This window comes from Eschrichtius robustus, chromosome 13, assembly GCF_028021215.1.
Source record: "Eschrichtius robustus isolate mEscRob2 chromosome 13, mEscRob2.pri, whole genome shotgun sequence".
NCBI classification, from domain to species: domain Eukaryota; kingdom Metazoa; phylum Chordata; class Mammalia; order Artiodactyla; family Eschrichtiidae; genus Eschrichtius; species Eschrichtius robustus.
Genome location: NC_090836.1, coordinates 47,120,110 through 47,233,585, shown reverse-complemented (window position 1 = coordinate 47,233,585; position 113,476 = coordinate 47,120,110). Strand labels below are relative to the sequence as shown.

The following is a 113,476-nucleotide window of genomic DNA, read 5'->3' as shown; positions in this document are numbered from 1 at the left end:
GCTTCTCATTGCGGTGGCTTCTCGTTGCAGAGCATGGAGGCACGCGGGCTTAGTTGCTCCACGGCATGTGGGATCTTCCCGGACCAGGGCTCAAACCTGTGTCCCCTGCGTTGGCAGGCAGATTCTTAACCACTGCGCCACCAGGGAAGTCCCTGATTCTTCTTTATTTAATAATTATCCCCTTCTCTGACCTACGATCTTTCTGAATACATATTGGGCCTCGTCTGGCCTCTGTGGCAAGCATTTCATGTTGGTTACATCTTGTCACGTAAGAGCTTGGTACAGAGTTGGAGAGAATGCATAATGGATGGGGGTGAAATGACAGTACTTTGAAGCAAATGAAAAGGTACCTCATGAAGGAGAGATTTTGACTATTGATATACAGTACAAGCGCTCTGCTCTTAGACATACACTGTACAGGCATATATTAATCTACAAAGTAAATTATGAGTAGGGTAGCCATAGTTACGCTAGGATTATAAGTGAAAACCAGAACTGTACCAGGCAAACTGGTACATACAGTTAGCCAGTTTGTGATAAATATAGATAGCTCTATAGAAGTCCTAAGAAGAATAAAATTTCTGCATTTAGGTTGTTAGGAAATGGTTTGGGGGAAAGTGGAGGGCTTAAAATTTGGAAATAGGAAGACTACAAGTAAATGTAGAGTCAAGAATCCTAAAATGAATAAGTGTTAAGACACTTAGAACGAATATTGGAATAAGAATAAATTAGACTAACATTGCTGAAGGCTTTTGGAACTAAAGTTTAGATCTTTTTATTATTATTATCTCAGTCTCTTTGAGAAAGTAGGCATTATTTTAGCAGTTGTGATTAAAAGCTGAGGACCAAAGAGGTTAAATGACTTCTACAAAGACCAGAGCCCTTTTGCTGTGGTAGGCTACCCTGGAGAAGCACAGATGGGTATCTGGGGGAGGAGGATGATCTGCTTCCATTTCACTGGAGTAGAACAAATTAGATCATTAAATGAACAAAGTCTCAGGAGGCTAAAGTCTGCCAAGTCTGAGTCAGCCTAGTAATTCTCATTTCAGGAAGAAATTAGGGATATTAACTCATTTCCTCACCCTTCCCTCTACAGAGTTAACAAACTGCCAATTCTTGGTTACATTTGTAGAGAAGTATCTTGTTGAAGGCTATTACTGCCACTGGTAACTGTAATGCTCTTTATTCCCACCTCAAACACCTTGCTATTGCTACCCCTTCTACCATGTATTACTGGCAAACCTCAGAGATGTGGGTTCGGTTGCAGACCACCACAATACAGTGAGTCATGAAATTTTTTTGGTTTTCCAGTGCATATAAAAGTTATGTATACACTACATTGTAGTCTATTAGCGTGCGATACCATTATGTCTAAAAAACAGTGTACAACAAGTCCCCTACATATGAACAAGTTCCGTTCTGAGAGCACATTCATAAGTCCAGTTTGTTCGTAAGTCCAATAATTAGCCTAGGTACCCAACTAACAATCGGCTATGTAGTACTGTACTGTAACAGGTTTATAATATTTTTCACACATAAAAAGCAAACATTTTTAATCTTGCAGTACCTTGAAAAGTACAGTAGGTACAGTACAATAGCTGGCATACAAGGGCTGGCATCGAGTGAACAAGAAGAGTTACTGGAGGACGGAGAGGAGGTGGGAGATGGTAGAGCTGAAGGACCGTCAGCAGTAGGAGACAGAGGGCAAGCTGCAGTTTCACTCACCTGACATTGATGGCACAGGTTCTGGTTCCTTGCTGGTTTCAATTCCATCTATCCTCTTGAAAAAATCCAGTGATGTCTGGGTAATAGCTCTTTTTTTCTAGTCATAGATGACACGGTAGCCCTGGATCGCTTTCTGAACGGCTGCTGCAGCTTTCATGTACCGTTCTACATTCAGGCCCTGTGCCTCAAAAACTAACAGTGCTGCCTCAAGTAAAGAAAATCCCCTTGCCATTTCCTGTGTCATGAATCTCTTCGGTTCTTCAGTTACTTCTTCCTCTTGTCTCTTTGTCCTTTCTCTGGGCTTCCAATTCCATTGTTACCACTTGGCACTTGTTAGCAGTACCAGCTATATCACCACTGCTTTGACGCTTGCTTCTGGACATCCTGGGCTTGCTAAAGATACTGTACTACTGTACTGTATACAGTACTGTACAGTAAAGTACACAGAAGCACAACCACTTTTGGATGAACGCACGTGACAGCGTACACCAGACACGTGAACTAACTTACGTGATGGGACAAGCGAACGCATGTTTGCATCTTTGAAAGTTCTCAACTTGAAGGTTCGTATGTAGGGGGCTTACTATACAGGGACTTCCCCAGCAGGCCAGTGGTTAAGACTGCACGCTTCCACTGCAGGGGGCGCAGGTTCAATCCCTGGTCAGGGAACTAAGATCCCACATGCCATGCAGCATGGACAAAAAATAAATAATTAAAATAGTGTACATACCTTACTTAAAGAATACTTTATTGCCAAAAAATTCTAACCATCATCTGAGCCTTCAAGCGAGTCATAATTTTTCTCTTTACTGGTGGAGGGTCTCGATGTTGAAGGCTACTGACTGATCAGGTGGGGATTTCTAAAGGTTGGGGTAACTATTTTTTTGGCCACACCACACGGCTTGCAGGATCTTAGTTCCCTGACCAGGGATAGAACCCTGGTCCTCAGCAGTGAGAGTGTGGAGTCCTAACCACTGGACCACCAGGGAACTCCCTGGGGTAGCTTTCTTAAATAAGACAACAATGAAGTTTGCCACATCGATTGACTTTTCCCTTCACGAATGATTTCTCTGCAATGCTGTTTTGATAGCATTTTCACCCACAGAACTTACGTCAAAATTGGAGCCAATCTTCTCAAACCCCCTGCTGCTATATCAACTAAGTTTATGTAGTATTCTAAATTCTTTGTTGTCATTTCAAAATCTTCACAGTGTCTTCACCAAGAGTAGATTTCCATCTCAAGAAACTACTGTGCTCATCCATAAGAAGCAACTCATCCATTCACGTTCTATCATGAGATTGCAGCAATTCAGGTACATCTTCAGGCTCCACTTCTTATTCTAGTTCTCTTGCTGTTTCCACATCTGCAGTTACTTCCTCCACTGAAATCTTGAACCCCTTAAAGTCATTCATGAGTGTTGGAATGAACTTCCAAACTCTTGTTAATATTGATGTTTTGACCTCTTCTCATGAATCACTAATGTTCTTCATGGCATCTGGAATGGTGAATCTTTTCCAGAAGGTTTTCAATTTACTTTGCCCAGATCCACCAGAGGAATCACTATGGCAGCTATAAGCCTTACAAAATGTATTTCTTAAGTCATAAGACTTGAAATTACTCCTTGATTCCTGGACTGCAGAATGGATGTGTTAGGTGTGAAAACAACATTAACTTCACTGTACATCTGTCAGAGCTCTTGGGTGACCAGGTGCATTGTCAATGAGCAGTAGTATTTTGAAAGGAATCTTTTTTTCTGGCAGTAAGTCTCAACAGTGGGCTTAAAATATTCAGTAAACCATGTTGTAAACAGATGTGCTGTTATCCAGGCTCTGTTGTCCCAGTTACAGAGCACAGGCAGAGTAGACTTAGCATAATTTTTAAGAGCCCTAGGATTTCTGGAATGGATGATAAATGAGCATTGGCTTCAACTTAAAAGTCACCAGCTCCATTATCCCCTAACAAGAGAGTCAGCCTGTCCTTTGCAACTTTGAAGCCAGGCATTGACTTCTCTCTACCTATGAAAGTCCTGCATGGTATCTTCTTCCAATATAAAGCTGTTTTGTCTACACTGAAAATCTGTTTAGTATAGCCACCTTCATTAATTACCTGAGCTAGATCTTCTGGATAACCTTCTGCAGCTTCTACATCAGCACATGCTGCTTCACCTTGCCCTTTTATGTCATGGAGATGGCTTACTTCCTTAAACCTCATGAACCAACCTCCACCAACGTCACATTTTTCTTCTGCAGCTTCCTCACCTCTGTACCTTCATCAAATCTAAGAGAGTTGGGGCCTTGCTCTGGATTAGGCTTTGGTTTAAGGGAATGTTGTGGCTGGTTTGATCTGTCCAAACCACTAAAAATTCTCCATATCAGCAATACGACAGTTTCGCTTTCTTTTGTGTGTTACTGGAGCAGCACTAATTTACTTTAAGAACTTTTTCATTGCATTCACAACTTGGCCAACTGTTTGGTGTAATTTAGGCCTAGCTTTCGACCTATCTCTGCTTTTGACATGGCTTCCTCACTAAGTTTAATCATTTCTAGCTCTTGATTTAAAATGAGAGATGTGGCCTTCCCTGGTGGCACAGTGGTTAAGAATCCGCCTGCCAGTGCAGGGGACACGGGTTCGAGCCCTGGTCCGGGGAGATCCCACATGCCGCGGAGCAACTGAGCCCGTGCGCCACAACTACTGAGCCTGCACTCTAGAGCCCGTGAGCCACAACTACTGAAGCCCACACGCCTAGAGCCCGTGCTCCACAACAAGAGAAGCCACCGCAACGAGAAGCCCGTGCACGGCGACGAAGGGTAGCCCCTGCTCACCACAACTAGAGAAAGCCCGCGCACAGCAACGAAGACCCAACGCAGCCAAAAATTAAATTAAATTTTAAAAAATAAATAAAATGAGAGATGTGGGACTCTTCCTTTCACTTGAACATTTAGAGGCCATTGTTTGGTTATTTATTAGCCCGAATTTTAGTATTGTTGTGCCTCAGGAAATAGGGAGCCCTGAGGGGAGAGAGAGAGAACGAAAAAGAGAAATGGCTGGTTGGTAAAGCAGTCAACACACATTTATCAATTAAGTTCGCCGTCTTATATGGGCATGGTTCATGGTGCCCTGAAACAACTACAATAGTAACATCAGAGATCACAGGCCACCATAACAAATACAATAATAATTTAAAAGTTTGAAATATTGTGAGAATTACCAAAATGTGACACAGACATGAAGGGAGCAAATGCTGTTGGAAAAATGGCACTGATAGACTTACTCGACACAGGGTTGCCACAAACCTTCAATTTGTAAAATAACACAGTGTCTGCAAAGAGCAATAAAATGAAGTATGCTTATAATTCCTTTCAACCGTTTTTTATCCACCACACTTAAAATGTACAACTAACTTCCTCTGCCACAGAAAGATTAAATTTTTAGTTCTCAAATTAGGGAATGCATAGCTTGAATAAACCTTTTAAAGAGGAATTACTCCTTCCTAGTTCTCAAACTGATTAAATACGTGTGTTCAAATACTCAATAGGCCACGTAAAAATATCTCAAGTAATCTCTGTCTCCATCTGTAACAGTAGACCTAATACGCCCAAAACACATATAGGATGGTTAGAAGCATTTGATAAGAATTAGAAATGGGCACAGGTTATTTGCTAAATGATCCTTCTGATTTAAAAGAAAAAAAAATAAGCCTCCTAATGGGCCAGTTTAGTTACTTAGCTAAACTTTCACATGTTTCTACCATTTGCTTAAAAAGTGATTATTGATTATTGGGAGTTTTTTTGGTTGGTTTTGGTTTTGGTTTTGGGGTTTTTTTGGTTTGTTTTTTTTTTTAGGCACACGGGATCTTAGTTCCCCAAACAGGGACGGAACCCATGCCCCTTGCATTGGGAGCTCAGAGTATTAACCACTGGACTGCCAGGGAAGTCCCCAAAATTGATTTTTTTAAATTGGGAAATACTTAAAACATGCAGATGAAAGGTTATGTGTACCTACTACACAGCTGTTTCCTTTTTAAGAAACATTACAGATACAGTTGGGGACCCCTGTATATTCTTCCTCAGTCCTATTTCCCTCCCTTAAAGGTAAACACTATCAAGAACTGATGTTTTGGGCTTCCCTGGTGGTGCAGTGGTTGGGAATCCGCCTGCCAATGCAGGGGACACGGGTTCGAGCCCTGGTCCAGGAAGATCCCACATGCCGCAGAGCAACTAAGCCCGTGCACCACAACCACTGAGCCTGAATGCCACAACTACTGAAGCGCACGCGCCTAGAGCCCGTGCCCCACGACAAGAGAAGCCACCGCAACGAGAAGCCCACGCACCACAACGAAGAGAAGCCCCCACTCGCCGCAACTAGAGAAAAGCCCGTGCGCAGCAACGAAGACCCAACATAGCCAATTAATTAATTAATTTTATAAAAACTGATGTTTTATAATTCCTGTACATGAGTTCCTACTCTTAATACATATTTATAATATACCCAAAAAAGTTTGTGTTCTGCAAGTTTTAAAACTTTAAATAAAATTATATTGTGCATTACATATCTTCATGCAAATTGCCTTTCATTTCAACTTACTTTCCAAGATTTATCTATGATGATAGATGTAGTTCTATTCATTCTCTTCCTGGTCCATTGTAGTCTGCCTTTTTTTTTTTTTAATATTCCCTATTTTTCTTTTTTTTTTTTAAGGATTTTATTTATTTTTATTTATTTGGCTGTATTGGGTCTTTGTTGCTGCATATGGGCTATCTCTAGTTGCAGTGAGCAGGGGCTACTCTTCGTTGCGGTGTGCAGGCTTCTCATTGCAGTGGCTTCTCTTGTTGTGGAGCACAGGCTCTAGGCACACGGGCTTCAGTAATTGTGGCATATGGGCTCAGTTGTTGTGGCTCACAGGCTCTAGATCGCAGGCTCAGTAGTTGTGGTTCATGGGCTTAGTTGCTCCGCAGCATGTGGGATCTTCCCGGACCAGGGCTCGAACGCATTTCCCCTGCATTGGCAGGTGGATTTTTAACCACTGTGCCACCAGGGAAGTCCCTGTAGTCTGCTGTTTAACTACCTCTCCAGCAAATGTTTCTTGTCCAGTTCACCTAGTTGCTAATTCCAGTGGATACTCTTCATGCATGGCCGCACTTGTCTTTCTTCAAATTAGTTTTCTGACTTAGCAAGTTCATCTTCAGTTTCAAGATACCCAAAATTAGTTCCATTATCTATCCTGTCAAAAATTTCCCATATGTATTTCCTGCTAACACAGCTAATGAACGACACAGCTATCCATTCAGTCACATTAAAAAAAAAAAAAAAAAAAAAGGAATTCCCTGGGTCCAGTGGTTAGGACTCTGCACCCTCACTGCCAAGAGCCTGGGTTCAATCCCTGGCTGGGGAACTAACATCCTGCAAGCCACGTGGTACAGCCAAAAATAAATAAATAGGGATTTCCCTGGTGGTCCAGTGGTTAAGAGTCCACGCTCCCGATGCTGGGGGCCCGGGTTTGATCCCTGGTCAGGGAACTGGATCCCATAGGCCACAACTAAGACCCAGCACAGCCAAATAAATAAATATTTTTAAAAATTATAAATAAATAAATATAAATAAAATATTTTAAAATTTTTTTTAAAGAAAGGAACTTGGTCTTTGCAACAAATTGTGTTGGGAAAACTAAATATCCACATGCAAAAGAATGAAGTTGGACCCTTATCTTACACCATATACAGTAAGTCCCCTACGTACAAACTTTCAAAGAGGCAAACATGCGTTCCATCAGCGTCAGCTGTGAGTGAAATTGTAGCTTGCCCTCCGTCTCCTATTGCTGACAATCCTTCAGCTCTACCATTTCCCACCTCCTCTCCCTCCTCCAGTCAGTAACCCTTCTTTCCTGTTCACTTGATGCCAGCCCCTGTATGCCAGCTGTTGTCCAAGGTAATGTACTGTAAGATTTAAAATGTTTTCTTTAGTTTTTGTGTTTGTTTGTTTTTTATGTATTATGTGTGTGAAAAGTATTATAAATCTATTACAGTACAGTACTATATAGCGGATTGTGTTAGTTGTGTACCTAGAATAACTTTGTTGGACTTATGAACGCACTCTCAGAACAGAACTCATTCGTATGTAGGGGACTTACTGTACAAAAATTAACTACAGAGAATTCCCTGGCGGTCCAGTGGTTAAGACTCGGTGCTTTCATTGCTGTGGGCCTAGGTTCGATCCCTGGTCAGGGAACTAAGTTCCCACAAGCCTCGTGGTGCAGCCAAAAAATAAATAAATAAAAAACTACAAATGGATCAAAGACCTAAATGTAAGACCTAAAATCATAAAACTCTCATAAGAAAACATAGGGGGAAATCTTCATGTCCTTGGATTTGACAATGATTTATATAACAACAAAAGCACAGGCAACAAAAGAAATAGATAAATTAGATTTCACCAAAATTTAAAATGTCTCTGCATCAAAGGACACAAATCAACAGAGTAAAAAGGCAACTCACAAATTGGGAAAAAGTATTTGCAAATGACAATTTTTGGGTTAATAATGGGTTAATATCCAGAATATATAAATACAGTAACTTCAACTCAATGAACAAAGGACTTGAATGGACATTTCTCCAAAGAGGTTATTCAAATAGCCAATAGCACATGAAAAGATGCTCAACATCACTAATCATTAAGGAAATGCAAATCAAAAGTACTGTGAGAGACCGCCTCACAAGCATTAGAATGTCTACTATCGAAAAAATAAAATAAAATAAAAAACGAGTGTTGGTGAGGGTGCGAGGAAATTGGAACCCCTGTGCTCTGTTGACAGGAATATAAAGTAGTGCAGCTGCTATAGAAAATGGTATAACAATTCTCAAAAAAATCAAAAATGGAATTACTATGTGATCTAGCAATTCCACTCTGGGTATATACTCCAGTCGAAATCAGGACCTCAGAGACATCTGTACATCCATGCAGCATTATGCCCAATAGTCAACATGTACAAACAACCAAAGTGTCCCTCGGAGATGAATGAATAAACAAAATGTGGTATATACATATAATGGACTATTATTCAGCCTTAAAAGGAAGGAAAGTCTGGCACATGCTATATGAGTAAACCTTGAGGACATTAAGCTAAGTGAAATAAGCCAGTCACAGAAAGACAAATATGTATGATTTCACTTATATGAGGTACCTAGATTAGTCAAATTCATAAAAACAGAAAATAAAACAGTGGTTGCCAAAGGTTGGGGGAGAAAGGGAGGGAGAATTAGTGTTTAATGGGTACAGAATTTTAGCTGAAGAATATGAAAAAGTTCTGGAGATGGATGGTGGTGATGGTTGCACAATGACAGGAATATAATCCCACTGAACTGTACATTTAAAAAATGGTTAAGATGGTAAATTTTATGTTAAGTGTATTTTTTTTAAGAAAGAAATCTTAATATCATCCTAATCCTGTCACAGTTTCCCTTCTTCAAAGCCATTCCCCAATAGTTTTACTTTATAAATATTTTCAGTTTATCCCCCTCCCTTCATTCCCAATGCCATTGCCTTAATTGAAAACTACCTGGGTCTCAGGACTTCCCTGATGGTCTAGTGGGTAAGACTCCATGCTCCCAATGCAGGGGGCCCAGGTTCGATCCCTGATCAGGAAACTAGATCCCGCATGCATGCCACAACTAAGACCCGGAGCAGCCAAAATAAATAAATAAGTATTTAAAAAAAAAAAAACCACCTGGGTCTCAATATATAATAGCCTTATTGAGACTCCTGACTGTTCTTCTATCCTCCCCACCGAATCCCTCCACACTTGCCTCCAGAAAGTGGGTTCGTTCTAAAATCTTCTCCCACTTAAAGCACTATTGAATAAAGCAGGAATTTTTTGTTATTGTTGTTGTTTTAAGAAACTATATTTTTTAAATTGAAGTATAGTTAATTTACAATATTGTGGTAATTTCAGGTATACAGCAAAGTGATTTAGTTATACATATTTTTTTCAGATTCTTCCATTATAGGTTATTATAAGATATTGAATATAGTTCCCTGTGCTAGTAAATCCTTGTTGTTTATTCTTTTTTTGTTGTTTTGTTTATTCTTATATATAGTGGTGTGTATCTCTTAATCCCATACTCCTAATTTATCCCTCCCCCTCTTCTCTGTTGGTAACCGTAAGTTTGTTTTCTATGTCTGTGAGTCTGTTTCTGTTTTGTAAATAAATTCATTTGTACCGTTTTTTAGATCCCACATGTAAGTGACAACATATAATATTTGTCTTTTTCTGTCTGGCTTACTTCACTCAGTATGATAATCTCCAAGTCCATCCACGTTGCTGCAAATGGCAATATTTCATTCTTTTTTGTGGCTGAGTAATATTCCATTGTGTGTGTGTATATATATATATATATATATATATATATACCACATCATCTTTATCCATTCATTGTCAACGGACATTTAGGTTGCTTCCATGTCTTAGCTATTGCAAATAGTGCTGCTATGAACACTGGGGTACATGTATCTTTTTGAATTAGAGTTTTCATCTTTTCTGGATATGTGCCCAGGAGTAGGATTGCCAGATCATATGGTAACTCTATTTTTAGTTTTTTAAGGAACCTCCATACTGTTTTCCATAGTGGCTGCACCAATTTACATTCCCACCAACAGTGTAGGAAGGTTCCCTTTTCTCCACACCCTCTCCAGCATTTATTTGTACTTCTTCTTTTTAATAAATTTATTTATTTATTAATTTTTGGCTGCGTTGGGTCTTCGTTGCTGCACACGCGCTTTCTCTAGTTGTGAGCAGGGGTTCGCTGCAGTGCGCGGTGGCTTCTCTTGTTGCGGAGCACGGGCTCTAGGGGCGCAGGCTCAGTAGTTGTAGCACACGGGCTTAGTTGCTCTGCGGCATGTGGGATCTTCCTGGACCAGGGATTGAACCCGTGTCCCCTGCATTGGCAGGTGGATTCTTTAACCACTGCACCACCAGGGAAGTCCCTATTTATACGTTTTGATGGTGGCCATTCTGACCCGTGTGAGGTGATATCTCATTGTAGATTTGCATTTCTCTAATAATTAGCGATGTCGAGCATCTTTTCATGTGCCTGTTGGACATTTGTATGTCTTCTTTGGGGAGCGTCTGTTTAGGTCTTCTGCCCATTGTTTTGATTGGGTTTTTTTTTTTATATTTAGTTGTATGAGCTGTTTGTATATTTTGGAAATTAACCCCTTGTTGGTCGCATTGTTTGCAAGTATTTTCTCCCAGTCCATAGGTTGTTTTTTGTTTCGCTTATGGTTTCCTTTCCTGTGCAAAATCTTTTAAGTTTGATTATATCCCATTTGTGAATAAAGCGGCAACTTTCAAACTTTAGTCATGATTTTTTTTTTGTTCAAAGTAAGTCTTAATTAGCATCCTAACATAAAACTCCGGTTGAAGAAACTAGGCCTTTACTACTCAGCCTTATAATATCCCTGTTATTGGATTAGAGTACGAAAAGAAGTGGGAGCGCACGGCTTGCAGGGATCTTAGTCTCCCCGACCAGGGATCAAAGCTGTGCCCTCGGCAGTGAAAACTCGGAGTCCTAACCACTGGACCGCCAGGGAATTAATCCCCATCTTGGTAAAAGTCCTATGTGCACCTAAAAAGTGTGTGTTCTGGTGGAGTTAGGTGGAATGTCCTATAAATGTAAATTAGTTTAAGTTGGTTTGTAATGTTCGTCTTTTTTTTTTTTTTAATTTTTATTTATTTATTTATTTTTGGCTGCGTTGGGTCCTCGTTGCTGCGGGCGGGCTTTCTCTAATTGTGGCGAGCGGGGGTGTGCGGGCTTCTCATTGCGGCAGCTTCTTTTGTCGTGGAGCACGGGCTCTAGAGCGCAGGCTCAGTAGTTGCGGCACACGGGCTTAGTTGCGCGGCGGCATGTGGGATCTTCCCAGACCAGGGCTCGAACCCGTGTCCCCTGCATTGGCAGGCGGATTCTTAACCACTGGGCCACCAGGGAAGTCCCAAGTCTTCCTTATCTATACTAGTTTGTTGTCTACTTATTCTATCAATTATTGAGAGAAGGGCGTTAAAACCTCCTTTTTTAATTGTAGGTTTATCTATTTCTCATTACATTCTATCAATTTTTGTTTAATGTATTTTGAAGCTCTGTTATTAGGAGTATAAATGTTTAGGATTATTATGTCTTCTTGCTGAATTCCTCTTTTTATCATTATTAAGTGACTCTACCCTGGTAATCATTTTTGCTCTGAAATCTACTTTGTCTGATATTAATATAGCCACTCAAGCTGTATTTTGATTACTTCTAGCATTATATACATTTCCCCCATTCATTTAGGTTTTTTGACTAATTATAAACTCACAGAAATTTGCAAAAGTAGTACAGAGAGGTCACATGTACCCGTTATCTAGCTTCTCCCAATGACAACATTTTACTTTACTATAGTATGATATAAAAACAAGGAGGGCTTCCCTGGTGGCGCAGTGGTTGGGAATCTGCCTGCCAATGCAGGCGACACGGGTTCGTGCCCCGGTCCGGGAGGATCCCACATGCCGCGGAGCGGCTAGGCCCCTGAGCCACAACTACTGAGCCTGCGCGTCTGGAGCCTGTGCTCCGCAACGGGAGAGGCCGCGACAGTGAGAGGCCCGCGCACCGCGATGAAGAGTGGCCCCCACTCGCCACAACTGGAGAAAGCCCTTGCACAGAAACGAAGACCCAACACAGCCAAAAATTAAAAAAAAAAAAAACAAGGAAATTGACATTTGTGCATTCAATAGTCATTTTTCAGATTTCACCAGTTTTTACATGTACGTTTGTGAGATGTGTGTGTGTAGTATTCTACGAAATTTTTCTCACATGTATAGATTCATGTAACCACCCCACTGACCTTTTTTAACAGTTTTGTTGAGATATAATTTACATATCATACAATTTACCCATTTATGTATACAGTTCAGTGGTGTTTAATAAGAACTGTGCAACCATCACCACAGTCAATGTATTTATTTATTTATTTAGGTTTTTTTTTTTTTTGGTCGTGTGCGTGGCACGCGGAACGTCCCTGACCAGGGATCAAACCTGCACCCCCTGGAGTGGAAGCGAGGAGTCTTAACCACTGGACTGCCAGGGAATTCCCACTTCAATCAATTATAGAATGTTTTCATCAGCCCAAAAAGAAACCTCACACTCATTAGCAGTTACTCCCCGTTTCAGTCCCCACTCCAATAATAGGCATCCATGAATACTTTCTGTCTCTATAAATGTACCTATCCTGGACACTTAATGTGAATAGAATCACACAATATGTGACCTCTTGTGTCTGGCTGTTTTCACTCAATAGATTGTTTTCAGGTTTCATCTATGTAGCAGTGTGTATCAGTATGTCATTTTTGTCTAAGGCCAAATAGTATACAATTATGTGAGTATACCACATTTTGTTTATCCATTCATTAGTTGATGAACTTTTGGGTTGTTTCCACTTTTTTGACTATTATGAATAATGGTGCTATGACATTCATGTACAGATTTTTGTGTGTTTTCATTTCTCTTCATTTCATTTCTCTTCAGTATACACCTAGGAGTGGAACTGGTGGGTCATATGGTAACTCAATGTTTAACATTTCAAGGAAGTGTTTTCCAAAGTGGCTCCACTATTTTATAGTCCTATCAGCAATGTATGAGGTTTCCAATTTCTCCACATTCTCACCAAAATTTGTTATTGTTTCTCTTTATTTTAGACATCCTAAGGGATGTGAATTTGTATCTCATTGTAGTTTTGCAGTTCCCTAAAGATTGATGTTGAGCATCTTTTCATGTGCTTAACTGGCGATTTGTATATTTTCTTTGGATAAATATCTCTCTGGTGCCCTTTTTTTTTAAATTTTTTTAAATTTTATTTTTGGTGCCCATTTTTTAATTAAATTATTTGTGTTTTGAATGTTGACTTGTAGTATTTCTTTATATATTCTGGTTGCTAGACCCTTATCAGATATATGATTTGCAAATATTTTCTCCCATTCTGTCTTACTTTCTGGATAGTATCCTTTGAAGCACAAGATTTTTAAATTTTACTGAAGTCTAATTATCTACTCTTTTTCTTTGGTTGCTTATGCATTTGGTGTCAAATCCAAAAAACCATTGCCTAATCCAATGTCACCAAGATTTACACCTACGTTTTCTTCTAAGGGCTTTATAGTGTTAGCTCTTACATGATAAGTCTTTGATGTATAGAAGTCCAAATTCATTCTCTGTGGCAAGATCAGCCTAGGTGTAAACTTAAGGTTTTCTCAAGACTTTTCTGGGCCTGTACCTTTCTCTGAGCATGTGCAGTCACTTTTTAGTTTTCCCCATATATGCAGTTACCTTTGAATGTTCTTGTCTTTACTTGGTTTCCAAAAAGGGAAAAGAGAAAAATGAAGGGAGGTGCAAAAACAATGGTCACCCACGTCTTTTTCTGCACCTCTGTGATCAGAAACAGCAATCAGAGATCAGAGCACAGATCACCAACATTTGGGGGAGGGGGCCCTTTTTGCCCACTCTGGATCCCACAAGCTGCCTGCAAGCTGCTCCTTGAACATGTGCACAGCTGCCTGCCATAGGACTGGGAGTGGAAGATGGGTAGCTGCTACTGTGTTAAGAGCTAAAATGATCAAAATTAACTACAATTTACTCTCTAAGCCTTCAGTAGACTCCAGAATTCCAAAATAGTTACATCAGACAGATGCTGCCAATGCAATTGTTGTCTAGGAGGAGAGACAGATCTCTGTTCCTTCCTACTCCACCATCTTCCCAGAATTCTCTCTAGCTTCTTGAACATATGGAATAAAGTTATAAGTGTTTTAATATCCTTGTCTACTAATTCTAACGTCTATATACTTTTTTTTTTTCTGCAAAAAGCTTTATTGTTTCCATTTGGTCCAAGGCTTGGGAGAGAGCTCCAGGATGGTTAAAAAGCTGCCTAGTGGCTGCAGAGAGAGGCTTCAGACAGAAGCCCTGATACCAGAGGGGCTCCTCAAAGGCCACTGGGCTCCAGAGGCTCATAGTCATGCTTGATGGTGAGTCTTTCGAAGAGATAATCACCCAGCCAGCCTGGGGACCAGCCCACTTGTGGAGGTTAATCAGGTGGTCAGGTGTCGCCCATCTTCTTGATGAGTTTCTTCTGCTCATCTAGGCTGTGGCTCTCCAGGAAGTCACAGAGGTGGGGGTCTGTGTGGACAGAACCCAGGGTATGCAGATCCAAAAGGGCCTGGTTCATATTCTTCTCCATGAGAATGTCAGCTTCCATAGCATCCTGGGTTTTTGAGATGGTTTCTGCACATCCTGCAAGAGGATGCAGCCGCAGGGCTGGTTTTGCATTTTTGCGCCCTCGCAGTGCTTCTCCCGGGCTAGCGCCCTCCAGAGCTACATCCTCTTGATCGAAATAGAAGCCCAGGGAGAGATAGGTGTAGGAGGCCCACCGATGCATTTGACTAGGCTGTGAATGTCAGCCTCCATCTCAATGGAATAATTCTGACAAATCTGGGAGCTCATGATTGATCAGCAATAAGGAGCTAAGCTCAAAAAATTGTGTTGGCTGGTCCTGGAGGCTGAGGATAGCTGAGTGGTTGGTTCTGAAGGTTGGGACTGGAAAAAAATTTTGGAGGGTAGTTGGAGGCTGGAGGAAGGGGCATCCCTGGGTCTGTTCCATTCAAACACAGTTGAAGCAAGAGACAGATCCTACCCTGCCCCCGACCATGGAGGGCACTGCCTAACACCTGAATACTTTCTGAATTAGTTTCAATTGATTGAATTTTCTTCTCATAATGGGTCCTATTTTCCTACTTCTTTCCATTCATGTTAATTTTTGATTGAGTGCCCAGACATGAATATTACTTTGTTGGGTTCTGGATATTTTTGTATTTCTATAAATATTCTTGAGATTTGTTCTGAGGTGCAGTTAAATTACTTGGTAATAGTTTGTTTCTTTCAGGTCTTGCTTTTAAGCTTTGTTAGACGGGGCCAGAGCAGAGTTTGGTCTAGGGCTAATTTTTTCCCACTACTTAGGCTTCTAAGGACTCTACCCAGTCATTTGCAAGATTTTCTACCCTGGCTGCTGGGAGTAGGCACTATTCCTGGTCTTATGTGAGATTCAGAGATTGCTTTCTTTAATTGTTTCAGGCGGTTCTTTCCCCACTCTAAGTGGTTTCCTCACGTATATGCACTAAACAATACTCAGGAAAACACCTAAGGGGAACCTCTAAAGATCTCTAGAAATCTCTCAGTGTGTAGCTCTCTCCTTTCTGATACTTTGCCCTGTACTCCCTAGCTACCTTGGCCTCCATCTCCTTAACTCAGGGTAACAGCCAGTCTCCTCCTAGGTTCTTCCTCCTTGTGCCATGACCTGGAAATTGTCTCTGGGCAGTAAGCTGAAACAATCATAGGGTTCACCTCATTTATCATTCCTTTTTTTTTTTTAATTTTTATTTATTTTTATTTGGTTGTGCTGGGTCTTAGTTGTGGCAGGCGGGCTCCTTAGTTGTGGCTTGTGGGCTCCTTTGTTGTGGTATGCAAACTCTTAGTTGCGGCATGCATGTGGGATCTAGTTCCCTGACCAGGGATCGAAACCGGGCCCCCTGCATGGGGAGCGCAGAGTCTTAACCACTGCGCCACCAGGTAAGTCCCTCATTTGTCATTCTTAAGTAATCACTGTCCTTATTACCTGACATTCAATGTCTTGAAAACAATTGTTTCATATATTGTCTAGTTTGATTAGATCAGATCCCTGTTACTCTATCTTGGCCAGAGCAGTAGTTCTGGCATTTTTCCTGCATAGCTCTTTCTTCATCAGCAACCTACCCTGGTTTTCCAGGTGCCTATTGCTAAAACAGAGAAAAGGTATTGATTTCTGTATGTTTTCCTTAATAAGAGATTGTCTCTGAGTGGAAATGGGGAGTGAGACTGTTGGGGCTGGTTATTTTTTCATAACATATATTATAGAGTTGAATGACTCTTTTAAACCATGTGCTTGTGTAATTTTGATAAAAATTTAAAATTTAAATACAAAATAGTAAATGGTAATGGGACATCCTTACTAGTTTATGATTTTAAATGAAATGCTGTAGTGTTTTACCATTTAGGATAATATTTGTAATTTGTTTGGATATATAGCTTTTATTATATTTAAGTTGTTTCCTTGAATTCTTATTTACTTAGACTTATTGTTACTTATTTATATTGTTATGCATGAACACTGACTTTTGTGAAAAGTTTTTCAGCATTTATTAATAATAATCCTAATACGATCATAATAAGTTATAGTGATTGGTTTTCTCAATATTAAACCACCCCCACATTCCAAAAATAATGTTTACTTAGTTGTGAGTATTATTCTTTTGCACACTGATGGATTCTCTTTGCTAATGTTTTATTTAGAATAACCACCCCACCAAGTAGGAAATCTCCCACTTTTACTTATTTGTTTATTTATTTATTTGGTGTTTAAATAATTAATGATTACCAACAGCGTGTTGATTACAAATAAAAGAGAGGTGCTAGAGGTGATGAATTTTCCAAATAGGGCACCAGGATCCACAGCTGCAGGACCCAGCCAGCCACTGGGGCAGGCAGTTCTATAATAAATAATGGAGTGGGGGCAAAGGGGCAGGGCTGTTCCTACTTCTTCTTAACAGAAATCCACTTCTTCCTTGCCGCCAGCAACTCTAGAAGGGGCCCGTGCTCACAGCTGCCTGGACGGACTTGATCCACTGGTCCTTCTCCTCCTGCATGGGGGCCGAGATCAGGTACACCACATGGTTTCCCTCAACCATCCAACCATCTGCCTCCATTTTGCAGGCTTTGATGAGCTGCTCCTTGTTATTAGGGATATAAAGCTCAAAGCAGTTAGGTTTCTGGGTGTCATCCACCTCTCTGATGCTCAGATTCTTCAGGGGGATGATTCCTCTGGGCTCCCTGTCTGTCGTCTACTCAAAATAGTAGAGGCAGTTGTCTATGAGGATTAACCAGCGCTGCTTCCACTCTTCACCTGGCCCCCTTTCCCTCCCAGCTTAAGAAGCCAGCCCTGCAGGTGCTGGCTAAAGAAAGTCAGATCATCCCCATCATCCTCTGGAATCTTGAAGGGCTCATTTTTGGTGTGGTCCTAGAGGTTCCTGATCAGCTCCTCAGGCAGGTCCCACCCTACTTGCTGTGCTGGTTCATGGTCACAAAATGCTCTGGGCCTGGCTTGTTCCCAGATGTTGGGATTGTGAAGGCTGGTGTTCAGCATTATCCCGGGCAAAGGACAGCACATAGCACACATGTGTGGACTCGAAAACCCCAAGGTTGCACCAGCAGTATTGCTGGGCAAAGGCTTCCATCATCTGGTCAATCTTCTGGGCCTCTCTGGGGAGGCAGGAAGCTCCATAGAAATTGCCTGAGGGCCTGCACCAGTCACGCAGATCCATGAAGGTATGGAGCATTGCTAGGTTCAGCTTTTCCCTCTCCCCTAGGTAGTCCCTGCGGCTGTCTTGTTCAGGCCCTTGCCCTTGAACAGGAAACAGGAAGTGAACACCTTGGGTGTGTACTGGAGAAGTTTGTTCTCCACCAAGAACTAGATCCCCCTTCTTGGGGTCCTTGTTGGAGTTCTTCCTAACCATTGCCATGTTCCAATCCTATTGCAAGGATTCACTGCCCTCACTGGCCTCCAGGCCATCTCGCTCATGACTTCGCTGAGCTCCTCCTGCAGGTAGTGGATCTCCAGCAGCAGCTTCTGCTTCAACAGTGAGACATTCTCCAGCTCCATCTGCTCCTCTGGAGTTGGGTCTGGGTGCTCACAGACACTGCCCTCCATGGCTACCAAGGCCCCACGGGCAGTCCTGGATCTGAAGTGGCCTGTGGGTGCAGGTCAGCCAGCTCAAATGCCCCTGGGCAGCTGCCACCGCCTAAACAAGCAGAAAGAAAACAAAAAACAAAAAACTACAGGAGGATAGTAGAGAAACTGGAATAGCTGCCATGTAATAAAAAGAACATAAGTTTATAAGTCAGAAAATGACATTTAGTATTGTGAAAATAAAGGGAAACCTCACTAAAATTGAGTGGCAAGGCCACAATGGGGAGCTCTCAGGCAGGTGCCACTGGACATCAATACAAATCCCAACAGGAAGAGACCTACTTTGCATCTCCAGAAGGAACTAACACTATTTTACTAAGGCAGGAGGAGGAAGAAAAATGTTCTTCTCGCCTGGCAACAGCTCAGCCAGTAAGACTGTGACAACTTAGCCAATGAAAAGCCACTATACTTTGAACTCCTAGTTTCCTCCAATGGACATTTTGTTTGTAAGGTTCCTCCCAACTTCTACTTCTCTTCTATAAAACTTTCTTCTCCTTTGCTTTCACTCAGACTTGTTTGTGGTTCACATAGTTGCATGTGCCAAGTTGCAATTCTGTGATGCTTCTGAATAAATCCCCTTTGGCTGGTGAAATAACTTTTGTTTTAGGCCAACAGTGTTAAATAAATATTTACTAGCAAGCCAAAATAAAACAATTTTTAAAAATCTAGGGACTTCCCTGGTGGCGCAGTGGTTAAGAATCCACCTGCCAATGCAGGGGACATGGGTTCGATCCCTGGTTGGGGAAAATCCCACATGGCGCAGAGCAACTAAACCCGTGGGCCACAGCTACTGAGCCTGAGCTCTAGAGCCTGCAAGCCACAACTACTGAGCCCGCACACCACAGCTACTGAAGTCTGTGTGCCTACAGCCTGTGCTCCACAACAAGAGAAGCCACTGCAATGAGAAGCCCACGCACCACAATGAAGAGTAGCCCCCGCTCACCGCATCAAGAGAAAGCCCGCGCACAGCAACAAGACCCAACACAGCCAAAAAATAAAAATAAAAACCCTAAGCACCGTGTTCTATGTTCCCACCACATTTGGCATGAAGCTTGAATCAAGATAGATGCAATAGGGACTTCCCTGGCGGTCCAGTGGTTAAAAATCCACCTTCCAATGCAGGGGACGTGGGTTCAATCCCTGGTCTGGGAACTAAGATCCCACATGCTGTGGGGAAACTGAGCTGGCGGACCACAACTAGAGAGAAGCCTGCGCACCGCAATGAAAGATTCTGCGTGCTGCAACTAAGACCCAACACAGCCAAAAATAGATAAATAAGTAAATACTTTAAAAAAAAGATAGTTGCAGTAATACTACAAAATCAGGATTTTATTACCCTTAGAGTTATCAGGCAACTACAAATCCCCCACTGCAGTGGCAAGACATTGAACCTTTTAGATACTGAGTGTTAGGTTCCATCCCTAAGGACACAGGGTATAGGCCTTGCTTGATTTTAACTGAAATTTTTTTGTTTTATCATTTCATGTACCATTACCAATTCATGTAAGCATGGGGAGTGTTTTAAGTATTTTAGCCAATCCACAGTACCACTATTTTAAACAATCAGAGCTCATTTCTAACATCCATTATTCCAATTAATAATCCATTAATGTCTCCAATATAAGTTAATTTCTGACATTTCATTAGTTTAATATGCAAAATGTCTAATGTTGATCAGAGTTAAGACAACTGAAGTGCTTCTGGTAATCCCTATGGAGTGTGAATTCCCAATTAGAATGCTAGCCACACCTAGAGTATAATTTTAAGCTAACATACCCATATTTCACTGTTTATGTTGAAATATTTTAAACTGAATTGTAGATATTGTAACACTGGATTCAAATACTAATTCTGCCACTTAAAAATCTATGTAATATTGGACATGAATGTAATTTGATCCCCTTGAGATTCAGTTTCCTTAAGTGTAAAATGAGGTTAATATCTCACAGAATGGTGAGAATTAAATAATGAATATGAAAAGGCATTACAAACTGTAAAACAGTCTACAAATGTTTGGCATTATTATTGGATAATAATATCTCTAATAGAGGTTAGGTTATATTGAGACCCTTTGAGGATTTGTCCATTACATGGAAGGGCAGGTGACCTCTAATGCTCACCTACTGTAAATATTACAGTTTTGATACTCTTTGTCTACAGAGACAGGGGAAAAAGCAAAATGAGTAAGTTATGGATCCTTAACCCAGAAGGCCAAAATAATTAACTTAGACTGGCACCAGGATGTAGCCCTCCCCTATGCTATTCCAGTGGAAGATTCTCTACCAAATGAGGACAGACAATAGATTTAATAATAACAACTAACATTCATCCAGTTTTTACTATCTGCTAAATAGTGTAATAAGTATATTATCTTATTTAACCCCCACAATAATCCAATAAAGTAGGTATAGCTTTTAAGGTCATTTTAAAATGAGGAAACTAAGGCTTAGAGAAATTAGGTAACTGCCTAGGTGGTGGTTGCAGGAGTTGAACTCAAGCAGTTTTTCTTGAGAACCCATGTTCTAAACACAACACTTAATATATAAATATATATGTCTATATATAAATTTTTCCTGACATCCTGGACTTAAGACTAAGGGGGCAGATGAAATGAATGACGTTGCCTTCCCTTATTAAAACAAACATACATAAACCTTCAGCTAGTTTTCCTGGGGGAATTCTAGAATACTAACTCACAAAAGCATTGTAGAAGCGTACCTCTATTGTTTTACTTCCTGTCTCGTCTCATGTTTCTCCTCTTTTCTGAACTAAAAGCTTTTCCCTTCTTTTTAGTCTTCTCCTTCCCCATGTGTGGTAAACTGTCTGCAAAGATGGCTACCAATAGTTCCTCTCATTTCTATATATACATGCTACTCTTCTCTTCAAGAGGTGGCATCTATTTCCCCACACCTTGAATCTGGACTGGCCTTGCTACTTGCTTTAACCATGAGAATGTGTTGGAAATAAAGCTGTGACAATTTGAGGCTTAGGACGCAAGAGACTTGGCAACTTCCACTTTTCACTCTCTTGGAGCCTTGGAGTCCAGCTATCCTGCTTGAGAGTTTATGTGAAGAGAAAAGCTCTGGCCAACAGCAGGCACCAACTAACCGATGTATTAGGCCATCTTGGATCACGCAGACTCAGCCAAGCCTCCAGAAGACTGTCACATGACTGACCCCAGCTGATATGACATGGAGCAGAAAAACCAGCTGTGCCCATCCAACCCACAAAATAGTAAGAAGTAAGTTTTTGCTTTAAGCTACTAGATTTTGTGGTGGTTGTTATGCAGAAATGGCTGACTGAATTGTGATGGGCCAGAGACATTTAGATAGAATGGGCACATCCTTGGGAGTTGTCCTCAGATAAAGAGATGACTGTTCTTGAGATGTCTACAAAAGAGCTTGAGGGAATTCCCTGGCGGTCCAGTGGTTAGGACTCTGTGCTTTCACTGCCTGGGTTCAATCCCTCATTGGGGAACGAAGATCACACAAGCTGCACAGCCCGGAAAAAAAAAAAAAAGCTTGAGGCAATAAAGTAAAATATGTGGCTGATTTGAGTTTGTCTTATCCAATTATAGATTTTCCACCAAAAACTAGCATAAAGAAAACCAGATACAAAGATCTTTCTTTTTTTTCTGACCACATATAAGAAAACATGAATGTATCTCATTTTGTCCAATACTCCATCTGTTGGACCTGAGCCAAACAAGAGTACAGGTTCTCAGACTTAAACATCTTACTCCTTGAATTTGGCTTTAAGGTGCAAAGAGGCTGCTTCCCTCTCCTAGAGTAAGAAACCTACACTTACTGGATGGAGAATATATCAAAATATCAAGCTTCTTAGGAGTTGCACTTGAAATTGAAGTCAATTTCCAATTGTCCATGTAATGGAAGTTAAAGCCAGTAAAATATAATTTAAAACTTACCTGAGGAAAAACATTTTTATTCTTGTTTTGTTTTTCTTTTTCGGAATATACTGAGTTTCACTTTTCTCATTATATTTTACCCATGACATGTTATTAAAATGACATCTCAGGAATTTCCTGGCAGTCCAGTGGTTAGGACCCTGCACTCCCACTGCCGAGGGCCCAGGTTCAATCCCTGGTGAGGGAACTAAAATCCCACAAGCTGCTAGGAGCGGCCAAAAAAATATGACATATCATTCCACCCCCAAACCCAACAGGGAAAGGAAGCCCTAAAGTATTAGAAGAAAGCATTTTATTTTATTTTATTTATTTTTGGCCGCACTGCATAGTGAAAGCGCCGAGCCCTAACCACAGGACCACCAGGGAGTTCCCTAGAAGAAACCATTTTAAAGTTAAACTTTGTTTCAACAATAAATTTGAAGCATTTAGTAGACAGCTCCAACATTACCAGTTATCTCATAATTTGGAATGTGGCAAAATCAAGGCACAAAATATCTCTCTTCCTCTTCCCTGCCCCCAATTATGCAGAGAGAAGGGATGTAAGGAATTGAGAGTTGTTTCTCATGAAGTAGAGGACAGGAGGCTGAAGGAAAAACCTAAAGGTGATCTTCAAATACAAAGGAGAGTCATCAGTTTTGCTTCCAAATACAGAATGTGAAGGGGAGAAGTGGCAATTGAAGTAGGTAGAGTTCTTTTTGAGGAATGGATTATCACTTCTTTGAGGGAGTTAAAGTAAGCATAGGAAAATGGATGAGATTACTTTCTTGATTTCTTTATGTATAAGAATTTTTCCATATATATTTTTTTGGTGGGGGTTCTTTTTTTTTCAGTGCTTTTTTAAAAAAAATTTTTTTATGTTGTGTATATTATTTATTTATTTATTTTGGCTGCATTGGGTCTTCATTGCTGCATGTGGGCTTTCTCTAGTTGTGGTGAGCTGGGGCTACTCTTTGTTGTGGTGCGCCAGCTTCTCATTGTGGTGGCTTCTCTTGCTGCGGAGCACGGTCTCTAGGCACACGGGCTTCAGTAGTTGTGGCGCACGGGCTCAGTAGTTGTGGCTTGCGGGCTCTAGAGCGCAGGCTCAGTAGTTGTGGCACACGGGCTTAGTTGCTCCGCAGCATGTGGGATCTTCCCGGACCAGGGATCGAACCCGTGTCCCCTGCATTGGCAGGCGGATTCCTGACCACTGCGCCACCAGGGAAGTCCAAGGTGGGGGTTCTTAATATGAAAACTTTCACACATAGAAAAAAGTAGAAAGATTAGTACAGTGAATAGCTATATTCCCTTCCAGAATCAACAATTAATATTTTGCCATATTTATTATTTGCTGAACAATTTTAAAGAAAATTATGAAACAGGAGGGAAGAGAGCAGGGCACAACCTTTAAAGGAATGACATAGCCAGAGGACATGACAAAAACTGGTTAGAACCTATCAGGCCCAAGATGGTGGAAGATTCAACTTCCAGTGGACCTTGAGCCTCATTATATGCTCATTGTAATACTTTAGCATATGCTAAATGACACACCCACAGGTGCCATGACAGTTCTGAGGATGACCAAAAAAGACCAAAAAGTGGGTGGTGACCCAATTCCTGGAAATCCCTGCAAAAAAATATAATCAGGGACTTCCTTGGTGGCACAGTGGTTAAGAATCTGCCTACCAATGCAGGGGACACGGGTTCAAGCCCTGGTCCGGGAAGATCCCACATGCCGGGGAGCAACTAAGCACATGCGCCACAACTACTGAGCCCACGTGCCACAACTACTGAAACCTGTGCTCCTAGAGCCCATGCTCCGCAACAAGAGAAGCCACCGCAATGAGAAGCCCGCACACCACAGCGAAGAGTAGCCCCCGCTCGCCGCAACTAGGGAAAGCCCGTGCACAGCCACGAAGACCCAACGCAGCCCAAAATTAATTAATTTATATATATATATATATATATATATAATCAAATGTTGACGTTGTAAAGTAGTTCTCTCAGCCTCCACCTTAGGGAAGGGCCATGGGAACCACCCAGGAATTACAGTATAGTCTGTATTAAAGCTACCACAGAAATGCAGGAAATTATTGCTAGGAGGTAACTTACAATGGAAAGTAAAACAATACTGCCCATCCTCCTGTGCCCTGCCCCTCCAATATTCTCTTGCTTAGGCAAGCAGGGGAGAATAATTTCACCTTTAAGAAACTCAGAAGGGAAAAGGCTGCTAGAATAGGGGGGAACATTGGAGCTTCGGATCTCCAAGTTTCTTGGAAGCTTCTGTGCTCAATGGAGAACTCTGGGTGGGGCCCAGAGAAGAGGAAAAGGGACCTGACTACTTAGGACTATGTCTAGGATTTAAGAAGCTGAGGTAAGGGTAGATGAAGTTTTCTATATAGTCAACCCAGATCATTAGGGTAGGAAAGGAAATCAAGATTCATTCTTTCAAGAATATTGTGCATTTAGGGACTTCCCTGGCGGTCCAGTGGTTAGGACTCTGAGATTAAGAGCAAAGGGAGAGGAGAAAAAAAAAAAAAAAGAACAAGGGAGAAGGGTAATCCTGGGCTTGAAGGAAGACACTTCTTTAGATATGGAAGCAAAAGTAGATGTCACAATTTTTGTTTATTTTATTTTACATTTTATTTATTTATTTTGGGCTGCATTGGGTCTTCGTTGCTGCGTGCAGGCTTTCTCTAGTTGCAGCGAGTGGGGGTTACTCTTCCCTGCGGCGCGCGGGCTTCTCATTGTGTTGGCGTCTCTTGCTGCGGAGCATGGGCTCTAAGCACCCAGGCTTCAGTCTTTGTTGCACGTGGGCTCAGTAGTTGTGGCTCGTGGGCTCTAGAGCACAGGCTCAGTAGTTGTGGCACACGGGCTTAGTTGCTCCGCGGCATGTGGGATCTTCCCAGACCAGGGCTTGAACCCGTGTCCCCTGCATTGGCAGGCGGATTCTAAACCACTGCGCCACCAGGGAAGCCCACAATTTTTGTTTATTTTTTAATAGTGTTTTTACTTAATTATTCAGCTCTAGCATGCCCATAAAGTAGTGTCAGAATTGCTAGCCCATATTCCTAATTCTATTACAGAATTTATGTACAGTTATTTTTGTCTTTAACCTTGCAGAATCCAGACAAGATACTGTTTCCCAAAATTATTTCAGGGTAGTTCTTTTCTTCATCACTCTTTCAGTGTGACTGTGTTTTTTTATTTAAAATACAGTTAGATCCATATGTTACTGTTTGTACACCATTTTGGGTTCCTTCCACATTCTCTTTTTTTTTTTTTTTAATAAATTTATTTATTTATTTTCGGCTGCGTTGGGTCTTCGTTGCTGCATGCGGGCTTTCTCTAGTTGTGGAGAGCGGGGGCTACTCTTTGTCGCAGTGCTCAGGCTTCTCGTTGTGGTGGCTTCCCTTGTTGCAGAGCACAGGCTCTAGGCGTGCGGGCTTCAGTAGTTGTGGCACGCGGGCTCAGTAGTTGTGGCTCACGGGCTCTAGAGCACAGGCTCAGTAGTTGTGGCACACTGGCTTAGTTGCTCCGCGGCATGTGGGATATTCCCGGACCAGGGCTCGAACCCATGTCCCCTGCATCGGCAGGCGGATTCTTAACCACTGCACTACCAGGGGAGCCCTCATTTGTTTGATTTATTTATTTTGGGGGAATATGAAGGGCATGTGAAGCATTACCATGGTGCTATACAAAAAGGTATTCTCAAAGAAGTGTTAACCGTATCCTCATCTGTACTACCCCTTCCCATTCTCCTCTTTTTATCCCTTTTCCAACCACCCCTGGTCACCAATTTCTTAAGTTTCTGAGAACTGCACTTTTCCCCCACCTTTTAAAAAACAGTATAGGGAATTCCCTGGCAGTCCAATGGTTAGGACTCTGCGCTCTCACTGCTGAGGGCCCAGGTTCGATCCCTGGTCGGGGAACTAAGAACCCACAAGCTGAGCGGCGTGGCCAAAAAAAAAATTTTTTTTTAATAATAAAAATAAATAAATAAAAAAGAATATGTGAAATATCTGAAACAGAAACTGTTAAACACCTATTCCAACATCTCTTTATCTTCCTAAATCATACACTCTCTGATATTAGCTTGGCACATAATCACCTGGGTAAACAATCCCATTCTCCCAGTCTCCCTTGCAACTAGATGTAGCCACGTAAGTTCTTGCCAGTGAGTTGCAAATAGAAAGGTTCTGTGCCAGCTTTTGGCAGATTGATTTAAAAGATTGCTGGGCAATGAGAAGCCCGGACACCGCAATGAAGAGTAGCCCCCGCTCGCCGCAACTAGAGAAAGCCTGCACGCAGCAACGAAGACCCAACACAGCCAAAAAAAAAAAGAATGTAAAAAATAAATTAAAAAAATAATAAAAGATTGCTGGGGAACTTCCCTGGTGGCACAGTGGTTAAGAATCCACCTGCCAATGCAGGGGACACGGGTTCGATCCCTGGTCAGGGAAGATCCCACAAGCCGTGGAGCAACTAAGCCCCTGTGCCACAACTACTGAGCCCACGTGCTGCAACTACTGAAGCCCGCGTGCCTAGAAGCCGTGCTTCGCAACAAAAGAAGCCACCGCTATAAGAAGCCTGAGCACTTCAACAACTACGCAGCACTTCACTTCAACAACTACGCAGCAATGAAGACCCAACGCAGCCAATAAATAAATAAATAAAAATAAAAGATTGCTGGGATGTCTTCTTTCTCTTTTTCTCCAATCCTCCATCCTACTGCCTGGAACATGAATGTGATGGCTGGAAATCCAACAGATATCTTAGACCATAAGGACAAGGGCCCTAGGGATCAAGGAGTGGAAAACTTAAAGAATCTGGATTCCTGATGATATCTCAGACTCTCCATACCATTTCCAGAACCCTGTGTGTGTGTACGTCACAATTTTTAAATGGCACTTAGGGTTGTCCTCAGTTTCAGTGAAGATGAAGATAGCCCTGCACTATTCTTGCATTCAAATATTTCTTTTTTCACCCTCACATTTCATAAACCTTGGGTTGCCCTAGAAAAATAAAGATTGGCGCAATATTAGTATGCTCTTCTTAAGATATGGTGTTTAAAAACTGAAATAGTTGAAATTAAATATCACTTCAGGATCATTTCTCTAATGTGGGGAATTAAACATATGAAACTTGGATAGGAATATAGCTGATAAGAAGTTATGATAGAAAATCAATCTAGATATAGAAATAATTTAGCAATTATCATATCTATCCCTACTCTTTCCCCATATTGATGAATGCTATAAATATCTGTTGGTACTTAATCAGTGTTCTATTCATGAGCATCAAGCAATAAGCCATACATGCTGAACAGAGGATCAAAAAACATAAGGGCTTCTTTGGCATTTTCCTGAGGATTTCAAAGCCCTTAAAGTTACCCATATAGAAATATATCTTAGATATTGTGTGGGAGTTAGATATTAGTTTTATTTCCATGTTGCAAATCTGGAAACACAGAACTCAAGTGATCTGAGGTCCTCTGAGGTAAAAAATGATTTCTATCACAGATCTGGCACCTGATGCACTCCTTCAACAAATTATTTATTGAGCAGGAATCAAGATAAAGCTGCTAGAAATAGGGACTTCCCTGGTGGTCCAGTGGTTAGGACTCCGCGCTTCCACTGCAGGCAGCATGGATTCAATCCCTGATTGGGGAACTAAGATCCTGCTTGCTGCTCGGTGTGGCAAAAAAAAAAGAAAAGAAAAAAAAAAAGCTACTAGAAATGAAACCAGTCCTGTAAAGACTGCTGTTGGCATCTGCAGGGGTCAACAGAGTAACCCATGGGGACTTCCCTAGCGGTGCAGTGGTTAAGACTCCCCGCTTCCATACAGGGGTCATGGGTTCGATCCCTTGTCAGGGATCTAAGATCCCTCATGCCGGGATCTTAAAAATTTAAATAAATTTTTTAAAATTAAAAATAAAAGAGAGTGACCCATGGGCTAGGAATTAAGAATGTCCCTCTATAAGCCTGGAGTGGAGGTTCCTGAGAAGTCAAGGGGGACTCAGATTTGTACACTTTAATACAATTTTTTTTTTTTTGGCCGTGCGGTGTGGCTTGCAGGATGTCAGTTCCCCGACCAGGGACTGAACCAGGGCCACAGCAGTGAAAGCCCGGAAGCCTAACCACTAGGTCACCAGGGAATTCCCAAATTCTTATTTTTAAAAAAGTGAGGGAGTCATTATCCTCAGGGTGAGAACAGCCCTTCTGCATGTCTCCCTACTGACCTCTATCAGCAGAGGTCAAGTGGGAACCCCAGAACTCTTCATGTCCTGGCAAGATTCCCCACTGTGGGACTTCCCTGGTGGTCCAGTGGGTAAGACTCCATGCTCCCAATGCAGGGGGCCTGGGTTCTATCCCTGGTCGGGGAACTAGATCCTGCATTCATGCCACAACTAAGAGCCCAAATGCCGCATGCCACAAATAAAAGATCTTGCATGCTGCAACTAAGACCCGGCACAGCCTTAATTAATTAATTAATTAATCTTTAAAAAAAGATTCCCCACTGTACTCAATATTCACAGCCTCTCTACCACCATCTTCCTTGAGATCATTATGCCCTTTATCCCTGTTCAGTCAGTTATCATTAGAATCCAGGAGTCCCCAGCCATGCCTTATACCCTGGACTCTAAAATTCCTACAGTCTGTATATCATTGCTTCTAACTCCATTTTACATGCCTTCCCACATTTTGAAATCCTTTCACAACTGAACTCAAGATCAAATATCTGCAAAATCCCTTATATCCTCAATCTCTTCTCTGAACATTTCCTTCACCTTCTTGCTCTAAGTGTAACCTGGCTCTCCTTTGATGGCAATGTTTCCCTGCAGCCCTCTTGAATGTAGCTATTCTCCTACACTCTTTGGTACTATTGGGCCTAGAGGTGGGGTAAGTGTCCTCTTTAAATCATAAGTTATCAGACTACAGACAGCCCCCAGCTTAGAATTGTTTGACATGGTGATTTTTCACCATTTTTTCACTTTACAATGGTGCACAAGTGATATGCATACAGTAGAAACCATACTTTCAAATTTTGAATTTTGATCTTTTCCTGGGCTAGCAATATGTGGTACAATACTCTCTTGTGATGCGGGGTAGTGCAGTGCAGTGACCCACAGCTCCCAGTCAGCCACTCGATAACAAGGGTAAACAAGCCATACACTGACAATTCTGTACCCATACAACTATTCTGTTTTTCACTTCTAGTACAGTACAGGCATACCTTGTTTTATTGTGCTTCACTTTACATTTTTTACAAACTAAAGGTTTGTAGCAACCCTGCATCTAGCATGTCTATTGGTGCCATTTTTTCCAACAGCACTTTGTTTCCGTGTCACATTTTGGTAATTCTTGCAATATTTCAAACTTTTTCATTATTATCATATATGTTATAGTGATCTGTGATCAGTGCTTTTTAATGCTACTACTGCAAAAAGATTATGATTCACTGAAGGCTCAGATGATGGTTAGCATTTTTTAGCAATAAAGTTTTGTTGTTGTTTTGGTTTGGTTTGGTATTTTTTGGCCATGCCATGCAGCATGCAGGGTCTTATATCCCCAACCAGGGATCGAACCTGTGCCCCCTGCAGTGGAAGCACAGAGTCCTAACCACTGGACTGCCAGGGAATTACCAATAAAGTATTTTTTAATTAAGGTATGTACATTGTTTTTTTAGACATAATGCTATTGCACACTTAGGCTATAGTATAATGTAACCATAACTTTTATATGCACTGGGAAACCAAAAAATTTGTGTGACTCACTTTATTTTGACATTTGCTTTATTGTGGTTGTCTGGAACCAAGCCTGTAATATCTCCAAGGCATGCCTGTATTCAGTAAGTTACATGAGATGTTCAACACTTTACTATATTTATTTATTTAAAGGTTTGCTTTGTTTGTTTTTTGGCCATGCCATGTGGCTTCTGGGATCTTAATTCCCCGACCAGAGATCCAGAGATTGAACCCGGGGCCACGGCAGTGAAAGCACTGAGTCCTAATCACTGGACCACCAGGGAACTCCCTTATTTATTCATTTATTTTTACATTCTTTTTAAAATATTTTTTCCATTATGGTTTATCCCGGGAGATTGGATATAGTTCCCTGTGCTATACAGTAAGACCTTGTTATTTATCCATTCTAAATGTAATAGTTTACATCTACTAATCCTAAACTCACAGTCCATCCCTCTCCCTCCTCCCTCCCCCTTGGCAACCACAAGTCTGTTCTATACATCTGTGAGTCTGTTTCTGTTTTGTAGATAGGTCCATTTGTGCCATATTTTAGATTCCACATATAAATGATACCATATGGTATTTTGTCTTTTTTTCTGACTTACTTCACTTAGTATGATAATCTCTAGTTACATCCATGTTGCTGCAAATGACATTATTTTGTTCTTTTTTTATGGCTGAGTAGTATTCCACTGTATATTATGTCCCACATCTTCTTTATCCATTCATCTGTCGATGGACATTTAGGTTGTTTCCATGTCTTGGCTATTGTGAATAGTACTGCTATGAATATAGTACTGCTATGAACATAGGGGTGCATGTATCTTTTTGAATTATAGTTTTGTCTGGGTATATGCCCAGGAGTGGGATTGCTAGGTCATATGGTAGTTCTATTTTTAGTTTTCTGAGGAACCTCCATACTGTTTTTTTTGGGTTTTTTTTTTGGCTGCATTGGGTCTTTGTTGCTGCGTGTGGGCTTTCTCTAGTTGTGGCGAGTGGCGGCTACTCTTTGTTGCGGTGCGCTGGCCTTTCATTGCGGCGGTTTCTCTTCTTGCGGAGCATGGGCTCTAGGCCTGCAGGCTGCAGTAGTTGTGGCTTGCGGGCTCCAGAGCGCAGGCTCAGCAGTTGTGGTGCATGGGCTTAGTTGCTCCACGGCATGTGGGATCTTCCCGGACCAGGGCTCAACCATGTGTCCCCTGCATTGGCAGGCGGATTCTCAACCACTGTGCCACCAGGGAAGTCCTGACTTACAGTATTTTCAACTTACAATGGGTTTGACATAACCCCATCATAAGTTGAGGAAGATCTGTATACTACACACTAGCTCTTCTTGAAATTTATTGCCTCTTTCCCTAGGTTACTTCTACTCATTCCTTTAAGGTTTTAGATCCTGGCTCTCTATCACCCTCTCCAGGGACAGCCATCAGAATTCTTGGTGATATCAATATCCCTTCAATAGTTTGGCGTTTCAAGTTCCTTGACCTCTTCTCCTCCAAAGATATTCTCCTTCACCATACCTGAGCCACCATTTCAATGATCATATGACCTTGTCATCACCAAATAACTGTATCACCAATAACTGCAACCTTCTCATCACCAGTTCATTTCCTTGCAACCTTCTTTGGCCACATACTTGAGAATGTGTAATTTTAATATATATTAGATAATTTGGAAGTGATTGTAATTTCTTAAATCTTTTTGTAAAAGACATTGAATAATGCATCTCAGCATATTTCTTGCTTCTTTATTGTCTACCTCATTAAAATGTAAGCTGTATGAGGGTAAGGACTTTTGTTCACTGTTATATCTTCAGCATCTACAACAACACCTGGGCCATAGTAGGTGCTCAATAAATATGAGTTGAATAAATGGAGGAAATGCCTATTACATATCAGGCCCTAGGAATACAACAAACAAAACAAAATCTCTGACTTTATGGAAACTACAATTTTTTAAAATATTTATTTGGTTGTGCTGGGTCTTAGTTGCGGCTCGCAGGCTCCTTAGTTGTGGCATGTGAACTCTTAGTTGCGGCATGCACGTGGGATCTAGCTCCCTGACCAGGGATCAAACCCGGGCCCCCTCCATTGGGAGTATGGAGTCTTATCCACTGCACCACCAGGGAAGTCCCAAGGAAACTACAATTTTATAGTGAAAATAAAAATATTAAAGTGGTAAAACTTCACTATTTAGATAACAAAGTACCTTTTTAATTTTTTTGGGGGGGGGCTTTTTATTTATTTGTTTATTTTTGCTGTGTTGGGTCTTCGTTTCTGTGCGAGGGCTTTCTCTAGTTGCGGCAAATGGGGGCCACTCTTCATCGCGGTGCGCGGGCCTCTCACTATCGCGGCCTTCTTTTTTTCTTGTTGCGGAGCACAGGCTCCAGACGTGCAGGCTCAGTAGTTGTGGCTCACGGGCCCAGTTGCTCCATGGCATGTGGGATCTTCCCAGACCAGGGCTCGAACCCGTGTCCCCTGCATTGGCAGGCAGACTCTCAACCACTGAGCCACCAGGGAAGCCCTTAATTTTTTATTGAGATATAACTGACACATAACATTATATTAGTTTCAGTACAAAGTCTTTTTTAAAAATTATTCAGCCATTATGCAAAGGTTTGTTTCTGGGCTCTCTGTTCTATTCCATTGGTCTACATGTCTGCCTTTAAGCCAGTACCACACTTTATTTTTTTTTTTTTTAATATTTATTTGGCTGTGTCGGGTCTTAGTTGTGGCAAGTCGGCTCTCTAGTTGTGGTGTGTGGGCTCCAGAGAGTGTGGGCTCAGTAGTTGCAGCATGTAGGCTTAGTTGCCCGGTGGCATGTGGGATTTTAGTTCCCAGACCAGGAATCGAACCCACGTCCCCTGCATTGGAAGGCAGATTCTCAACCACTGGACCACCAGGGAAGTCCAGTACAAAATATTCTTGTGTCTGTGTCTGGACTCTATCAGGAATACCCCATTCCTGTTATTGGTTATCATTAATGTTTATACAGAGGTGATCGGATCTGTATGAAATCATCACTTTGATATATGCTTGATCATCTTTGGCAAATTGTCTTAGGTTAAGCTGCTCTAACAAAGTACCATATACTAGGTAGCTTATAAACAATTGAGCTTTATTTCTCACAGTTTTGGAGGCTACAAGTTTGAGATCAGGGTACTAGCATGGTTGGGTTCTGCTGAAAGCTCTCTTCCCAGTTGCAGACTGTGACTTTTCATTGTATCCTCACATGTATCCTCACATGAAAGACGGGAAGAGAGAGGTCTCTGGGGTCCCTTCTAAAAGGGCACTAATCCCATTTATGATGGTTCACCCTCATGACCTAATTACTTCTCAAAGTCCCCACCTCCTAATACCATCACACTGGAGGTTAGGATTTCAACCAATGAATTCTGCGGGGGACACAAGCATTCAGTCTATCACACAAAGACAAAATTTTAACATTCCAGGATTAGAGTACCAAAATAGTTCTATCTATATACACTACATAAGAGATCCTCCTTACAAGCCAAGCCTTGAGTTTTTGTATGTGAAGGAGTTTAGAACCTGTTTACATACTAGTTTAAAAGCCCTTAGACTTTCATCTCCTTCCCTCTTTCCTCTGTGTTTTATCCTCTCCTGCCTCATACCAGACCTTGTTCTCTCAGTCATCCTGTCTTCAACCCCTCCCCTTCTACTAGCTTCTTCTCTTACTCTTCAAACATGATAAAAACAAACAAAAACCACTCCTCATTCCTAAACAAGCCACAAAAATAAAAATCCTTCCCTCAAGTACTAAATATATACAATATTAAACAATCTCTTTTTACTCCTCCATCTGTCCCTTTCAGTCTCAGCTAATGGTGTCACATTTTACCCCCTCTCCCAAACTAGAAGCCTCTTTACCTCTTCCCCCTTTTCTAACTGGTCTTCAAGGGCAGAAATTTATCAAAATTCTGGGTGAGCATTTCTCTTCAGCCCTTCAGCAACTGCTTTAGTTCTGGCTCTACTCTCTTGCCTAAACTACCATAGCTGGCCTGTCTGCAGTCTTTTTACAGCAAATTATATTCCACAAACTTCTGAGCATCTATTATGTGTCTGGCACTGGTAAGAAACAAATATGACACCAGTACCTATACGCAAGAAGCTTGTCCACTCACGCTATAGCATCATTCCTATTAAAAACTTCTGTTGCCAATAGAATTAAGTACAAACTTTTAAGCAGACATATAGGGCCCTTTACCATCTGGCCTGAACCCACTGAACTTCCTGCCTTATCTCTCATCACTCTCCTTTACCTATAGTCTCTCTTAGGCTCTGGCCACATTGAACCTTGCACAGATCCCTGAAAATTCCATTGCCTCTGCTTTACATATGCTATATTCTCTGCCCGGAATACCCTCTTCTGCCTCTCACCATTGGCCTGGGAGAAATTCATTCAGCCTTTGAAACTCAGCTTTGATCATTACCCTCTTTGATGCTTTCCCAGATGCCCCTACTTAGTTCTTTGGGTTGCTGTTCCCACAGTACTCTGTTTACAGCTCTAATATAGTACTTGTCACATGCCTTATAATTTATCTATTTACTTATTTACCTTTTCTAAAATTCCTGGAGGTCAGAAACAATATTGCTTTGCTGTATCAGGCATATGGTAGGCTCTAAATTTCAAATTTTTAAAAAATTACAAAAAAATTTTTTTTGCCACACTGGGTGGCTTGTGGGATCTTAGTTCCCCGACCAGGGATTGAACCCTGGCCCACAGCAGTGAAAGCATGGAGTCCTAACCACTGGACTCCCAGGGAATTCCCTCCAAATATTTTTTAAATGAAATCTCTTAGCACTTGGTCTTCTCTTATTTTCCCCCAAATGGAATTACCTAGCCCTTATTTCCTAGAAAAGGGAGCATTAAAAAAATTTCAGGTGAACAACTAAAAAATCAGAAAAAAAGAAGGCTCCCTTAACTTTGAAAGTAATCCTATTTCTCCATCATCCCATTATATACTCAGTTATCCTGCAAGGTGCTGGACAAAATGATGTTAACATTCCACAAAAATCTAATGTCTAAATGTATATGTAACCTTTTTCTGGTCACTTCCTACCTTACACAATGGAAAGAGCGCAATGAAGTATTTACTTATGGCAAACAGAGTTACCCGAGAACTGTAATACATTCTCTCTCATGAAAACCATGAAATTAAAAACTATTATCTGATTTTTTCTGATCCCAGAGAGTACTGCTAATTTACATAGAAATAAGCATATATCACTCTATTTATTGTCTTATTTTCTTCAACATGAACTGCTGTAAGGTGATATTTGGGGTAGAAGACCATTTTTAGAACATTTCAATGTATTTTATTTAAAAATGAATTAGCTTTTTAAAGCTGCTTCCTACACTGAGAGCTGTTCATTCTTTTGTCATCCTACAGTGAGAGACTAGCAGCAAAACTCAGAATATGAAAAAGCTCAACACAAGACACAGTCATTTCTTAACCCTTTCTATTACTGCCAAACCAGACTGGTAAGGTATGCTTCTAAATTGTAGGAAGATAATGATGGTATCAGAGAACATAAAGTAATTTAAGTTGGTATATGTGATGTTTACATTTAGCTAGGTCATGATGTCTCCCTTAAACGTTATGACCAATTTCTTATTTCCTGTACCTAGAACAGGTTACTACTTTGCCCCCTTTCCTTTTATTTACCGTACAAATACAAAAGTAACAACCTCTAAGTTCTTATCGTTTTAGAAAACCCCCTCATAAAACTGTACTTTTCTCACCTGTTATAATTTTTTTTTAATTTTTAAAATTTCTCGTATCAGCCTGTAAAGTTCTCTTTTGCTATTAGTGACTGTGGACACACTTAAATTCAGTCCTCAGTAAAATATCAGGGAGAAGGTGGATGCTACAATTAAAACTGACAAATTCTGTGTTCCTTTTTACTAGTGTTTTAAATTGGCCTGGGAATTTCTTTTCTCTTAGGAGACTGTTAGGATCAAACTTGTGAAATGGCATCTAATACCAAGTATTTTCTAGTTTTTGCCAATTCGGGTTGCATATTTCTCTCCCCAAACCCCTGACACTATTAACTACACATCTTTGAATCTAGATTTTGCCCCCTACTAGATACAGAACTTTTCAGTGAATTTGAAAAAGAGATCTGGTACAACTTGGGTCCCCATCAGCTAATGGATGAGACAAAACGTAAAGGCATGGATAAACCTGATTATAAGCTATTTGTGAAACTTCTGGGTGAGACGCCATTTCCAGAGCTACACTAACATGAAAGCCCTTGAAATATGTCCAATGGGGGTAGTAAATAAACTATAAATTACAATGCAATGGATTTGAATTTTCAAAAATTTCTTGTGATGGTTTTTCCCACAGCACTTCTTTTGATAAGGGAAAATGCCAGTTATTTCGGGTTGCAGACTTCTAAATGCTATCTTCAATTCAGTTCCTCCATTTTCAGTTCATCTTATATGTTGTTGCCAAATTAATCTTTCCAGAACATAAGAGTGTTACTCTCCTTCAAAAAAACTTAATAGCTTCCCACTGTCAAGAGAAATAAGTTGAAAACAATTAGCCTGATACCAGTGTGACCTACCTTCTCCCTACACTCTGGACTTCCTAGGCCAGGGATTGGCAAACTACAGCCTGCAGGCTGCTAATTTTTTGTATGGCCTTCAAGGTAAGAATGATTTTTACATTTTTAAAGGTTGGAAAAGAAAATCATATGACACGTGGACATAAAAAATTCAAATTTCAGCATTCTTAGTTTTTTTTTTTGAACACACTCTCGTTTGCTTACACATTATCTATGGTTGATTTCATGCTACAATAGCAGAGTTCAAAAGCTGCAGTAGAGACCTTGTGGCCTTATCTGACCGTTTACAGAAAGTTTGCCAACTCCACCTAGATATACTTGTTCCTATCTCTTCACCTATCAAGATCCTTGCCTGGAATGTACTATTCCCACTCATTCCTGCTGTCACCTCTGAGGCTATCAAAGTAAAATTTTCAAAAAATTTCAAAACATGATTCTCCCACCAATATAAAATTAACGTGAGCCAAGCATTCATTTATTTAACTCACCGAGGGAACCAGTAAGACGGTAAAGCTGGTTCCAGGAGCATTTAAGGAACTAGCTATTTACAGGCATAAAAATAAGAATTAGAATAAGGTTGCAGGTTAAACAAAACTGGTTAGCGTCCTACACAGCAATAAAACCATAAACTTTCGAGTTAGCTTTTCTATCAGTCAGCAATCTGCAACTCAAGTAACTTCACAATGTTTGAGCTCTAATCATATAACAAATAGCAAGTCAAACACAGGTACCTTCTCCTAGAGAACCATCCTTGGGCAGACAGGTTAAACCATGTCCCAGCGTGAAATGAAAGGTCATCCCTCCACTCCTTGCCTTATTTCCATGTTTTGGGTAATTTTTCTTAACAAGGCCTCTCTTAATCCTTCCAGTCAATATCGACCTCTCCTTTTATGCTCCCGTTATTTTTTGTATTTCCATTATAGGACTCAAATATCTGGATCTGTGTGCTTTGTTTTCCCCAACAAGCACTAAGCTCCTTAGAATCACGGTATTGAGAGCTGGGGTTTAACCTCCTTTCAAAGGGATTTGAGCATTGGGTGCAATGTCCGTAGTTCCCAACATCTGCCTTGCACAGTATAGATACCAAGTCCTCAATGCTTAATATGAAGCCCCCAAACACTTCCCAAAATGTCTTACCGCACTTGCTTAAACCTTGTCTTCTAACGAGCGGCGCATTGGTGTATTTCTCCCTTACTGCACGGTTAAGTGACCTTCTACAGTAGACAGGTACTGTTTTGATTTTCTTGGTTACCAACCCCCAAGAGCCTAACCCAGTGCCTTGCACAAAGCGGCAGTTCGACCGCTGAAAAAAGATGGGGGACCTCCACCCCCAATTGATGTGTCTGGAGACACGAAAGTCCTAGTCTCTCCATTCCCACAAACTTAGACCCTAACAGCCTTCCTGTCTCACCTACAGCACTAATATCTCAAAGCAGGTGCAAACGCCGGCCCCCAAGGGTAAACGTTCCTCCTCAGCCAAAGACCTCAAATTTCCGCTGCCCCTGTACAGGGTCTCCAACTCTCATAAAAATGGCGAGGTGGACCAAGGCCCTGCATTCGGAAGGTAGCCCTTCTCGGCAAATAGTATATCACCAGCAGAGGCTTTTCCCCTCCTTCTGCGGTGGAATGTTTCCTCAGTGGGCCGGTTTACGCTCTTAAAAGTAACCAAACCCTCATTTCACTTTTCAAGCCTCCGGACTCTGCGTCCCTCCGCCTCGGCCTTCCTCCCGGAGTCAACGAGGCCGTTTCTCGGGGAGATGCCCCGAGGCGGGTGGCCGGGAGGTTAGGCGGCCAACGGTTTTCCACCACAAGGGGGGAGCGCGGGAGGAGCGGCGGGCCCGAGGCAGCGGACGTAGGGCGGGGCCAGCGCTAGGAAGGATCGCGAAGGAGCTGGGAGGCCCCGCCCTTTCCGTAGATATCTCTAGAAAGCCCGGCAGGAGCCCGAAAACAAAGAGTGCGCACGCGCGGCGGCTAGGCCCGGGCATTTTGCTGCGTCACCAGCCGCCGCCCGGCCTCACCACCCCTCGCTCGCACGCACGCACGTTCGTTCTCCGTCCTCGCGCCCCTTTTCCTACACTTTCCTCTTCTTCCCGACCGGAGGAGTCGCTCTCCCCGCGCGGTGCATTCTGGGGACCCAGGTCGAGCCCGCCGCTGCCGTCGCTTGAGGGAAGCGAGAAGAGGCCGCTGCCGGGGAGAAGACGCCGGAGTCGCCACCGGAGAGGAGTCGCCTGCCCAGGAGCTGCCGCCGGAGACGCCCGCCACCCGTTCGCCCGTCCCCCTGCCCCGTTCACGATGTGAGTGCGACACCCCGCCGAGGGAAGGTCGCCCGTGAGGGAGGCCGAGGCCGCGCGGGGGGCTGCCGGGAAGCCATCCCTTCCCCTCCCCCGCTTTAGGCCCCCTCAGCTTTTCCCCCTCGGTGGAAATCGTTCTTGCCTGGGGGTGGGAGGTTCAGTATCCTTGTTGTGATTACCGTTGGCGGGTGGAGGACATATTTCCTCCGATGTCCGCTTCCCCCACCTCTAAACCGGCCCTCGGCTTCCCTGTGCCGGAAATCCCACCTTCCCCCTTAGGCAGTGCCGGCTGCTCCTAACTCTCCGTAACTTAGCCGTAGGCCTTAGTCTCCCGTGAGCTTTTCGCCGTCCGGGCGCCCTGGAGGCGTGGACCCTCGTGGGCTACCGCTTTGCTCTTGGGGCGGTCTGCTCCTGTCGCTCTGTGATGCTGCGACCAGGCCCGGGGCCAAGTGCACCTGCGGTGGGTGCTATCACAAGGCTGCTGGTGCTCGTAGAGCACCACGCGGCCGTGCGCCGCGAGCGACAGGTACTGCTAGGCGACTGGAGGGAGGCCATACCGTCGCCGCAACTTAACTTCCCTCTCGGGTGTCGTGATTGCTTGAGTATGGTCTTTCCAGGCTTCCTCCTAACTCCAGTCTCGCTGAGGGAGTGAAAGTTGCCAAAACTCAGCTGTGTCCCTGGCAGCGAGGAATTACCATTGAGCAGGGCGTTCTGCACGTGTTGGAGTCGAAAGATATTTGTGGACATTTTCAGTGTTCTATATTAAACTTCAGGCGAGGTTTCATTATCCTATCTTAGTTTAAGGATGAAACAGGTATGTCGTTACCTTTTTGTTGCCTTAGCTTAATTTTCTTTACGTGAAGTGACTACAGATTGTTTAGAAGCTTTATGATACAGGAAAACCTTGGTGATTTTAACCGAATGAGAATTCTTGGCATCGCCACTTTGAGCCTTTAGATTTTTCTCAGGGAAAGCTTTACCTTTTCAGATACGAGAACTGCTGGTTTAGTACCTTTTTGGTTCTAATCGCTCCCTAAAAGTTATGTATAGAGAGCAATTGAGGGGAACAATTTTTATTCCTGTAAAAAGTAATGCACTTGCAAGGGTTTACTTAATAAAATAATGACCTTTGTGGTGAGTGTATTCAGTTAGACGTCTAAATAGATAAGAAAACACTACAGTCAGTTGATGGAAAAGAAGCCTTGAGAAGAATGCATGTATGATTGTAAAGTGACATATTAGAATTTTGGAAGGATTCCCCCACCCCCAAAAGTGGTATGTAATAGAAGATTTTAATCTGTGAAAAATAGCTTGTGCTTTTTCTCTTTGACATCTATTCCAATTAATGTAGCAGGATTGTCAGTCTTAAAACATCTGTTAGGAGAAAATTAATCCTCAGATAAGGCATTACCAACTTTTAATAGATTAATGTAGCCAAGCAAATTTTTTCGTGAAGAAATAGTATGTTTAATATGGTTTGAGATAGAAACATTTTCGGAGGTCACATGAAATAGTTAATTAAGTTATGTAAATAGGTTAAAAACTCGGATGAAAAGTGTAGCAGTATTCCAAAAAGCAGTCTGTCAGAAGAATGCTATTTTCAAAATGAGTGTTTTGAAGGGACCAGGTAAATTTCATTGTCTTTAAGGTATTCAGTATATGCCATCTTGCAACTTCTTTAGGGGATCTTATTAATGACTGAATTTATAAGATGAATATTATGAGTCAGTTATTTGAGTTGGAAAAGACTTTTAATGAGTCCTAGGAAGAATCTGGCTGATGAGCGTTCATTTTGTTGATGTGTGCTGTAGACATTATTTTTAGCTGTAGAGAGAGACATTTACGCTGGACATCTCAAGGGTTTTAAGGTCTGTTTTTTAATCATTTGATTGCTCTTCAGTCGTCATTTCCTAGATACATTTCTTCTAATCAAGTTTTTTAAGTTTTGTCTAGTAGTTTGCATAAAAGCTCTCGATCTCTCACCTACCTTGGAGGAGGCTGGGAGTTTTAGAACCTCTCTCTCCTCCATTTAAGACCTGCACAAATCCCCTGCAGGGGGTGCTACTTTACTTTTTTTTTTTTTTTTAAGTTATTGTAGTTGGTTTTAGGTTATAAGTTGGACGTATTTACAATAGATACGAAGTAAAACGTTTTATTTAGTTTTGAGCGGTTTGAAATCGTTCTTTCCAGTGTCTTGTAGTTAAATTAATAAATTGTCCAGAAACGTACTGTGACCATTGCTAGCCTTGGTTAAAATCTTAACTTTGCCATCATTCAGCTTTGTAGGATTGAGTCCCCAAAATAAAATCATCTGTCTTTAACCTCCAAAACAAATGGTAATAGTGACCATACAGCATATGGTTAATTTCTATAAGTTAAGGAAGAGTAACTGATGATGGCTTTTGTTTAGTTTTGATTTCCTAACCACTGTAACCGAGCAACTGGATTTTCTTTTTTTCTATGCTTAGTTAGACTTTAACTGGAAGGCAGTAGAAACGAAGTGACAAATCACTTGAGGCAGACCAGTATGTGTTGTTAAGATTCTCCTGTTTAATTGTGTTTTCTCAGTTTTAAGATCTTCTAGAAGCTGTATCATTTTAGAGTCATAGGTGGTTAGTGATGATTGCTTTTCAGGAAAAAATACCTTCGTAATAAACTGTTTAGAATCAATCGAGCTCTGAAACATTAATAATCATATTTTATCTGAGTTATTAAATTAAGAATTGCTGCATCTAGCGTATTTTACTACAGAAATACAAAGTGTGTTTTAGTAAAGTTTATTATTTACTGTGTAGGTTAGGGATAGATTTTAAATTGAGGCTGACTTCCACAGGACACCTTAGAACTTTTGGTTTTCCAGGAAGGTGCCAATTACTTTAAATCTTACCTTGAGTAATATGCCCTCACCTGTGTTGTACTCCAAAACCAAATAAAATGTGCTGTTGTGGATTTTCTATGCCGTAGTTGATCTTCTTGTGTACCGTACTTTATTGCTGAAAAGTGTTTATATCGGGGCTCTTTCCAACTCAGCATGCTTAATTATCTTTGTGTACTGAAAGGATCTAAGCCACAGAGGTGTTTTTTTAACTTTCAATTTTATTACATTACAGGATTTAATTCTTCAGATATCAATTCACAGCACTGCTGGTTAGTATAAACAACTGTCCCAAATAGGATTGGAACCCAGAATTTCTCATAAAGACTTATTTTTTCCACTTTACAAAAAGGGAGAATAATTTTCCAGGTGGTCCTTTTATTTCCAATAAATAACCATGCCTGTAGTTCAGTTTTTCTTTCTTCCCCTGAAATATTTATTTACTTGGTTGCATTCGGTCTTAGTTGCGGCAGGTGGGCTCCCTAGTTGTGGCTCGAGGGCTCCTTAGTTGTGGCATGCAAACTTAGTTGCGGCATCCATGTGGGATCTAGTTCCTGGGCCAGGAATGGAACCCGGGCCCCCTGCATTGGGAGTGTGGAGTCTTTACTGGACCACCAGGGAAGTCCCACACCTTTATATTTTAGAGTGGGAATTACCAAAGAAAGGAAGTAGCACAAAGGTTCACAAACTTTCTTGGTTCACCCCTTGGTGTCTTAGTAGTATTTTTGTTGAAACTATTTTGTATTTTTTTATTTGTTGGTTGGTTGGTTTTTTAATGGTGCTGCTAGGCCAAAAGGAGTAACCTAGAAGTTCTGTTTATTAGATAGTTGGGTCCAAACTACTTAAGTATTTCGTCCTTATAGCCTGTTAGCTTTTCGGAAAGCTAACACACATAAATTGAAAGAAAAACGTAGTTTCTTGTATAACCACAGTTACTAATGAAAGGTATATGCCTTTTGGGAACTTGTTAACTTGTTATAACTTGTTATACCTTGAAATCGGATTGGATACTTCCATCTTCCATCTCAATTCCTGTTCCCTGTTGATTTTTTTGTGGGTCTTTTCCTTTTTTAAATCATAACCACCAAAAATCCAGCTTTGCAAAGTGGAGAGGGATATAGTGCAGTCTGCTGTTGAAACTGAACCACTTAGTGTCTTGACTGAAGTTGAGTATCACTGAATTTCTGTTAAATTTGAAATATCCTGTGGCAGCCCTGTAAATTCTTTCATAGTGCCTTGATGCACCTTGGCATGTAATTTGGGGATCATTGGACTTACATGTATATTCAGATTAACTTTCCAGGAAGTTTTGCATAGTAGTACAACTGGCATCCAGAATATCTGAAAATATGAGAAGTATATCGGGGTTTCTCTGAGCAAAGAATATGTGTGAGAGAGTTTGGTTTTAGATGTTTACAGGCAGGGCTTTTGATAATACTTAACAAGGAAAAACTGCTCAGTCTGTGAAACTGGAACTGCTTTTTTTTTTTTTTTAGCAGAATTTTCATGTTTCCATATCATTCCTCACTTAGTACGAACTGAAATAGATTTACCAGTTTCTCGATTCTCTTTTGCAAATGATAGACCAGTTGATAGACTTGGTTTTAAAATATCAGTTATCTTTTAAACTTTTTTTTTTCTCCCTTGGCTATAATGAGTTTGTTTTCTTCCATAACCCCCTTTTTTTTTTTTTTTGGCTGCATTGGATCTTCATCGCTGTGTGCAAGCTTTCTCTAGTTGCAGTGAGCAGGGGCTACTCTTCGTTGCGGTGCGTGGGCTTCTCTTGTGGAGCACGGGCTCTAGGCACGCGGGCTTCAGTAGTTGCAGCACGTGGGCTCACTAGTTGTGGCACGCAGGCCCTAGAATGCTCGGGCTTCAGTAGTTGCAGTGCGCAGGCTCAGTAGTTGTGGTGCGCGGGCCCAGCTGCTCCGCGGCATGTGGGATCCTCCTGGACTGGGGATCGAACCCCTGTCCCCTGCACTGGCAGGTGGACTCCCAACCACTGTGCCACGAGGGAAGTCCCTGTAACCCTTCTTGATGTTTAAAAATACTCCGGGATACATGGAAGATGAGTGAATCTAGTTTTTAAGAAGCTTTCCACTTACCAGAAATGTTTAGTTTATAGAGGATAAACATAGAGGATATTTTCTTCATTATCAAGTTCTAGTAAAAAGCTAGTCTTCTGATTACTATTGTTTTAGCTTAGAAATCAAAGTGATGTTTTAATTCAGACAAACATCATGTTCCATTAAAAATAAATTTATATGGGGATTATCATTAATTACTTCTGAATAAAGTATGTGAGGTTATAGATTGTGATGTAATGTATCTTACAAATATAATTAAATATAGAGATGAGTTACTTTTCAGAGTACAAACAAAAAACGTCTTATAGTGTATCACTTATTTATACTTTAAGAAAGGTAAACCATAGCTAGTAATGGATCTGATCGCTCTACCCCCATGTTTCTTAGAAGAATAATTTTGGGCTAAATTTCATCGAACTTGGATGTGAGCTTCTTAAGGGCAGAGATTTTTATCTGCTTTGCTGACAGCTGTATCTCCGGAACAATTCCCGGTATCATGTTTAATCAATATTTGTTTATTGAATAATACTTAGACTCTAAATCTCTTTCAGCTATAAGACTTGGCTATATGAGGTGCTTGACAGTGGTGTTTGGAACTACCTGGGATCTTTTACAGTTGGTCCTTTATTCTGCTGTATTGCATCTTCAGTCAAATTCAGCTATATCTCAGTATAGATAGGCTTCTTTTTTTTTGGCTGCACTCCACACCATGTGGGATCTTATTTCCCCAACCACCAATCGAACCCATGTCTCCTGCATTGGAAGCGCAGAGTCTTAACCACTGGACCACAAGGGAAGTCCCTATCATGCAGGTTGGGCGAGTAGTTTGGTGGTCAGTAGGTGAAAGATAAAGGTGAGAGTCGTTTATAACTTTAGATTCTATTAATTGAGGCTTTGCTATATTTTGGGAAGTCTGGAAAAGAAAGACCACCAAATCAGTATATACCCTGAAAGTACATTTGACTTGTTTGTGAGCCCTTTATTTTGAGAATGTTTATTTTGGGAATATTTAGCTTATTAGTTATGGTTTGGTCAGACTGATTTTTTTCTCTTAATTAACTGGATGATTACCATAAATTCTCCTTTAAGAGATTATACCCTTTTTTCTCTTCCCCCTCCAATTTTTTTAAAATATGAAGATATTGGTCTTCCAATCAAAAACTAATACACTTTTTCTGCTTGATTAATTTCTGTATGAGGCCATTAGTTGAAGATAAAACTTAATAGATTTTAAAATGTTTGTTTTATAAAGATTGTCATTTAGTACATCCTTGTATCACATTTTGCAGTCTTAAATATTTTTACAAAAGTAGAGCTTTTTTTTTTTTTTAAGAGCATTTTTTGTGTTTAGTTTTTTGGCTGTGCTGTGTGGCATGCAGAACCTTAGTTCCCCGACCAGGGATCGAACCCGTGTCCCCTGCATTGGCAGGCAGACTCTCAGCCACTGCGCCACCAGGGAAGGCCTTGTCCACTATTCTGCAGTCTGGAAGTTCAAGATGTAGGCACCAATATGGTCACCTGGTGAAGGGGCCCGCTTTCTGGTTCATAGTTTCTTGCTGTGTCCTTATAGTAGTGGAAGGGGCAAGGGGCCCCTCTGGAGCAGTGAAAGGGCTAGGGGCCTCTTTGGAGCCTCTTTATATCTAAGGCATGACTTTATTTTTTTTAAATATAAATTTATTTATTTATTTTGGCTGCGTTGCATCTTCGTTGTTGCGCGCGGGCTTTTTCTAGTTGCAGCGAGCGGGGGCTACTCTTTGTTGCGGTGCGGTGGCTTCTCTTGCAGAGCACGGGCTCTAGGCACGCAGGCTTTAGTAGTTGTGGCACGTGGGCTCAGTGGTTGTGGCGCACGGGCTTAGTTCCATGGCATATGGGATCTTTTTGGACCAGGGCTCGGGCCCATGTCCCCTGCATTGGCAGGCGGATTCTTAACCATTGCGCCACCAGGGAAGCCCATAAGGCATGACTTTAATTTATGAGGGTTCTATCCTCATGACCTAGTAGTAAGCACCTCTCAGAGGTCCCATCTTTGAATATCATCCCGTAGAGCATTAGGATTTCAATGTATGAATTTGGAGGGCATGCATTAAGGCCATTGCACTGGTGCATCCTTTCTTGGCGGGGGGGGGGGGGGTGTGCATGCCTCACAGCATGTGGAACTTCCCTCGACCAGGGATCAAACCCGTGCCACCTGCAGTGGAAGTACGGAGTCTTAACTGCTGGACCAACAGGGAAGTCCATGGTCCATCCATTTTTTTTAAGGGAGAGGTGCTTGTAATTTTCTACAAATTAGAATTAAAATGCATGAAATTCTAGTATATTAAAAATGGTATTTGGGAACAAATGTGGTTTCCACTCTGTCATTTTAAGACAAACTAAGAAATTTTAGTCAAAACTACAGAGGAGAATTTTAGTTTATGCAAATTTTAGTTGCTTGAATTGACATAGCCCTAACATTGAGCTTGGAAGAACTTGTCAGAAGAACTTGGAATGTCCCACTTCGGAGATTTTGGGTATTTTGTTATAAGTAGTGGCTTATTCACATAATGTATGCAGAGGTGAAAAAGGTTTTGCATTTATAGGTATGTTACTATTAAAGTGAATTAACAGACTTGAACAGTAGTTTGGGATTTTGCCAGTGTTTGTATGAGACTAGACACGAATCCAACATACTTTAGGAGCTAGAGTTTAAAATCACCCTTTCTCTGGGTTAATAGGAGAAAAGAGTGTTGTGATTTCATAAACACTTGGTTTTCCTTTCAAATGAGTGAATATATGTGTTTATTATTGTTTAGGTTAAGTGTAGGATTTCCCCCCCTTGTATTTTCAGACGGTTTAGATCAGGGGCACTTGGTAAATATTAGGCTTTACAGGACACAAATACCTGTTTCACATTTTTGTTTTTACAACTTTAAAAATATTAAAACCATTTTTGGCTCCAGGTTAGGATCATTTAATTCTGTTTTTATTGTCTGGTAAATGATTTTATTAGTTGGCTAGGGCTACCATAGCAAAGTACCAGAGACTGGGTGATTTAAACAGTAGAAATTTATTTCCTCACAATTCTGGAGGGTGTTAGTCCAAGATCGAGGTGTCAGAAGGGTTGGTTTCTTCTGAGGCCTCTCTGCTTGGCTTGCAGATGGCTGGCTTCTGTCTTCTTCACAGGGTCTTCCCTCTGTAACTGTCCTAATCTCTCTTTTTAATTAATTTATTTTTTAAATTTTTATTGGAGTATAGTTGCTGTACAGCGTGTTAGTTTCTGCTCTGTAGCAGATTGAATCAGTTATATAGCAGATTGAATCAGTTATACGTATACAGTATATCCACTCTTTTAGATTTCTTTCCTATTTAGGTCACCACGGAACATTGAATAGAGTTCCATGGGCTACACAGTAGGTTCTCATTTGTTATCTATTTTATACGTAGTAGTGTATATATGTCAATCCCAGTCTCCCAATTTGTCCCATCTCCTCCTCCCCTCTGGATAACCATAAGTTTGTTCACTACATCTGTGACTCTATTTCTGCCTTGCAAATAAGTTTATCTGTACTGTTTTTCGAGATTCCACATATAAGCGATATTGTATGATATTTTTCTCTTTTTGACTTACTTCACTCTGTATGACAGTCTGTCGGTCCATCCACATCTCTGCAAATAGCAGCATTTCGTTCCTTTTTATGGCTGAGTAATATTTCATTGTATATATGTACCATATCTTTATCCATTCCCGTCGATGGACTTTTTTTTTTTCCCCAAGAGGGTATTAAATCGTTTATTGAATACACATGATAATGGATGATACAGAAGCTTCGTTCTCATCTATAACTTTATCTGGTACCATAATTCAGTTTAGATATATTGCATAGGATGTGCCAACAATCATATTAATAACTAAAAAACTCCATGACTTTGCTTGGGTGACCCTTTTCACGGTGAACTCCAGGTCACAACGCAGTAACTGTCAGTTCAGCTACACCAGGGTTTCTGAAGGCAATAGCTTTTCCACCAAAGCAGGTTGTAAATAAATTTTGAATGGAACCTGGCATCACCCTGAAGGAACTCTAACTTCACACTGTTGGGGTAGTTTACCAAAATGGCTTCAGAGTAGACTAACTTTACACAGCACATTTTTTAAAAAGACGCATTTATTCAGCATCGTGATCAGACTCTTACATTTAGCAATCAACAGCATGGGTGCAAAAAAAAAAGAAATCTCCATTAAAACCCTTTGTTGGAATGCTTTACACTTTCCACAGAACAGAAACTGAAATAACTTGTTAAACAGGTAGTCACAAATACAGTCCTCGAGTTTTTTTGCCCATACACATGAGTATTGTCTAAAACATGTCTTCTTTGTAGCAGCTAGGCCCTGCCACCACTGTGCTTGGCTGAGTTCACAAATTTGTTGTAACCTGTAGCTTCCCTGTCACTTCTCTGGCTCCCCTCTCCTGCTGAGCTTTGTTTCCTGGCAGTAATTAAAACCTTCTGCCACTGCCAGCTACTGCTGCTGCTGGAACCACCATAGCCACCTTGCTTTCGTGGTTTGGCAAAGTATTAGCCTCCACCACCATAGGGACCAGAACTTCTGCCTCCAAAGTTTCCTCCTTTCATGGGCCCAAATTTTGAAGATTGATTGTTGTAATTTCCAAAATCATTGTAGCTTCCACCACCTCCAGAATTGCTTCCATCATTACCAAATCCATTATAGCCATCCCCACTGCCACCATATCCACCGCTACCACGGCTGCCACCAAAGCCACCTCGAGCACTGAAGTTTCCTCCACGAACAAAGTTGTCATTCCCACCAAAATCACCACCACGACCACCACCGAAGTTTCTAGAACCACTTCGACCTCTTTGGCTGGATGAAGCACTAGCCATCTCTTGCTTAGATAGGGCTTTCCTTACTTCACGGTTGTGGCCATTCACAGTGTGGTATTTCTGAATGACAGTCTTGTCTACGGAGTCATGGTCATCAAAGGTTATGAAAACAAAGCCTCTCTTTGCCACTGCCTCAGTCAGTCATGATTTCAATCACTTCAATTTTCCCATACTGTTCAAAATAATCTCTTAGGTGATGTTCTTCAGTGTCTTATTTAATGCCAGCAACAAAAATCTTTTTCACAGTTAAGTGGGCACCAGGTCTTTGAGAGTCTTCTCTTGAGATGGCCCTCTTTGGTTCCACCACTCTTCCATCCACCTTGTGTGGCCTTGCATTCATGGCTGCATCCACCTCCTCCACAGTGGCATATGTGACAAACCTGAAGCCTCTGGAGCGCTTGGTGTTTGGATCCCTCATTACCACACAATCTGTGAGTGTTCCCCACTGCTCAAAATGGCTCCTCAGACTCATTGGTTGTTTCAAAGCTCAAACCTCCAGTGAAGAGCTTCTGCAGCTGTTGGGGCTCTTTGGGTAACTCTGACTTAGACTTGACTGCAGTGGAGGGAGGAGATGTCAATGGTGCTTACTTGGCAGCGTCCAGGGGCAGAAAGTCAATGGACATTTAGGTTGCTTCCGTGTCCGTGTAACTGTTCTAATCTCTTATGAGGAGGACACCAGTCATATTGGATTATAGCCCACCCTAAGACCTCAGTTTACCTTACTTTTTTTTTTTTTTTTAACCTTACTTTTTTAAAGATCCTCTTTACAAATACAGTCACATCCTGAGGTATTGGCGGTTTAGGACTTCAACATATAAATTTAGGATGTGATTTCAGGCCATAACAATGATATAAATCTAGATTACTTAATGTGAATTCAAGGAAAGGAAAGATTCTCCCCTGGTTCCAATGTCCTTGATACGAACAGAAACTAAAGAGCTTATATACCAGATCGCCATTAATGTGCTCCTTCTCCATTACTATAGGTTCTTTTTTTTTTTTTTAATTTATTTATTTTATTTTTGGCTGCATTGGGTCTTTGTTGTTGCGCGTGAGCTTTTCTCTGGTTGCGGTGAGCAGGGGCTACTCTTTGTTGTGGTGCGCGGGCTTCATTGTGGTGGTCTCTCTGGTTGCGGAGCACGGGCTCTAGGCACGTGGACTTCAGTAGTTGTGGCATGTGGGCTCAGTAGTTGTGGCTCGCGGGCTCTAGAGTGCAGACTCAGTAGTTGTGGTGCGCGGGTTTAGTTGCTCCGCAGCATGTGGGATCCTCCCGGACCAGGGCTCGAACCTTGTCCCCTGCATTGGCAGGCGGATTCTTAACCACTGCGCCACCAGGGAAGCCCTACTATAGTTTCTTAACGTGTAACTTGACTTTAACACGGTATACAGTACTATTAAGTATTTTCAGATTATGTTGTTAAATTCGACTAGAAAAGCATTTTTATCAGTTTATTGAAATAGCCATTTGTAAACATAGTGAGAGAAGAATCTGCTCACTATAATCAGGTTAATTCAACATTGTAAGTCAACTGTACTCCAATAAAAATTAATTTGAAAAAAATCAGGGTAATTGTTTTCAGCTTTATTACCTTTTTTGTTCAAACAGGAAAGGTAGAATACTACAATGAATTCTTCATGTACCCATTATTCAGTCACAACCATTATCAGTACAGGGTCATTCTTATTTTATCTACTCCCCTCCTCTTCTGCCCAATGGATTTTTAAAAAAATATTTATTTATTTGGCTGCACCAGATCTTTAGTTGCGGCATGTGGGATCTAGTTCCCTGACCAGGGATCGAACCCGGGCTCCCTGCATTGGGAGCATGGAGTCTTAACCCCTGGACCACCAGGGAAGTCCCTCTTTTTAAATTTTTAAATAACACAATTTCACAGTTATACTGGGTTGCTCTAAAGGAAGAAAGCATTCCATGCCAAAACCATTTAATATCATTTTTTTTAAAGTATTATGAATGTAATAAATCCCCATCTACCCATCCACCAGATTCAGCATTTAGAAGGCCTTTGCCACACTGCTTTATTTTTCCCTTTTTCCTTAGTTATTTTAAAGCAGACCCCATGTACTTACCTTTTAATCTTGAATGGACATTTGTTTTCCATAAAACAGTGCCTTTCACACCTAACAAAACTAATGGTTTTCACATTATCTAATACTCTGTCCATATCTAGGTCTCCACGGTTTCAGTAATCTTTTTTATGTTTAGTTTGTTTTAATCAAGATGCGTACCAGATTTACAAATTGCACTTGTTTGATAACTCTTAGGTCTCTTTTAATCTAGAGCAGTTCCCCCTCTTTTCTGCCATTGATTTAAGAAACAGTATTCTGAATTTTTCACTTCTTGTGATATCATTTAACTTGTTTCTTTTCCTCATATTTCCTATAGACTGGAATTAAGTTTACTGTGGAATATATCATGTTGATCAAATCAGGAGGTGAATGTTTGGTTGTCCCACTTTTTGTGATGCTAAGATCATAAGTTCTTTATCTGCTGTTCATCTAATCATTGTTAATGGTCCCATTCATTGATGAACACTGCCAAATCAGCTTAAAGGTTGCAAAATGGTGATTTTTTTTTTTTTTTTTTTCCTCACGTTTTATTCCACACAAAGCTGGAATTCTGTAAAGAAGTTTCCTTCCTGAACGGACCCTATTCGGGTATCATGAATAAAGATTCATAAAGGGAAAGAAGGGTAAATGCCTATTCTTTCTCTTTAATTGCCTTTTTGTAAAGAATTGGATCTGTAGTATCTTCTGGTGATCTAGAATTGTGGGTAGTTTGTTTTGTATTTCTTTAATCAATATAAACTGGAGTATTTATATTTTGTGTATTTGGATCAGTTTGCAGTCATCCTTTCAAATTGTCGTTGGCCAAGGAGAGAGACTCATTGTTTCCTCCTGTTTTGACTGATCTCGTTTTTTTGTTTTTTGGCTGTGTTGGGTCTTTGTTGCTGCGCCAGCTTTCTGTAGTTGTGGTGAGCGGGGGCTACTCTTCGTTGTGGTGCATGGGCTTCTCATTGCGGTGGCTTCTCTTGTTGCGGAGCACGGGCTCTAGGCGTGTGGGCTCAGTAGCAGCGGCACGCGGGCCCTAGACCGTGCAGGCTCAGTAGTTGTGGCACACGGGCTTAGTGGTTCTGTGGCATGTGGGATCTTCCTGGACCAGGGATCGAACCCGTGTCCCCTGCATTGGCAGGAGGATTCTTAACCATTGTGCCACCAGGGAAATCCCAACATAATTGTTTTTATTTTTATTATTTTTTTATTTTTTGGCCACACCGCGCGGCCTGTGGGATCTTAGTTCCCCAACCAGGGGTCAAACCCGGGCCCCCTGCATTGGAGGTGTGGAGTCTTAACCACTGGACCACCAGGGAAGTCCCTGATCTCATTGTTTTTAATAGCTTGATTTGCACTATGAGATGTCCCAAGCTCATTTATATTTCCCACCTCGGAGCTGGGGTCAACCATTTCTCTATAGGAACTTACTTCTTTTTGTTGGAAATAAGTAGTATTTTGACACTGGGGGTGTTCATTGCCCCAGATTGTTATTATTAGTGCTTTTTAAAGATAGGACTGTCTGGTTACTTCAAGCTGAAAATCTATGAACTTGGTCATTTAAAGTTTTAAGTATCTATTAAGGTAACAAATATTTTCAGTTGAAGACCAAACATGGGGGAATTCCCTGGTGGTCCAGTGGTTAGGACTCTGCGCTTTCATTGCTGAGGGCCCGGGTTCGTTCCTTGGTTGGGGAACTAAGCTCCCACAAGCTGCGGGGAAAAGACCCAAATGTGTTACCACATATTGAGAATACTGTTTTGGCAAGAAAATAAGCTAGAAATAATGTATGGCCTATTGGGACCTAATCATAAAACTCCTAAATTGTTTATTAGCTCTATTAACACGGAAGTTTGGTTAGATGTCTTTTTCACAGGCATTTAAAAATGCGTGCCTCCCCACCCCCCTTTTAATCTGCCAATAGATGCCTGAAAAAATAGCTTTTACCCTTGTTGATTTGTTGGTATTTAGACTTTGGAAATTGCCATCTGTAATTTTTAATTGCAGATCTGATATCAGTGTGTTGGAGTAGAGTATGACTAGTCAAGTTTAACAGTTGTGTGAAAATGTTGATGAGCAGTTGGCTGTAACTTTAGAACTTTAAACTGCTACTCCTCAGGGTTGGGAAATTCAGAGTTTGGAAGCAAAACAATTCCTTTAAGTTGAGTTGATTTATGAGTAGTGTTTGAACATATAATAACTAATTGGTTTTAAATTTTATTTTGAAGTTTTAGGTTTACAGAAAAGTTTCAAAAAATACAAAGAATTCCTGTAACTTTGATTTTTAGATTATCAAAGCAGCACATGCTTATTTTTTTAAAAATAGTTGAAACAGTTGAGAATGAGGTGGCTCTACTTTGGCTCATCTTTCTGGTTCATTCTTTAGAGGCAAATGCTGTTCATTTGTGTGCGTGTGAATTCTTCTTGGAATTTTTATGCATATGTAAATACTTATCTAAGTAACTTGTTTTAAAGATGACAAAGGAAATTTTTCAAAGTATTTACCGCATATAATCTTCATTGCCTGTTAATTACATTTGACTGTATTTGCTTTTACTAGATTTTTAGCTATATTCTAAAACAATTTTAATGGATGAGTAGAGCTTTAGGCAGCTAACATGGAAGAAGAGAGGAGTCTATTGCAAGGGACAGGAGCTGGTGAATAATAAGGAAAAAGTAAATATTCCAAGTTGTTTCTAGTGTAAGTATATATTGGATACAGATACAGATTAACAGATGGGACTATAAAGTTTAATTTTTTATCTAATGTCATTATTTAGAATCATAAGGGTTTGTAAGGAAGATTTTTTTGCCCAGAAAAAAAAAAAAACAAACAGTTGCTTTGCTTTATATAGTCAGCTGCAAATGAGAACATTCTTTTTTTTTTTTTGGCTGTGCCGCACAGCATGCGGGATCTTAGTTCCCCAGTTAGGGATTGAACCCCTGCCCCTTGCAGTGGAAGCTTGGAGTCTTAACCACTGGACTGCCAGGACAGTCCAAATGAGAACTTTTTTGAGGACAAATACTGTCATTTCTCCTACTTTAAAAAAATTCCGTTCACAGTTCCTAACATTGTAAGTAGAAATGTTGAATACTGTATTTGAGTTGACAATGGATTAGTTCAGATTTTTATTTTTATTTTTTAAAAATACATGTGTGTTTATTTATTTTAGTTGCACTGGGTCTTAATTGCGGCAGGCAGGCTCCTTAGTTGTGGCATGCATGTGGGATCTAGTTCCCTGACCAGGGATGGAACCCGGGGCCCCTGCACTGGGAGCACGGAGTCTTGACCACTGTGCCACCAGGGAAGTCCCCTAGTTCTGGTTTTTAAAATTCCGTGAAGTTGAATTATTAAGAGCAGGGCTGTAAAGGAGTAGCACAAATTTTGACAGGGCTACCTAAATGGTTAACTCCAGTGAGCATTTTGTTTCATTTTTTAAATTCTTTCTATGATGAAATTTGTATCATTGCGTTTTTTTTGTTTGTTTATTTTATTTTTGGCTGTGCTGGGTCTTCGTTGTTGCGCAGGCTCCTCATTGCGGTACCTTCTCTTGTTGCAGAGCGTGGGCTCTAGGTGCGCGGGCTCCGGTAGCTGTGGCACCCAGGCGCAGTAGTTATGGCTCGCGGGCTCTAGAGCGCAGGCTCAGTAGTTGTGGAGCACGGGCTTAGTTGCTCCACGGCATGTGGGATCTTCCCGGACCAGGGATCGAACTGGTGTCCCCTGCATTGGCAGGCGGATTCTTAACCACTGTGCCACCAGGGGAGTCCCTATCATTGCGTTTTAACTTGTACTGCAGCTCTTAGGGAAAAAGAGGTAGTTCACGTTTGAAATTGCAATAAACTGCCTCAAAATAATCAATGCTCTGATGGAGAACAGAAGTATGTTACTTACATGCTAAGCTTTGGAGGTTATGTAAATACTCAGTTAGTGAATTTCAGCTTAACTTTGTTTAATTTTATCTTTTTGTAGGCAGCCTGCTTCTGCAAAGTGGTACGATCGAAGGGACTATGTCTTCATTGAATTTTGTGTTGAAGACAGTAAAGATGTTAATGTAAATTTTGAAAAATCCAAACTTACATTCAGGTAAGTTACCATTTTACATAATTGGGTAAAAGGCTTGTTTCAGGCAGCTTGAATAACTTTGGCTTGATTGTTTCGTGTTTTCATTGAAGATACTACTAATCTTTACCTCTTTGAAGAGACTCATTGTTTTCCCTTTTTCTTTTTTGGTACAGTTGTCTTGGAGGAAGTGATAATTTTAAACATTTAAATGAAATTGATCTTTTTCACTGTATTGATCCAAATGTAAGTAGTCTTGATACTTTAATCCCAATTTAAATTGTAAGGAAATGGACATACTTTAAGTACTCATTTTAGAGATAAGCACTAATTCTTAACAGTTGAGAGGCTAATAAGTATATATTTTGCATTATTTTCCCTCTTGTAACTACTTTTCTGGATATTCTTTTTGTTCTTGTTCTTGTTTGGACTCAGGGCAATACTTTTTTTTTAATTTTTATTTTTTATCTTTTTAAAATTAAATTGTGTAGTTGATGTAAGGGCTGTACTCTTAAGGCTTGTCTTATTTAAGCATAGATACATCTAAATATGTTCTATGATTGTACCATATTTAGTTAACTTTTTAAGGTTTTATTCTATTCACCTTGTGCAGGGGAGGAAAAATGTTTTTTGCAATTGGATAGCTTATGAAATCTTCAGTAGTCTAGGGGTTGTTTCAGGGTTTAGAAAGAAATTAGGAGAAATGACAAATAACCAGCTACTTTGTGTCCTGTAGTAATACCAGAGAGATAAACGGTGTGATAGCGCTTATTTTTGTTTTTAGGATTCCAAGCATAAAAGAACGGACAGATCAATTTTATGTTGTTTACGAAAAGGAGAATCTGGTCAGTCATGGCCAAGGTTAACAAAAGAAAGGGCAAAGGTAGGTTCCTTTTTCTTTTTTTGAAAGTTTGGTATTTTTAAGTAATAAAAGATGCATTGACATCAGACTAAAAAGTATTTGCCCAGCGAAGGGAACCATCAACAAAATGAAAAGACAGCCTACTTAATGGGAAAATATATTTGTAAGTCATGGATCTGATAAGAGGTTAATATCCAAAATATATGAAGAACTCACACAACTCAGCAACAAAAACCTGATTAAAAAACGGGCAGAGCAGTTGCCTGGTGGCCTAGTGGTTAGGATTCCAGGCTTTCACTGCCATGGCCCAAGTTCATCACTAATTATCAGAGAAATGCCAATCAAAACCACAGTGAGGGACTTCCCTGGTGGCTCAGTGGTTAAGAATCTGCCTGCCAATTCAGGAGACATGGGTTTGAGCCCTGGTCCAGGAAGATCCCACATGCCTCGGAGCAACTAAGCCCATGCACCACAACTACTGAGCCTGTGCTCTAGAGCCCGTGAGCCACAACTACTGAGCCCACGTGCCACAGCTACTGAAGCCCACACGCCTAGAGCCTGTACTCCGCAACAAGAGAAGCCACTGCAATGAGAAGCCCATGCACCACAACAAAGAATAGGCCCCGCTCGCCACAACTAGAGAAAGCCCGCATGCAGCAACAAAGATCCCACGCAGCCAAAAATAAATAAATAAATTTATTTAAAAAAAAAAAAAAACCACAATGAGATAATCATGTCCTAACTGTTAGAATGGCTAATATGAAAAATAGAAATAACAAATGCTGAAGAAGATACAGAGAAAAGGGAGCTCTTGTACACTATTGTTGGGATTATAAATTGGTGCAGCCACTATGGAAAACAGTATGGAGATTTCTCAAAAAATTAAAGGTATAACTACCATATGATCCAGCTATTCCACTTCTGGGTATTTATTTGAAGAATATGAAAACACTAATTGGAAAGGATGTATGCCACCCCTGTGTTCATTGCAGCACTATTTACAGTAACCAAAACGTGGAAGCAGCCAAAGTATCCATTGATGGATGATGCCATAAACTGTGGTGTGTGTGTATTCAGTGGATTACTACTCAACCATTAAAAAAGAATGAAATCTTGCCATTTGCAGCAACATGGATGGACCTTGAGGGTAATAAGCTAAGTGAAATGAGTCAGAAGGAAAAAGACAAACCTAATTTTAAAAAGCATAACAAAACGAAAACTCACAGATACAGAGAACAGATTGATGGTTACCAGTAGGGAAAGGGTTAGAGGGGTGGGTGAAAGGGGTACCAGGAGTCAATTGTATAGTGATAGACGATAAGTGGACTTGGAGGGTGATCACTTTGTAGTTGTATACAGATGTTGAGTTACAGTGTTATACACCTGAAACTTACATTTTTTTAAAAAATTGGTACGAGGAATATAGTTTTTGTTTCATAGCTAGGTACTATTAATATTAAGGCCTTGTGGTCTATATATTTTTCTCTACTTTGAGGTTTATAGCTTTAACTTAATACCAAGTGTGGTCAGAATAAGATAGTCACTAATAGATGCAGACTCTTCTGCATTCAAGAGGCAGACTTTGCTTAGAAGTATAAATTACTCAGATGCTGCATCAGAGCATATCATGGTGACATTTAAAAAATAATAAGTTAATCACGTATCTGAATTTGAATAGTTCCTACCAGTGAATTTTTGTTTTAAAAAATAGGTGGGTTTTTTTGTTCTTTTTGTTTTTTTGGCTGCATTGGGTCTTCATTGCAGTGTGCAGGCATCTCGTTGCGGTGGCTTCTCTTGTCGGGGAGCACGGGCTCTAGGCCCGCCGGCTTCAATAGTTGTGGCACGTGGGCTCAGTAGTTGTGGCTCACGGGCCCTGGAGCTTGCGGGCTTCAGTAGTTGTGGCACATGGGCTTAGTTTCTCTGCGGCATATGGGATCTTCCCGGGCCAGGGCTCGAACCCGTGTCCCCTACAGTGGCAGGCGGATTCTTAATCTTAACCACTGCGCCACCAGGGAAGTCCCAAAAGTAGGTTTGTTTCTGACAACTGTGAAACTATATTTACCATTATTACATTTTTCTAGTTTGTGTGTGTGTGTGTGTGTGCTGATTCCATGCCTCACTAGTGAGTATGAACCCACAGCTCAAAAAATGTAGTCTTTAGGTACACACTAAAAGAGTACAAGATAACCTAATCATAGGGTGATATTTGTATTGATCTATAGCTTAATTGGCTTAGTGTGGACTTCAATAATTGGAAAGACTGGGAAGATGATTCAGATGAAGACATGTCTAATTTTGATCGTTTCTCTGAGGTAAGTTCTTTTAAATGCATTCTTCCACCTCCCTCCCAGTGTATTTCTGTGTAGTCAATTTAATTTGGTTTTAAAGACATAGTGATATTTAGGACATGCATTATTTTACTTTCAAGACTGTTCTGCAGAAAACCAAATAAGATTTTAACAATGGTCATTTAACCTTTTATGAATTTTTTAAAATTAGTGTTAAGTTCTAAAGTTGATGTATAACGACAAAAAATAAACCGTACAATCAGTGCAGCACAGTTAGTTTTTATTCCATCATTGGAACAGATTTTTGTTTTTGAAGGAGCATGAATGTGGTAATTGGCTTGCATTTTGGAGCCATGTAATATGAATATAAACCTTTAAACACACATGATGAGATACGTACAATGAGTGGTGTGTAGGGATATTTTAATTGCAAAATCAGGGAAAGGATTTTAAGTAAGCCTGTTTTTCCAGGATGTCACTGAAATACATATTGCCATGGCCAAAGGGAAAAAATCATTGAGATTCTCTTAGGTAGACTAGACCTTATTAAATGTGTTGCAGTAAAGCTGATCAGAAAAGAAAACGTTAAGATTGTAAGTTGAAGATACTCTCATTGTGATTTGAAATCTTGACTATATTTTTATGTTTCTTCTTTGACAACAAAGAGTTAAAAGGAGTAAGTGCCCAGCTTCATGTATGCAACTGCTTATTTAACATCTCTCCTCACATGGCTCTGGCACCTTGATTTCAAAACAGAGAAGGGAGATAATGGTATTCATGTGATTCTCCTAAACTATGCTACTCCTTACCTGTAGTAATTGATGCCACTATTTACCCAGCTGTGCAAGTCATAACTTCTTAACAGTGTTCTCTTTCACTGATTCTCTCTATCCAGTATAACATTAACTGCTGTCTTTGCTGTCTGTATTTTGTTTTTATCTCCTAAGTAGCTCTCAAATGTATTCAGTTCTGTGTCTGTTGCCATTGCATCTCGGTACCTAGCGTTGTGCTTGGCACCTTTTGAGCATTTTTCCTGCTCAAAGAAACTTAACCAGGATTTAGTGCTTTCAGATGTAGGAAAACTCTTTACTACTTGCTCATATTATTCGAGAGTTGATGGCCAGAATTTTTATACTGAGAGAGTTGAGTAGGTATCATTTTAAGGCCCCTTCTAACTCTGAAGTCCAGGTAAGCATGTATTTTTGAAGTCCCCATCTCATATTAATTATATAGTCTGCTTATTTGTTCCTCTTTAAATAATATACTGCTTGCTTTATGATCAGAAGGAACTAAATATGGGAAATTAGTACTTTATGTATAAGTATGCTCTTTTGGTCCCAGTTTATTGTATGTATACAAGGGTGTTTTCCACAGTATGTATCTTTTCTTTCAATGTTTATGTTTATTTTCTGTTTGTAACTTAGTTACTGGTGTTCAGCCTTTGATTCAGTATTCAGGCCTTTTATGCAAGCTAATCAGCCCAGAGGACTTTATTTTAAGTTATTTATTGGTTCTTCACAATATTTTAAAACTACAATGAGAATACCATAATACACATGCCACTTAGTTGAAGATACAAAACTTTACAACTATTCAGTGCAAATGATCTCATTTTTAGCCACCAGAGGTGACTGCTATTCAGGATTGTGGTGTTTAATTTCTACATTATACGTATATATCTTGTTGGATGAATTTTAATAATTTTTCTTCAATGAGAACTTACTCTTAACTTCCTACAAGGTTTCAGGATTTTATGTAATTACCTATATAATCTACCTTTTCCAGAAAGGAAGGTACCTAATATATAGTTTGATGGGGTTTTTTTTCTTTTTCTTTTTTTAAATTGGTAGAAATCTATGACAGACTTAAGGTTTATTCTGCATCGTGCAACCTAATACCTAGGGCTTAATTTAACATCATTTCTAAAACTAATTTTTACACTTCAAATAGATGATGAACAACATGGGTGGTGATGAGGATGTAGATTTACCAGAAGTAGATGGAGCAGATGATGTAAGTCTATAAGTTCTTTTCCATGTTTACTTAAATATTAAGAAACAATGTATTTTCAGGTTGTTTTATGTAGATTCAAGATTGCTCTTTTTTTTTTTTTTTGCCACTTTTAATGGTCTAAAAAATATTACAGGGAAAACCAGTTTTTTAAATGTGCCCATTTTTGAGGGATGGATACCTACTAGGAAACAGGTGTCCCCGGGATCATTCTTCAAGGCACCAGATTTATAATTCAAAATTACTATTTTATAGAGACATATGCCTTACTCGGTTATAACAGTTAGTTTAGGGATTATTTTGACAAAGAAAATTGAACAGGTTTTAACAGCAGGATTGGTCAGAGAGACGTATAGTGAACAGATGGATGTTGTGAATCTGTAAGGATATACTAGACCACTCTTCTCAACATTTCCCCACCTGGCATCCTGTTAACATCTTTTAAGAAAGTTGTTCAATGTAGTTTGGAAGATACTTAGACAATTCAACAGCTAGGATTAGAGTTCATTGTCTTCTGTCATTCCAGTGGTCTTCATATTGAGCCATTTTCCTCTTCCATTGAATGCCAAGAGAGAAGAGAAACCATTTTATACCAGGATTCAGTCTGGTTGATAGGAAGGGATTTAAAGGGTGGGCTCAATTCCCACGAAAAGGCCTATATCTTATAGGAAGATAGATCCTCAGCTGTATGTCTGTTTGTCTTAAGTAAACTTGTTCTTAAGTCCATTGATAAGTTCAAAGATTGATAAAACCACCAAACCAAAGATTATATCTAACCAAAGATTGATATATCTTTGCTACCTTAGTCAAAAGTACAGTGCTTCAGCTTTTTAAGGCGCAAACTGTTCAGTTAGCAGAGGAATGTTTGATCAACTTGGTAACTTCTTAAATTTTCCTTTCTGCAGGATTCACAAGACAGTGATGATGAAAGTAAGTATCTTTGTAAAAAGTATGTTTACACAGTGATATTTCACATCAGAGACCAAACTCTCAAAATAGAGAAGTTAACCTGTTTAAAATTTTTGGAAGATACATGATTATTTCTTTATGGCCTCTAAAAAATGGCTAAAGCAGAAATTTGAATGATTTGAGATTCAAATTTTTAAAAAAAGACAATTAATTCTCTAGGAAACTAACTCTTGGTGGCTGCTTTTTCCTATTGTAAAACTTTGAAGTTGTTAGGTTATTCCCTTGTAATTTATACTAATCTTTTAAAAATCCTTTCAGAAATGCCAGATCTGGAGTAAGGAATGTTGTCATCGCTGGATTTTGAGAAAGAAAAATAACTTCTGCAAGATTTCATAATTGAGAGAATTCCTAAGTTGATAGCTCTAAAGGCAGATTCTGTATTTGCCTCCTTTAACCCATTTTTCAACCTGTTTGTTTTTTTAAAGGCTTCACTAAGGGTTGATATGTACCATTGTATGGGGCAATTTTAAGTCAGCTAAGGCAATAACCTTATGCATGAACATTTCCCAGATTTCCATGATGCTGTTGAGGTCCTAGGCAATTGATAAAGCAGTTGTGATAAATAAAAAACATTTTACCTAAGTCTCCTTTACTTCATAACATAGATACTGACATGATTGGAAGCTTTTGGCTTAGGGAAAGTAAATTTTAGATTTTAGAACATGGACTCAAAGTGGCTGAAACAAATTGGTTGATACTTCAAACTGGTAACATGTTGTTCCTCTGGTATATCCTTCAGGATTGTTCCACTAAAGTTTTATTTTTCAAAAAATTTACTTCACATTATTGTACGTAAGTGATCACTTGTCAGTGTTCCAGATGTATCTTAGCTAAAACTAGTGAATGCCCTAACTTAGATGGTTTTGAAGCCTGTACATTTGGTATTGTTTGACCCTTAAACTTTTACATCTCTTAGCATGGAGGACGAAGAAAGGCTGTACATTGTTGCTTGAGAGTCTGTACATTTAGACCAAATTTGTATTTGCACTGTCAGTATGGCAAATGAGTTAAAAAAATGTTAATACACTATTGGATTTTTTATTTTATTATTTTTTTTTTTGATTCAGCTTGTACCTGGGCTGAAAACCTCAATTTATGTTCATGACAGTGGGGAGTTTTTTTAATGTCTACATTCTTTCTAATAAACTGTTGGAAGACTTCTTGGCTATCCTTTCAAGTGTCTGGTTTACTGTAATTTCATGTATTGCCATTTACTGGAATTGAGTTTTTATTTTTGCTTGAGGAAGAATTTGGGAATATTCCTCTGTTCGGGAAAAAAAAAAGAGGCTTGCTGTAATGTCACAGAAAACCTTTTAAAAGTGGATCTGTAATAGAAAATTGTAGATGCACTTTGCAACAGTTGGAAAAGAAAGTGTTGTGATTTGATTGAAATAAAACTAAATGTGTTGTCCTCCTCTAAATCTTTGAGCTTCCGCATTTTGGCACTTATTATTCCTTCCAGCTTCTGCGTATTTGTCATAGCATAGAACTGCTTCATATTTCAGTACTTCCTTATGTCAGTCATTCAGGACCTGTGTTACAGGCAGTGTTAAAGTGCTGGGGGGATACAAAGATTAATCCTTCAGGTAATTGTGTACTCAGGGAGCTCACATCATAGGCTAGGCCTCAGGACAAATAGTGAACAAAAACTTGGGAGATGGGAAGTGTAGTAATAGATACAGATAGAGTATTTAGATTTAGAAGGGAAAACACAACCTTTTTTCTTCCCTTGTTAAGTATATGAGTGTTCCAAATAATATTCAAGACCATTTTCTTGAAATGCCACAACTAGAAGATCTTAACTTTTTGGGGACCGTGGGCATAATAACACTTGGCAGTCAACTCTGTTTTGTTATGTTACAGAAGTATAACTTGGGTTCTGGTCCTGTTAAGGAAATGCAGTTTCCTCAGAGCCTTAGGTTTTTGCACATTCGGAGGTATGTTTGGACTTACGTACTTCTAAAAAATTACTTTAAACTTGGTCTCCTTTCTCTGGAGCATACCAAAGGTATCAGTATGCCTGATAGTGTACTGCTTAGCTTCAGGGAAAAACTTTAAAATTTAAAAAACCCTTCTATTTTTAGTTTTATTCTCTCAAAGAACTATTTTTGTATGTCAGTTCTGGAAGTTAAAAGATTCATTAAGGATTGGCTTAATGCCAGCCATTAGGCTATAGCATTAAGAAAGTATATCATGATGGATTTCTGATTTCATCCTGTTTCTTAAGATTCTTAAAATTTTTAAAACCTATTTTGTGCTCAGACACTTGAATGGGATTTCATTAACCCTTATTGCTGTCAGGTACAAAGTCTTGTGAATGGTATCTGGTCCCTCTAAGTTAAAGTACTTCATGCCAAAAGGTGAATTGACAGGCCAAAACTGAAGGAGAACTATTTATTTGGCCTTGTATTGAAAATCTAAACTGTAATTACTTTTGCTTTAAAGAGAGTCACTGGGGAGAGGATCATTTGGTGAGTTTTTAAGTTTGAGTGAGAGAGATAGCATCTATTCTTACAGTTTGTCTATTTTGACATGTGGTGATAAAGATGATATATTCAACTTCCTGAACTGTTAAATTACCTCCAAGGAAGAGGGGAAGGTGATTAGTTGTTACAAGTAGCATGAAGGTTTTATTTACCTATTCAGTTTTGTGCAAGTTTTCGTTTTTTCTATTTAGCAAGAATTCTTTTGACAAGAAATGAGTGATAATGAACTTCACTTGTATGCTAACATTAAATGCTCTTCTGCATGGCTCACCCAGCATTATACCAACCTTGAGAACATAAAGGCTGGGAAGGAGGGGGGAGGCAGGTACCTTGTCTTAAGGTCTACTCTAACTCCTAAATTATTTATTTTATCCTGATAGGCTTTTAAGGCCTGTGGACTTAACTGAAACATTAACCACACTTGATTATTAGTTGGTAGTTTGCTCTACTAGGAGAGTGAAAGATGTATGTTATCACTAAATCTCCAGCCTGATGACAGCACCTGGTATGTTCAACACTCAGTACATACTTGTTACTACATTTTGCATGGGTAATGTTTTGCAGGTGGGCCTGGACGTAAGGAAACAAGTTAGTGCAGTAATTCAAACGGTAAAATGTAAAAGGGTAAATTTAGGCGCTGGCATTGAGAACTGGAGAGCGATTCCAGAGATAATGTCAAATAGGATTTGGTGATAACTTGTATATATACTGCCTGTCATGCTTTGCTCTGAACACTTAATTTTTTCTAAACTGAAAACCAAATATTTGCTTACAAGTTATAGTGTCAGCCTGGATAACTTCATTGTTTATGTGAAGAACCTATCCAGAACTCTAGCTTAAATTTCTTAGCCTCAAATCCAGTGACCTTGACTTCCATACTATCCTTAGCACCCTATTCCTGTGGCTGTATCTCATCACAAGTTTAGGGGTGATAGCTGTAAAGCTGCTTCCAATACAATTAACACCCTCCATGAGGAGTATACCTCCCTCCCTCAACCACTGGTTTTTTTTTCTGTTCTCACAACTAATTAGCCTCATAGCTCTAGTTTTTTCCATAGAACTAGACCTTGGTGGTTCTCGGACAATCAAAATCATGGGGCTATGTGGATTCATCAGTCCCAACCCTCATATAGGCTTTCTATAGTAGGTGATGTGGGGCCCAGGAATTTGCAATTTAACTGATACTTGACAACGATTGAAGTGTGATCCCGGCTACCAGCATGAGTCTCCCCTAGGAACTTGTTAGATATATAAATTTCGGGCACCCGCACAGACCTACTAAATCAGAAATGAGACAGTAGAGTCCAGTGATCTGCCTTAAGCCCTCTAGGTGATTCTGATGTGTGCTGAAGTTCGACATCTTCTCTTTTAGATCTAAAAGGCAGATTCTGAATTAGTCCTGCCTAGGTATCAGCTCCATCCAGTGTGACTTTGTGTGATACGATGTTCTGTATCTCTCCATTGTCTGATGAAGTAGCTGCCAGCCGCATAGAGCTGTTAGGGATCTGGAATGTGGCTAGTGTGACTGAAAACTGAATATTTAATTTTATACTAAATTTAATCCAGTATAGCTAGTGATTACCATAGGTAAAGCAGAGCTAGGTGATTCTGATGCTGGTGGTTCCTGGCCCACTCACTGAAAAAAATTCAAATTCTTATTAATGATATGGGGAAATCCTCCCAAGAATGATACAGAATGTAAAAGCTACAAAGGAAAGTTTTTTTTAAAAATCTAACATTAAAAGTAACATGGGTTAGGCGTTTGGCCGTCCAAGTGGTTAGGACTCTGCATGCTCACTGCTTAGGGCCCAGGTTCAATCCCTGGTCGGGGAACTAAGATCCCACAAGCCGCGTGGTGTGGCCAAAAAAAAAAAAATTACATAGATCAAAAGGTAACTTAGGTTAAAAGATAAGTGATATACTTGAATAAAATATTTACAACATTTAACAAAGCATTTGAATAGCACTAATCATTATGACAAGCCAATAGAAAAGAATGGGCAAAAGGTAGAGATAGGTAATTCACTGAAGAAATAAAAATGACCAATAAAGTATTCTGTCTTAGAAATTAGGGAAATGCAACTTCAGTCAGTGAAGTAATTTCATACATTTAGTATTAGGCACATTTTTAGAGAAAGTTTTGGCAAGGATTCTGGGAACCTGGTAAATTAGCAAAATGTTTTAGAAGGCATTTGGCAGAATGTCATTTAAATGAACATAATTTTAGGAAATTCCCTGGCAGTCCCATGGTTAGGATTCTGAACTCACTGCATAGGGCCCGGGTTAGATCCCTGGTTGGGGAACTAAATCCCACATTCCACAAGACTTGTGGCACGGCCCAAAAATAAATAACAATTAAACGAACATGATTTTAAGCCAACATTTTATTTCTAGGAATATAAAGGTAGTAGTAGATGGTGTACTCAAACGTTTACAAGATATCCTTTTTTTCATTCAGTACTGCATGTAATAGCCATTTGAAACAATCCAAATAACCATTAATGGAGTAAAATAAGTTATTACACATTTTTATGGCATAAGGTGTAGCTGCAGTCAAAAAATGTACTGACACAGAAAGTTCTCCAAAGCATAAAGATCAGAAAACTTAAGTTTTCTGTAGTGTGCTTCCACTGAAGTTTTTAAAAATAGGGAATGCATATGTTTTATGTACATGGAATGGATAGAAAGTAATGGATATATGCAAAACGTTTTTAGTGGTTATTTCTGGGAATGAGATTTGGGTTGTGGTGAAAGGATTTATTCTAATCCTGTATATTTAGAATTTGTTCATGTATTACTGTATTAAAAAAAAAACCAAAATTGTGGTTTGACAAGAGAATATTGAAATTTTGAGGTAGAACTTGAGTAGGATACTTACGTGAAATGTCAGTGCTAAACTAGTTGGAATTGAAGAGATTAAAGAACTCTGAAGCTAGGGTATTGATCGGATTATTTTCCTGGAATTTGAAATCACCCAAGATGATTGTCAAGAAATACGGTAGAGACAAAGACATTTTATTATTTCCCAGAGTACTGAAAGAATGTGGGACATGACCGTTATGGATGGCAGTAAAATAAAGAGTTGGTAGGGAATTCCCTGGCGGTCCAGTGGTTAGGACTCTGTGCTTTGACTGCCGAGGGTTCAATCCCTGGTCGGGGAACTAAGATCCCGCAAGCCATGTGGCGCAGCCAAAAGAAAAGAGTTGGTGGAAAATGCAATCTTCACCTTAAGATAAAATTCATAAGGTTTTCAGTCATGAATTGTGGGGTCAGTCATTTGGAATTAACTTCAGGTAAGAAACCAGATTAGGTCTTTGTGGTCTCTGTTGTCCCATGGAAAGTAACTTGTATTTTACATGAACTACTATCTGGGAATCAAGAAATACGAAGTAGGACCAAAACATGTCAGAACTCTAAAATAGATGACATTATTTGTTCAGAAATACTGTTGTTAAGGCCTACCTCAACCCAAGCTAATCAAGTTTATTTACTTTTATTTTAGACAGTATTACTTATAAATTTAGCAGGTTATCTGATTTCAGAAGAGGACTTGAGGTTGCTGGGGCCAAACATTGACAGCAAAGGAGTTAGAAAAATCAAAAATTTACAAAGTTGAGCATAGTGGAGAAATATGCCTCGGTAACATTGAAAGCATTTAGCATTGCATTTTGGTACAAAGATTTGTTTAATGATAACCCAGCTGCCCAAAGAACAGTTAAATTTCCTGATAATCTGCTAAAAAGAAATGTGTAAATACATTTCAAAACGTGATGAGCCTCAGTTACCTGGAAATTTAGGTCGAAATCTTCACTTTGAAACTTCGATTAAGTGTCAGTTTAAACGTTTGACGGTTAATAAAATTTTGGCCACGACCAAAATTGGTGATACAAAACCAAAGGATCTTAACACTATGTCAATAGTAAGTAAAAATACTAGCCAACACAAATACACTGCTAACTATGTGCCAGGCGCCAGACATTGTTCTAAATGCTTCTTTTCACATTTTAATCTACTTAATTTTTGAGACGCCCCTATGAAATTATCTCATAATGAGGAAGGTGATATACAGAGATTTTAAACTTGCTCAGTTACAATCTAGTAAGTGGCAAAAACAAGATTTTAAACCCAGTCTGGGACTTCCCTGGTGGTCCAGTGGCTAAGGCTCTGTGATCCCAATGCAGGGGGCCTGGGTTTGAGCCCTAGTCAGGGAACTAGATCCCCCATGACACAACTAAGAGTTCACATGCTGTAAATCCCGCATTCTGCATCCAAAAAACTCCCGCGTGCTGCAACTAAGGCCCAGCACAGCCAAATAAATTTTTTTTAATGTATTTATTTATTTATTTTTGGCTGCGTTGTGTCTTCGTTGCTGCGCGCGGGCTTTCTCTGGTTGCAGCGAGCGGGGGCCACTCTTCATTGTGGTGCGCAGGCTTCTCATTGTGGTGGCTTCTCTTGTTGCGGAGCACGGGCTCTAGGCGCGTGGGCTTCAGTAGTTGTGGCTCGCAGGCTCCGTAGCTGTGGCTTGCAGGATCTAGAGCGCAGGCTCAGTAGTTGTGGCGCATGGGCTTAGTTGCTCCATGGCATGTGGGATCTTCCCGGACCAGGGCTTGAACCCGTGTTCACTGCATTGGCAGGCGGATTCTTAACCACTGCGCCAACAGGGAAGCCCCAAATAAATATTTTTAAAAATTAAAAAAATAAACACAATATGGCTCCAGTAGCAATACTCTTAAGTATCTTATCCTATCTATAGAAACTTCAACTCTAATAGTTGAGGGAGGCAAGTGAAATATATAGGTCCCTATTAACTGGGATGCTGCCCAGCATAATGGGAAGAGCACAAATTGCAAAACAAAAATGTATATCCTGCATCCATTGAAATTACCTTTGACCCCACATCACCGTGGAATGAATTCCTAGTTGCCAAACCCAGTTCTTTACAGCCCTTATTTTATAGAATGGTTATGTGATTTATACTATTGACCACTTTCTCTTTAACATTCTCTATTTTTGATTCTTACACTATGTTCTTTGGTCTTTTCCTTATTCTTCTGCTGCTTCTTTACATAGTGTATTTTTTTCTACCTGCCCCATACATGTTGTTGTTTTCTTGGGTTCTTTCCCTCTTACTAGGCAAGATTACCAAAGACACTTCAAATTTAACATTCTCTTCTATTCCTGCTTTCTCCTTTAAATTATTTGATAGTTCTTGCTACCAAATAGGAAACTTTCACTATCACGCAGAAAAATGAGAACTAATGTGTGCTGGTCGGAGAAAGTCTGGGGAACTAGCTTCATGCTGAACTCCATTTAGCCATGTTTGTTCTAATAGATTAAGGGTCTACCCCACCCTGCCACCAAATACCTTGAATAAAGTCAATACTACAGAAAAGGATGTCCTGTTTATTTTACCATTTTTCATGCTCAAGGACCACACACCTATCACTGCCCAGCCTCCGCTCCCATCCAAGACCCTGAGAACTGGTTCCGGCTTCTCTCTATACTCATCTCCTTACTATCCTCTCTTTTTATTCCCTTCCTCACCTCTAACCTTCCTCACCTGCAGTTCCACAAAAGGAACATGCTGTTTAACGGAAATGTGTACTTGGAATATTCTTCCTTCCTACTTTACCCTAGGAATTCTACTGATGTTTTGCGACCAGTCTATCAGCCTCCTCCACTTAGAGACAATTCCTCCTACATTTCTAGATGACCCAAATTTATCCCCTCCTTCTTCCTCCATACATTTTACCCTATACTAACCAGGACCCATCACACTTGATTGCATTTTTTACTCATCTGTCTTCCCTTAAAAGTGAGGTCCTAAGTCTTACTTATCTTTGCCTCCTCAATGCCTAGCACACATTTGTTAAACGACTGGTTACATGAGTTTCTTTGTAGCTTTAATTCTGTCCGGATTCCTGACCTCCTGAGTTATCTGAAAGCTTCCAATCTCACTACTGAGAAATAAAAACCGTTTGACTCTAGAGAAGGATCCTGACTTAGCCAAGGTCAGTCAGTGGTGCTTCACGACGCTACCACTTCCCTAACCCCACCCTTGAGACTGTCACCTAGCTCAAGGTCCTATCTAAGGAGAGAGCTCAAGGACAGCCAGATACAGCCTAAGTGCTTCCCCACAGGAACTCGGTCCTTTTCTTAAACGCAGTTCCGCCAAGTACTCTCTCCAATTGACATCCCTGTTGTCCAATTATGTTTCGAGGCTCTGAGGGTTGCACCTAACCAGACACTGTCCAATACAAAAAAGCAATTCAGATTAGCACCAATTTTGGCCAATGGTTGAGAAGATGAGAGGTTATTAGCCTATAGGAGCAGCGCTGAGAGTGATGAGCAACAAGATCATCCAATGGCCATGCCTACTGCGGAGTAGGCCTCGCCCCCCAACTGTGGGGTGTTGGAGGCCAGACTGCTGCAGCGCTCAGTCGCCACCTGGGCTCCGCCATGTTGGGACTCGTGGGTCGTGTGGCCGCTGCCACGGCCTCTGGGGCCTTGCGGGGACTCAGCCCTTCAGCGCCGCTACCTCAAGTCCAGCTCTTACTGCGGGCCGCTCCGGCAGCGCTGCAGCCTGGTAAGTGCCTTGCTCTAGGGGCTAGGTTCGTTTCTGCCGTCCCATGACCTTGAGCCTGGGGCCGATAGTCGCTTGGGCCTAAGGGATCTGTGGTGCTAGAAGGACGCCAGGGCCAGCGCCCTGCCCTCTAACGGCGGGAAAACAAGAACAGGAACGATCTAATTCCGTCTCACTTTGGAAGAGGGGCGCTGTGTGACGGAAAAGTGCGGGCAGGTGCATTGACCTTCCCGTGGAATGGGGGCACCGAGCTCTCGAATAATGGGGTTTTATGCAGGAGGATGGGAAGATGGTGCAGGCTCTTTCTCCGCTTCCAGTGCGGCCCTCCCTCTGGACCCGCCTTCCGTGCAAGCGGAAGGAGGTCGGGCCTGGGCTGTATTCACCAGTACTTGTGAGTTAAGTCGGGGTTTCCGATGACCTTTAACTGTCCTAACCCCAGCTTCTTCCATTTTTTTTTTTGTCTGTTAGCCAGAGACTATGCCGCTCAAGCATCTCCGTCGCCAAAGGCAGGTGCCGCCACTGGGCGCATCGTGGCGGTCATTGGTGCAGTAGTGGACGTCCAATTTGATGAGGGACTGCCACCCATCCTAAATGCCCTGGAAGTGCAAGGCAGGGAGACCAGGCTGGTTTTGGAGGTGGCCCAGCATTTGGGTAAGTAGAATTTGTTAGGAATAGTAAAGATCTTGTTTGACCGAAATATCCCCCAAAACTAAGCTGTCTTCCTTCTATGATGATTTTATCAAAATGACTTTCGTTCTTCTGAGTTTGCTGAAGCCACATTTACGTACTGAGAAGGAGTCTTGGTTGACTTAGGTGTTCAATGCCAGTTACACTTCATTAAATATCATGAAGCCAATTTGTCCTGTATAACCCTGCAATGCCTTATCTGACAGGTGAGAGCACAGTAAGGACCATTGCCATGGATGGTACAGAAGGCTTGGTTAGAGGCCAGAAAGTCCTGGATTCTGGTGCACCAATCAGAATTCCTGTTGGCCCTGAGACCTTGGGTAGAATCATGAACGTCATTGGAGAACCTATTGATGAGAGAGGTCCCATAAAAACCAAACAGTAAGTATCCCCCTCTTGTTGCATCTACACAGAAAGGAACTGTTTTTCCTAGCAGTTTTATACATTAAGGTGACAGCCTCTACTATAGCAGAATTTTCTTGCAGAGAATACTTAAAATGCCGATATATTCATTTATTAAAACCACACAATGCAGCTTTTTCTGAAGAAAATTAATGATGCAGAAGTTCTGATCGTAAAAAAAAGAAAAAAATCAAACTGCTACTTAGGGCCCAAGTTGATTATTTCAGTTCATTTTAATACCAGTGGCCTTTGTATTTCATGTTGGTATGTGAAGAAGTGCTGTTAAGTTAGGGCTCTGTAAAAGGAAAACCTTATGACAGTTAAAGTTGTCAGGGAATGGGATTATTGCTTCCTGAGGTGATGAAATCCCCTTTATTGCAGAATATTTGGGCTCGATGGTGGGTGACAGTTTTGTCTAGAATGTTACATAAGAGATGAGATTATGAGTAAAAGGTTCGGCTTGAGAATTAAGAGGAACTGTTTAATGAGTAGACACTGATCTTCTACCTTTACAGATTTGCTGCTATTCATGCTGAGGCTCCTGAATTCATGGAGATGAGTGTTGAGCAGGAAATTCTGGTTACCGGTATCAAGGTTGTGGATCTGCTGGCTCCCTATGCCAAGGGTGGCAAAATTGGTATGTTAGTGGTGGGTAGATATTTTCCAAACCTAATGTGTGGAAAAAAATCCTACCGTGTTATGAGTGGGTACTGAGACCTATCCCTCACTGATGAGTAGCTTCTGACTTTCGTTCTTCTGAGTTTGCTGATGCCAGATGCCATTTCTGAGAAGGGACAAGATGGAAAGAAACAAAAATTTTTTTTGAAGTTTGCTTATTTGGAAACAAAACTCTTATTCTTTTTTTCTCAACCTCTCCTAGGGCTCTTTGGTGGTGCTGGAGTTGGCAAGACAGTACTGATCATGGAGTTAATCAACAACGTTGCCAAAGCCCATGGTGGTTACTCTGTGTTTGCTGGTGTTGGTGAGAGGACTCGTGAGGGCAATGACTTATACCATGAAATGATTGAGTCTGGTGTTATCAACCTGAAAGATGCCACCTCCAAGGTGAGCACTGAGCTGATAGATGTCCACAAAGTAGTGCCAGGACACTGTTGCAGTTGACTGCATTGCTAGGTGAAGCCATGTTCTATATTTTCATTTTATTGTCCCAGGACCTACAAACAAAATTTGTCAGTGTTTTTCCCCCAGCTTCTAATACACTAATATACATTTTGTTTTCTTCTTTGATATTTCTAGTCTTTGTTTTTGGTACATAGACCCATCATTTGAAAGCTAACTTTGGGGGGAGTTGAAGGTGGTTCTTATATCTCAGATTACCCTATTTTGTGCCTTTCACTTATTTACAATTTATTTCCTTCCTACCATAAGAATATTGCCTCAGTAATTATAAGAAATTACCTTTCATGTTGTTTTGAACTACATCTCCAAAAGGGAAAATTGTGAACAAAAACATAGACATCTGAGGAGGGTTTTTTGGTAGTTTCTCTGATTTGGGGACCTTGGGTATATGGCTTTCCCACTCCTCTGCCACAATTTCTGAATTTGTATAATTACTGCAGGTAGCGCTGGTGTACGGTCAAATGAATGAACCGCCTGGTGCTCGGGCCCGGGTAGCTCTGACTGGACTGACTGTAGCTGAATACTTCAGAGACCAAGAAGGTCAAGATGTATTACTGTTTATTGATAACATCTTTCGCTTCACCCAGGCTGGCTCAGAGGTAAGAGAGAAGGCTTGAGAGAACCTGGTTCATTTGACCTTTCTATGGAATGATGCAGATAAGGCTAAAGTTTTTTTTTTTTTTTTTTTAAGGTGTCTGCTTTATTGGGCAGAATCCCTTCTGCTGTGGGTTATCAGCCTACCCTGGCCACTGACATGGGTACCATGCAGGAAAGAATCACTACCACCAAAAAGGGATCTATCACCTCTGTACAGGTGAGAACAGTTAAATGGATGAAGGTCTAATTTGTATAAAGGTATGTACAGAAAGGTACAAAATCTAGTTACTTATATCTCAAAAGGCTTTTAAGTAGGTACCTGAGCTCCCTGAAATAATGTGTAAAATTCTGCATGTGCATGTTAAAGACCCTAAAAGATTAAGAAACCACTCATCTAAACTAATTGAAGGTGAACATGTAAATGTAGATCACAAAGTAGTGGTTTCCATCCTGAAGGGGAGTTTGAAGCTGTATGGAAACTGCGCGTTAAATGTGGACTACACTAACTACTACAAATTTTCAAATGTTCAAATGTATGTAGATGGTATATAGTAAAAATTATCTAAAAATTTGTCTAAATTTTATTAACTTTCATGGTTCATTTTCCTGATGAACTAGTATAATAGTGCAAGGGTTTTTGTTTTTGTTTTTTACTGTTAAAGTGGGTATCACTACAATAAAGTTAAAAAGTAGGATGAAGAACAAAAGGAATAACAATGAAAATTCTTTCATCACGTCTCGGAGGGACTAGATAATCTATAAGCTTACTCAGCCACTATTAGGGATGGTAAGAGTCCACATTTTTTGAGGTGGACTCTTGAATGCTGAGAAGATAAGAGTGACATAATGAGGAGAGGTCAGAAAAGGGGATGGCTTAAGTAGAATTACTTGGCTTCCTGCTGCTCTTCATGGGTTCTTGACTTTAGGCTATCTACGTGCCTGCTGATGACTTGACTGACCCTGCCCCTGCCACTACCTTTGCCCATTTGGATGCTACCACTGTGCTGTCCCGTGCTATTGCTGAGCTGGGCATCTATCCAGCTGTGGATCCTCTGGACTCTACCTCTCGCATCATGGATCCCAACATTGTTGGCAATGAGCATTATGATGTTGCCCGTGGGGTACAAAAGATCCTACAGGTGAGTACTGCAGGTGAGATCAGTGGCCATAAAGTCGTAGAGGGAATTTGGGGAGTGTATTAGGACCGTATCTCTCCTGGTGATTTGTGATTTGCTTTAGAGCAAGGAAAGATGAGACCAGCAGTTCCTAGTGAGTGTTAATGAGGTCTCTTGAGTTTCCAGGTACTCCATGTTTGGAATCCAATATTTTCTAACACCACCTACTAGACTCGGAGTAGGGGAAACAAGACACTGATCTTAGCTGAGGGCCCTCATGACCCCCAAGTAACTAATTTGTTTCAGTTAAGAAGTGCAGTAAAGTGCTAAAACACTGTATACAGAGCTCATTGTGAATATAAAGTTGTGTTAATCCTTAGGTTTTTGTCCAAATTAGAGGAATGTAAATGTTTACTAGGCCTCTCTTAATCTTGTTTTCTCATAGGACTACAAATCCCTCCAGGACATCATTGCCATCCTGGGTATGGATGAACTTTCTGAGGAAGACAAATTAACTGTGTCCCGTGCACGGAAAATACAGCGTTTCTTGTCTCAGCCATTCCAGGTGGCTGAGGTCTTTACTGGTCATATGGGGAAGCTGGTACCCCTGAAGGAGACCATCAAAGGATTCCAGCAGATTTTGGCAGGTGAGATTTCAAGTATAAGGCTGAACATAAAATGGCAAAGAAACTGAAATCCCTTGAATGCTTGCTGTGCTGTGTTCCCATTCCAGGAACCATCAAGCAATATATAAATATATTGTGCCTAATTATATAATTTTTATATAAAAGTAAGTTATTTCCCATCAGTTTTCTTTGGAAATACTCAATGTCTGAGAGTAAGACTTAGACTTACTGAGTGCTTTCATGCTAGCTACTCTTCTAAGTGAATTATAACATCCTTATAAGGAAGGCATTATTATCCTGTTTTACAAATTAGGAAACTTGAAGCATGGCAAGTTTAAAATAACCAGTCCCAATATCATACAGCCAAAGTAGCAAGAATTTGAACCCGAGTTATATGACTATGGACCATTTGTTCTTAAGCTGTACTGTAGCATCACGTCTTGTAAATTGGATTTGTGAGGGAAGTTTAAGAAAAGATACCTAAGGTGACACAATTTCATCACATTCTGACTGGTGTCCTCAAGTGGTGAGGTATGTACCCACTGCAGAAAGTTGATAATATCCTTCACTTCTCACCAGTTGGATTTTTTTTCCATGTAGGTGAATATGACCATCTCCCAGAACAGGCCTTCTATATGGTGGGACCCATTGAAGAAGCTGTGGCAAAAGCTGATAAGCTGGCTGAAGAACACTCGTGACAGGGTCTTTTTGGCAAATGAAGCACTCATCCTCCGTGCTGTCCCTCTCCTTGCTCCTAATCCAGAAATTGCAGTTTTCTCTGTAGGCCACATTCCTGAGAGCCTTGATTGAAGACATTGTGTTCTGTCTGAAGAGTATTTAAGGTTTCCAATAAAAAGTACATCCCTCAGCATCTGTCTGTTTTTCTTGGTCTTGACAACACAGCCAACACTGACGTTTTTAATAGTAATTTTAGAATAGCCACACACAAGAAACAGCACAAAGTAGGCCATATATATTTGAAATGGGGTCATCAAAAAAGAAAAGCCATTGTCTTGGATTGATGGAACAGCTGTGAGTCTTGTGAAGGGGTTTCCTGGGGATGATGTGATCTTAATAGTAGGGTCTCATCTTTTGCCCTTTTATGTCATTGTTCAAAGCAAGTTGATTTTTTGCCTCTTGTATGTGGTGTATTTCTGCTTTTTAAAAAGCCAAAGGACTTTTTAGAAGAGCATTTTGGGAAAAATGGGTTGGGTTTAGAAATAACTGCTATTCTAAGAGAAGGCAGGGGTTAATCAGTGAATTAAATTTTTTGGAAATGATAACGTGTTCTGAAGGATTAAAATTGAGTCAAAACAGCCCTCTCTTCTGTCTTCTACCTTCATTTTTTTCAGAAGGTGTTCCTAACTACTGCCTCATAACTTATATTTTGGGCAAGACTAGTATGTTTGTGATTCCTTGAGGCAATGCAGAATATAAAGTACCATGGGGCCTATTCTGAGGTCTGCTAAAATCCCTTAAAATTGGGGAAAGAATCTGTTACAGGAGATAATTTTCAGTGTTGTTGGGTTTCTGAACTAAGTAATGTAATTAGACAATTTTCCCTTCATCTTAGCCCACTAAAGCACGCAGGATTGCAAGGATTACTCAAAATTATACCCACCTTTTCAAACAAGTGCAGGGTTGGATTTGATGCCCCTTAAATGTTCTTTTCTGGGCCCAGACCCATCTCCTACTGCCCTCTGGTGGTGGTAGGACTGGAGGCTCTGCAAGAACTCTGATCTCACCATTTTGAAATCCATGAAGGCCATTTGCTGGGATGTGGTTCTTTGCTAATGATTGTTCACAAACCAGCTGGGGCTTTTGTCCTAAGGAGGAGCCTGAATCTATAAGCTCCACCCCGAGGCATTCAAGTGGGGTAGAAGCAGGGCAGGACAAACATCCCAATTCAGAGGCCCCTGGGGGCTGAAGGCTGGGGAGGAGCCTTGGGAGAGGTGCCAGGGGTGGAGTAGGGGCCTCTGAGTTTCCCCCCATCTGCCTCTGACGTCCTTGGCACCAGTCTCCTGTGTCATGATCTGGACGTTAGGTGGAGCCCCTGAGCCGCCTGTGTCCAGTAGTTTGCTCCTAGAAAAGCCTGGATTTGGGGAAATGCTGAGTTATGGGGGTTGGGGGCACATTCTCTAGGTCCTTACTCTGGAGTGGGTAAGAAGCTGGTGCAGAAGCCCCCAGGGTATGGGTCCGCCCTTTCTGCTCTGTTTTCCCATGTTATCCAGATGCAGACCTAGGAACTGTGAACCTAAGATTGTTTCTATCATACCTCCACCCTTCCCCCCACACATTTATGTCTCTTAGCATTCATCGAGAACCTTCTCCCTCTCACTAGCTGCAACTATTTATTTCCTTCCCCCTTCACCGCTCTCTTCTTGTACCACGCCACTGGGGTGTCAACACAGATCTAACCTTCCTCCATATTTCTCCTGGTTCTGCCCTGTCCTCACCACCTCCTCCCTCTCCACCCAGAGAAAGCCACGCCCTTCCCTCCTCCCTCCCCACCCTAGTCTGTCACACAGGGACATCACCCTACAGCAGTTCAGGCTGTGGTTCGCAGGAAGCATACATTGGCTTTTTGATTCGTGCTAGTTCCCACCTCACAGTTTGGGAGGATCTAACACCAGCCTGCACGTGAAGGGGGAACCAAGGACAGTGAGGAGCTGGGTGGTCCCAGCCCTGGAGCCCTGCCAGCCTGACATGGGTAAGTATGAGGACCAGCCCCCGGGAAGGCCTGAGGGATGCCTACCTCCCTCCCTGGCTGACTCAGCAGGGGTGGGGCCTAACCTTTGCTCTTTTGGGGGGTGAAGGAGGGGAAACCAGACTATAGGGGCACAGGGGCTCAGCTGGTGAGGCTGCCGACCAAGGGGTCATGAACATTGGCAAGCTCCAGCTCTGGGGAAGAGCCTAAGAGTGCACCTTAGGTTGGGGCTTTCCCCACCTCACCACCCCCGCCCCAGCCCCTTGCGCCTCCCACTTAAGCTGCTGAGATTCAAGAAATATTTCACAGCACTCACTGCTGGCCTTACCCCCACAAAAGTAAAGCCCACTTTCGGTCACACTGGATGATTTTTAAGGTGCTTCTCCCCCTGTTTTCTCCCCGGCCTTTCAAGTCCCTGCCCTCTTCCCTCCTTGACCCTGACCCACCACCAGGTGGGGGGGCTGCACTGAGCAGCTGCTTCCTGTTGCCCCAGAGGTTGCCACAAGGGTGGTGGCGGCTGGGGGAGAGCTGAACTAGAAGAAAGCCGATTCTCACGGCCCCACACCAGCCTCATTAGGGCTGCTACTGGCGACCCCCATGCTTCAGTCACTAAGAAGACAGAGAGAGGCAGGACTGAGGTTGAAAGGCCTAGGAGGTCTTTGCCCTCCTGGCTTCCTGATTGCAGAAGTTTTTAAACTTGGGTCGTGCTGGGGGAAGGAGGCTGTGTCTCTCCACGGCTGTAGGGCTTGAGCCCCTGAGGAGCTGAAACACAGGGAACCTGTTCATCTAGTAGGGCCGCTGTGTGTTACCCTCAGCACACTCGGCCTTGAGTTCCCTCTCCGACACCGCCATTCCTCCGGAGTCCTTGCGACTCTCACTGCCTTCCTGGCCCTCCTTTGTGAAGAGATCTTTGCCGGTGCCTCCGGAGAGCGGGTGGAGCTCTCCCAGGTCCTCCAGTTCGGACCCACCACCATCCCCCACTTCACCGCAGAAGTTTCTGTCTCTTCTTCCTGGGATCTGTTCTCTTCCTCCATCTGGGATCCTTCCTGGTTCAGGCCCCTAGGAGACGCCACCCGCTTCCCCCTCCCTCAGCGGATTCTTCGCGACAGTCCTACCCGAGCGCTCGTCCCTACCCCGGTAGCTCCTGTCCCTTTAAGTGCTACCTCCCCCCCCCCCCGCCCCCCCACCCCGCCACCGCCGCCGCCGGCCCAGGGCTGGGGGAGGAGGCGCCGCCGCCGCCCGGCTCGGCCACCTGCGCCGCCGCCGCCGCCGCCGTCGCCCGGCCCTGCTCCAGGTGAGGCCCGGCACCCACGTCTGGTCCCAGAGTCCCCAGGCGGGCCGCCCCTGCGGTCCCCTGCCCCGGGATCCCCGCTGCCCTGGACTCAGGATCTGACCCTCCCCCTGCGAGAGCTGCCCTTCCTCTCTCCCCCGCACTATCTACTCGTCCATTTCTCCCCTGTCCTCTGCGACCGGAATCCGGAGGCTTCTCACGCCTCTCGGCCAACCTCTCCCGGGTACCCCTCCTATTCTGGACCCAGGATCTCCCCCTCCCCCGCTCCTTCCTCGCCAGAAAAATCTCCCGCGGTCCGGGTTTCGCCTCCTCCCCTCTGGAACCATCGCTTTCCCACGCCATCCTAACCTCCAGTGGGAGGGGGAATAACCGCCACCCCAACTACTCTCCTTCCCCGTAGTAAGGGGGGTTGGGGGCTATCATAGACTAGAGTCACTTTCAGGCCCTGCTCCGTTTAGCCCTTCAAGTTCAACTAACTCCCATCTAAAGCTTTTCTGTAGCCCTCACCCCACTCCATCTCTCCCGGACTTTGGGGGTGCGACCTCAGCACCAGCCCAGGTGGGAACGACCCTCTTGGACTTGGGGTGGGCCGGTCCAGCCTAAGAACGCTCCTACCCCAGAGTCAGGGAATGGGGGAGGGCGCATCCAGAATCTTGTGATTCTGGGCTTAAGGGGCTGTTGGGGGACAGTGGATGAGGTTCTAGGACTAAGTCTCTAAGAGCGGTGGGGTGGTGGGGAAAGCCTGGGAAGCCCAGCCTTCTCTATTCAGATGCAAAGGGAGTCCTAAGGAAATTAGGTCTTTCTCCATCCTCTTCTGAGACCAGCATGGAGAAGCTCGTTGGGGAGTTTAAAAAAAGACTGTGCTGAATCTGAGGGGACACATACCAATTTGAAGAGAAGAAGGATGAGTTGTGGTCCTTTTGATGTGTTATAGGAGAATCTGGCCTCCCCAAAATACGGAGGGGGAAAAGACTGTTTTCCATTAACCTGGACAGGGAAGGGGACAAGTTGGAATGGTTACAAGGTTGAGGGCCATCTCCCTACTAGACCCTATTAACACTGTGAACCCTTCAGCCAGTGAGCACAAGGGCGGTCTTTAATAATTACCCCACCTCCATTGGGGAATTCCCCCTCCCTGCAAATCCCCTGCGACCCTAGCCCTGCCCCTTCTCTTCTTGCGCTCTCATTCCCTGCTACCCCCAACACAACACACTCCAGAATGAGGGGACAGGGTGTCTGGATTTGCTTCAGACTCTTCTGAGTCATGTTTCACAGGCTGGAAGGGAGCTGGCGGGAGGAGAGGGTGGTCAGCAGTGGTGTTTGGGGTTGAATTCCAGGAGTACCTGGACAAGGAGAGGGAGAGAGGTAGAGGGATGCAAACGAATCCCCTCTCTCTCCCTTTCTGTCTCCTCCCCCTCCCAGCCCCAGCCATCTGGCTCCTGCGTGGAGCCACGCACTGTGGCAGCTGACCCCAGTCAGGGTGGTGCAGCAGGAACACAGGGAGGGTGAGAAAGGGGGAGCAGGTGCTAATTTCTCCCTCCCCATTCTCTTTATTACCCGCCCACTGGCCTGGCTTGTGAGAGGTTCAGAGTATTCCCTAGGTACCCTTCTCACAAGTTGCTGAAAAAAAGACCATTTGCCCCTTCCTCTTTCTAGTAGCTTCCTAAAGGGAGATGGGGTGGGTGGGTGATTGGCCACATCTGATGGGATTGAGGAATGTTTGGGGACAGAAAGGGTCAGTCTGCCTTCTGTCATCTGGATGGGGGGAGAAGCACAGCTGCTGCTTGGGGTGGCTTCTGGCAAGAAGTAAACACCCAGTTGTTGGCATATTGACACCCCACCCTCATCCTTCCTCAAAGAGCAGGGAAGACCTCTGATTAGATGGGATGAGGAGGGGTCTCATTCAAGGAGGAAGGTGATTGTAGTCTTTCTGCACCAGATGGGAAAGAATGGATCCTGCCCCACTTTCTTTTCTAATCCCAGGTGGCCCTCTCCTATCCAACACCCCTCTTCCCAATCGCTCCTGGCCGGGATAGTCCTAGGGGTTGCCCTGGAGACTAGGCCTGGGGCTCGGAAGGGGTGGGAGCAGTCAGTGGGGCACAGGAGTAACCGGCTCTTCCGGAGCGGAGTGGAGCCAGCGGGTGGGTGTGTGTGGGTGTGTGGTGGTGGGGGAAGGGGCGTGGCTACACCCGTCTGACTGGCGCAGGCTCCTCCCCTGCCGCCCGCCTCCGACTGGCCAGCCCTATGATTGGGGGCGGGAGGTAGGAAGATTCTCCCTCATCTGCCCTGGAAAAGGAAAGAGGAAAAGGAAAACAAAAAAAACATACCTAGCTCTCTTCCTCGGCCCTTTAGGAAGCCAGTTCCATGCCCTGAGCTCTCTTCTTCACCTGTCTTTATTTTGGGAATGGGGGAAGCATTCCTTAGCAGAAGTTTGCTGGATCCCTGCTTTCTCCAGAAAGAAGGACCCCCTCTACCCTGAGTGTGGCCTCTATTTACCCAGGGACTTGAGGTCAGTAGGCTGTTGGGGGTCCTTATTTTTTATACAAGGTGACCCTATAAATCTGTTACTGAGTCATGGGGGAGAAAAGGATTTTGATTTCTGTCTACTCCTTCCCACTGACAATCTACTTTTTTCAGGAGAGGGACAGAAACCCTCCTAACCCTCTTAGCCCCTCTCTCTCTGGCCCACACACTTTGAGACTTTGGTGAAGCTCACTTCCTTCTTAGCTTCTCTGAGCCATTTGTAGTGGGGAGTGAAGTCTGTCCCCCAAATTTAGGAAGAACTCACTCCCCTGTGGAGTAAGGAAATCCAATCTAGACTAATGTATTTGGTCCTGCCTTACTCTGGCCCCACCTAGTTTTCAGATCTCCTTCCTCCCCAGACTCCCAAAGGAAAAAGTATTTGTTGACCCCCCAACCTGCCAGAGTTTCATCATCCCCACTCTGTCTGTTCCTCTTCCAGAATATTCAGCTTGAGTTTTGCACAGTTAGGCAACTGTTTGTACAACTGCATTGCAATGAATTGAATGGGAATTATCTTGAAGCCTGCAAAGTCTGTTGAGTTGCAAGGAAAAGAAACCTGGTTTCTAGTCACATTTTATCCACTGTTTGACCTTGAACAAGTCGGTTAACCTCTTCAGGCCATAATTTCTTCATCTACCAAACAGAATGTTGAACTAGAAATTCTCTAAATTCTAACCTCATGTATGACACTGTTCTTCATTCTGGGTCCCTGCAATAGACGTTTTAGGTGATAGCTAAACTCTAGTCCTCTGCTAGATTTTTCTTTCCTCTTCTCAGAAGGTTTCACTTAGTTATATAGCCCTATCAGAAAAAGTATACTGGAACTATAGAATAGGTGGACATTTGGGGCACCTTATTTGCTGGTCAGTTTTCCTGCTTCTCCCCTGTCCCTCTGACCAGGTTTAGGCTAGACTCAGGCCTTCCCTGTCTGGTCTCTGAGCCAAGCTTCCTTTTCCTACCCACAGGAATCTTCCCGACCCCCAGAGCCCTGCAGATGTCGCCGGGAAAGTGGTGATCCAGGCAGGACCAGGCTGCCACCCACGGGACAGAGGTGAGTGGGCAGCAGATGGAGCAGGAGCTTGCCTTTTTCCACCCCTTTACCAGGACTGAATTTTCCTGACTAACCTTTCTGCTTCTACACTTCCACTTTTCCACTACCCATCCTGGGAAATAACTGCCCCCGAAATGATCTTAGGGGAGTGGCACATGCCTCGGTCCTAGAAATTTGGTTTAGTTTTTTAGGTTAACCTTGGGATCAGGGCACGCCTTTCAGTTTGCTCAGTGTGATGCAGGACTACCGCCCACAATGAGACACAGTGCAGAGGGAGCTTCCCGGTAGGCTAGGGAGACACAGCGGCGCTAGGACCCAGATCCGGGTCGGGGAGCCGGGATGGCCGGCGCTAGGACCCGGCGGCGGAGGCTGCGGAGGGCGGCTCTCTCTCGGCCGCAGCTTCCCCGCCCCCTCCGGCTCCGGCTCACTCCTCCCCCGCCGGCCATGTTGGCTCCGCTCGGGCCCCGCGGTTGAGCCGCGTCCCCCTCCCCCCTCCCGGACCCCAGACCCCCTCCCCCGCGTTCCCCTCCCCTCCTGGCGCCCGGAGCGAGGCCATGTGAACTGCCCGTCCCCCGGGGAGAGACAAGCCCCGAGCCTGGCTGGACGCCGCCGCCTCAGGTCTGTTGGGTCTGTGGCTGGGGGCCTGAGGGGAGGGAGCCCCGCTTTCATCCGAGGCTTCCCTCAGGGAACCGAAGCTCTGGAGCCGCCTAGAGCCTTGCCGGGGGGTGGGGGGAGGAGACGCCGACTCGAGCTTATTTCCAGTTAGAACCCAGCCCTGGGCGGGGGTCTTCCTGCACTGGGGGGTGGGAGGAGAAGGGGGCTGGTCTGCCTGCAGAAGATCGGGATGGGGCGGCGGGGGCGGGAGCGGGAGGAGCTGTGGAGGTTCCCGGCGACGGCGGCGGCTGCGAGGAGGAGGCGGAGAAGCCGCCTGGCTGGTGGAGATGACTCCTGTGGGGGACTCGGGGTGGAATCCCCGGGAGGGGCTCCACCTCTTCAGATGGGGTGGGGATTGCCCGAGTGCGAAGGGTAGGTGAGGGGGTTCCCTGGACGGGTTAAACACTCCGTTTGTGGGGAGTGGGGCGTTTTGGCAACGGTGAGTGGAGGTCAGAGGGGTTTCCAGGGGTCTCGGGGTGTCCGCTCGGCGGGGTGAGGTGTGGGGTGCACGTTCTCTTGAGCTTGGCGAGCAGGAGAGGGCCTTGCTGGAGTAGAGCTGTGCTTGGCCTGGGGCCCCCGAGTCCCGGGAGAATCCGCCACTCCAGGGATGGGGGTTGATAGGGCCGGTGCTGAGGCGTACGGATTTGAGCCGGCCTTAGGGGCCGGAGGGAAGAATGAAGAGGGAGCCCTTTCCAAGGGGGATCCCTCACTAAGGGGATCCCCATTTCCGTGGCAGAAAAGATGATCCCGCATCATCCCTTTCTTTCCTGGTGTTCCCAATTTTAAGGGGAAGGCAATGCCAACAGCAGTCATCCTTTGTAGGATTTATTGGAGTGGGAGATGTGCATCCTTCGGGGGGCGATGCGGGGGGATAGCTTCCACCTCCATCTGTACACAAACAGCCCCTCCCCCAAGCCTCCCGCAGGAAGTGGCCGGGAAATGGCAGCTGTGCGTTTGCTGCTGCGTCTCTTGTTGTTTTGAAATGTCCATTTTAATCAGATTTGGTTTCATTTTCTGAGGCCTTCGGGCAAGCTTGGATCCTGCCAACCATGTGGTCTGAGAGTCCTTCGTTCGACTTTTTTTTTTTTTTTTTTTTGGAAACTTAATTTGTCAACTGGAAGTAGTCACTGCAGTTGACTCCCTGATCCCAATCCCCCCCTCCAAAGCATCTCTGTCTCCCTGTCTGGATTTTTTTCCCCTGAGCTAGAGGTCACAGAAAAATCAAACTCACTCATCCACCAGCAGGGCTACACAAGTGATGCAAATTCCCTCGGTGTAGAGAGCTGTAAGGAAGACTTGGGATCTTTTGTGTCATGAGAGTGGCTTTTTGGGATCCTGCTTAATATATATTCTTACATACATACGAATATTAAATATATTTTTAAGTATGACAGTTTCTGTATTGCAGAGCACTTGAGTAAGTGAGCTTGTGACGTGATGAAGTTGATTCTGAGAGGTGGAAGAAGAGGGGGGAATGGGGAATATTAAACTGAGTGGGGTTTGTGGTGGGGGGTAGGGACTGATTTGTAGAGTGAGTGTGGTGGGCTTGTTCCTCACTGGTGATTCTAGCCTAAGGATAAGTCCCTGTGGGAAGCCTGTTAGTTGACATAGGGGAGGGTTTACCTTCTGCAGTACCAAGTAATTAGGAGAATTAGTTATCATATGACTTATGCTTCAGTCCATAAAAGACATCTTCTCTCTTTTTACCATTCGTGGAGAGGGCTAAGCTTTTCCCTTGTTCTGTGCGAAGTCATGTGTCCAGATTTTCTCTTTTTCCCACCTGCTAACTCCAGGAGATTTCTACTATAGCATATAGTGATGGACTGTGTGTACTGTGCCCCCAGACATTTGGTTAGACCCTGGGTTTGGTTTGAGGTGAGTTGGCCACAGGATTTTCTGTTTTGAGAGGTGAGGTATCGAGATCATTTGGATTATCCTGAAAACTGCTTAAGCCTAACATTTAAATAATCTTTTCAGTATTTTCCACCTGAATTGTAGATTCTTAGATTAAAGGTCCAGGATAGGACCAGATAGACATATATGATTATGTGGCACTGTTAAGATAGCATCATTGCTCCTTTTACTGGGGCTGTTGGGGTTGATAGTCTGGAAACAGTAAAAACGAGTTCAGTGTCACTGTCCTTTTTCTTGCCCTTCTGCTTGACTGATTGGTTCCTTTGAGTTGCTTTCTTGACAGTGATTTTAAGTTCCCCATTCTTCAACCTTTGTTTACCTAGATTGGGGCCTGACAGAATAGTAAATTGATTTTCCCTGGTGGAAGTTAAAAGAATGAAGGAAGGAGAAAGACTACTCTTATTTCTTTGGACTCTTTAAGAGAAATAAAAGTTGATTTTGAGAAAGTAGATAGCTATGGCTTCATTTGATACACGACTGATCAGAAAGCTGAATGAAGTAAACCTTTCATGGCCTTTTTGTGAAATGGATGCATTTTTCTCTCAGAGAAGTGGGTTTCTTAATATTGACTTTTTTTTTTTTTTTTTTAAGCCTCTCCGTAAAGGAAAAAATTTGAGGTGTAGAGAGACCTATGTGGGCCGACCTCAGAGCCAGTCGGAAATCTAGAATGCCCTGAGAGGCTCATCTTGCAGTCTTGTGGTTCTGGAATCAGGTGTTGCCAAGAGAGGAGCAAAGCTTGTGAGGGTTACTGTGTCTTGCTGATGTTGACCTTTGTTATCACCTCTGAAGAGGTCTGCTATATTCTTTTACTAAAAGAATAAAATACAGTTAAAATAGTGTGGAAGTTAGTCCAATAACCGGTATGATGTTTGACTTTGTGTGAGATGTGTACAGTGAGGCAGTAATGCCAAAGTTTTTATTTCCTAGGACATAGAGTGAAGTATAAAACTCTTGAGGATTTCCTGGGGCAGATAATCTTCCTGATTTGTTTTTTAGGATATGGATGTCCTTATATACCTCATAGTCTAAGGTTAATACTTTATCAGCATTGCTGCACATGGGTCAGAGGGACCATTTTTTACCAACTTTTTGGTCTTCATAATTTTGAGATTTATAAAATTGTGCAAAACAAAAATCCTGTCTTCTTTGAAGAGTTCTGGAGACTGTTCTTGGATTGGGTCACTGGCAGTAGAAGTAGCATTGTGTTATTGTTACGTGGTGTTCTGTCCTTCTCCTAGTTAAAGAGAATAATTAAAGGGGCATTTTACATAATGAAAATATTACCAAACAGTTTAGCAAATATTCATTAAAAACTAAAGCACGAGGGTTCTTGGGAATTCCCAGGTGGTCCAGTGGTTAGGACTCCACGTTCTCACTGCCAAGGGCCTGGGTTCGATCCCTGGTCGGGGAACTAAAATCCCACAAGCTGCGAGGTGCGGCCAGAAAAAAACAAAAACCGTGAGGGTTCTTAAGAGACAAGTGGTACTGCTACTTTTGTTCTCTTGGGCTTGGGCACTGTATAACCTGCCTTCTCAGCTCAGTTTTTTTTTTAGGGGGGAGGGGGATAGATTTTTGAAGGAAGGGGTGAAGTCATTAACTGTTAGAGCTGAAATTCTGAGAAACAATCAGAGCTTGAAAGGGAAATAACCTTGTTACAACCTCTGGAGTGTGGTTTTTAGTGTCCTGCAATTTAAAGGCATTTCCAGTCCTCTGACAGTGAAGTGACCAGAGCTGTGGCAGAAAACCTAGCCTAGATTGTTAGTATATGGTTCCTTTATTCAGTTGCCAAATACTTTAAAACCTGCTATATACCTTGAGTGTTCAGTTAAATCATGCTTCCCTGTTTCCAGGCCTTATTTTCTGCATGAGACATCTGTCTAAAATATGTCAAGATTTGGGGCCTTTCTTCCCTCTAGGAATTATCTCTGTGAAGAATGAAGCTGAATTTTTTGGTTCTCTTGAGAATGGTGGGAGCAAAAATCACAAACTTTATTGGATGAATAAGTTGGTAGTGACAGAAAAGACAGATTTACCCATTCATTTGCTCAATCTATGAGTTCAACAAGTATTTCCTTTCATTTTTTTAATGTACTTAGCACTAAAGTGCTGGAGATATAATGGTAGAACTTAATTTCTGGTTGATGCTGTAGAACCTACATAGTATAGAAGAAAGAAGGACAGAGAACAATCATCTTTGTGTTCTTCTGTGCAGCCTGGACATGGCAGTTGTCTTTGAGTAGCCTCCCTTAGGATAATAATCTTCCTTCTTTCATCATCTTCCTTCTGCCTCACTGTCCTGACTAGGAAAAGGGGGTTAAGGAAAGGACATTTTGAGAGAATGAGTCTCAGTCAGTATGGCTGTAGTCTGAGTCTGGGTTCCAAGGGAAGATTGTTACCAGGGCTGTCTGAATGGGCTATCCTTACTGGGGAAGAAGGCATGTTGATTTTGTGGCTTGGCACTTGGAACTCTTTTGGTGGAGGAAGACAGCTTAGCCAGGAAGGAGTTTTTAGATTTGAAAGTGAAGGCATGCTTGTTTGCAGCATCAGGAATTGGGAGTAGTGAAAACTTTGGGATCTTCCCCAGGGTATAGGGTAGAAATGGGAAATGAGGCAGCTTTTGTGGTAGAGCAGGGTTTTTCAACCTTGCTCTTGATTGAGCAAGAACCAAATAATCCTTTGTTGTAGTGGGCTGTCTTGTGTATTACAAGATCATTAGGAGCATCCCCAGCTTTGATTTCCTAAATGCCAGTAGCATGTACCTTTCTACATAACTAAATGTGCCCTGGGGGCAAAATCACCCTGGTTGGAAACCACTGTATTAGAGTATGGTGGATGATTCCAGAGATGTGTAGAGTTCAGAAGTATCCTTCATAACATTCACAATTACAAATCTAAAATGTAGTAGTATGATTTATTTACTATACTGCAAGATTTACATTCACTGTTTAGTAAAGATAGACATTTGAAATCTCTCCCCACCCCCCAAAATTAGAAACCTCTCTATTTGTGGAATTTTAGTATTCTATGTGGGAAGAATGAACCAAGGAGCTGCAGGGACTGCTCAAGTGTCCAGCTAGATGGTGTTAATGTGTCTTGTCTTTCTGGGGGTAGCCTCAGAGGTCTGAGTGTTAGGGTTGGTCAGGGCACCTGCAACAGTGTTGAAATTTGTAACATTTATTTCAACATTGTGCATTGTCAGCCCTTTTCTGTCAAAACCATGTCACAGGTCCACAGAGTAGTAACTCTTCAGTAGCAACTGAGAGAAAGAGCAGCCTATTTGGCCATGTGGCAAGAGCTTTACTGCCTCAAGCTTAAGGGGCAATGTCCCTTAACTCTTATAAATGAAGCTTAGAGGCCCTTAAGAGATCCATTTACATACTACTGGGACTGGGCTGGGTGCTGGCCTGATTGTACTTCCTGGTCAGGAGAGCTGTCTACTATTCTGGGGGTTGGGCACTGACTGATTTCTTTTTTCATTTGGCCAAAATCCCATTAGTTCAAAGGGAGGCACTCTCCTTTGCTTTACTGTTCTTCTTATTAGCTCTAGATGGGAGGACATAATTTACCTTCAGGCTTTATTGTGAAAAGCATCTTGGGTAGGAAGGTTAAAATAAAGTAACCCTGGTTTTATTGCTGAGAGGAGCTGCCCGCATTTTCTTTGCATTCCTATAATGTGATCCTATATTTAAGTGACATCTGAAATCAAGAGTGTAGGGACTTCCCTAACCATCCAGTGGTTAAGACTCCTCTCTGCCAATGCAGGGGGCTTGGGTTCGATCCCTCATCAGGGAACTAAGATCCCACATGCAAAACTTCTCTTGAAATCAAGAGTCTAGTTGCATACAAGGAAGTCTGGCTGGGAGGATCATCCCTGATTTTGTAGTATCTCCCATACTAGTAAAAATAGTAATGGTTTTAAATTATATTTTGACCCTTTGGACATGACTATCTTTTTAAAAACTAAAAATAAAAAATAGTTTTTACTCTTTTTTGTCTAATAATAATAGCTAAAATTTATTGAGTGCTTGCTGGGTGACAGATGCTGTGCCAGGTCCGTTATATAGATTTTCTCATTTAACCCTCACAAGCCCTGGAGGTAAGTACTAAAATTTTTACTAATGATGAAGTAGAGGCTCAGCAACATTAAGTAACTTGATCAGGGTCACACAGCTAATGGTAGTAGAGCTGGGATTTGCACCTAGAGCTCACTGTTGTTGCGCTGATCTCACTGCACAGCACAGAGTATTTTATGTTTCTAGGAAGCTTCTTATAAATGAAGTGATTGTGGTCCTGATGACCCCTCAGTAGAGGCTCCTGGGGAAACAGACCTCAGGCACTAGATAACTTCCCATTCCTTTTACTTATCTGATTTCTGTAAGCCATCCATTTATGCTTATTAGTATGTAATTTGTGAGACAGGAAATGCTATGCTGTCCCAGAGTAGCAGAGATGAGAAGGTCACTAGTTTCCTCGTGGATTCAAACAGAAAAAGGAAAAACGAACTGTGGCCTATCATTGAGTGGGAGAATATAGTCCAGCGCACAGCAGATGTGTGGCTGTGCATAAAACTGGGGGAGAGGAGATGTGGGGATCAGATGAGATTGGCTCTCCAGGCATAGCATTTCTAGACTTGCGAAATGAATCCTTGAATGTCCTCTTTTTTTTTTTTTTTTTTTTTTTTGGCGGCGTATAGTTTCCCCACCAGGGATCGAACCTGGGCCCTGGCAGTGAAAGCACCAAGTCCTAACCACTGGCCTGCCAGGGAATTCCCTGTGATGTAAGCTTTGTTTTGTTTTGTTTTTTAAAGATTTTTTTTTTTTTTATGTGGACCATTTTTAAAGTCTTTATTGAGTTTGTTACAATACTGCTCCTGTTTTATGTTTTGGTTTTTTGGCCGAGAGGCAAGTGGGATCTTAGCTCCCCCAACAGGGATCAAACCCGCATCTCATGCATTGGAAGGCGAAATCTTAACCACTGGACCTCCAGGAAGTCCTCCCTGTGATGTAAGCTTTGGAAGGAACCTAACCTAGAGTATAGGGAATGAACTTTCCTCCTTGGTGTCTTTCATTTCGGAAGGGTCACTAATCTCATGATGCTTATTTTTCAGATCCCTTAGTGCTGAGGATGGTCTTTAACTATAAGGAAATGCTGGGGGCCCCTGAGGTCTTCTGTAGAGACCGAGTTTCTTCATTGATGCAAAAGCACGTTTGGGTCTGCTGCTTATTTTAGAGTGAAGATGGGAAATCCTGTATGGGAAATGAGTTTATCCTAAAAACTTTTCCCCCCTTAAATTGACAAAATACAAATTGCTTTTATTTTTTATTTACTTATTTATTTTAATTTATTTACTTTATTTATTTATTTTTGGCTGCGTTGGGTCTTCTTTGCTGCTCTCGGGCTTTCTCTGGTTGTGGCAAGCAGGGGCTACTCTTCCTTGCGGCACACGTCCTTCTCATTGCAATGGCTTCTCTTGTTGTGGAGCACGGGCTCTAGCTGCGTAGGCTTCAGTAGCTGCGGCACGCAGGCTCAGTAGTTGTGGTGCACGGGCTTAGTTGCTCCACAGCATGTGGGATCTTCCTGGACCAGGGCTCGAACCCGTGTCCCCTGCACTGGCAGGCAGAGTCTTAACCACTGGGCCACCAGGGAAGCCCCTGCTTTTATTTTTTAAATTCCAGTTAAAATTGATAAAGGTAGAGACAATTATGGTATTAAGCATGGAACATCTTTTTTTTTTTTTAATTTATTGAATTTATTTATTTTTGACTGCATTGGGCCTTTGTTGCTGCACATGGGCTTTCTGTAGTTGCAGGCGGTGCGGGGGGGTACTCTTCGTTGCAGTGCGTGGGCTTCTCATTGTGGTGGCTTCTCTTGAGCATGGGCTCTAGAGCGCACAGGCTTAGTTGCTCCGTGGCATGTGGGATCTTCCCGGACCAGGTATCAAACCTGTGTCCCCTGCACTGGCAGGTGGATTCTTAACCACTGCCACCAGGGAAGTCCCAAGCATGGAAAATCTTATAGCTGTCATGCCATATACTTACTGTACAGGGTTTATATTTCATGCTCAGAATTATGTTAGATTCACCTAATGGTGGCTAATTTGCATTATCTAGCATGCTCAAGAATATGATTCTTGCAAACCTTGGGCAGTGGTCTTATGTGTTCTTAACTGATTTATTCATTCTTTTAAAAGCTTTACTTATAGTTTGTTTTTTTTTTAAGAGGTTATTTAAAACATCACCTAGGTTTGCTTATTATCTCATCTTGGGAGCTTGATAAAGAAATCTTTATACCTGAACTCTTCTGTCCTTTACTCTTCTGTGGTAACCAAAGGAGTTGCTTTTTCTGTATCAAGACAGATCATGTCTCTCACATAACAAATTAGTATGCGCTAGTACATCATAAGTATCTGATTGATGTGTCAGACTTTGCCAGTAATTCTAGCTTCTGCTTTCTGTCTTCTTCCTTCTTCTCTTTGCTCTATTGAAGGTAAATTTATTCTCATCATCATTGCTAGTAGTATATCACCTCATCGTATTCAGGAGAGGGTGAAGAGCTTTTTAACCATACTACTCCCCAATGAGCCACTGCACTTTACAACTTTAAGTACCTAGCTATACTCTCAGTGACCATTTACATTTAAGCCACAAAACCAAAACATGGGGAAGTAATCACAGTAGACATAATAGAATACTGTTCCTTGGGACACTCTCTTATTTAATCAGTTTTCCAGCTCTGACACTTTTGTGAGCTATATTCTTAGAGAGCATGGTATTTCCCATGAAAAAGGAGTAGACGTGTTACTGGATGATTTGACTTTTGCTATTATGGTCACCTTTCCTGAAATGTATTCTTTTCAAATTCCTTTACTCAGTTAACTACACTATCTTCTTCAGATGTCTAGGGCTATGGATAGGGTAACGTGGAAATTTCTTAACTCAACTATAATAATAAAACAGTATATGTATTAAACATGCTTTTTCTGCCAACACGTCCATGCTTTCCTGTCAGAAAGATGGCTTTGAGAACCTTCTGTATACCCTGAGAGTGGGACTCTGGCCTTACCTTGGCGGGGGTGGGGGGGAAGGATGGAGAATGTTAAATGTTGCAATTGAGGGCTAATATCTAACATAGAGGGGTAACCTGGGCTGGGAGTTAAGAGGGTGGGGCTTATACAGGGGGAAGACTCCTCTAGGTGTGTATCTTGGTTTTCTCCCTAACTCTTTTTATCTCCACAATTCTGACTTTTTAAAACACTGTTTCTATGAGGTCATTGCCCAGGTTAGGAGTATATTTCCACTTCCTCTTCTCTTCTCTCCTTCCCCACTCCCCCCGCAACCCCCCTCCCTCCCAATCCAGTACCTGGGTAGGAGAAGGGTAAGTAAAGTAGATGGAGGGGAGGGGGCATTCCCTCTAGAAGATTCCAGGTGACATAACCTTGTTTAACCTCCAGTATTTTTTTTCCCTTCTCTCTCCCCTCCTACAGAAATGGAGGCAAACGACCATTTTAACTTTACTGGCCTTCCCCCTGCACCTGCTGCCTCAGGACTGAAACCCTCTCCCTCCTCAGGGGAGGGGCTCTACACTAACGGGTCTCCCATGAACTTCCCCCAGCAAGGGAAAAGTGAGTGTGAGGGCCACATGGCCTGGGAGGGAGTGGGCACCGCTCCTTTAGAGCAGGTTGATGGGGTAAGGTTTGGCTCTGGACTGGCTACTTCACAACAGCTCTCTTTTATGCCAGGTGGGAAGGGAGGAAGTGAATCCTCAGAACTCCAGCTGCTGGAGAGAAGCCAAACTTCTAAGAGCAAGTTCTAGGGGTTTATGGAAGCAACACTTTTCATTTTAAGGCTGGAAGGGATTAGAAAAACATACTGGCCTTTTCATCTTAGCTTGCTCTTCTGTCAGCCCTGTTCCCTGGCTACTGCCAGAGTGGTGAGGTGGCTGCTGCTGTTCCCTAGCCCTGTTCCCCGGCTGCTGCTTCTGATAACCAGGTTGGACCCGTGAGAAACAGATAAAGGGCCAGCCCTCTAAGAAGCTGTTTTTAGAGGCTGGAGTAGCCCTCCCCTAGGACTGGGGGTGGAGGGGTTGGGTGAAGGTTGGGGTGTGTTTGCCTTTTAGTTTGTGCAGCAGAGAAGAGAGCAGATGCTTGAAGTGCTTGTGCCACCTCCTGTCCTTGTGGATAGAAGATAGGGACAGGGAGAGTTTTAATTCTTACCTAGTTCCCCAGAGAGAAACATCTATAATTCCAGACGGAAGTGTTGCTGCCAGGATCAGGTCTTTTCCTGGATTTGGCTTATCAGTTGCTCTGTACCATGGCCCTGCCAAGTACCTCTAATCTTGCCTTGGTTTCAGGTACTTTATGCTTGGAAGCAGAGGGAGGCACAAATGTTTGCCTCCTTCCTTGCAGCAGAAAAATACTGCCACAGGCTTATACTTCACCACTCCCTCCTGTCTTTCACAAGGGGGTTGCAGATAGATAGAAACTCCCTTATTTCGCTGGAGGACTGTTCCCACCACGTCCCCCGAAGCTTCCTTAGTATCTTGGTTCCTTTTATTTGATTGCCCTCCGGTCCAGAGGCTGCCATTGGTATTGAGAACTGAAGTCTGCAGTACTGCTCATGCAGAGATTTCCCCCCCTGCGTATTACCCTCCAGTGCCTATGGGGAGGGGCCAAGCCCAGCCTTCCGAGCTGGGATCTTTCTGCTGTGGTGACTGCAAATTCTATTCTTAGCCCAGCACAAAGTGCTGGATCTGCATGTGCCAGTGAGGTGGAGGCTGTCCCTTCTGGTGCCACTGTGGGGCAAACAGGCACTGGGGAAGGCGGCAGGGGGTGGGGGGCAGAGAGTTCAGTCATGCCACTCCAAGGGAAGAATTCCTCCAGGGAATGAGGGTGGGGAAGAATGCAAGTCACTGTAGGGCGTCTGCGAACAGTTTCATTAAAAAAAAAAATTTAAAAAGCCCTGAGCATCAAGAGCAGCCAGCTCTCTGCTGGTCACTTGTGGTAGGCTGGGAGAGTTCCCCAGTCCCCTACTCAGCAGCCTCAGCGGCGATTGCTAAGCTTCCACCCAGGAGCATCTGGGTTTGGTGTTCCCTGGAGACCAAAAAACTATAAATACAGTAGAGGGGGAATCCCCCACCCCTTCACCTTCCCTTTTTCTAATCAGTGCTGTTCCTTTAGTAGAATTTATAGTGTTACTTGCATACATAGCTGTAACTGACCCTTTTCCCTCCTTCTCTGCCAGGTTTGAATGGGGATGTGAATGTTAATGGCTTATCTACTGTATCTCACACTACTACTTCAGGGATTTTGAACTCTGCTTCCCACTCCTCCAGCACCTCACACCTCCATCACCCCAACGTGGCCTATGACTGTCTCTGGAACTACTCACAGTACCCATCTGCCAATCCTGGCAGCAACCTCAAGGACCCACCCCTTCTCTCCCAGTTCTCGGGGGGACAATACCCACTCAACGGCATCCTTGGGGGCAGCCGGCAACCTTCATCCCCAAGTCACAACACTAACCTTCGGGCTGGGAGCCAAGAGTTCTGGGCCAACGGTACCCAGAGTCCCATGGGGCTTAACTTCGATTCACAGGAACTATATGATTCCTTTCCTGACCAGAATTTTGAGGTGATGCCCAATGGACCCCCTAGTTTTTTCACCTCCCCACAGACTTCTCCTATGTTGGGATCCAGCATCCAGACCTTTGCACCCTCCCAGGAGGTAGGCAGTGGTATCCATCCTGATGAGGCAGCAGAAAAGGAGCTGACTTCAGTTGTGGCGGAGAATGGCACTGGCTTGGTAGGCAGCCTGGAGCTGGAAGAGGAGCAGCCAGGTATAACTGTGGGTCTGTGAGCTGGGTTGGGAGAGGGAAAATGGGGCTCTGGGGGGCGCAGTGGCTTTTTGAGGTGAGGAAAACTTGTCTTTCCAGCTCTCTGCAGTGGAGGCTGATTTGCATGTTGGTGATTAGCAGAGCCAAGTGGCTGGTGTTTTTGTGGCAGCAGCACCAGCTCGAGAGTGGGAGTGCAAATTATTTCAAGCTCATGCAGAGCTGCTGGCCTGGAGAGGGCAGGTGGGCGAGCCCGAAACAGCCCCAACAGACACCCTGCATCAAGAAAGCCTTCTTCTAAGTTATAGGAAGGGGTTGGGGCATCAGCAGGAGGCAAAGAGGCCAATTTGATTTGACTATGGCAGGGCCAAACTGGCTGCTAAAGTGGGCTGAGCCCTAAGTAGTGATTGGCACATGCAGGAGGGAAGGAACAGGCAGAGCACACCATTGCTTGTCTACTCACAATTTCCTTTCTTTTTTGTTGTTGTTAGCATAGGTACATGTGCAGTCCCTCTCATCTTTCCCCTCAGAATAGATAAATGCTTAGTCTGCTATTGATTCCAAGTACAAGGGTGACTACCCTGTAAAATCACAGGATGTTTTCTCTGTTTAACTGGATGGGGGAAACAGCTGAGAACATGATGGGGTTTTTGTCTCAGACCCCACTCTTCTTTCCCCTCTTTACCTGCTGCAGGATCTTCCTCGCACATCTTTGTGTACTCAAAAGTTCTCGGTATGATCGGTACCCAACATAGAACTGGGACCCATAAATGTTGAAAGAATGAACATTCATCCCTCTAGCAAAGATTGCCTACTAATAGCTAACTGAACCCATTGACGGCACTGATTTTGACTTTTGCCCTCTCCTGGGATTTCCTAGAACTAAAGATGTGTGGTTACAACGGCTCTGTCCCTTCTGTGGAATCATTACACCAAGAGGTCTCAGTCTTGGTCCCTGATCCCACAGTGAGCTGCTTAGATGATCCTTCACATCTTCCTGATCAACTGGAAGACACTCCAATCCTCAGTGAAGTCTCTCTGGAGCCCTTCAACACTTTGGCACCGGGTAGGCTTGGAGATTGGCTCCCTTCAACGTATCTATGTAGAGGGTAGTCAGCTTATACCACCTGGAAGAGTTAGTAAGCCAGGGAAAGTATTTGGGAATCTGGGGCACTGGGGTCTCCAGATGATCCTGTGGCAGACCACAGTTTCATGCCACAGGCCTGACTGGGCCAGCTGCACTCTGAGCTGAATTGGTTCATTTCCCAGGTTCTCTCCCAGTGTTCCTTTTGGCCAGGAGCCCTGGATAGGGACTTATTACCACACAGATGGGCTATTTGGGTTCTCACTAACTTGCCATTGAACGATTATCTTTTACCCCACTGAAATATAAGAAAGGCCTATTTTATGATAGATGCTAGAATTTTGTGTTGGTCTGTGGGTAGAAACCATTGCCTTGCCTTTCCCTAATATTAGAAAGAAGCTTCACAATATAGGAACTAGAACTGGATATATTCAGACTAGTATTTCTTAACTCTTGCTTTCTGATTTTTTCACCCCTGAAGAGCCAGTGACTGGAGGACTCTACGGTATAGATGACACAGAGCTGATGGGTGCAGAGGACAAGCTGCCTCTTGAGGACAGCCCTGTGATCTCTGCCCTCGATTGTCCTTCCCTCAATAATGCCACTGCCTTCAGTCTCCTGGCAGATGACAGTCAAACTTCAGCCTCTATCTTTGCCAGCCCCACCTCTCCACCTGTCCTTGGGGAGTCTGTGCTGCAAGGTAAGTGAGGAGAGCTAGGGCAGAGGAAGTCCTTGGCCTGGGCAGAGGTGAGAGAGCAGGCCTTAGGGGTGGGGATTCTGTGAGAGCGCCTTCCTGGGAGCTGAGGAGGCCATGGAATAGTGTGTAGTGGGACTAAAAAAAGCGCTCTGACTTCTGCCCTGTGCCCAAAAGAACTTGTGGGGTGAGACTTGGAGTTTGTGGGAGAAAGGAGGCCAGAGGCCTTTACTGGCTCCAGGTGAAAGGTATTTCTTCACACAGTGACAGCAGCAGCAGTTTTGCCCTTTAACCTTCATGAACGGTAGGGGAAGAGAGCCAGAGGCTACTTCTCTTTTTCCAACCCTAGGGGAAAGCCCTTGAAGTAACCTTGTTTAGCTTCATCCAGGTTTGTCTGAGTAGATTCTCTTGTTTTATATGATCATTCTTCCTTTAGCCATCCTGTCCCTTTGGATTCTAGATACTAGCTTTGACCTGAATAATGGCAGTGATGCAGAACAGGAAGACATGGAGACTCAGACTTCAGACTTCCCACCATCTCTGACCCAGCCAGCCCCTGACCAGTCATCCACTCTTCAGCTCCGTACAGCAGCCTCGCCAGCAGTCTCACCAACAGCCTCGCCAGCAGTCTCCCTGGTGGTTTCTCCAGCAGCCTCCCCAGAAATCTCTCCAGAAGTCTCTCCAGCAGCCTCCCCAGAAATTTCCCCAGCCATCTCCCCGGCAGCCTTCCCAACAGTCTCTCCAACTTCCTCAGCAGCCCTCCCACCCGTCTCCTCTGAAGTCTCCTTGACAGCCTCCCCAGTGACCTCCCCAAAAGCCTCCCCCGCACCTTCCCCAGCAGCTATCTTCCCAGCAGCCTCCCCAGCAAATAAGAATGTCAGCAGCTTCCTTGAGACGACTGCTGACCTGGAAGAGATCACTGGAGAAGGAGTCACTCCCTCTGGTAGTGGTGAGTGTCTAGATTCTGTTCCACCCCTAGCTGGTTCCAGGAAAAGTTTCTGTCTCATGAGGCATTTAGCCCTTCCTCACTGGCCTGTCGTCTCAGTATTTTGCTTGAACTCTTAACTTGGGTATCCCCTATCTTCCTCCCCAAGGTGATGTCCTGAGGAGACGTATTGCTACCCCAGAAGAAGTTCGTCTTCCCCTCCAACATGGGTAAATGCTCTAGTTTGCTGCATGCATCGACCTTTGACACATTTAATGAATGACTCTAGGAAAAAGGGAAGGGAGCTCCTCTCATCTGAGATGGGGAGGAATGGGCTAGACAAGAATGGGTTAAAGGATAGTTACCTGCAGTGATAATGTTTCTGGGCATGAGATTCTTAGGCTTCCTTTCTTCCTCTGTCACGGTCTTCCTCCTCTCACCCATTCTTTCCTCATTTTGTGACCACTCAGTTTTTTCCTCAGGGGGCTACTGCTGTTATCTTTTCCAAATTCAGCTGGTGGGTCTAGGGTTCAGATGTCCAAATGAGTTACCTTGTCCTGTATGCTTAGAGAAGTAATAGCAGTGAATGGGGAGTGGCTTAGTCCCCATGAATTGGGATTTTTTTTGTTTTTAATGCACTTTAAGGTCAGGAACAGTATGAGACCAGAATGGACAAGCCAGCACACCAAGGGCTTTATAGGAATAACTGCCTTCCTGACCTTCCCCACCCCCGCCCCCGTAGGCTACTTGTGGTCACCAAGTCTGAGTTCTGCTTTAAGTTTTGAGAGAAAGATAAGGCTTAGTCTTAGAATAATCTGTTGCTCAGAACACAGAGTTCCTTACTAAACCCTGGCCTCTACGGAGTCATTTCATGGAGTCAGCAGTGAGTTTACTCTTCTGCTTGCCTCCCCACCCTCTGTCTCTTCTGCCTTTATTCTCTTAGGTCTTTTATCCTCTTTAGTGGAAACCCAGTAATTTGCCCTGAATGGCATTAGGGAGGGGGTTTCTGGCTGCTCATCTCACTGACTTTGTGAAGGGAGGGGTGGAGGTCTTTCTGGGCTTGTGCAGTCTGGTGTGTTGCTTTCCCCTGTGGTGCTGAGGGGCTTGTGGCCCAGGCCTGCCTTCTGGCCAAGCTTGTATCTCAGGATCCTCTGCACCTACATGCAGTTCTAGTGAGACAGGTGCGGGGCGGGCCATCTGCTCAGTGGGCTTGGCTTCTGGGTGGCTTGAGAGTGGGTAGGGGTGTGACCTGGCGGCAGGGCCCGTGTGCTTCTCTGGCAGGTGGCGGAGAGAGGTGCGCATCAAGAAGGGCAGCCACCGATGGCAGGGGGAGACCTGGTATTACGGCCCCTGTGGGAAGAGGATGAAACAGTTCCCGGAAGTGATCAAGGTAATGTAGCTTTCGTGGACTTTTTTAGGAAAGCACAGACTCCTTTTTTTGGGCCCAGTGGCAACAAGCTGGCGTTGTCTGCTCTGGGACTTGTTCTGCTTGGGCTGTTGCTGGCCAATAGGTGTGGTAGGGCTGTAACTTCACTGATGCCACTCTACCTCCTCCTCATAGTACCTGAGCCGCAATGTGGTACACAACGTCCGCCGCGAGCACTTCAGCTTCAGTCCCCGTATGCCTGTTGGTGATTTCTTTGAAGAGAGAGACACACCAGAGGTGCACATCCAAGGGTTAAATATGCTTTTGTGTCTGAGAAAGGGTTGATGGACAAGCTGCAGCTTCCTCTCATGGGGTTTGGAGAGTCTTGGGCATTGAATGGTTCAGAGGGCCTGGTGGCTTGCACAGACTCCCTCCCATTGTAACAAGAGTCTTCCTTATTACCTCAGGGCTTGCAGTGGGTACAGCTCTCAGCAGAGGAGATCCCATCCAGGATTCAGGCAATTACTGGGAAACGGGGCCGACCTCGAAACACTGAGAAGGCCAAGACCAAGGACATCCCCAAGGTGAAACGGGGCCGAGGTCGGCCACCCAAGGTCAAAATCACTGAGCTGTTGAATAAGACAGACAACCGCCTCCTAAAGAAACTGGAGGCCCAAGGTACGACTGGAGATTCTGCTCACTCTCTGAGGTATCTGAAATGTTGATGAATTGCTAATGCCTGGGTTTCCCAGGAATGTGACTGACGTCTGGAAGAAATGAATCTGAATCACCTTCCCCTCTCTGGAAAGCAGCCTCAGGGTCCCAGCACTTTTGTGGTACTTCTTTTACAACCAGTTTCTTTACTGAGTTACTCTCTTACTAGTGGAGCCTGGGCGGTCCCCAAAGATAGTTATGAGAGGAGAGGGCTTTCATGTCCTTTCTTTCCATCTTTCAGCTTCTCACTTATCTTACTGGTTTTGGCTGTCTCATACATACACTCTTACCTTACTCATTGCCACCATCATGGAGGTTCAGAATTCACATCTGAATCCAAAAGATAATTGGCACTGTTTTAGTGGGATGGACAGATTGGAAATGTCTAATTTTTCAGTAAATATTGCACTTGCCCTGATATAGTATAAATTTGAAAAAATTTGGAGTCATCGGTCTCCTATTCAGAGTTCCAGCTCTGCCATATTCTGACTGTATGACCTGGAGCAAGTCACTTATATTTTAATAAAAGCCTATAGTGGTTCATCTGCAGGTAATACCTGTCTAACTTAGAGGGTTGCTGTACAGATGTGGTGGTGGTAGTGTTTCTGTGCCAGAATAGGATAGGTGCTGTCATATCAAAAACACCAATTCTGAAACACTATTGTTTGCAGAATCACACTTCAATATTGTCTTCCAAAAGGGAAGAAATTCAGACCTTTTAGTAGAGCAAGACATAGGAGCTGAGCATAAGCAATAGCTATGTCAGTTTGATATGATTCTGCTAAAGTGTCCATTATCTGGGCCCTTTCTTTCTGGCACATTCTTGCTTAATTGGTGCTTCCCACTCAAGACCACCTGCTTTCCCTGGCAGTTTTTCTGTTCCTTTCTTTGTTCTAAAATCAATCTGTCAGATAGCCTGGGGGAGAGACAGGCTATAAGGCTACTTTGCTGCTTTGGCCCCTAGGACCCCTTCTAAAGCAGTCTAGTGTTCAAGGGGCTGGTGCTTCTGGGCAGGAGATACCATTTGAGTTCTTTGTGCTACCTCTATAGCAGGTGCCTCTCCTACATTTTTTCTCCAACATTTTATGTATACTTAAAACAAAAAAAACAAAACACAAACTTTTGGATTCTTCAGGGAGCTGCTTTGGAGGCCAGCTTTGTGACAGGCATGTGCTGCTCTGGATGCTGGAGATTGGCCTGCCTGCCTCACTCTTCACTTTTCTTTCTGCCCTCACAGAAACACTGAATGAGGAAGATAAAGCAAAGATGAGTAAAATCAAGAAGAAGATGAAGCAGAAGGTACAGCGGGGAGAGTGTCAGGCTACTAACCAAGGGCAGGTGAGGGACATCAGAGAGATTACACAGTAGGTTAACTTTTCCTACAGCTGCTCTGTCTTCTCTTCCTTCTCCCACGTCTGCCACTCGCCATTTAGAGAATTGGGCTTATTCAGGAATAATGTGAGCATCTCCAGGGTGAGAGAATTGATCCATTGCCAGCCTCTCATCCCATGTCTCACCTCTCCTCCCCAGTACCCTTGTCTGTTTTTGAATGCTAGTCAAAGCAGTGATGCTTTCAGAGTTTGAGGAGAAATGACTTCCCTTATGGTTTACAGGCCAAGAACAAGAGGAAACAAGAGACCAAGAGCTTAAAGCAGAAGGAGGCCAAGAAGAAATCGAAGGTAGGTGCATGTACACACAAGCATAACTTAGAAGTCACCAAACTGATTTTGCAAGACGTGTGAGTTGGTCTCTTTTTATAGTCATGTTTCTGGGTGTAAGGTGGGGAGGACGGGGACCTGGAAAGGGTGGTGACTTGAATCTTTATGGCACTCTTGATTCCTCTCTCCCTTGGGTGGCTAGGCTGAGAAGGAGAAAGTAAAAACAAAGCAGGAAAAACTGAACGAAAAAGTCAAGAGGGAGAAAAAGGAGAAGGTAAAAATGAAGGAAAAGGAGGAGGTGGCCAAAGCCAAGCCAGCCTGTAAAGCAGATAAAGCTCTGGCCACACAGAGGCGCTTGGAGGAGCGGCAGAGGCAGCAGATGATCTTGGAGGAGATGAAGAAGCCCACAGAGGACATGTGTCTGACTGACCACCAGGTAGTGAGGGGAGAGTAACAGGTCCTGGAGGGGCCATCCGTGAAGACACTTCTGTGAAAGGAAGAGCCTCCTAGATATCCAGACTGTTGCCTTCCCATATGTTTGACAGAACACCCTACCTCTTTTTATCTCTACAGCCCCTGCCTGACTTCTCACGCATCCCTGGTCTGATCCTGCCTAGTGGGGCCTTCTCAGACTGCTTGACCATTGTGGAGTTCCTGCACAGCTTCGGCAAGGTGCTGGGCTTTGACCCTGCCAAAGATGTACCTAGCCTGGGGGTCCTGCAGGAGGGACTCCTGTGTCAAGGCGACAGCTTGGGCGAGGTGCAAGATCTGCTGGTGCGGCTCCTGAAAGCTGCGCTCTATGATCCTGGCTTGCCTTCCTACTGTCAGGTGAGGTCCTTTCCTGGGCGGGTTCAGAGGGCCTGGAATCCGTGCTTTTCTCAGTTTTGCTTTCTCTTTAAGTTAAACACATGAAAGCCCCTTCCCAAAGTGATCAAGACAAGTGAAGGGAGATACACAAATGGTCCCCAGTTTACAGTGGTTTGGCTTATGATTTTTCGACTTTACAGTGGTTCAAAAGTGATACGCATTCAGTGGAAACTGTACTTCACATTTTGATTTTGATCTTTTCCTGGGCTAGAGAAACGCAGTACGATACTCTCTAATGATGCTGGGCAGCGGCAGCAAGGCACACCTCCCAGTCAGCCATGTGTTCACTGATACACTTACAACCATTTTGTACCCATGCAGCCATTCTGTTTCTCACTTTCAGTACAGTATTCAGTAGATTACACAAGATAGTCAACATTTTATTATAAAATGGCTTTGCGTTAGATGATTTTGCCCAACTCTAGGCTAATGTAAATGTTCTGAGCATGTTTAAGGTAGGGTTGGCTAAGCTATCATGTTCTGTAGATGAGGTGTATTAAATGCATTTTCAACTTAGAATATTTTCAATTTATGATAGGTTTATTGGGACATGACCTCATCATAAGTTGAGGAAGATCTATATACTACATGCTAGCCCTTCTGGTAATTTATTGCGTCTTCTCCTAGGTTACTTCTACTCACTGCTTTAAGGTTTTAGGTCCTGACTCTCGTCATTCTCTCCAGGGACAAGTGGAGGAAGATCTGTAGTTTCTTCCTGTTTCTGTTTTCCATGTATTTTTTTCTCTTCTATTTCTTTTTCTTTCTGACCTCCCTCTGCTTACTTTGTTCATTTTCCTTTAATTTCCTCCTTTTCTTTTGCACCTGTCCTTTTCCTTCTCTCATCTGTCCTATCAACTTTCATTCTTTTCTTCTTTTCCTATCTTAACCCCGTAGTTCTATTGTATTTTCCTGCTCCAGATTCACCCAACTTGAGTTGTTCCTCTTTCTCTCTTAACTCCTATCATGCTCTCCTCCAAACAGTCCTTAAAGATCTTGGGGGAGAAGGTGTCCGAGATCCCACTAACAAGAGACAATGTGTCTGAGATCCTGCGCTGCTTCCTCATGGCGTATGGAGTGGAGCCAGCCCTTTGCGACAGCCTGCGTACCCAGCCTTTTCAAGCCCAGCCGCCCCAGCAGAAGGCTGCTGTCCTGGCCTTCCTTGTGCATGAGCTCAATGGCTCCACCCTCATCATCAAGTGAGGGGCAGGGGTGGGGATGGTTATTGTGTGCCTTGGTCAGAATGGGATGGGGGAGGGGGTTAGCCATTTAGAAATCCTCGGCGATGTGTGTCCACTGCCATGCTCTGGACATGCTGGTGTGACTTAGGACTGAATCTAATTTTCTTCCCTGGGAGAATCCAAGCCTTCCTCTGCCGTTCATCCAATCTAGGCTCTAGGATGAAACTCCCTTTACCCTTGAGCCTCCCTTCTTCTGTGTATGTGCTGCCACTTCTCCCTCAGAATCCCATTCCCTGTTCCCCTGCAGTGAGATTGACAAGACTCTGGAGAGTATGTCCAGCTACAGGAAAAACAAGTGGATTGTTGAAGGCCGGCTCCGGAGGTAGGGACAGGACAGAGGAGAGAAGGGGGAAAGAGTGAAGCATAGCCAGGACTTTTGCTTGGAACTCAGTGTCCTTAGCCCCTCCCCTGGGGTTGGGACCTTACCCCAGGGCCTGGGATTGTTTAGATTCACTGTGTTCCTTTTGTGGTGGTATCATGTTCCTCACCACGGTTTCCCTTAATCTGTCTATGTCAAGATTGAAAACCGCTTTGGCCAAGCGAACTGGGCGACCTGAGGTAGAGCTGCAGGGGCCGGAGGAAGGCCTGGGGCGGAGGCGCAGTTCTCGGATCATGGAGGAGACCAGTGGCATGGAAGAGGAGGAAGAGGAGGAGACTACAGCTGCTGTCCATGGCCGTAGGGGTCGAAGAGATGGAGAGGTACTAGCCCAGACCAAGGAAAGTGGGAGTTGGAAAACAGATTATTTTTTTCTTGAATCTGATGATTCCCTTTCTCTTGGTGTCTACTTGTTTCTTCTCCAGGTTGATGTCATAGCATCTAGCATCCCAGAGCTAGAGCGCCAGATAGAAAAACTCAGCAAGGTATTGTGCTTCTAACCTCCCAGGAGCTGGAGATAGGGGCTGGGTGAGAATTGATTACCTTATGAGCTGGGCCCAGATGGTATCAATTTTATAGGGAAGCTGAGAGCCATTGCCCTTCTCCCATATACCGGACGAAGTCACCACTGTCACCCTGGAAGTGTGTTTTTCATTCATCTTCCTTTTCCACTGCCTACCCAGCGTCAGCTCTTCTTTCGCAAAAAGCTGCTTCACTCATCCCAGATGCTTCGGGCAGTCTCCTTGGGTCAGGACCGCTACAGACGCAACTACTGGGTGTTGCCCTATTTGACTGGTATCTTTGTGGAAGGAACAGAGGGGAGCTTAGGTAGGTGTGTCGTAGGACCCTGAATTGAGTCCTAACAAAAGTTAAACGATTCCTTTTCCTCTGCCTAGTTGTCTCGGGCTTCTTTCATTGTATGAGAATCAGTATAGCACAGTGTGGTTAAGAGCACAGGCTCTGGAGTAGGACTGCCTACCTACCTGCTCTGCCATTTACCAGCTGTATGCTTCAGTTTTTTCATTTGTAAAATGGAGTTAATGATAGAATGTATACGTCATAGGGCTATTGAGAAGATTAAAATGAGTTAATGCTCTTAGAATAATGCTTAACTTATAGCTGGTTCTCAATAAATGTTAGCTTATGATTATGCTGATGATGATTACTTGGGAGCATAGTGTTTCTTTTCCAGATACTGTGCTCACTGGCATATAAGCTTTTCCTGGTGCAGTCTCCAAAAGGGGGTTATGAAGTCCAAGAGAAAAAGAAAGTATATGTCCTGTGTTTGTACACCCTCTTTCTTTCCCCTTATATCTGTGTATGTGTTATGCTCTTCACTTTTCTTTACAGTTCCTGAGGATGTGATAAAGCAGGAAACTGACTCCTTAAAAGTGGCAACCCATTCAACACCCAGCCCAGCCTCCTTCTCTCTGAAGAGGGAGTTAGCTGGCTGCAGCACCTCTGCCAGTTCTCCTGCCCGGGCCCGAGGCCGACCTCGGAAAACTAAGCCTGGGTCTGTGCAACCTAGGCACTTGAAATCTCCTGTCAAGAGTCAAGGTTCAGAACAGCTGCAGGTCCAGCTTCAGCCCGAGACTCAGCCCCATCCTCAGCTTCAGGCTCATGCCCAGCCCCAGCCCCAGCTTCAGTCCCATCCTCACTCCCATAATGGGTTCCTAGAGCCAGAGGGCTCCCCTTTGTCTCTGGGTCAGAGCCAGCACGACCTCAGCCAGTCAGCCTTCCTGTCTTGGCTGAGCCAGACTCAGAGCCATGGCTCCCTGCTCAGTAGCTCAGTCCTCACACCTGATAGCAGCCCCGGAAAACTGGACCCAATGCCATCACGGCCCCCGGAGGAGCCAGAAGCTGACGAGACAGAAGCCAGCCCCGATTCTCAAGCTCCCTGGTTTAACTTCTCAGCCCAGATGCCCTGCAGTGCTGCCCCTACACCACCCCCTGCAGTTTCTGAGGACCAGCCCACTCCTTCCCCTCAGCTACCTGCCTCCTCCAAGCCAGTAAGTAGCCAGAATTAGTGGTATGCACTTATCTTCATCTTGCCACAGGCTCTGTTTCCTGGCTGTGGGCTGTTGCTGAAGCTGGGGGGAAGGGATGGGGCCACTGGGGTCCTGTCAACATGAAAACACACCCTCATCACCTTATGTTTCATCTCATTCACAGGTGAATAGACCCAGTGCTGCCAACCCCTATTCTCCAGGGCAGCTCTCTCCCACCCCCTTGCTGGGCGTGGCTCCTAAAAGGCGAGCAGGAGACCCTAGAGAAACACCACAGAGCCCCACAGGGATGGGACAGCCAAAACGGAGAGGGAGACCTCCCAGTAAGTTCTTCAGACAGATGGAGCAGCGTTACCTAACCCAGCTGACAGCCCAGCCCGTCCCCCCTGGTGAGTGACTTTGGGGTGGAATGGGGTGAGATACAGGTAGGAGTGGCATCAGATGTGGACCATGTGATTCATAGCTGGTTCCCACTCCCCACCCCACACACATAAACCATCTTCACAGAGATGCGCTCGGGCTGGTGGTGGATCCGAGATCCTGAGACATTGGATGCCATGCTCAAGGCCCTGCACCCCCGAGGCATCCGAGAGAAGGCACTTCACAAACACCTAAACAAGCACAGGGACTTCTTACAGGAAGTCTGCCTACGGCCCTCAACTGGTAAGGTAGATGCTTAACCACCCTGAGCTGCAGAGCCCAGGTAAACGTTGAGCTGCTGCTGTGGACAACGAAATAGCCTGATGGGCTTTTCCCTCTGCCTTCTGTCTCCTCAGACCCTATCTTTGAGCCTAGTCAGCTACTTGCCTTTCAAGAAGGGATCTTGAGCTGGTCCCCCAAAGAGAAGACATATGAGACAGACCTGGCTGTGCTTCAGTGGGTAGAGGAGCTGGAACAGCGGGTTATCCTGTCTGATCTGCAGATTCGGGTACACTTGGGCTGGCACTGGGTAGGGGGTTGTTGACGAGAGGGTGTTAATCTCCTGTACCCTGTTAGGGAAAACCTGGGGTTCCCACTTCACAAGTGACCTCCCATGACCCTAAATGGGTCACATCTTTTTCTATGCTTAACGTTCTTTCTTTATAATGAGTTTTATCCCTCTCTCCCACCTGCAGGGCTGGACACGTCCCAGCCCAGACTCTACTCGTGAAGACTTGGCCTACTGTGAGCATCTACCTGACTCCCAGGAGGATATCACCTGGCGGGGTCGAGGCAAGGAAGGACTGGCACCCCAGCGTAAAACTACCAACCCCCTGGACCTGGCAGTGATGCGACTTGCTGCCCTGGAGCAGAATGTGGAGCGGCGGTACCTGCGGGAGCCCCTATGGCCAGCTCATGAGGTCGTGCTGGAGAAGGCCCTGCTCAGCACGCCCAGTAGTGCCCCACAGTGTACCACTACAGAGATGTGAGTGGCTCCCCGCTTCTTGGTCTTGGGGGAGAAGGAATAAATTTAATGGATCCTGTTCCTCATCCCCAAATCACCACTTTCTCCCACCAGATCATATGAGATCACCCCTCGCATTCGAGCCTGGCGCCAAACGCTAGAGCGGTGCTGGAGCGCGGCCCAGGTCTGCTTGTGCCTGGGCCAGCTGGAGAGGTCCATTGCCTGGGAGAAGTCTGTCAACAAAGTGGTAAGAGGCCTGGAGAGCCTGGGGGGGCTGACAAGATGGCCAGCTGGCGTGGGTGGGGTCAGTGGCAGGCAGAGGCTTGAGGGCTCACCCTGCCTCCTCACAACCTTGGTCCAGACCTGTCTAGTCTGCCGGAAGGGTGACAACGATGAGTTTCTTCTACTTTGTGATGGGTGTGACCGTGGCTGCCATATTTACTGCCTTCGGCCCAAGATGGAGGCTGTCCCAGAAGGAGACTGGTTCTGTGCCGTCTGTTTGGCCCAGGTAAGTCTTCTGCTCCCTCTCATTCCACTCCCAAGCAAAAGTCAGAGATTTTCTTTCTCATCCCATTTACCACCAGTCCTACAAATATCATTCTTACCATGCCTCAGTCTCTCCTGGGAAAGGGCTCCAGATGATGTGCTAGGAGACCTGAGTTCTGATCCTTCTTTGGACAAGTCACTTAAATTCTATAACCTTACTTGCTTTTACTTTCCTTATAAAATGGGAATGATTATACTTTCCCTTTCACCTACCTTATTGGGTTATGTGAATAAATTCACATGCTGGCTTATGCATGAAAGTATTTTGAAGCCTCAGTCACACTTAGACAAGTAGGGATTGTAATAAAGTGAAGGGCAAGCAGAGAACATCTCCAGCTGTTGCTGATCTTACCTTTTTCTTATCTTCAGCAGGTAGAGGGAGAACTGACTCAGAGGCCAGGTTTCCCAAAACGAGGCCAGAAGCGGAAAAGTAGTTATGTGCTGAACTTCCCAGAGGGTGATAGCTGCCGGCGCCGGCTACTGTCGAGGGGCCGAGAAAGCCCGGCAGTGCCTCGGTGCTCAGAAGGAGGGCAGTCCCCCTCAAAGCGGCGGCGGCTCTCCATGCGGAACCACCACAGTGATCTCACGTTTTGCGAGTGAGTTGAGTGAATTCTGGGGACAACTGGCTCTACCTTTGCCGGAGTAAAGGGCTGGGAGGGGTCAGTGTGTTTGCTTCCTGGGAGTGCAGTCATCACTGTCTTTCGTAATAGGATTATCTTGATGGAGATGGAGTCCCATGATGCAGCCTGGCCTTTCCTGGAGCCTGTGAACCCACGATTGGTGAGTGGGTACCGGCGCATTATCAAAAACCCTATGGATTTTTCCACCATGCGGGAGCGGCTGCTCCGGGGAGGGTAAGTAGACATCAGTAACTGTCCCGGCTCTTCTGTTACTGCCGTAACTTGTACCCAGCTCACAGGTCTGTCTCCACCCCTGCCCAGGTACACCAGCTCAGAGGAGTTTGCGGCTGATGCACTTCTGGTCTTTGACAACTGCCAGACATTCAATGAGGATGACTCTGAAGTGGGCAAGGCTGGGCACATCATGCGTCGCTTCTTCGAGAGCCGCTGGGAGGAGTTTTATCAGGGAAAACAGGCCAATCTGTGAGGCCTGTGAGGTGGGGAGTCACCTTGTGGCATTGCTCCCTGCCCTCCAAACAAACAGACCCTGCCATTCTCACCTGCTGATGCTGCCCTGGGTCCAGACTCGAGTCCGAGGTAGAACCCTGATTTTTGACCCTACCTTTGGCAGCGCCCTACATCTTCTTATCCCTACACCCCTTTCTTCCTTTCCTCCTCTTGTTCCTCACATAAGAGGGGCAGAGATGAGGTCCTTCTGGACTGAAAGCCAAAAAAAAAAAAGAAAAATAATTTTTCCTTTCTGTTTTATTTCCTAATTAAAAAGGAGGAGGAGGATGAAAGAAGCTCCTACTTCCTCCTCCCAGCTTTCTCACCTTCCCTGTACATGCCCCAGCATTCTGGGGCTATTTAACAATAGCAATAGTTCTAGTGAATGTGTGAAACCAAGAAACACTCTGTACTGTGTGTGGACCCGCAGTGACGGCCAGTAAAGTGGACTTAACTCCCAAGTGTGTCGAGCCGGACACCGGGCCCTGAACATGCTGCTTCCATGTTCAGTCCCTCCCCCGCTTTTCACTTTCTCTCTCTCAATCCCCCCCCCGCCGCCCCCTTTTCAGATTTTCTCTCATCCAATAATGTAAAACTGTTGTGTACGGGTTCCTCCATCCTTTTCCCCCAAATCTTTTTTCCCTTCAAAGGAAAAAGAAGTTCAGAGGTCCCTGTCTTTCTCTCTGTCCTCATCTTCCTGCCAATAGCTAGTCCCTCTATAATGTTGGATACTCCTCAAATGCTGAGTTTCTAGCCTTTTCTGAAACTTAGCAAACTGGGGAGAGGGCAGGGAGGCACCCTGAACCCTGGGCCTTCCAGCCTCCTTCCCCACCTCTTACCCAAACCTCCTTCTTGGGAACTCCTCAGGGACAACTACTGCTGAGTTTGGGCACACCCCCAAGATGGAGGCCAGGTAGCAATCGACTGGCCTGAGAGAGAGAGAGGTGTGTGTGTGAGAGTGAGTGAGTGAGTGAGAGGATGCTGTGATTGTGCCCCTGTTTTGTCTGGTGGCATCCATTCAGTTTTTCCCCCAAGTATCTGTTTCCCATTGTTTCCAACCATTGAAACACCTTTCCCATTGTTTCACACCATCACTTTGTCTTTGGGAAACCACAGGAACAGTTTTTCTGGGTACAAGGCTGTCTCTGTCCCCTCTCTCCCAGTCATTTCTGTTCCAGCCTCTTCAAACTGTGCAATCTTTCAGCAGGAACTCCCTCTCCTTTCAGTAGCTCTGAGTCTTAAGCTTTTGCAGGGAGAGGGGTAGAACTGGATCTCTTCCTAATCCCATGAGCTTCTGTGGGTTTAGTAGTGCTTTCCTTATCTACTTCATATCCTGGGACCCCCTACCCAGTAGCAGAGACCGCAGAACACAGGAGAGTAGGGAGGAGAGGTTCTGGGTCCACCACTGCCCTACATTTGACTGTGCCCAAGTTAAGCCCCGACCTGTGAGAGGAAAGCTGCTAACTCCCAGCTATAGCCATGGGCCCCTGGCCCCTGCTTTCCTGCTCAGCAGAGCCCCTCCCATCAGAGATTACGGGTACTTGCACTGGGGAGGTGGCTGCTGGCTGGCCCAAGCAGAGAGCTGAGGCATCCAAGAAGTGTTCCATTGGTGGGAGAGGGGGTGCCAGGTGAGGGGGAGCATTCCTTGTGCTTCTGGCAGCACTGAATAGCCACTGAAGGGGGTGAGGGGGCAGTACAGGTCCCGGGGCAGCCCCTTTCTTATTCCTTTATGCCCCTTCTCCCCCATAGCCTATTTCTAAAGTCGCCTTTTCTGTCAGATAAACCTCAGAACTTTTAATTTTATTTGAGATTTTTTTTTTTTTGCTTTTAAATAAGAGGTGGATTGAAGAATATTTGAATTGACTTTATATTATGCATAAATATTTATATTTTATCTAAATAACTGCGCTGTAACAAACTTTGTGTTAGACATTTGGAACTGTTGTAGTTGGGGGCTCTTCTTTTCCCCACGGCAGTCTTACCCTGGTATAAAATGTTCTAGATTAATTCTACTGTTGGAGGTTAGGTGGATGGGGGAGTGAAATCTTGATTGTTCCTGTTCTGTGTTCCTCTCCCAGCTCCATCTCTTTCCCTAGGGACCAGGCACTCTTAAGGTGGGGTGGAGTCCTAGCCTCAATTTGAAGTGAGGGTTGATGGGGGGCGGGGGGAGGGCATGACCAAAGGGGACGTTTCTCACTTTTCTTTCCTCATCTTCACTGCCCCTTGAGCTAGGTGGATTTTCTCTTCTTGACAAGAGTATTTGATAGGGAAGGCAAGTTAAAAAAGTAAATAAAACCCACCCCTACCCCTTTGTTTCCTCTCCCCTATCAGTCTGGTAACAGGAAGAAACCACACCATCAACACCAACAAATTTCCATGTTCCTTTTACAACAAAAGGGACTTGACTTTTTATATAACCAAATGTGGTGTTTTAGTGACTTTTTGATAATGTACAGTTTTTTGTGAATTTAAATTTATTTCTTTCTATATTTTTAGGACCAATCTCATTTTTAATAAGGTAAAAAAAGGAAAAAAAAGTCTAGAGAAAAAAACTCCTGTTTTTGCCATGTGATGTTCCACAAGTGCAGCTGTAGAAAAGTGCTTGTCAGTTGAATAAAAACCACATTTGATAGAGATTCAAAAGAGTCTGTATTTATCTTCCTTCAACATAGGTTCTCATACTTGCCTAAAGGTGAAGGCTGGGTGTTTGTTAGGGTGAGTACGACTGGTTTGATGTAGGAGACCACAGGCCGGGGAGAAATATGCCCCTAAACTTCAAGGTTTATCTCTGAACCTCCAAGCTTGGCCCTTCCTGTGCAAGAGGCATCCAAGGCAGAATTTGTGCTTATGTGGGTGGAACAGGTGCTCCTGGCTGAGGTGCTACAACAAAGGATTCAAGTGTCCCTAGTTCCTGCCTTGTGAGACATGGCCTTGGCTTCCTAAGCTGCCACCTGTGTTCCTGTGTGAGCAAATATATGTGCTCACCACCACCTTCCCAGCTTCCAATCATGGATAAGACACCACGAAGTAGACTTTTGTGTTTTATTTCAGAAGTTGAAATAAGACAAAGTTCTCCCCAGTTGTAGGGAAGGAACAAGTGAATAATACCAAGAGTCAGAAAAAGAAGAATGGGTAGCATTGGCACAGATGTGGCAAGAGTATAAAACTGGAAACCTCTGGGTAAAGAAAAAGTGTACAAAATGTGTTTTGAGTATAAATTAAACTTATTTCCTGTCCAAGGTGATAAGTGCATGCTAGAGAGCACTTGCCACCCGAAAAAAAATGTGTGTGTTGGGGGATGTGGACACCAGTAATGGGGCGAGAACTTTTCTTTACTCAGGCTAGGAAAGCTTATCACACTCCAGGCTGGAAGTTTTGTTTTGGTGACCCTCTAAACTAACCGGAATAGGTGGAGAGGGAACATCTCTGCTTTCAGCCCTATAAAAATCCCAGATGCCCTCTTTGGTGCATGTTTACCTTCTCAGCTAATGGCAGCCACTGGCAAGCTCTTATCCTCTCAAGTTCTGAGCTCTGCTCCCATGTTGGTGTTCCTGGGGGTGGCTCCCAAGCATTAGTTAATATTCTAAGCAGTCATTACTCAGCCTATCCCCCTGGCATACCACAGCAAGACCTAACTGAAGAGTTCACACTATTCTAGGGTGATAAATGAGGTAAAAATCTCAAAGAAGACATTCCAGAAACAGAAATAACCAAAAGAGTTTTTGCATTTGATTGTGAGCCCTTTGTAGCCCCCATCTTCCTAACCCTCATGAAAGGAAGGACAGAGTAAAGGAAGGAAAGAAGTAAACCAGGTGCTTGTGCCCATGTTCAATTGTGAAGCTGTGAGGTAGGTCTTTAACAAAGACAAGAAAGTTCTGGGATACATCTGGAGAATGGTTCATTCAAAACAGACGTGGACATGCCAGGGAGAAGGAGCAGTGGTAACTGGGGTGAGAGGGCACCTAGCTTTCTCATTACTACAGTCATGTGGGGACCACCCCTAGGGAGGTGCAGCAGAATTCAGCAAAGATGAAAAGGGTGATAGAGCTCTCAGGCCCATCTCAGCTGTTGAAGGAAGACCCTCCTACGAAAGGAAGGAGTAAAAGCTGAGCAAACGAGGGATCTGCTAATGCTTGGAAGGACCTAAAATGCAGGTAGCATAGAAATGGAGTAGTTGGTTTAAGAGGGAATCAGGAAGGATCAGTGTGACAAGGCACAAGGAATTAAGACCTAGCCCTTACAGACTGGCTTTCATAACACCCACCCTCTTCTCTGAAGCTGGTCTAGCAGAGCCTGAGGACAAGTTTAGATCTGATCACTGACCCAAGTTTATTGCCCTAGGCCAAGAAGTTCAAGGTAACCCCCTCATAGGTACAATGCTGCTGCTCTCCCAAGAAGGGCGGGGGCGGTGCGGCGGGCACGTGCATAAGAGAACAGCAACGATTTTTTTTTTTTCCCTAGAAGATGATTCTATGGGGATCCCTGCAACATTCCATTCCAGCAAGGCCTCTCACCTCACCTTTGTGGAGCAAAGTAACAACCCACATGTACGTCCCCAAACGGTAGACACTGAAGCAGCAGGGAATAAGCAATGCAGGCAGGCACCAAGGGGCTGAATGAGCTCCCTGATCAGTAAGTTAGGAAAGGAAGCATGGAACTGGGCTGAGGTGGCCCAATCCAGGGATGGTCAGTAGA

At 43.3% G+C, this 113,476-nt stretch overlaps 4 protein-coding genes, 2 non-coding genes and 2 pseudogenes across 10 annotated transcripts; 5 read left to right on the top strand and 3 right to left on the bottom strand.

The window, feature by feature from the left end:
* Positions 1-14,716: 14,716 nt before the first annotated feature.
* On the bottom strand, positions 14,717-15,234 carry LOC137775814 (ferritin light chain pseudogene; annotated as a pseudogene).
* A 1,980-nt stretch (positions 15,235-17,214) lies between these two features.
* LOC137775813 (cytohesin-2 pseudogene) lies at positions 17,215-18,529 on the bottom strand (annotated as a pseudogene).
* A 20,203-nt stretch (positions 18,530-38,732) lies between these two features.
* On the top strand, positions 38,733-62,614 carry PTGES3 (prostaglandin E synthase 3). The gene is made up of 8 exons (XM_068560851.1): positions 38,733-39,097; positions 54,975-55,088; positions 55,241-55,310; positions 55,849-55,947; positions 58,149-58,238; positions 60,165-60,227; positions 61,130-61,154; positions 61,452-62,614. Coding segments are annotated over exons 1-8 (483 nt in total). The 5' UTR covers positions 38,733-39,095; the 3' UTR covers positions 61,472-62,614.
* Positions 48,608-49,406, bottom strand: LOC137775202 (heterogeneous nuclear ribonucleoprotein A1-like). Its single transcript, XM_068560874.1, has 2 exons — positions 49,179-49,406; positions 48,608-48,994 (listed from the first exon to the last, which is right to left on the bottom strand). The coding sequence occupies exons 1-2, from the start codon at positions 49,404-49,406 to the stop codon at positions 48,608-48,610; spliced, it is 615 nt and encodes a 204-aa protein (XP_068416975.1).
* A 7,493-nt stretch (positions 62,615-70,107) lies between the features above and the next one.
* ATP5F1B (ATP synthase F1 subunit beta) lies at positions 70,108-75,697 on the top strand. Its single transcript, XM_068560578.1, has 10 exons — positions 70,108-70,265; positions 70,731-70,913; positions 71,156-71,330; positions 71,867-71,988; positions 72,232-72,416; positions 72,932-73,090; positions 73,183-73,305; positions 74,015-74,227; positions 74,649-74,850; positions 75,430-75,697. Exons 1-10 carry the CDS (start codon positions 70,139-70,141, stop codon positions 75,525-75,527), a joined length of 1,587 nt encoding a protein of 528 aa, XP_068416679.1. The 5' UTR covers positions 70,108-70,138; the 3' UTR covers positions 75,528-75,697.
* LOC137775978 (small nucleolar RNA SNORD59) lies at positions 70,984-71,058 on the top strand. The gene has a single exon (XR_011076104.1). It is a non-coding gene; the product is annotated as a small nucleolar RNA SNORD59 (small nucleolar RNA).
* Positions 72,074-72,144, top strand: LOC137775979 (small nucleolar RNA SNORD59). The gene has a single exon (XR_011076105.1). It is a non-coding gene; the product is annotated as a small nucleolar RNA SNORD59 (small nucleolar RNA).
* Positions 75,698-77,373: 1,676 nt separating the features above from the next.
* Positions 77,374-111,418, top strand: BAZ2A (bromodomain adjacent to zinc finger domain 2A). 5 transcript variants are annotated; one of them, XM_068559790.1, is made up of 30 exons: positions 77,374-77,539; positions 82,316-82,401; positions 92,453-92,590; positions 94,209-94,802; positions 95,764-95,862; positions 96,362-96,580; positions 97,035-97,523; positions 97,669-97,729; positions 98,781-98,889; positions 99,061-99,162; positions 99,333-99,543; positions 100,817-100,917; positions 101,193-101,258; positions 101,440-101,673; positions 101,811-102,065; positions 103,086-103,300; positions 103,590-103,664; positions 103,861-104,041; positions 104,144-104,203; positions 104,402-104,546; positions 105,069-105,727; positions 105,891-106,113; positions 106,232-106,387; positions 106,501-106,652; positions 106,840-107,129; positions 107,223-107,355; positions 107,470-107,616; positions 108,024-108,250; positions 108,365-108,508; positions 108,596-111,418. In XM_068559790.1, exons 3-30 carry the CDS (start codon positions 92,455-92,457, stop codon positions 108,759-108,761), a joined length of 5,649 nt encoding a protein of 1,882 aa, XP_068415891.1. In that variant the 5' UTR covers positions 77,374-77,539; positions 82,316-82,401; positions 92,453-92,454; the 3' UTR covers positions 108,762-111,418. The 5 variants fall into 5 exon arrangements, with proteins under 5 accessions (XP_068415891.1, XP_068415890.1, XP_068415886.1 ...); XM_068559789.1 differs by having other exon boundaries at positions 95,677-95,862; positions 100,817-100,878; XM_068559785.1 differs by having other exon boundaries at positions 95,677-95,862.
* The last annotated feature ends 2,058 nt before the right edge of the window (positions 111,419-113,476 follow it).

Excerpts from the sequence above, each read along its gene's own strand:
- PTGES3 (XM_068560851.1), top strand. Across the intron at positions 55,089-55,240 it reads AAATCCAAACTTACATTCAG|TTGTCTTGGAGGAAGTGATA; the intron begins GTAAGTTACCAT and ends TTTTTGGTACAG. Across the intron at positions 55,311-55,848 it reads TTCACTGTATTGATCCAAAT|GATTCCAAGCATAAAAGAAC; the intron begins GTAAGTAGTCTT and ends TTTTGTTTTTAG.
- LOC137775202 (XM_068560874.1), bottom strand. The coding sequence starts at position 49,406 with ATGAGTCTGAGGAGCCATTTTGAGCAGTGGGGAACACTCACAGATTGT. Across the intron at positions 48,995-49,178 it reads GACCTGGTGCCCACTTAACT|AAATACCACACTGTGAATGG; the intron begins GTGAAAAAGATT and ends ACTGTCATTCAG.
- ATP5F1B (XM_068560578.1), top strand. The coding sequence starts at position 70,139 with ATGTTGGGACTCGTGGGTCGTGTGGCCGCTGCCACGGCCTCTGGGGCC. Across the intron at positions 73,091-73,182 it reads TCACCCAGGCTGGCTCAGAG|GTGTCTGCTTTATTGGGCAG; the intron begins GTAAGAGAGAAG and ends TTTTTTTTTAAG. Across the intron at positions 74,228-74,648 it reads GGGTACAAAAGATCCTACAG|GACTACAAATCCCTCCAGGA; the intron begins GTGAGTACTGCA and ends GTTTTCTCATAG.
- BAZ2A (XM_068559785.1), top strand. The coding sequence starts at position 92,455 with ATGGAGGCAAACGACCATTTTAACTTTACTGGCCTTCCCCCTGCACCT. Across the intron at positions 98,890-99,060 it reads AGTTCCCGGAAGTGATCAAG|TACCTGAGCCGCAATGTGGT; the intron begins GTAATGTAGCTT and ends TCCTCCTCATAG. Across the intron at positions 104,204-104,401 it reads AGATAGAAAAACTCAGCAAG|CGTCAGCTCTTCTTTCGCAA; the intron begins GTATTGTGCTTC and ends CTGCCTACCCAG.